The sequence below is a fragment of the Thamnophis elegans genome, chromosome 2 (assembly GCF_009769535.1).
Source record: "Thamnophis elegans isolate rThaEle1 chromosome 2, rThaEle1.pri, whole genome shotgun sequence".
Taxonomy (NCBI): domain Eukaryota; kingdom Metazoa; phylum Chordata; class Lepidosauria; order Squamata; family Colubridae; genus Thamnophis; species Thamnophis elegans.
In genome coordinates, this window is record NC_045542.1 from 63139306 (window position 1) to 63268453 (window position 129148).

The 129148-nt window shown below is 38.1% G+C and overlaps 1 protein-coding gene across 1 annotated transcript; it reads left to right on the top strand.

Annotated features, from left to right (window-relative positions):
• The first annotated feature begins 32690 nt into the window (after positions 1–32690).
• Positions 32691–116524, top strand: MYH10 (myosin heavy chain 10). The gene is given in 50 exon segments (XM_032210022.1): positions 32691–32837; positions 38444–38815; positions 43631–43787; positions 55396–55423; positions 62626–62654; positions 62657–62727; positions 68897–68999; positions 71541–71584; positions 71586–71604; positions 72707–72760; positions 72763–72804; positions 73315–73459; positions 74618–74712; positions 74966–75039; positions 75041–75085; positions 76982–77134; positions 77537–77710; positions 78211–78384; positions 78926–79040; positions 86849–87042; positions 87248–87369; positions 87535–87604; positions 87694–87854; positions 88118–88226; positions 88331–88462; positions 89433–89639; positions 89750–89885; positions 90971–91096; positions 98011–98031; positions 98034–98181; positions 98509–98721; positions 99689–99833; positions 101146–101352; positions 102870–102974; positions 104364–104451; positions 104454–104515; positions 105117–105365; positions 105749–105961; positions 106404–106569; positions 106572–106615; positions 109003–109164; positions 109387–109459; positions 109462–109514; positions 109881–109969; positions 110112–110235; positions 110332–110540; positions 113297–113405; positions 114147–114210; positions 114213–114318; positions 115077–116524. Coding segments are annotated over 49 exon segments (5919 nt in total). The 5' UTR covers positions 32691–32837; positions 38444–38470; the 3' UTR covers positions 115222–116524.
• Positions 116525–129148: the final 12624 nt, after the last annotated feature.

Genomic DNA, 129148 nt, shown 5'->3' on the forward strand with positions numbered 1-129148 from the left:
TCCTCATTTTACCCACCTCGGAAGGATGGAAGGCTGTGTCAACCTTGAGCCTGGTGAGATAATGAACAAGTGTTCAGAATGAAGCAGTTTTTCCAGAGGCTTTTAGTTACAGAGTGCATATTAGTTCCCTGCCATGGTATCATGACCTGGAGGCATTTTATCAGGAATATGCCATCTTCAAAGACAATACCATAAAAGTAATAAGGAGGAATCCCCTTGTATCTAAGGAAGATGCTGTATCTTTTGGGATCATTGACTTTGTTGTTACATGCCTCCATGGTGTGTGTGTGTGTGTGTGTGTGTGTGTGTGTGTGTGTGTGTGTGTGTATATATATATATATATATATATATATATATATATATATATATATATATATATATATATATATATATATATGACTTTGAAAACAGTAATTGGATAGAGTTCCAAAATGCTTGCAGTCCAAGATGGAGATGGAGATGGAAAGATTGGGGAAGGGATTGGTTTTGTCCTTTGGAAGGCAAAAAACACCCCCCAAATCTAGTAAAACCACATTGGATACAATGTGATACAAAATTCTAATTTTTGTTTATGTAGTATGGCTATTAGCATCTATGAGAACAAGGGCTGGCACTTGTTTGAGCCCCAAGGTCATTATGTGTTGCTGCCTGATTGTTTGCATGTGTCTACATGCATGGTTTATTCGTACATCATGTCAGTTCTCCAAACTCTCCACACTGTTCCTTGGAAAGGTGGGGAATTTAATTCCTATTCCCCACCCAAGTGATCAGGATTGTAATTTCCCTGAAGCTAGAATGCCTGAATATGTTGTTTCTTATAGAGAATGAAATAGTGTTTCATTCAAGTAGCAATCCTGTGCTCACTTGCCTGAATAAAGTGAGACTTTCTGCTTTATTGTGTAATTGCCCTTGATACTTGTAAAATTGTGCACCATTACACTGATGTTGCAGGTAAGAATCTCAGTCTATACAACAGTCAGGTTGTTCAGCTCCAGGTCTATGATTATAACCACATGTTATGTCTAAACTGCTGAGTGTGCTATATTAAAAATCTATGTTCTATTATTATGACCTTCATTTCAAGAATTTCTATAAAACAATCCTGGTAGTTGAGATCATCTAATGTGGGAAAAGTATCAAATATCCAGATTCAAGTCAATACTTGTATCACAAACTACATTTAATGACTTCTATAAAAAATAAATCTTTCCCGAGAATGTATTAGATTAGAATGAAAATATTGCCTAGGGGCTCACATTCTGGGATAAACCCACCAACCTCTACAGGTTGATTAATATAGTTCCACTTCTCTCTTCTTTTGAAGTTGGGCAATTATTTTTTTTGCAAGAACTAACCTCCCCCCCCTCCCCCAAATGGTCATGCCTGACAAGTTTTCAAAGCATACCAAAGTCCACTTTTCTTCCAGGTCTTGGTTTCAATTGTTGGATTCTTATACTTTTTTTTTTGCAGTATTAACATGTTATGTTTAATGTTTGGATAGTTTTATTTAGTAATTTGTATTGACCATTTTAAGCATTGCTTTGGGGGGAAAGGTGATAAAAGTAAAAATACAAAAGATAATAAAAAGCATAAAAATAGTAATACTTCAGTCTGCACAGACCCTTTCAAGTATGATTGGGAATATCTTGAATGGGAGAAGGCTGACATGACTAGTTTGTCAGAAGGCAGACCATTTGCATGTCTGCAATTTCAATTAATCTGTAAACCACTAGTTGTCTCATAAAAATAATATTTAGTTACTTCCTGGGTAAGCATTTTAGCTATAAGTGGAACATTGCGGTATTTCACTGGATAATAGTTCCTGCATTACTTCATCTTCTATGCTAATATTCAAAACAATAATAGCAGGTGGGCTTCTGGGGGTTCACAGGGGTTCGGGAGAACCTCTAGCTAAGATTCTGTGCAGTTCGGAGAACTCCCCAAATCCCACCCCTGGCTGGCCCTGCCCACCCTGCCACTCCCCTCCCAGGAGTTCCCACATGGCCCATTTTGGATGCAGATAAGTGCAGGATGCGTGCAGAGGCTTGGGGAGGGCAAAATACAAGACTACCTGAAGTTCTGGATATAGGCCCGTTTCCAGCCTCCAGAGGGCCTATGGAGCCTGAGGAGGTGGTTTTTGCGCTCCCGGAGGTTCAAAGAAAGCCCCCAGAGCCCAGGAAGGCAAGAATGCCTCCCCGCCATGGTGCAGGAGGCCAACTAGGCCACGCCGACCATGGCCACACTCACACAGCAACTGGGCAGAGAACCCCTTGTTAAAAATTTTGAAGCCCATCTCTGTAATAGCCTCTGGTATTTGCTTTGATGTGATTCTGTATTATCTGAAGGAATTTGTTGTCACCTAGACAATGTCTTAATCAAGTACTACATTTTTAATAGGGACTATATGTATATGATGCAAAAATCCAGATAACCACTAGATGGTAACAAAGACTTTTCTTTATTTTGCTGCTATCTAATGACAATCCAATTCTTGCAGCCCTGATAGCCTTATTTTTTAATAAGCAATGTGGAATAGGAAAACTAAGAGATTTAGAACTCTATCACCATACCATGTATTTAGTTCTGATTTTTAGCTGTACAGTTTATAATATGTGACAATACTCATCAATTTGTAGTATATTTTACATAAGAACTAATATTAATGTAAATATTTTGTTACTAACTCCTATTTAAGTTTGACTTATGAACCTCTGAGATGTTGGGGTAAAAAGAGGAAATAAGAACTTCCCAAAGGTTTCCAGTGGTTTCACTTGTACCATATCTATATGGGTATGGTACAAGGCCTGGACATCTGAGAGACCATTAATCTCCACTCATTTTTCTCCACCCATGGCATTCTAGCAGAATGGTGTGCTCCTGGTCCCTTGCATGAAATATTTTTCTTGTGGGACTTATGAACCAGACCTTCTCTGTGGTGCTCCCCACTCTCTGGAACAGCATTCCTTTGGAGATAAGGATGGTGCCCTCTTACCTGGGCTTCTAGAAAACCTTGAAAATGTAACTCTGGCCCCAGGTCTTGAGCTGATGTTTGTCATTGTTTAATGTCCCCTACTTTGTTTTGTTAGCAGAGTATTTTAGTCTGGGCTGCCTGTTTCTCTCTGTTTTTATGTAGTTCCAGTTCTGTACACTGCTCAGAGTCCACTGGAGTTGGGGAGCCCCAAAGATTTAAACAAACAAACAAACAAATAAATCTGCTTTGCAAAATTTCAGCAGTTTCTGCAATCAGAAGATGAAGTGAATCAACCTAAGTATATTTATATGGATGTGTTGATAGGTGCTACTTAGGTGGGTTTCCTAGAAGCTGGGATTAATCCACTGTATAGTATACTTTGTGATCAAGGCATCACCCTACCCAGGTAAGCATTGTAAGGTACATTTTCAAGAGTAAGGTAACACCAATCCTCTTAATACAACAATTAAACTGAAAACAAGCAGCTCTGAATCATACATATTGACAATATATGGATAATGCCACAAATGAAGACAGAATTCAAACCACAGTTCAGGACTCTGGTTTGATTCATTTTTCTGGAACTATTTTAAAAACAGAGCAGAACTATTATGTTATAGAATTGTCACTTATTTTCACTTAAATCCACTATAATATTCTTAAATCTCGATTTTTTTAATCACAGGAATCTGGGTTTTCCTTCTAGGAGAATATTTACAAAACAATACAATTCAATAACAGAGTTGGAAGGTATCTTGAAGGTCTTCTAGTCCAACCCCCTGCCTAGGGCCGGATTTAGATGAAAAGAGGCCCTAGGCTATTCCACTTATGAGGCCCTTTCACCTCCCATTTTTAAGTTTGTAAATTACATGAGAGACAATAAAATACATCATTACTGTGATATATATCAATATATATCAATATATATAGCTGGCCTCCCGACGGAGGGCGGCTCTGCTCTGCGGCAAAGGCAGCGACGCCAGCCGCCTCCCCTGCTGCGCTCAGCTGCCCAGCTCAGCCCCCTTGCCCTCACCTGCCTGGCCGCTGGTTAGCTCTGCGTCGACAGGGCGGCTACTGGGAACTGCCGCGCCTCTCACCCGACCGCCGGTGCCGGGAACGTGGGCAGGCTCCCCAACTGCCGCGGTGCTGGAATGATCTTAACCAATACATTTTTATGTTTGTTTATTAGTCATATGCATAGAATTTCTCCTTATTTTTGGTTAAGTGTTTTAGTGTTCACTGTTTTTAGAATAGTGTAATTTTAATTTTGCTAACAATTTGAATGTAGGCCCCTCTTGATCTTGAGGCCCTAGGCTGAAGCCTAGTTAGCCTATAGGAAAATCCGGTCCTACCCCTGCCTAGGCAGGAAACCCTATACCATTTCAGACAAATGGCTATTCAACATTTTCTTAAAGAGTTCCAGTGTTGGAGCATTTACCACTTCTGGAGGAAAGTTGTTCTACTGATTAATTGTTCTGTCAGGAAATTTCTCCTCAGTTCTAAGTTGTTTCTCTCCTTGATTAGTTTCCACCCATTGCTTCTTGTTCTACCCTAAGATAGGTTGGAGAATAGTTTGACTCCCTCTTCTTTGTGGCAATCCCTGAGATATTGGAACACTGCCATCATGTCTCCTCTAGCCCTTCTTTTCATTAAACTAGACATACCCCGTTCCTGCAATCATTCTTCATATGTTTTAGTCTCCAGTCCCCTAATCATCTTTGTTGCTCTTCTCTGCAACTCTTTTCTAGAGTCTCCAGAGAAGAGCAACAAAGATGATTTAATGTCAGAAAAGCATTATTGGAAGGATCCCATGCAGCAGTGCTCTACACATTCAGAATATGTCAACTGGAGTAGAAGAGTGGTAGTGAAGTATTTCCCCCCCAAAAAAAAAAACATGTGGTCTATGTCCATTTTACACACAATTATGAGGAAGTGGAGGCAGTAGCCTGTTGCCATAATCTATTTCAGAACTCTGACAAAAGTTTGATACTGATATGTAGAAAGCTTGGGTCTTCAAGGCCCCAGGGACATTCTTGTGCATTCTGGTATGTGAAGTGAAGACCCCTTAAATCTCTTGATTTCTATGGCTGAGAGAGAAGAAAGTGATCCCGCCTAACAGGAAACTCCCTTGTCAAATACACAGTCTACTTTGTATGATTTCAGTTATTATAGGTGCCTCTTTAAAAAATACTCTGTTGACTTGCTACAATAGTCTGAGGAAAAGAATGTACATCTGGACTCAATCAAAACCAAAGTGTCTCCCATGACCTAATGAGAACAAAGGGGCAATATATCTCCACTCCTGTGTGTTCTCTACCATAGGAGCAGGGCTAAGCCCCATTGTAACATGGGAGCAAATACGAAAAACAAAGCCAAGGGCAGAAGGGATACAAAATACTGAGAGGGTTGAGGAAACAGTCCCCCATTGCCCCAACACAGTGACTGGTTTATTTTTGAATGTGAAAGATTTTTTCCATGTTTTGTATTACAAAATAGTGAAAAGGAAGTTCACTATCAGACAGTAATAAATAGAATGAAATGTGGTAAGAACTTCCCATGATGTGTCTCAAAGGTGCTTTTTTCCCAAAGACAACGGGACTACTTGGTTTTTTTTTTCCTTTGAAAACATTGAGAAGATTCTCAAAGAAAAAACCAATATAGACTAGTTATCTTTTGGGAAAAACACCTTTGGGACAATCATGACTTGGATGATTGAAAATCTCCATAGACATGAGTAAGATGTGCTTGAAAACTACAAACAATAAAATGTGCCCGCCACCCACAGCTTGAGAAACTTATGCAAGACTAAGGCATATCAGTAGGGACACGGTGGCTCAGTGACTAAGATGCTGAACTTGTCAATCAGAATAATGCCGCATAATGGAGTGAGCTCCCGTTACTTGTCCTAGCTTCTGCCAACCTAGCAGTTCGAAAGCATGTAAAAAATGCAAGTAGAAAAATGGGAACCACCTTTGGTGGGAAGGTAACAGTGTTCCGTGAGCCTTTGGTGTTCAGTCATGCCGGCCACATGACCATAGAGACATCTTCCGACAGTGCTGGCTCTTTGGCTTTGAAATAGAGATAAGTAGCACTCCCTAGAGTTGGGAACGAGTATCACAGAGTATGTGCGAAGGGAACCTTTACCTTTTAAGACAAATCAGAAGTTCCCTTTCTCACATTTCCTCTCTCGGAAATCTTTATACCATGAATAATAGAATAACAGAGTTGGAAGGGACCTTGGAGGTCTTCTAGTCCAACCTCTGCTCAAGCATGAAACTCTATACCATTTCAGACAAATGGTTGTCCAATCTCTTCTTAAAAACCTCTAGTGTTAGAGCACCCACAACTTCTGGAGGCAAGTCATTCCACTGATTTATTGTTCTGTCAGGGAATTTCTCCTTAGTTTTAGGTTGGTTGATCCACCTCCTACTTTAGTTTCCAGTGATTCCATCTATCTTCCAGGGGGCACTTTACCCAATATCTTCTTCATAGCTCTAGTATAGAGTGATAAGGCTTTCATGCCCTGGGTGATGCCTTGATCACAGAGCTCTTTTGAGAATTAAAAAGATGAAAGCAAAAGCAAAAGGAATGTGGAATGAATAAGGCAAGAGTGATAGTGGAGCCAGGCTATTCGTGAGGTGTGCTCATCTATCAAAAAGTCATTTTATCCCATCCCATCCCACCTTTTATTGAAAACTTCCATCACATAGACTAAAAAAGGTAGTCTCTTTCAAGTCAAGTTCAGCACCTGAAGATTACATGAGCCTAGCATGTAATTTTCACGACAACATATTTTTTTCAAGTTCTCAGTCTGGCATTCCTCCCTCAGAATTTTCTAGTGGTCTCCATCCAAATAATTATGAGCTGTAACTCTGTTTCGTTTGTTCAAGACAGTGATGTGCGGTGAGGTTTGTGGTTGGTGAGGCAAGAGCTCGAGAAGCAGCATCCCCACTGCTGTCCCGAACAGAGGCGTCTCGCGTTTATGTCCGCCATAGACGTGAGATGCCTCTGTCGGACACAGTGGCGGGGATGGAGGAGGCAGCGGCGAGAAGACGGAGTGAGGCAGCAGCGAGAAGCAGCGTCCCCAACGCTGTTCCCAAAAGAGGCATCTCACATTTATGTCTGCCATAGACGTGAGATGCCTCTGTTGGGGACAGCAGCGGGGACAGAGAAGGTGGGGTGTGAGGCGGCAGCCGGCGAAGAAAGGGGAGAGGAGGAGGAGGAAAGGGAGAGGGGAGCAGGATGGAGCTCCCGGTGGGGGGGAGAGGAGAAAGGGAAGGGGGGCACAGCAGGCAAAAGAAAGAAAGTGCCAGCCCGCCAGCAGAGGTGGGTAAAAGACCAGCCTCTGCTGGCGGGCTGCCCCTCTCTTCTCAAACAAGGCTGCCCCTCTCTTCTCAAACAAGGCTGCCCCTCGCTTCTCAAACAAGGCTGCCCCTCTCTTCTCAAACAAGCTGCCCTCCCTGCCTCTCCCCCTTCCCTCTCTTCTCAAACTCTCTCTCAAATTGAGAGTTTGAGTGAAGAAACAAACACACTCACGCACGCACGGACACAAACACACACACAAATTACAATAAAAAATTACTTACAAATTACAATAATTTTGAATTCCTCCCCCCTCCCTCCAACCCAGGACCCACATACCTTTTCCAGCTGTGTCACAGAGGATTTCATCTCTCCTCTTGTCTGCCATGATGAAAATGTAAAAAATGTAAAAAGAAAAAGGCAAAGGCTGCTGCTGCCAGAGCAGGAGAAGGTGAGAGAACCACGTGCCTCCTTTGCATAAGGAATTTTTCGGCTTTTAACCCTTGCTTAACTCTTTTCAAGTAATCATAAAGATAGAGTAAAGGAGGCACATGGTTCTCTTGCCTCCTCCTGCAGTTAAGCACTAAGCAGAGTCATCCACTGTGACTCTGGAAGCAACTACTTCAGCCTTTTTCCTTTTAAATTTGTTTTTCTTTTTCATGATGACAGTGGTGAGGCCCTGCCTCCCCTGACTGCATATCCCTGGTTCAAGATCACCCAGAATGAACTAGATGCTTGACCTGCACTGAAAACACATCACTATTTAAAAATTGGTGTTCTTCTCTTCTTTTCTGCCATTTTAAACCTACATGGAAATTGATATGATAGTGCCCATCTACTTTGTTGGGGGGGGGGAACCTACCAATGAGAACATTTTGGAAAGATGGCCATTAATTGCCCCACACATACCATGTCAGTAGCTTAAAAAATATGGGCAAGACATCTCCCTTTCTGTTACATGTATACAGTGTGTAATTGTCAAGAGTTCCATCTCCCATTTTCTGGGAACCAATGCAATGATCAACAACAGAATCTGTTAGGTCTAATTCCCATTGCTCTCAAATAGAACAAGAAAAGAGTGCAGAGAAGAGCAACAAGGATGATAAGATGTATGGAGACTAAACCATATGATGAACGATTGAGGGAATGAGGTATATCTAGTCTAATGAAGAGAAGAATGAGGGATGATATGATAGCAGTCTTCTAGTGCTTGAGGGACCGTCACAGAGAAGTGGTCAACCTATTCTCCAAAGCACCTGTGGTCAGGACCAAATGGGTGGAAGATCATGAAAAAGAGATCAAATCTAGAACTAAGGAGAAATTTTTTGATAATGAGAACAGTTAATCAATGGAACAGTTTATTCCAGAAGTTATTGGTGCTCAATCACTGAAGGTTTTCAAGAAGAAACCTTCTTCTTGAAGAAGCTTTTTGTCTGGAATGATATAATCCAACCCCTACTCACATGCTTGAATAGGGGTTGGACTAAACCTCCAAGGTCCCATCCAATCCCATTATTCTATGTTCTAACTTTGAGATATTACAGCACTAAACAAATACCTGGAAGATTACATAAAAGAGATGTCTAATTCTCCAAGTTTCTCTGTTACTTTGCCCAAGGCAAAGGGCAATGTTAGTCTCTTTATTCCTCACAAATGAAGATATTCCAAAACACAAGAGGAGATGAACTTTGGAACCATAGCAAAATAAAAGAGATATCAATCTGGTCTGCATTCTGCTGGACGGCCAGAGATTCCTAGGAAAGGGAACCTAGATTCAGGAGTTAACAATAAGCCTTTAAGAAATCCAAGAATGTATGTATAGAAATTCAGATTAAAATAAAGGTATATTCTATAGACTTGGGAGACTATGGCTCACAGTAATCCACATGCAGATGGACCTTAGCTGGCAGGTAATTGCATAACAAACATAAAAATCATATCATGAGTTTCTCCCTCAAATATGTGGTGTTTATGAGTTAATAGCTAGTGCATTAATATTGGGCTAGTTCTCCCACTTATAGCCCTAGGAAGCAGGCAGGGCAAATTACTTGTGAAAAACCTTGCCAAGAAAACTTCAAGAACTAATCGAGCCAATTGCCAGGAATCAAGGCAGTTCAACAAAAAGATGATGATGATGATGATGATGATGATGATGATGACGACGACGACGACAACAACAACAATACCATGACTGCATTGCTAAGATTATTCACTGGAAATTGTGCCAAAAGTTTGGATTTGAGTACAGCAAAAACCACTGAGACCATCAGGTTGAGAAAGTTTTAAGAGAATGAGAAAGGCAAGATCTTGTGGGACTTCAGAATTCAGACTGACAGGTACTTGGCCCACAGCACACCTGACATAACAATAATTGAAAGGAAAAAAGTATGGTTCATTGACATTGCAATACCTGGTGATGCTCGAATTGAAGATAAACAGCAAGAAAAAAATCACAAAATACCGGGACTTGCAAATTGAGGTTGAGCGACTATGGAAAAAGAATTGGAGCCCCCTATTTGGAAATTTTAAATTTATCAGACTTGAACATTTTGATTCTACAAAAAACCACCCTACTTGGAACAGGTTATATCCTCTGATGTTACCTTAACAGTTCCTAGTTCCTTGGTTAGGACTCTAGCTGTTGAGCTATCAACCAGCCCCAAAGGCTGTGAATCTCACCAAAGATTAACCACATAATAATAGCAGTAGTAGTAATGTATACCTGTAAGACTGTAGTATGTATAGAGCAAATATATTTTCAGTTTTGGGTATAATATGTGACTCCTTGAAGCGTGTCATAAATATAGCGAAGGCCAGGGAGGTGATTGTCTTGAATCTGCAAGCACAAGATTTCCCATGCCACTCACTCCTTTCCTCATTCCTTTAACATACATGATCATACAGGGTAAGGCAATCATATATGAAATGCATCTAGATATGCAGAAATCTAGACAACTACTGGATGATTGCAAACAGCTAGATTTTTCTGTATCTTTTGCTGCCATGTCTTTTTGCAGCTCAGATGTTTCATATTGACATGTACATAAACATACATGATATGAAGCAGCCTAGACAGATAAGACTTATATCTCTGGCTACTATTTCCCAATGTTGCATTGGAAAACAAGGCAATAATGCTTACACTGGAAAAATAATACTATTAGGCAGCTGTTCAAATTTAAACTCTCCAACCAACTGCATTTTTAAAAGACTCTTAAAACTAGGAAATTTCAAATGTATGAGTACTAACACAATCCAATTATTGTTCTATTCATGTTAAAATTATCCTGATGACAAATTGTCTAGTATGATATCTAGTATTACTATTTTTATTACTAATTAGATCCCCACATAAAACCCTTAGGCATTGTAAAAAACGAATTTAAAAAAAAGAATGCCATTAGACTAAAAGCAGCAAAACTTTTCTTTCAAAAATAGTTCTTAAAACTATTATTCATTTTATTAAAATAGCAAGTATTAAAAAGGTGTGGGAGAACAAAAATATTCCCAGCCTGGCACCAAAAGGAACGCAACATAGGCACCGGTCAAGTTTTCCTTGGGAGAACATTCTTACGCTATGATGTTTAGCAGCAGAAATTCTTCAGTTCAGGTTAGCAGAAGGTAGATTAGGCCAATGATTAATAACAACTGACCCCTTAATATCTGGTAGATATTAGAGGGATTCAAAGTGGCAATTCTTGGTTTCTTAAGGAAGAGGGCATGTATGATGAGGAGATGGCTTAGATCAGATATTCCTAAACTACTGAGGCATCCTGAATATGCAGTCCATCTTTGTAAATTTAAACCAAGTTGGCAGAGCATAAAAATCCCAGGGCTGTTTTCTTTGTTCTTTTTAAGTCCATCTCTGATGTTATGTAAATAAACTGCATGAGATTCCTCTAACAACAGAAACTAGGCAAACTGGAAGCTCCTGTTGAACAAGGAGAGTGACTTAGGACAGTTAAAATCATCTGCTTTGCTTTCTCAAATAAGACCTCAATCTTGGAAAACTGATGGGGATCCTATCTGTAGGTGAAGGCTTTTCAATATAGCAAAGAACTTGGTAGAATCCTCTGTTGCCCCAGACTTAGTGCCGCCTGCTCTACACTGGTCTGGGGCTGTACCTGGCTCTGTAATGTTTTCCTGTAATAAATGGGAAATCCTCAATTCATTCTTACTGACAAATCAGCTTTTGGGTGCTTCCTCAAGAGTTAACTCCTTCAATATTGTACCCCTCCCTGAAACTCTTCTTAGGACAGCACTTTGCAGCTTTACTATAACTGACCTCTGAAGGTTAAGCAGCTGGCTGTTCCCAAGGCAAAGGAGATCAGCCGTTAATCAGGCTGGAATTCGGAGTAATTGCACGTGGACAAAATTGTGCAGTTTGCTAAAGTTCAAGGCTAAAATGTACTTTTATGCCCCTGTTTTTGTACCAATGAGTTCACATTTCAATCTGCGTGGTAGAATGGGACACATGGCCACAGGTGTGTCAGCAGAGTATACAGTAGTAAAAAAAAAAAAAAAAATCAAGATGGCAGTTGTGATGGTACAATCAAGACTCCAATTCTATGCGCGATGCATATAAAAAACAGGTAGAACTTCGACGGTATCTCTACAGCTGCCATTCTGACCTTTTTGATCATGCTCTGTGAACACCGCTGCACAGCCATAAAGAACTCTGCACACATTGTGTTTCTTTACATTAAAAATTCCTTCCGTGCAGAGAGGAACTGAGCACCATAAGAAAGAGTGGCTTTAACCTCGTTCTTTCCTTGGCATGCAGAGAACTAAACTAGCCAGTAATATGAATGGAATTATCTAGTCCACGGTTATTCAAACTTAGCAATTTTAAGATTTTTAAGATCTTCAGCTTCCAGAATTCCCGAACCAGCTGGTTTAGTCTATTAGTTCGTGTTATTAGTTCTTGTTTCACATAGAGCTACAGTTATTCAGTCCTTTTCTGAAATCACATAACTTGTTCTGAGGAACTGCCAGCAGTTGATTTCGAATAGAACTTCCCAAGTTTAATATCCAACATAAATAGCCAAAGACTGAATTACTCCCTAATTTCAAAAGCAGGAAAGGGCTCTGCAAACATTTCTCTCTCTCTCTCTCCCTCCCTCCCTCCCTCTCCCTCTCCAGCACAAGACAAATAGTGTTGAGATGCTGATATCTCTGGGGCATTCACACTTGGCTGATTGGACTGGATTTATTTTAAAGCAAAATAGATGTCTTCAGCATTTTTAGACATCAGTATGTGTCTTGGTTTCAGTCTTAACTCCAGGCGACTGCCTGGACAAGTCTATTCAGTTTTCTTGCCAACAAGTGGTTTGCCTTGCCTTCTTCCTAGGGCTGAGAGAGAGTGACTGGCCCAAAGTCATCCAGCTGTCTTTGTGCTTAAGGCAGTTTCATGCTTTTCTATCCTGGTGCTTTAACCACTACATGAAATGTAGTCTCATTCTGTGCAGGTTTAATTCACCTTTTTTCCCCACATAGAAAATCCCCCCCCCCCCCGAGAAAATAACAATCACTAAATTATTTTTTTGCATTTTTGCTGACTGATTTTGTCAATGCAACATGGTTGGGAGGGAAGGGAGGGAAGGATTGTAGAAAAGGAGCTCAGTGTGTGGCAGTTTGCCCATCACTGGGTAAAGTCGGATTCATCTATTTACAACCATTTTTCTGCTTCTGTACTATAGAGAGAGAAGAAATTTACACAAAAAAAGAAAAAAAGGCTGAAAAACAAACTCTTATATGAGGACGCTTGACTCAGAGACAAAGATGGTTATGGACTATGGATGGTTACTACTTGATGCCCCTTCAGGCTTTGCCACAATGTTGGATCTTCCTCGTTTTTGTTTGTTTGTTTGTTTTTGTTATCTTGCCACATGGGGGGGGGCAGCATTGTTCACATGGATCTTTCCTGGGGGAGGATAACCTGACTCCTGGGCACAGATGTTGCTGCTGCGGTATTTCCCCAAACTTGTTTCAGTCTCAGACATCTCCTGTTGTATCTTCAACTCCTCTCAGACTTAGCTGTCCCTGTCTAGGAGTCAGAATCTGGACTACAGCCAAGCTCTAATGTTACCAGAAAATGGTTAGCTATAGTTTTCAGTAGTAATTCATTGCAGAGCTCATTTACGTTCAGTTAAAGGTGGCTTTTCAGGACTCTTACAGAGAATTTAAATTAAATTTCATAAAACTGGGAAAATAACATTCTTGAGGCACCTGAGGATATTAAAAAGAAATGCCACTCATTTCTTCTAACAAAGATCAATAGTTCTGTTTTTTGGTACTCAGCTATAATGATAAATGTTATGCTAAGGTAGAACAAGATTCCTTGCAGAACTGTTTCCTTGCTGCTGATGGCACACACACACACACACGCACACACACACGCACAAATACATACAGTATATGTATATATGCTGCCATCTCACCACAAGGCAATTGTCTTCATCATGCTATCTTTTTCAATTAATTAAAAACCACCCCATTAATGTAGTAAATAATTGGATGATAAAGAAGCATTAACAACTTTGAGAATATCATGTAAAAAGCCATGGTTGGATGCATCTCATTGAGCTCTTCCAAGCATCCATTCGGATAGAAAGCTACTTTAGCTTAATATTTACTGAGCCCATTACCTATCCACAATGGCTATGTTATAGTCTGATAACAAAAATTTCAACATTTATTTGTTTATTTGCTTTACATAGCTGCCCATCTCAGAGATGTGATTCTAGGCAGCTCAAAATACCTTAAAACAATTTTAAAATATCCATGAAACATAATGAATCTACACCAGTGGTGGGTTCCAGCCGGTACAACCCGGTATGGCCGTATTGGTAGTAGTTGGGAGCAGTGGTACCGTACCAGTACGGTGGCTCGTTTAACCTGCCCACCCGCCCACGTTCCATATCCGTTTTCAAAGCAATCATGCCAATTGAGCACATGCGCACAGCATGTGGCACCTGCGTGAGCTCCAATGAGGAGCTGGGTGTTGCAGGGGCAGTGGAGTGCGCATGCATGCACAGCACACATCCGGCGTGTGCACACCACATGTCCGGTGTGTGCACGAACAGACCACGAGCAGCGTACCGGTAATGAAAGTAAGAGCAACCCACCACTGATCTACACCAAGAATAAAACCCAAAGCAGTCAGCAAAATGTCACCTGGGCACAGGCCAACTAACCCCCAAACTTCATAATCTGGAGCACATCCATGTCTTCAGTGTTTTATAAAAAGCCAGCAAGGTCAGGGCCAATCTGATCTTGAGACTTATGATATCCCAGATATTGTGACAAAAAACACCTGCTCCCTCTGTCCCATTAGGTGGAGCAAGCCTCCTGTCAAGAATGGCGGAAAGAGTAGAAACAACTAAAAAGAGGCAGTCTTGCAACCTGGTCCATGAAAGGAAGGGATTTAAAGATACATCCAGCAATCTGAAATCCACCCAGATGCACACTTGAAGCCACTGCAGCTCACAGAGCAAAGATATAACATGGGGCTAATAACTGCTTATAGTGTCAATTTTGGACCAGTTGCAGCTTCTGGATGGTCTTCAAGAACAACAACCCTATGTGGAGCACCTTGCACCATTTGATTCAGAAGGTGATTAAGATGTGACCCACCATGAACAATGCTCTCCAATCCAGAAAGGAGTGTAACTGGTGCACAAAATGTTCTGCAAAAGCCCTCTTGCATGGCTACTACCTGCTTTTTGAACAGGGGACATGAGTTCAAGGTTTTGCACCACTTCTCTTCATTTCCTTATCCGCTGTGTGCAAGCCAAGCCATAGAAAAGGATTAGTTGATTCCCCCTGGCTCCCCGCCCCTCTCAATGAACACCAGTCGCTTCTTAACATGGGATGGGGATGGGGGAGCAGGCATGATTTGACAGATGGCTGGAGCTATGGATTTAGCCATCTGTCATAACCGAACACTAAGATAGCTGATCAATGAGATGACTGGGCTCTGCCTGGTGAAGCAGGGCTGGGACAGAAATGGGAGATCTGGCCCTTGACTCAGCAAGCCTCTAGACTCTTTTCCAATTCTTCGTGGAAAGTAGAAACCTGATATATTGGAAATCTGATTACTAAAAACCCATCTCATCTCTCTTTACCTTTTTACTAACCCTCCTGATTCTCGTCTATAAAGCCCTACATAGCATAGGTGCTGGTTATTTGAGGGGCTATTTCCTATGGTATCAGCCTGGATGATTCAATCTAGCAGGGTTGGTGTGCTCTGCTTTCCTTTGATCAAGCAGTGGCATCTATCAGGATCCTGGAAATGTGCCTTCGCTGTTGCAGAACCTGCCATCCATATAAGGTTCCTCCTGAGACCCAGGTGGTTCTTGCCCTGATGATGTTCCAGAGGACCTTAAAGACTTGATTCTTCTCTCAAGCCTTGGGCTAAAGCGCTTTGAGCCTCGTGTGTGTATATGACATGTTCTCTTGATGAGTGCTTCTTCCATCTTGTTATACTATTGTTACATGTTCCTTGTAGATTTATTGTTTACCTCTTTTCATCTGGGTGATGTTGATCACCCAAAGTTGTCACATGGTGTCAAAAGCTGAATGAAATAAAAAATAAATAAATAAAACAAAACTTTGTCACAGGTGGATCATGATTAGTACACATTTCAATGCAATATTTAAGTTAGCGTGAATTTGAAACTGATACCAGGTCACATTTAATGCAACCCCAAATTCAGTTAATGAAGGGCTAGCTTGTGTAGAATTGAGGCTACCATGTATGCAGTTGCAGTTTTAGACTCTGTTAAATATGTACAAAATGGAGAAAAGGAAATATGGGTGCAATTTGAGTGTGGGCAAAATGATGAAAACGAAGATTCAGAGGATCTTCAGAGGAAAATTGTCTAAGTTTAAAAAAGAGGAGGCTCAATATTACATTAGAGCAAAAATTAGATGTGACTGAACAATATAAACAGGGTCACGGCAACCTTAAAATAGGACAAGATATTGCAATGCCTGGGTTTTTTTTCTTTTCTTTTCTTTTTTCTTTTCTTTTCTATAACTACTCTCTGACTTAGTTAACCATGCATTTAAATTGTAAGTATATTCCTTTCATCTTTCAGTGTAATATTTCATTTATATCTATATAAAAATGTATGTTTAAAATTTTTCATTTCCTTTTTACATTGAACTGGAACCAATTATCATATTTTCCATAGATGTATCCCTACGAATAATGCTAATTCAACCATTTTGGGAGATTCATTAACTAATCATGCCAGTAATTCAACTTAGCTCCAGTATTTGTGTTTGTATTTCCAATCACAAAGAATTTTTAAAAAATAAGACCATAAGGTAACATGATAAAGTCACTTAGTTTATATTTCTCCTTTGTGGCAAAACTGTTCAAACTCATTACCTATTTTGATGTACAAATCACTTTCTTTGCTCTTAGCTCATTTAATAAGAGGTCTTGACCTAAATTAAGAATTTTTGCTTTATGGCCAGGTCTTTAATAGTTCAGTCTGAAAGAAAAATGCGCAGGCTTAAATGTTTGAGGTTGAATTCTGCAATGTAACTGTTCTTATCTGGTAAAATAAAGTTTGATTCTGTTTCTCAGTTTCTATTACTGATCTAAACTATGCTGTAGCCAATGAGCAGCTGAGAGCCAAATACTGGTTAGCTAAAAATTAATAGATTTTTTTCAGTCAATAATTAAACTGAATTAAAGGAAATCTCACATTTCAAACAGTCCAGTTAAATATTCTGAATGTTCATTTTTGCCTTATATGAATGGCCTTGAAAGTGTCTCAAAACATCAGCTTAAATAATTAAAATTCTGTAATTACACTGAATTTATAAAAGACTCCCACTGTATAGCTTGGGAAGATCCTACGTCCCAACTTTTAGCTGAATTTTTATCTTGGGATGGACTTGTTATGCTTAGCTGCATTCCTTTCTTTTCTTAAAGGACCAGGCAAATGACTAAAAAGAACACCTAATTTACCTATGCACTAATCCTTCTAGCAATGGCTGAGAAGAAAAGGAAAATAAAAAAGGATCTGTTATTAACTTTACTTACCGCTATGCTGTGCCTTTATCCAAAGTGGATTTCAGGGAGATAAAACATAAACATCTAGTAATTAATATTAAAATAACATTTAAAACAAACAGTGCCATCTTAAGTGTCTTCATAATGTGGTCATAGAAGTCTAACAAATAATATATTATGCAATATATTGTAATCCAGAGACAAAACCCAAAGATTTGTCATCCAGCTATAAAGAATTTAACAGGTCTGAGCAAAAAACAACAGATGCCAATTGTAGCTCTGTATAGCAGGCTTCCCAGAAAAGGCCCTGTCCTCCATGAATGCAGAACCCATGACAATGGAACTAAGTATAGGGCTTTCCTAGCCTATTTTAATGCACAGACAGATTAATACAGAGGAAAATATTTCTTCGTAAATTTGGCTCTCATGCTATTTAGGAGTTTAAAGATATGTTCCGGTAGAATGCTTGAGTTCAGTAACATGGCCATTCTCGGGGGGGAAAATGAAGAGGCCAGTGCATGCCAATTTCCAACTTCAAAATAATTATTTAAATGAAAACAAACAAGAAAAATATTACTATGGCATTATTCTGAGATGCTTAACTTCGGTTTGTAGTTATGATGGACCATCCGCTGCAACCACTGAATTTGGTATGGAAGAACTGGTGGACAAAGGAAATGACTAGTTACCCATTTAAGGAATACATGAAACCTCTTATAGATAGTTTTGAGGAAAATCAGTAACAGTAACAGAGTTGGAAGGGACTTTGGAGGTCATCTACTCCAACCTCCCTCTTCTTGTAGGGGACCTATTCAATACTATTTCTGATAAATGGCTATCCAGTCTCTTCTTAAAAGCCTCCAGGGATGGGGTACCAGTGATGGGTTTTCATTTTTTACTACTGGTTTGCTAGTGCGCGCGTGCCACTTCTGCACATGCGCAGAAGTGTCTGGAGCCTTCCGCCGCACCATTACCAGTTCGCCCTATTTGGGCCAAACCGGCAGAAACCCACCTCTGTGTGGCATCCACAACTTTTGAAGACAATTTGTTCAACTGGTTAATTGTTCTCACTGTTAAGAATTTTCTCCTTAGTTCTAGGTTGTTTTTGTCCTTGGTTCATTTCCATTCATTGTTTCTTGTCCTGCCTATAGGTGCTTTGGTAAATAAGTTGGTCCCCTCTTCCTTGTAGCAGCTCTTAAGTATTGTAAGACTGCTATCATTTCTGGCCCATCTTTTCACTAGACTAGGTACACCCAGTCCTTCCCTTCATTCTTTGTTTGTTTTAGCTTCTAGGCTGATAATTATTTTTGAACTCTTTCGATTTCTAAGTTCCTCTTCTCTGGACTCTTTCCAAAGTCTCAACATCTTTTTTGTATTGGGGTGACCAAAACTGGATGTGATATTCAAAGTGTAATCTCACTAAGGCTTTGTAGAACAGTACTAATACTTCATGGGATCTTGATTCTATCCCTCTTTTTAATGTAACCTAGCATTGCATTGGCTTTTTTGGCTGCTGATGCACACTGTTGGCTCATATTTAGATGGTTGTCTATTAGGACTCCAAGATCCCTTTCGCAGTTAATAGTGTTGAGCCAGGTTTCCCCTACTGCACCTGTGCTTTTGATTTTTCTTGCCTAAGTGTAAAACCTTGCTTTTATCTATGTTAAATTTCATTTTGTTGGGTAGGACCCAGTGAACTAGTCTATCGAGATCCATTTGGATCTTCAGCTGGAAGATTTAGAGCATCTAACAGCAAAATATGATGACGATGTTGAGGATGTTTATCAAATGGAAAATGTGGTGGTTAAAACCCAAAAAATCAAAGTGGAAAATGAATATAAAGAGATTAAATTTGCTGATATTTACGGTGATTGGTTTGTCTCTGAAAATGGAAAGAGTGGAATACTGAAAGAGGAATTAAATAGAGGGGAAATTCATCCCAGATGATACAGAAGAAGAAAAAACCAAAGAATCTATGGATTTAAAGAGAGAAATTTTATCAGCAATAGCATTGATAACACTACTGACAATCAAAGATAAGCTGACTAAGGAAAAAGAAGAAGGGCATCAAGGTTACATGAGAGATCTTATAAGCAAGGAGTTGCTAAGAGGAGTCCATATGAAGTTGATCAAGGAGATGATTAAAGGACTGGCACCATAAATGGCAGAAGATATGAGACTGTTTTGCTATTGGAAAGATACAGGTTGATAGATGGAAGAATACAATTTAAAACTAGTTAAACTTAGTGAAATTTATTGACAATAGATATAGTTTAAATAAATAATTGCTAATGTTGCTAATGTATACAATGTGTAGTGTTATGATGAGTATAATTGGGTATGAATATTGAATGGTACCCATGTAAGGAAGATTAGAAATCCCTTTGGATTATATATATAAGTTAATAAAAAAAGGACTAAGTTAGATACAGTTAAAATTTTGATTAATAGGGGGAAATGTTATGATACCGGATATAGTTAAATAAAGGAGGGATAAGAATAACAACATATATATAGATATGGGTGTAACATAAGGAAACTGGATGTAAATTCTAAAAAGTGATTTGGAAATGAAGATTCAAAAATTTTGTTATTAAATATTATGGATGTTTAGCTAGAATAGGACATAAGGATTTAGTGCTAGTGGAGGATTTTAGAAATAGTAAATGAAAGGCCAGTATGTGGTTATGTATTAAATCTTGGTATATTTTATGATGAAGGACGTTTAAACAATTATAGTCAAATGAAAATGGAGATATGATGATGGTGACATGTATAAATATTTGAGTTAAAATACTTGAGTTAATATGAATTATGTTTGTTGACTGTGGAAGAGATGCGCGAAAGTCTTTTTGTAACCAACTGATATACTTTCTACAGCATGTAAAGAAAGATGTTGTGTTTGTTCTAAATTAAAAATAAAAAAAATATTAAAAAAAAGAAATCAGGAATGCTTGGAAAGAGAGGGAAAAATCCCTGCCATTACAGTAATATAACAGTCAATTAATTGCATAAAGACTTTATTTAATGAAGATGACTTACAATACTGTCCCCCAAAATCAGATCAATCTATAAGTATAGACCACCATTATCACCCATGTTGTGATCACAGAAATTGACTAATTTGACCTAAAATGTATTAAATGATTAAAAATGTTGACAAATACCTTAGAAACCAATATAAGTATCCAACAAAATGAAATTCAATGTAGAGAAAAGTAAGGTCTTACACATAGGAAAGAAAAACTAAAAGTACAGGTATAGATTAGGTGAAACCTGGCTCAATAGCAGTAACTGTGGGAGGGATTTTGGAGTTCTAGTGGACAATCATTTAAATATGAGCCAGCAGCGTGCCACAGCAGCCAAAAAAAGCTAATGCAATCCTAGTATGCATTAACAAAGAAACAGAATCAAGATCATGTGAAATACTAGTACCACTTTACAAAGCCATAGTAAGACCACACTTGCAATACTGCATTCAGTTTGGTCATGTTATAAAAATTAAAATAAGAAAAAACACCAAGTCAAAAAGAGAATAAAACATACTACTTATAGAAAACCATTCAGCTTAATTTTTCATTAAACCTGACTTTATAAAATAATATTGATCAATCTATATATTGAGGAGAGATATCAGGAGAGAGAGCAGCTCAGACACAGCAGAAGTGTATCAGCCACCTAATATTGTAAATCTAAGCAAGGTTAACCTAGCAGCAATACCACTATTTCAGAACAAATGATCTATACTGACCCTTTAATAAGGCATTGGGGGCAAGTGACTATCCATTAATCAATTATGTAACCTATATTAAATTTAAAATTGGGTGGCTTATCTTTGTCAGAGCTATCTGGGAACTCCTTATCTAATCAGTCCACATTATTGAACTGTGCAACCCAGTGTTTCAGAGAGGGAGGGAAGGAGGGGGACTTCTATGGACAAGGAGCTGGTGGCCATTTATCTTGCCTGTGACAGCATGAGAAAAAGGACAGTTTCAGAAAAAGTTGTACAGGCATGCTAGTAGCATATTTCATTAGTTATGAATGTATCAGTAGGAATTGGCTCCAACTGGGCATTTATCTTCAACTCTGGGCAGCTGATCTCCAACATTGGGCAACTGCTTTTGCCACGGACAAAATAACTCCAATGAAATTCCTAGCTCTGGCCCCTGCTGCTTCTATCCTGACTCATTCTCCACTTGCACCGTGAGCTATTTTTGCTGACCTGACCTCACTTTTGCCCAGCCGCTATTGTGCAAGTTCTGGGTTAAATGAGAATCACAGCGTTCACGCCTGCTGGAGCTGTAGTACTGTACAAACTTTCAGCAGCTAAAGCAATCTTTTCAGACAGATATATTGTCCTATAAGACTTAGGAGGTTACCCCTCAAAAATGTGTATCTTGATACATAGCCTAAAGCTAAACTCATCAGGTGTAATTATGGAATTAAATTAATGATATGCAAGAGTAATTTACTTTAATATAACCTGTGATGCCAGACATTCATCCACCAGAGAGTTAATAGTTTTTAGTTTATCTTGGGAACCTTTTATTTAGAGAGGTGGGAAATTTTTGATGCATTTCATTCTTTCCAAACCTATGATTTTAAATTCTGCTTCTCCTTTTCATTCCATACAGACACATGCAGCCTAAATTTCCAAAACATATCAAACTAAACAAACCAAGTTATATTATGATTTAACACAGGCTATGAACACATACATTCTTGTTCCCATAGTATGATAAGTGATCACATTGTTTGATGTTGGGCAAACAATACATATAGATTTATACATGCCGACAAATATACCAAGAAACAATACAATGGAGATTTTAATATCAAGTAATTTAGCTTAGGACTGAAACCTTTATTATATAACAAATATCCCAATGTATGCACCAGCAGGTTATCTATGTCTTTCCAGTGTTATATTTAAATTTGTATTAAAACAATTATAATGCTAACAAATTGTAATTAATATTGATAGAATATATACTTTTGTTCTTCTTTATTTACAATACTTTGATGTATCTAAATAACACAATATGAAGAATTTAATTACACCAAATAAGTAACTATATTGAAATAGCATAATGTATCAAGATTTGTAATAACGCAATAAAAAAGAAAAAAAAAGCTTTCTTAAAAAGTCATAAATCAACAGGAACTCAGCCATCCTCTTTCTCACCCACTGTATGTACATACGTGTGTATATATGTGCTTTTACAAATACCACAAACATCAGTGTCTAGCTTCTCTATCACCTTTCTGTAACTGGTGTACTTCAGAAGCCAAAAATGGCCATTCAGACTTTCCCTAGAATGAGCACGACCATGAAGTGTTTAATGATTAAAAATAGAATCACTATCAAAGAAACATTCCAATACTTCATGCATAGTCTCGAATTAACATTCATGATTCAGTATCCCAGGAAGAGAGAACTGCTCTTGAACAGACATATGAGATGACTCGTATAGACTCATGTAGTGGACAAGGTGTAGGGCTACTACTAAGCATCCTGACTCCCTCAGTCTATTTGTAACCTCCGAGAAGCCTCAACTACAATGCATTATTGACAGTCCATGCCTGTTGAGTTCCAGAGTTATTCCACTGGGTTATTTTAGCTTGTTTGACAAGGTCTGAAGAGAATGACTCTGCATGGCTTTGCATATGATGTTAGGGGAAACATTTATGTCATGAGCTACTTTTCATATTAAGAAAGAAAAACAGCAGGACTTGCTCGCTGGAAGAGTAGTTTCTTCACAAAACAAATTAATATAAGAAATTATATATAAGAATATAAGAATTGCGGTCTGCCTCTGAAGATGGCAGCCAAAGCTCCTGGTGAAACGTCAGGACAGCAAAAAACTGTGTCTGATTATTTAGTCTGAAAGCTCATCACTGTTGACCATGGAAGCCCACTGTAAACAAGCCAGAATATATAAGTCAGCAAGAACCCTCAGTTTATAAAGCTTGTCTTTCTTAGTAGGCAGAATTATTCTTTGGATGTAGATATTTTAGCAACAGTTGTAAAAGAGGAGATAGGGAAGGGAATGGACTTCTTGTTCACATATTGGTCTATTATTTATTTTTCAGGGAAATTAGAGTAGGAAGACATCAAAGATACTAATGAAGAAGAAAAATAACAGCTCCCAAAAGAAACCAGCATGGCTGTATAAAGAACTCTCTGACAAATTGAATGTCAAAAAAGTTAAGTATAAAAGTGGAAAGAGGGGGACATAACTAAGGCAGAATATCAGTAAATAGTCCGAGCCTGTAAAGATGAAGTAAAGAAAGCTAAGGCTCAGAAATGAAGAAAGACTTGCCACAAAAGTAAAAAATAACAAAAAAGCTTCTTTCCAACATGTTAAAAACAAGAAAAAGATTAAGGAAACAATTGGTCCATTGTTGGGAGAAAGTGGCAAGAAGGTGACAAGCAACAGGGAGAAAGCAGAACTACTTAACTCATTTTTTTGCATCTGTCTTTACACAAAGGGATAAAACAGTCCAGCCTATCAAAAACAGCACTACAAAAATCAGATTAGGAACACAAATTGAAATAAGGAAGAAAATGGTAAGTGAGCACCTGTCTACCCTAGAGGAGTTCAAATCACCAGGACTGGACAATTATACCCCAGGGTTTTGAAGGAACTGGCAGATGAGATCTCCGAACCATTGAACTATATCTTTCAGAGATCCTGGAGCACCGGGGAACTGCCAGAGGACTGGAAAAGAGCTGATGTAGTTCCCATCTTCAAAAAAGGGGAAAAAATAGATGCAAGAAACTATAGACATATCAGCCTGACCTCAATACCAGGAAAGATAATCAAGCAACGAATTAGCGAACACCTAGAAGTAAACAAAGTAATAGCCAAAAGCCAACATGGGTTTGTCAAAAACAGATCATGCCAGACTAATCTTTTTGCATTCTTTGACAAAGTGACAAAATTAGTGGACCAGAGGAATGCCATTGATGTAGTTTACTTGGACTTCAGTAAGGCATTTGATAAGGTAGACCATAACCTACTACTAGATAAAGTAGAAGAATGTGGGTTGGACAACATCACCACCAGATGGATTCGTAACTGGCTGACCAACCACACTCAACGTGTAGTCCTCAATGGAACTGCATCTACATGAAGGGAAGTATGCAGTGGAGTACCCCAAGGCTCTGTTTTAGGCCCAGTACTCTTCAACATCTTCATCAATGATTTGGATGAGGGAATAAATGGGGTACTCATCAAATTTGCAGATGACACCAAGCTGGCAGGAGTAGCCAACACTCCAAAAGACAGGCTTAAGATACAGAAGGATCTTGACAAACTTGAACATTGGGCACTATCTATAAAATGTAATTCAATGGTGAAAAGAGTAAGGTTCTACATTTAGGCAACAAAAACAAAATTCACAGGTAGAGTATAGGTGGTACCTTGCTCAACAGTAGTAACTGTGAAAGGGATCTTGGAGTCCTAGTGGACAACCATTTAAATATGAGCCAGCAGTGTGCAGCAGCTGCCAAAAAAGCCAACACAGTTCTAGGCTAGATAAACAGAGGGATAGAATCAAGATCACGTGAAGTGTTAATACCACTTTATAATGCCTTGGTATGACCACACTTGGAATACTGCATTCAGTTTTGGTCGCCACGATGTAGAAAAGATGTGGAGACTCTAGAAAGAGTGAAGCGAAGAGCAACAAAGATGATTACGGGACTGGAGACTAAAACATATGAAGAATGGTTGTAGGAACTTGGTATGTCTAGTTTAATGAAAAGAGGGACTAGGGGAGACATGATAGCAGTGTTCCAATATCTCAGGGATTGCCACAAAGAAGAGGGAGACAAACTATTCTCCAAGGCATCTGAGGGTAGAACAAGAAGCAATGGGTGAAATCTAATCAAGGAGAGAAGCAACTTAGAACTGAGAAGAAATTTCCTGACAGTTAGAACAATTAATCAGTGGAACAGCTTGCCTCCAGAAGTTGTGAACGCTCCAACACTGGAAGTCTTTAAGAAGATGTTGGATAGCCATTTGTCTGAAACGGTATAGGGTTTCCTGCCTAGGCAGGTGGTTGGACTAGAGACCTCCAAGGTCCCTTCCAACTCTTCTATTGTATTGTATTGTAAGATATCATTTTGATGCTATTTTTGGACAATGGCTTTTACCTCTATTTGTCCTTTTTTAAAACCAATTAGATATTTCAAGTTTTCATTGATATTTAGTTATTATATATTTTTATTATTATAATAGTCTCCTTTGTGATCATTGTCATTAAGAAATCCATGTATCTTGGACTTCAATAATAATTTCTTTAAAAAAAAAAGAATTCAGAAAGTCCTAGGCTACTAAATCTTTAAATGGCATTATACTTTAGAATAGAAAGAAAGGTGGTATGGCACATTTCTGAATAATATCTCAAGAGGGCCGTGATCTTAACCAGCATAAACAGGAAACTCCATCTGCTCCTTTTCCTCAAAGGTGATTTTCCAAAGGCAACTGGACTTCCTTAGGTTTTTTTTCCCCTTGAAAATCTTTTGCTTCTCATCCAAGAAGCTTCTTTAGTTCTGAAGAAGCTTCTTGGATGAGAACTGAAACATTTTCAAGGAAAAAAACCAAGAAAGTCCAGTTGCCATTTTTGAAGACATCTGTTCCTTTTTGCCCCATTGAATTTGCTTTTGGTCACTTGGTACCACTAAACCACTGTTTTTAAAACTTAGAACTTAAGATGTATGGACTTCAAGTCCAAGAATTACCCAGCCAGCATGAGAAACATAATACTAATCTTTCAGCACTTCCTAGATTATTACTGTGTCCTCTCAGGCAAAAACAAAAAACAAAAAACACCAACTAGCAGTATGCTAGCATCTTTTCTGGTTAACAGAGTTTATTAAAAGGCATATGTTTTTGGGAGTTGCAGCTTGTTTTATCAGATGGATGGAATGGCTAAATCAATTTAAGATTTATATTGGGACAAAGTACGGTGGGTGGAAGGATAGAAGATAGTTCGACAGATTAGGCAAAATGTGGCTTAAAAACAACAACTGTGAAAGGGACCTTGGAGTCCTAGTGGGCAATCACTTAAATATAAGCCAGCAGTATGTGACAGCTGCCAAAAAAAGCTAATACAATCCTTAGTTGTATTAACAGAGGCATAGAATCAAAATCATGTAAAGTATTAGTACCACTTTATACAAGCATAGTAAGACCACACCTGGAATACTGCATCCAGTATTACACATTACAAAAAAGATGTTGAGACTTTGGAAAAAGTGCAGAGAATAGCAACTAGGATGACCTGGATACTAAAACATATAAAGAACAGTTGCAGGAACAGGTTATGGCTGGTTTAGAGAAAAGAAGGACTAGGGGCGACATGATAGCAGATTTACAGTATCTGAGGGGCTGCCATAAAGAAGAGGGGGTAAACCTATTTTCCAAAGCCCCAGAAGACAATACTAGAAACAATGGATGGAAACTAATCAAGGAGAGAAGCAATCTGGAATTAAGGAGAAACTTCCTAACAGTGAGAACAATTAACCAGTGGAAAAGCTTGTCTTCAGAACTTCATCAGTGGAGGTTCTTAAGAAGAGACTTGACAGCCACTTGTCTCAAATTGTATAGGGTCTCTACAAATTTATGTTCATTAATTCTTCTGTGCAGAGTTCATTCCATTTGTCCTATGTAGAACCCAGAGGGTGATTGCTGGCAGATGATATCCATTTGTACACAATGTGTAGTAAGTTAACACCCATCCCTCTCCTAGAAGAATGAAATATTCTAGGAAATATTAAAAAGGCAGAATATTATATTTCCCTGGATGAGAAAAGGAGAAACATGTTTTTAAAGACAAAGAGTAACTCCCTGCCACAAGCAGATATTTGGTGCCCATTGAACAGGACTAGGTCAGCCTATCTACAAGATAATTAGACCTTCAGCTCCAGTGTGATGGGATTAAGACATGACCCTACAGGACATAATAGTATTAACCCATCTAGCAACAGGGCTCACTGCATTGCAAAACCTCTTAAGGACATTACATCACCCAGGCTCCAATCAAACTTGGGGCAACCTACAAAGTTAGCCATGATCCCTGCATAGCCCCATGGAAGTCTGACAGCAACCAATTGAATGCATGTCCTTGCCATGGGAACAGGAAGCTCAGGGGCAAGGCCCAAGAGTGGGTATAAATAACCCTCACTCTCCACTTCATGTGGTCAGCTCTCCAGGACTTCAAAACCATGTTGTTTTGTCCATCAATAAACCAACTTTCCAATCAGCCTCCATGTTCCAGTATTTTTCTTGCCACTTAGAACTGAACCAGATGGATATTTTTTGCCAACAAATGTAATGTGTGCCATCATATATTAATGGAATTAACAACTTGGCATCAGGATTCAAAGAAGAACAAAGTAATATGAACGAATTTCAACCTTCCAGGAACACTTCAAAACAGACTTGAAAGTGACAGATTTTGGGTGAAATAAGATGATGATGATGATGATGATGATGATGATATGATGATGATGATGAAGAGGAGGAGGAGGAGGAGGAGGAGGAGGAGGAGGAGGAGGAATTAAAGAGCACCATCGACTGAAAAAATGGTGAACTCACATACCTTAAAAGATTTCGGGCAATGTCAGGTCTCAGCAAATACAAGTGATTTTTGACACTAAGCACAACATGGCTCTTCCTTCCATAATGTTTTATTCCTTTCTGGGAGATCTTGATACCATTATTTGTGCCATTTGTATTTGATTAAGCATTTGTAAAAAAAAACATATGGACAAAGCACAGTAGAAGCAGATGGGAATACATCTGCAGTGTTATGGCTGGGTTTTGGCTGCTCCATAAGCAAATTTTGAAAAACAGTATTATTATAGTTCAACATAAGACAGTTAATAAAACTTGATGACCTCATGCTTTTCTTAGTCTTTTATCTCCAATATATTCCAGGATGTTTTGACACTAAAGGTGATAAGGAGGAAATGTGCATCCACTAGTAAACTGGAAAAGTTATTTGGTTAATTTCCTCATAAATAGTTTCAGAGATGGCTAGCCCAAAACATGTTGTTTGCAGAGGACAAGCAAACATTCTTTCCTCCAAGCACCAAAATAACTTGGTGTTTAAGGTTAACTTGGCATCCAACAGAGAAAATTCCATTTGCATATCCAAGTGAACCAGTATATGAGCTCTTTGGGCTTAACCAAGCATGTTTAGTGGCCTCAACTGCTGAAATTTATAAACCATGGTTTATATAAAAACAAGTTTCAGAATCCTTTCCAAAATTTAGTAATAATATTTCCTTCAATAGAGTTTAGACAATTACATTTTAAATAAATACTTTCTGGAGGAAAATGGAAAAATGAAAACTCAGTCCATAAGTAATATTTTACATCACCACTTTTATACACCAAAACTTAAAGGAAAATCTCACTATTTTTCAGAATTAAGTTAAAGAAATCATAGCTTATCACAAATTGTGGATCCAATCAAAAGGAGTCATCTGAGAAAATATCCTGCCTAAAATTAAATCCATGGTGATGGCTATATAAATATAACCCAAACCCATTTCTCAAGGAAATAATAATTCATTCTTGCCTTTCTGTTTAATCCTGATTGATCTCTTTAATTCAGTTGGCTTCTTTTCCAACTGAAAAAGAGAGAAAACTCCTTCAAAAAATGAAAGCCAAGCTCTTGCCTCGTCTGTTTTCTTTTCCTTTTCAAACAATTTTAAATATAACTTGTTCTTTTTTCATCACCTTGATTATTTTCCACGGCTCTATCAACAATAATAATTTCAGTCAAAAATCATGCTGAGATTTATAGATATGCAAAGAAACCTCGAGGTATATTAACATAATTATGAAACATAATGCTCATAGTGTATTCTTGCAACAGACTATACTGTAACCAGCATTATGACCATGTTTGTAGAAAGGGGTGTGCATTGATCAATTTAGACAGCATTGGAAGCTATAGTTTGGTTTATTGGGGATATTAGAATGATACATGAAGTTAATGTAATATGCCATACACAACAACAATCTGGCTTAAATTTTAAAATGTACATTTAGTCCTACTTTATTTTATCCTTAAGACCACTGTGGCAACTACAGTATGAATCCAAATATTCCTCACCTCTGACCATGCTGGGAATTGTGGCATGTAGGGGGCTATCAATTCATTACCTCTAATTAATTAAAACTTCATTAAAAGCAGGAATTTTCTGATTAGCAGTCAGGTTCCTAGCAGAGTAACTCTGATGTGTATCTGATTAGAAGCTGTAGTTGTTTTGTTGCTCTTTCCTACTGATTCACTGCAGCCAGTGAGTATGGCTAAACTTCTTGGCTCTAACTTTGATTCCAGTAGGAGAAATTACTAGTCCTTGTAACAAGGTTAGCATTGTTTGGGACCCTTTCTGGTTGTTTTAAAAGTATGCATTCTTGATTATTTGGACATATAATTCTCAGTACATCTTGTTTCTGTTCCTTCACCTGAATATGTGTAAATCTAAGGTGGTACGTCTGACAGTATTAATATCATTCTGCTCTCTCACCCCTCTCTCTCCAACTAGCAATTCTTCTGAACTTTCCTACAGCTTCCCAGCAACCAAAATCTTAGCTGTAGTTTGCAACTTTACAGTGATGCTTTCATCACCTATAAATGTTTTAGACCAATGCTTTGGCTACTTCACATTACCAGTTCTCCGATTAGATAGGCTTTTCGTGATCTGACTATGTTTGTTTTGTTCAACATGGCTTGGCTGATTCCTCCCAATCAGTTCTCTAGGGACTAAGATTTCAACACAATGTTTAAAACTCACATAAAGTATTTTTTTGTTTGCCAAACCAACTGCTGCGTTTGTTAATGCAGATACAGCATGAAGAAATAAGATGTTTTAGTATTTAAATTACAAGTCACATTTGATAGCTTGAGAAAAGGTAGTATATATATACTATGATTAGCATAAGTATTTTCTGTTGGAGAGGGATGCTACCATACATTATAGGTAGCTCTAAAACTGCAAACGTTTGTTTTTACAGTAACTTGAATAATCCTAATTTTCTACATAGTAATGAGAAGTTGGCCTTTTTATTCTTTCTCTTCACATTATTTACCCCTACAGAGGGAATGGCTCTTCGGCAAATCCACAAACATGTTTTGCAAAAGCAAATGCGAAAATGAGATATTTAGAAAGCAGGTTGAGGGCATCTGGTGAAGATTCCAAGGATTGTGTGCTTAGTACTTTACATATATATATCTTTTCTCATGACAGATTCTATTATGTATATTACTGGCATTTAGATTTTTATTTTTATTTTTCTTGACGCTGAATTGGAGCATTTTCCTTCCTTCCTTTCCTCCCTCTCTCTCCACCTTTTCCACCCTTTCTATTCCCTCCCTCCAGCTCTCCAATTCCCATCTAGTCTCCTATTTAACTTGCTTGTTGGGAAGCAGGAAGGGAGAAGGCACTACAGAGAAGCTAGCAGAAAATTGAGGGCCAGAACTAATAGGCAAGTAAGAGGCAGCTGCTGAGTAGGGGAAAGATTTGAAGAGATCTGCGTGTTATAGGTCAGGAATATTATGTGGAGGTCCATAATAGGTGCTATGTGTGTTGGGAAAGGTGTGTGTGTGCAGAGATGCCATATGGATTGGGGAGGGTGTATGAGTAGGTAGGAAAGAATGGTGACAAGAGAGGGTGTAGGGATAAAGGACAGTATGTGGGGGTCATAAAGGTATTTAAGAGATATGTGGATCAAGAAGGCTGCATGAGGACTGCAAGTCAAGATAAATGCAAGTCAAAAGATTCACAAGTCACGAATGGTGCATGAAAAGTGCTTGGGCAGATTCAAGAGGTGCCACATTGCTTTGGAAAGGTGTGTGGAGTTGAAGAGAGCCTGTGTTGATGATTAGATGTGGGTGGTGATGGTTGGGGTCGTGTAGGTCAGAGGTGCAGATCAAAGGGCATGGGTAGTAGCAAGAGCCAGGAAAGGGTATATGGGGATCTCTTTCCTTCCCAACAGGGTAAGTATCTGCTGTTGAGTGGGAGGGAGCAAGGAATTGCAAGAGTGCCTGGGAAATTGTTACAGAATGTTTGTATGACAGTGACAACAGCCGCCGCCCAACCACAATAGTACCTGTGGTTTCAGGTCACAGATTTTAGACACGTTCTGCAACTACTATGTTTTCCCCAAAATAAGACCCTGTCTTATTTTCTCTTGACCCCCGAAATAAGCACTTGGCCTTATTTTCAGGACAGGTCATATTTTCGGGGAAACACGGTATGAGGTACCTTGGTTCAAAATTGTTGCCCTATAATACAGTGTTTTGCCCAGCTAAAGGTCATGACAATGAGTGTTTTATTAGTGTAGCTCTAATAAAATTGTTCAATTTATAGAATATCTTACAGAATAACCAAAGATACATTGGAGACAACAGCATGGATGGAACTCCCTAACTTAAAATTCTTCTATCCAGTATCAGGACTCATGATGACCTATCCAAAAGCAAATGTGTTGTAAGGTGAGAGGAGGTCATCTGTGCCACATATAGAAGGCAGTGAAGTATTATATTAAAAGTATTTCTAGTAGCAATGGAATAGATTTCTAAGAGTACATGCACTCTATGAAGAAAGCACCTAGATAGACCAAAGGGCTAGAGACGGCCTGCATGGATAGCAGAAGGATGCAGCACTCAGCCTACTCAACTTAAGCAAGCTTTATTCTGCCCCAGCGGTAAATGCATCTTCTTTGGTGAGCAATACATCTCCCACATCAAACTAAATAGCAGTAAACGTCCCAATTAGGTTACCACGCAACAGAGAAGAGGAGCGCGCTACGACTGCAGCAGTTCAGTTACCCGCCGTGTAAAGGGGCGGGGTATTGCAGGCTACCCCCAGAGACCCCCCAACGCATTTCGATGTATCCCGCCGCTGTTTTTATAACCCCCTCGAATGTTCCCCTGGAATTCACGCGCTACCATTGACCCTCTCGCCGTGCTACCTTCCACCCCCCCCCCCGTCCAGGAAAGTTCGGGGGGGGGGAAGGGGAGCAGAAGGACCGCAGCCGTGCACCTTAACACATCCCCTCTCTCCCGCCTCACTCTACGGACGCCACGAAAGCGCCATTGAAATGAGAGCCCTCGCTAGACAGGCAGGCACAGCCACAGCCAATGGCAATCCCAGGCGAGACGGCGTGGGGGAGGCAAGGGGGGCGTTTTCGGCGGCGAAGCTTGAGAAGGTTGCTATGAGGCTGGCTCGGGGCGGAGCGGGAGACGGCCAATAGGTGGCGAGAATGGACTCCGATGGGTCGCGGAACGACCAGTGGAAGCCTGACAGGGACTTGGGGAGGGGAAGGCGGGACCAGCGGGGTGTGCTCGGTGTGGCGCTAAAGGAGCCGCGAGCGGGGGCGGGGCGGCTAGTGCGGACTCAGTTCGAGCGCGTGCTGGGGAAAGCGGCTCGGCGCGAGCAGCAGCAGCAGCGGCAGCAGCAGCCGGGCGGTTTATCGAGGCGGTTTATCCAGCGCTGGCTGGATTCAGGTGAGACGTGGGGAGAAGGCGGAGGCTCTGCCTCTGCAACCCCTCCAGCCCCCCACCCATCTACCCACCCACCCGCCTGCCTGCCTACTATTTCCCGCCTTGTCTGGGGAGGAAGGAGGGTGGGCGGCCAGGGGAAGGAAGGTCGCAGGGCCTCGAGTCGGCCTGGAGTCTCCCCCACCCACTTGGACCCTCGGCCGTCTCCTCCCCCCGGTTGTGTTTTCTTAGAGAGCCGTGCGAAAGGCGTGAAAGGAGGAGCCGCTCCTTTGCCTGGGCGAGAGGGGTCGACTGGCGTTGCTGCTGCGGGGAATACGTGCCTCCTAAACGTGGTCTTACACCCACCCCATGGGAGGGTGGCGGTTGAGGGTCCTGTGGCCGGGTTAACAGCGGAAAGCGCACGTGTCTCTTTGTTTAAGGGGAGAGGTGGTCGGATAAAATGGGGGTGGGTGGGTGTGCGAGCGAGCGAACGAAGCAAAGGCGCCCTTTTGACTCGCCTGGGGACGGGGGTGTAACCGATCAGCCCGCGGCAGTGTGCGGTGGAGACTGCCGCTCTCCGATTCCGAGATCCTTTTGTGCGGGATCGCCAGGAATCTCCTCCGCCTGCTAGGTCCCATCCTCCTCCTGGCGATCGTCTCTCTGCCGTAGGAAGATGTTGGCGTTTTTTCTATTACGGTTCCTCTCTTACTATTGGAGCATTGGAAGTTGCCTCCCGATTCACTGTGATGCATCCCTTGCCTTCCCCCCCCCCCTCACTTGGGTTAAAACTGATTCCCAACTTGGCGATCGCGCCGGATCTACGGGCCAGCTCCCCTTAAACCGTGAGATAAGCGTTCGCCTTTCAACCGGTTGTCATCGCCTTGTTCTCTCTCCTTCCCTATAGGATATCTGGGGATATGTGGGATACTGCGTGTTATTGCAGTGGGTAGGAAGGGCCTCTCAATATTGTTAGCGTTGCATTTTTTGCATTCCAGTTGCTTCGGGAATGTGAAATGAAAAATGCACCTTGATACATGATCTTTCTTTGATTAGGGGAACGTTGTCTAATTAAATGCAGATTCCATAGGAGCAACGTACATAAATCAGATTAGGTAATTTAATGGAAAAAAATTGAAACCAGCTACCTATGCTCTTCCAGACCTTAATGCTGGGCCTGTACATATTTCTCAACAATGCGGCTTACTGCTGATCTAGCGTTCTGGGAATCAGCTGCCTTGCCTTAGAATAACACTGGAGATAAAGAGAAAGGGAAGTCCTAATAACTGTTACAAATAACAAACATATGCTAGACAACTACATGTATGTAATACATGAGAATAGAATGATGCTGTAGAGAGCCTTAGGTCTTGAAGATTTTACCTTGGTTCCAGATTAGTGTCATAGAGTAACTCTCTCATGTTTCTCATTATTGTTTGAAGTACTGTTTTTAGTTGGGGGGGCACTTCAAACATGTTCCTTCCCTTCCATGGCTCCTAGTCTGTTTTAGCTGATCTTTCTGTAGCCAACCCATTCTCTAATGGTTGTAATGTGAATTAGCTACTGAATAAGTGAAGCAGGCTGCTTATGGCCCTCTGGTGGAATGAATGACTTCATACTTGCTTTATATTTGTTAAGCTTTAATTATTGGACTAGCTAGCATATCAGTGTAGATACTATAACATACTGAATGATTGTTTGAAAGAGGGTAGTCATTTAAAATGCCATTTATGTGGGGAATATGTATTCTTAACAGATATAGAGAATTGTTCACTACCATGGTTTCCCCGAAATACAACCTGTCCTGAACTTAGGTCTTGCCAAGAGAGCCAAGGTGGCGCAGTGGTTAAATGCAGCACTGCAGGCTACTGCTAGATCAGCAGGTCAGCGGTTCAAATCCCACCGGCTCAGGGTGACTCAGCCTTCCATCATTCCGAGGTGGGAAATGAGGACCCAGATTGTTGGGGGCAATATGCTGACTCTCTGTAAACCGCTAGAGAGGCCTGAAAGGCCTATGAAGCGGTATATAAGTCTACTGCTATTGCCACATTTTTCACGTGGGCAAAATATAAGCCCCACCTCTGAAAATAAGCCCCCCTGGACAACCCCCTCCAGCCAGGCAGAGGACCGCTCACTGACCTAGCGGTATCCCGAAGGCCGAACTTCAGAACGGGGGGGGGGGAAGGCACTCACGTTGCTTGCCGCTAGGTTGGGGAAGTGGCGTTCTGTTTGGCCAGAAGGGGGAGTTGCCGTGCGGCTGCTCCCTTGCAAATGGCTTCTGAAGAGCCGGGCACAGCCTCAGGGGTGAAGCAGCCATGAGGTAAACCACGCTTACGAGCAGCCGCCCAGCAAACCTCCTCTCCAGCCGGGCAGAGCGCCATTCACTGAGCTAGGGGGTCCCTAAGGTGCAATCTACGTGGCGCTCTGCCTGCCCCACAGCTCCCGCAGCTTGACACATTCGGGATACCGCCCTAGATCAGTGCATGGAGCTCTGCCTGGCTGGAGAGGGTGGTTCCGCCCCCAGCTTGCATGCCTCCCAGCCTCACCATGCCCTGCCCAGCTCTCCCTGCAGAGCCGCTGTGCTCTGAGCATAACTTCTTCTCCGGCTTCCAAACTCCGGAACTCGGCTTCTGATTCTTCCAGCAGCGGCCGCTCGAGGAGTGCATAGTTGTGCGGCCTATGGCAGCTGGCCCACAACCATAGGTTGTGGGCCCACAACCACTGGCTAGGATACCCCCTAGGTCAGTGAATGGCGCTCTGCCCAGCTGGAGAGTGGGTTTGCTGGGCGGCTGCTCATGAGCGTATTCACCTCATGGTTGCTTCACCCTTGAGGCTGTGCCTGGCTCTTCAGGAGCCCACTCGCAAGGGAGCAATCCTAAAACAGTAAGCCTTCCCCTGATAATAAGGCCCAAGCCATATTTAGTGGGTCAAAAGAAAATAAGACCCTGTCTTATTTTTGGGGAAACATGATATCTAGAGAGTGTTTAATACTATCCTGGCAGGCTGCTAACTAGTATGTCACATAATATGATCCAAGCAATAATCAATGTCCAGATCAGGTTTATTTTCTAAAATATAATATTTACAAAGTATTTTTCCTATAGTAAATGATTTTGTATGACAATAACTTAGCACACTGCTGAATATAGAAATTTCCCCATAATTATAACATAGCTATGATGTTATTTATTTATCTTTCAAATAAAAACTTTATAATTTGAATTTGAACAACTTTTTGAGGGGTATTGGATAAAAGTTAACTATTGAAAGAAATAGTTTTAATTTAGATTTTTTTAAAAAATGCTTATGATGTAACCAATTGTCACAAAAGCCCCATTCAAAGACTAATTAAATTCCTGAGTTTATTGCTCGGTCCTTTTATAGACTGATGAATTTAATATCCTAGTAGTAAATGACTTTATATATCCTGTGGCAGTGGCAGAAAATTATGCTATGTTAATAATTTACAAAAGCGTTGAATACTTATGATTTACCCTATTTGAGGTGACACCTTCCTGGAATGTATTTTTAATTGGGAATTTATATTAGTAAGACTTTAAATATTTGCTAAATACTGTTTTGTCAATACTTTGAAGAAACATGTCCCCTTATATTACAAACTTTGTGCATACATTAAATTACAATCATTTTATAAATATATAGTTTATGTTGCTCTGAAAATGTACTCGATCTCTAAGAATGAGGTTCTAATAGTCTTACATATTTTTAATGCTCATGGGATAGCTTTAAGTAACAAACATTTGCACTGGTAGGGATAGGCAAATAGGGAAAAAATGAATACATTCAAATACAAAAGGATTTTTTCCATTTTGTATCAGTCCTGAGTGGTGCTGGGAATATTGAGGACTGCATCCTACTTTTCATTTTTAAACTTTGCTTAAAGGGTTTTTAATAAGTGAATTTCTTTATTTTCCTCTTCTAGGCTGGTGACAGTCTTCTTTAGAAACTATTTGCAAGACTCAATCTCCAAGTCTCACCAAAGGCAGGAATATTTCTGTTCTATTTTTTAATCAGATATTAACCAATATCTAGTACTTTTGTCATATTTCAGGTTCAGTCCCTTGTTCCTGGAAAGCTGTTAGGTCTAACAAATGAGCCACTTGATTGTAAATATTTGTAGAATACAGAAACAGTTGTGAATCTACTTTCTTACTGACAACATGCATTATGATGAGTATTCTAGGGCTCCCAGTGGGCCTTATAATTATAATTGGTCAAGAAGCAAATAATTTCACAGCTATTTTTACTGCAATAGGTGCAGATTGCTTAATAGAAAAGTATTTCATATAAAGTAAATTCTATACAGAAACAATTATTTTTTGATGTGGAAGATACAGTTGCGAACCTTTGAATGAAATTAAGGCATGATGGTTGAACACAGCTGAGATTAGATTTTAGGGAAACGGGTATAGGATTGACATGTTTATATCTGGGCAACAGAGCATCATCCTTCTGGAAGAGTTATAGATTATGCTCTAAACTTCATCTGTATCCTGTTTTAATTCCACAGTCATTAGAATTGTCTAGGTTCCTCAAAATTGTCGATAGCTTCAATTTCAGGAGTTTAATTACTAGTTCACCTTTGCTTTTATTGTAAGTTCTCAGGGTGATGTGCCTCTTATTCCTCTTCCAAATTTGTCCTTACAGTAACCCTGTAAGATGCTGCACTGAGAATGCGGAATATAGCAAAAATTACCCAAGAAAATTAATAGCAGAGTAAATATTTAAATTGAGTTTCTCAAATCCTAGTCCAACATTCTTATCCTAAATAGTTGCTGTTTATTATTTATTGGTGTGGGTGCTGTTAAGCCACAGGCTGTCACAATATTCAGCTATAGAAAAAACCAAAGCCAAGGCTGTTGTGTGGCATAATAGCATCCACACCCAAATGGTCGATGTCCAACTCCATCCGGACAGATGCATATTATCTTTGCCACATTGCATTCCATTCCTGTGCACTGGTTACCAGTACTTAGCAATATCATACTGTGTTCACATTAGAAGATGAGCTTTCACTGGACTATGGTCAAGGTTGCTGAACAAGAAGGTCCTTCTCTTCACCAAGATAATGCAAAGCCCATCACAAGAATTGGAAATCCTGTAGGCCAGCATGGGAAACAGCTATTCACTTAACATCTATTTAATTAACTCAAGAATGCCTGGAGAGTGGAATGGTCCAAGGTACCTTCTTCTGGCCTGGCCATCAGTAATCTCTCTACCAAACCACCTTGTTTTGACCCCGCCTCACTCTGTCTGGTTGAAATTGAACAGAATTAGGTGTGATACTGGAAGAAGTGCCTCTGCCCTATATCAGTGGGTATGGAAAGATTCCCTTTGTTGCTACTGTGGTGCCAAAATGCAAACTATTCAACATATTGTGCAAGATTGTCCATGACATGCGGTCTCTGGTTCCCTAAAAGATTTGCACAAAGTAATGCCAGAGGTGATCGCCTGGATAGCTGAATTGGACATCCAATTATGAGGCCACTCCCTCATAGATGTTTTGTATACAGTTATGTGGATGTATATATGTTTATTTCTCTTCTGTCTTGTTCTCATCATTCTCTAATAATTGATTATTGGTAACTAATACCTTTTGCTTTTACATTTACTAGGTTCCTGTTGTGGGATAGTTCTCTAAAATGGCTCAGAGGATTTTGCAGGAAGACCCTGAGAGGTACCTTTTTGTGGACAGAGCAGTAATCTACAACCCTGCTACCCAGGCTGACTGGACTGCTAAGAAATTAGTCTGGATTCCCTCAGAACGTCATGGCTTTGAAGCTGCCAGCATCAAAGAAGAGAGGGGAGATGAAGTGCTGGTTGAGTTGGCTGAGAATGGAAAGAAAGCAGTTGTCAACAAAGATGATATTCAAAAAATGAATCCTCCCAAATTTTCCAAAGTAGAAGACATGGCAGAATTGACCTGCTTAAATGAAGCCTCTGTTCTTCATAATTTGAAGGATCGATACTATTCTGGGCTCATTTATGTAAGTAATACTTTTTGGATTGACATGTGCTAACCAAAAAATTAAAATAAACTTTATTGATTGCAAATATTCAAAAAGGAAGTGCTGCTTTAGTTGGTAGACTAATTTTAAAACGTAAGCTTGGGTTTTTATTAATACTATCATTTAATTCTGATCACAAATTATGTTTTACTTGCTATTTCTCTGAGCTTTGATACCTTTGGTTGTCACATCTGCTGATGTGGAGTGTTAGGCTATTTTGGAATAAGTCTTCTGAATAGTTCCCCGGTTATGGTATGTCTTCCTTCCTTTCTTCCTTCCTTCCTTCTTTTTTTTTTGAGTATACCCCTATATTTGGTATTGGTATTTGGTATTTATTAATATTTATAGGGCCGCCCTTTTCCCTGAGGGGACTCAGGGCGGCTTACATAAATAAAGGGGGGGGGGTATACAGACAATAGACACAACAATACATAGAAGTAAAATAGTAAGCAACATTCATTCATCATTCGGGTGGGGACAGTTATCTTTGTCCCCAGGCCTGACGGGCTAGTCAGGTCTTAAGGGCTGTGCGGAAGGTCTGGACAGTGGTGAGGGTACGAATCTCCACGGGGAGATCGTTCCAAAGGGTCGGAGCTACTACTGAAAAGGCTCTCCTCCGTGTAGTTGCCAGTCGGCACTGACTGGCAGATGGAACTCGGAGGAGGCCTAATCTATGTGATCTTATGGGAGGTAATTGGCAGGAGGCGGTCTCTCAAGTACGCAGACCCACTACCATGAAGGGCTTTATGAGTGATAAGTAGCACCTTGAAGCGCACCCGGAGATCAACAGGTAGCCAGCGCAGCTCGCGGAGGATAGGTGTTATGTGGGTGAACCGAGGTGCACCCACAATCACTCGCGCGGCTGCGTTCTGGACTAGCTGAAGTCGCCGGATGCTCTTCAAGGGCAGCCCCATGTAGAGCACGTTGCAGTATTCCAGCCTAGAGGTCACAAGGGCCCGAGTGACTGTTGTGAGGGCCTCCTGGTTCAGGTAGGGTCACAACTGGCGCACCAGGTGACCCTACCTGAATATTATCTACTCTGTTGTCTTTTGAGAACTAAGGAAATGACTTTTTTATCTATCAGTTTTTTTCATTTTTCATTTTAATCTCAATGCTCAGTTTATCTTCTAATCAGTTTTATCTTTATAACTTTTATTTTATTTTATAAATGTTTACATTGTCTTGCATTTTTAACTTAAATAGCAGTGCAGATAATTTTTGTATGCTGCTCAGTCACTTTATGTGTGATAGGTGGCCATATGCACCATAAATGAATTTCATAGCTACATACATTAGTAGCTGCAATCTTAGTTTAAAGATAGTTTGGGAACTATCAACTGTCCTTTTTTTGTTGCAACTATCCTAAATTATATTTTATAACAAATTTGTCCATGTCAGTGATCACTATGATTTATGATGAACAAATTTTAAAAACACTCGAATCCTCAGAATATCCCATTTTTATTAATTATTGATCAAGTTAAAAGCTATTGTCAATTCAGTAGGACTGGAGTGGGTTATAAATTTTGTGTAATAAATAATAGATTCTATCTGTTTTTTACTTTGTTCTTTAACTTCTGGTATTTAATAACTGCTACATCCTCTTGTCTAATATAAGCTAAAATGTGGAGCCTTCCACTGATTTGAGTTGTAAAACAATATAGCTTGTATTTCTTTCTATGTTGGCTTCTTACAAGTGTCCATCCAAGGTTGATATATTATGGTAGCAGAGAGGACCTAAGGATCCATTGATTAGCTTTAAAAGGTTATTCAATTCCATTAGATCAGGCCTGTCAAACTGGGAGCTTGTGGGCTGGATGCATCACATGCAAGCCACGCCCACTCTGGCTCCGCAAAGGCAAAAACGTCATGATACATCACAATAAGTCACATGACGTGATCAAGTTTGACGCCCGTGCATGACTGAAAAAGTAAGAGATGGTTCTAATAGATACCAAGGGAAGTCTCTGAAGTTACATTGGTTACCTTGTGAATATGTGTTACTTTACTTGGAAAACAGAATAATATATTTAAGCATTTGTTTTAAGAATTTCTAGATTACATGTAGCCATCACTTAACAACTGCTCATTTAACAATCATTTGAACTTACGACAATGCTGAACAAGTGGTGCTTATCTATCCCTGGAATTTTGGCCAGTGCGGGCGGTCATGTGGTGCGAATTGGGTGCTCAGCATCTGGTTCACAATTATGACGTCTCATAAGGGTGGCTCATATGAGTACCTTTTGCGATAACCTTTGCTGGCTTCCAACAGCAAATCAGCGTAGGAAGTTGCAAATGGTGATCGCGTGACATCCTCGCAACCCATGATGATTCCCTTAATGATGGAAACTGGGAATGCCAGAATTGCCATTGTTAAGAGCACAATCACATGGCATTGTGCTTTATGAATCACTTAGTATTGGTCATTCTGGTCCCATGTTAACCAAAGATTACCTGCATTGGGTTTATTTAGCTTTAAAAACCTTCAATATTTTAAGTTTGGAATCACATCTTGAGAGAGACAGTACTGTAATGCAGTACTTTTCAGCATGTAGTTTGATAATATCCTAGACTATTTTCATGGTACATTATAGCTACCATTATTATAACATCAGTGGATTTTCAAATGGGTAACGAATTTCAGCCCTGCTGGACAGATAAAGTGGTAACAATTAAGTACTACTTGCACACCTTGGCTTCAGGTGATACTAAAGCCTGAATTTTGTTTCCATGCTGCTTTACTTACCTTATAAGAGAAACTAAAATGCTATAAAGAATATGTTACAATTTCACTCTGTGTGCGCGTGTACGTGTGTGTGTATGTATGTATGGGTATACACATATACACACATATGACAAGCTGTCTTTCCCAGAAGATGCACTCAGCCATTCTGTGAATGAGGTAGCAGTATCTAAAATAAATACATAAAATGAGTGTCCAATTCCAATGAGCTGCTTAATGATAGAATGTTAAATAGACAAAATGGCTAATTTAGACCCATGTTTGTATGACATTTCACTGGTGAAGGGAAAGTTTTATTTGTACATGTTAACAAGAACAGAATGGTCACAGCTCTTGCAGAAGTTATAGAGAGAGTTACAGCAAGCTTTACAAAATCCCCTGGGAAAGCAGCTGCAAGGAAATAAAAGGAATGACTTCCTTAAACTCTGCAAACACGACCATTAGTTCTCACTGTGTTCTTGGCCATAAGCAAAAAGTAACAACTTCTGACCTGATGGAGAAAGTTAAAATGAATATTGCCATTTTTATAACAGCTAAGAATACTTTAGGATATTTCAATATAGGTACTCCTAGACCTGTGACCAAAATTGGGACTGGAAGATTTGGTGTGACAGAGTCAATAAGTGGGGCATGCTCCTGATTTTGCAACTTTTTTTGCTGCAATTATTAACAGGACATCACATGACCATGAGTTGTGACCTTTCCTGCCAGCATTTCTATTGTCTTTGTCAGAAGCTGGTTGGAAAAGTCACTAATGGTGATAACATGACTGTAGGACACTAGAATTGTGGGAGATGTTTGCCAGGCGCCAACATCATGATTTTTGGACCCAAAGGATGCTGCAGTAGTTTTAAGCATTGTCCTAACTTTGAATGGTTGCTAAATGAAATGTCATAAGTTGAGGATACATGTAGATAGAATGTCAGTTGGGTCAAATTGTATAGTATTGTATAATAATTGAACAAAGCCATTTATGACTGTCCTGAAATTCAAAATTAGGTTTTAATTAAATGCTAGATATCTGCTTTTATAAACAGTAGGCCTGCATGTTTACATTTGTTTTATAGTATAAAATATGAAAAATTGCTTGATTACTTCATGCCACAGAAAACTATAAAACACATTATATGGCAGGAGACGATTGATGTGATAGTAGTGTCAGCATGCATTTTTAACACTAAAAGAACAACCATGGCATCCACATTTAAATCTTGGGTGACAAGATTTTACATTTTATTCCAGCCCTCTTTTCTGTTTGGAATTCAGTGCTGTCAATTTACCATGGTATAGAAATTAACAACTTTAGGTAGCATTTCCAGTATTGCAAGAATTCCAATAGCTAAACTGTATGCGACAGGTAGAGTCTTCTCTGTTCTTTGCTTACAGATTTTTGTTTTTGTTTTTTAATGGAGAGCAGGTTTGAGGCAGTGACCAGAGAAGGAAGAACTTCTCTGTCTTTCTATTTTCAAGCCATTTTCTTCTCTTGATCACATTCAGAGGCTTCATCTTGATTTAATGATGTTAAATTTGAAAGCAAGGATAAGAGAAAAAGTTCAGAGAAATCCTACATGCTCATTTATTTATTAGCCTTATTTTTGTGTTATTGAAATCGCAAGCATTGGCATTGTAGTCTTTTGAACTTTTTAATCTTGATTTATATTCTGGGGCCTAGTAGCTTATTTTGAACAACCAAATTTCTTTATTTGAATTTCTTTACACCAAATGACATACTACTTATTTTTTTACCGTTATCTTTTAATTACTCATTAGTTGTCTCAGCAGTATTTTTAAAAGAAAATAGTTGAAGGTAAATATCATCCCTAGTGGATTTTTGATAACAGTTTTCACTGTAGCTGAAATTTCCATTACTATCTGTAATACCCTTTTGGAATCAGGATTTTATTCAGAAGCAGCTCATTGGTATTGTTTTCTAGACACACGGTATATTAAAATATTTACGTTTCCAGTTCAATGGAATTCTTTCCAGAGAAAACAATCTCTTGATTGTGGATCAGGAAGACTATAAACAGCTTTTTTTCTTCCTATAGACCTACTCTGGACTCTTCTGTGTAGTCATAAATCCATACAAGAACCTTCCCATTTACTCTGAAAACATCATTGAGATGTACAGGGGAAAGAAACGTCATGAAATGCCTCCACATATTTATGCAATATCAGAATCTGCATATAGATGCATGCTCCAAGGTAAGACTCTTCTTTATTAAAAATCGTATGTTGACATTGTGTTTAGCATTTTAGAATTACAAAGTAAATAGAAGATTAACATTAAAGAGTGTAACATCATAATAAATGTCATTACCTCTATATCTTTCAATCATTAAAAACCTGACTGGTTTAAATTCTTAGACGGTAAATGGCCTTCCATTGTGAAATGAGGAATTTTCATTTATTTTGCACCTCAATTCTATAAACTATGGCCAGTATAGTTGCCGTATTTTTCGGAGTATAAGACGCATTGGAGTGTAAGACACCAAGATTTTGAAGAGGTAAATTTTAAAAAAAAGTTTTTGCGTTCTGTAGGCCTCCCAAACCCTCTGCACACCTTGTTTTTTGTGAAAAATGGGGCATGCAGAGAGTTTGAGAGCCCTGCAAAGTGTTCCTGGGTGGGTGGGGGTTAACGAGCAAAAAATGGACCATTTTTCGCGAAAATGGGCCTGTTTTTTTTTTTTTTTTGCAAAAGAACAGCATGCATTAGGCTTTGGGAGGCTTGTTGAATGCTCCTGAGGGGGGGGCAAAAATGAGCAAAAACGCTCCATTTTTCGCTCATTTTGCCCTCCCCAGCCCCCAGGAGCACTTTGCAAGCCTCCCAATCCCTCTGCACATCCATTTTTGCGAAGGGGTGGGGTTTTCTGAGGCCAAAAATGCTGTATTCAGTGTATAAGATGCACCCAGATTTTCACCCTCTTTTTTGGGGAGGGGAAAGGTGGAAATATAATTAAATATATTGATAGATGTTAGATTGCATCTTTTTGACATAATATATGGCTAGACAGTCATTTCATATTTTTACAGAATGTATAGCAGTAAAAAAAATCCCAGTATCTTTCTATCTCCTTAATTATTGTGCTATTTTTCTTTTAATCCTTTGGCTATTTTCTTTATTTTTCTTTAGTTTTTTATACCAAAACAGTCCTTTGAGGAGAGTTAAGTTGCAACTGTTAGTCTGTCAAACAGACTATCTATCATTCAGTTCAACTGATGGATTTTGACTGCTATGGGAGTAAATGAACCTGTCTGAAAGATTGAGTTAAATATTAATGTGGATTGGAACTAGAAAAGCTTCCTAAATATGTAGGAAAGACCTGGCAAATGTCAGAATAATGTCTCTTTGTAATATTAAAGTAGAAGAAAAGCACTGGCTATTACACCTGGACAGTCAATGATGTAGCATACGTTATTAAGGAAAGTAAATCCTCTTTTGATGATCTCTGTGCAAACCCACATGTAGAATAGGATTGTGCACTGCTTCTGGTGCTTCTGTGCTGCTTCTCATCCTTCAGCTTGGTACAAGCTAAAGCTGGTCTGATTCAAAAATTAGTTTATTTGGCAATGGACTCACGGACAAGACTTAGCTTAACTGAATATTTTATTGCAAACAAGTATGAAATATAGTACAACTGAAAATATATCTACTTCAGTACAACCTCTTTTTATAGGCCTGTGATCCTAAGTTTAAATCCTAGACGTTTCCTTCCTTCATTTTCATGTCCACCATCATTGTGAAGGCCACAGAAAAGTGACTGGAATTTGTCCCAGTAACAGTCTTCTCGGAGTTAAGATCTGTTAGTTCTACTTTCACCAGCTTAATTCCTTATAAGAATGCATACAAACCATCTTTTCATAATGTTAAACAGTTGCACCCAGTGTTTAAAAATGTGTGCTGCACTTGAAAACATCAGTTCATTTGAGTATATGCTTTTCTGACTGAGGAAAATGGCATTTCTGGCCATTTGTAGAATCTTTTGTTTTACGGGACACTGATTAACTGAAGTGCAATAAAAAAAAAATCATGTGACAAAAGTTACAATTGTTACAGTATGACTTAAGGCTCTTATAGCTGGAGGAGGGGTTCGTTTAAGAAGGACAAGTGCTTCAGAGAGAGAAACGGTGGAAACTTTTTTGTTTCTTTTACTATGTACAGATAGTCCTTGACTTACAACACGATTGAGCCCAATATTTCTGTTGTTAAGTGACACATTTGTTAAGTAATAACAAAATAACTGATTAAATAAATATGAACTAGTTGCCAAGCATCTAAATTTTGATCACATGATCACGGGGATGCTGCAAAGATTGTAAGTAAGTATGAAAAATAGTCATGTCACTTTTTTGATGCTGCTGTAACTTTGAACAGTCACTAAATGAACTGTTGTAAGTCGAGGACTACCTGTACAAATAAATTTACAACTGCTAGTGAAAAAAACCCAAATTTTTTGGATTTTGCCAACTGTCTTTTTGCATAGTTTTTGTGTGATGCACGTCCCTTTGGGGCTTTTGTCCAGCACTTCCTATTTTGGGGCTTCCCCAAAGTCTGCAGATAGCTGCCTCCCTTTGTCCTGTTTGTTGTGGGTTTGGAGTGTAGGATGTCCAGACTGGCTTCCCACTTCTTTCGGGAAAGCTTCTAGCTGACATCTTCACTCTCTTTTCCCATTGGGGCTAGGATTGACACCTGCACATTCCAGTGGAATACCTACAAAGCAATCTCTTTCTCTTCATCCTACAAGTCTACAGAGATTCTCAGACATCCAGGACATGGTTGCCCCAAAAGTTTCTCTAAAGAGGCAACTGGACTTCTTCAGAGCTGAAGACGCTTCTTGGATGAGAAGCAAAATGTCTTCAAAGAAAAGCAAATACCGTATTTTTCTGAGTATAAAATGCACCAGAGTATAAGACGCACCAAGGTTTTGAAGAGGAAAATTTAAAAAAAAAAGTTTTTGCACTTTGCAAACCTCCCAAAAACAGCCCGTTTTTCACAAAAATGGGCCCGTTTTTTTAAATGGCATGTATAGCCCTTAGAAGGCTTGTAGAATGTTCCTGGAGGGGTGGGGGGGCAAAAATGGGAAAAATGGCCTATTTTTCATGAAGACGGGTCCGTTTTTTGTCAAAAAATGCATGGATAGACTTTAGGAAGCTTATAGAGTGCTCCTGGGGGCTGGAAGGGGAAATTGAGAAAAAAAACAGCTATTTTTTGCTTATTTCTGCCCTCCCCAGCCCGCAGGAACTCTCTGAAAGCCTCTTACTAGCTATGCATGGGGGGGCGGGGTTTAGGGAGGCCAAAAATGCTGTATTCAGTGTATAAGACGCACCCAGATTTTCAGCCGCTTTTTTGAGGAAAAAAGGTGTGTCTTATACTCCGAAAAATACGGTAGTCCAACTGCCTCTTGAAAAAGCACCTTTGGGACAAATTCCTGCACATTACATCCAAAAGCTTTTCTGACTTAATGCCTCAAAACAGCATGGGCTCAAACTTCTGTACTTCACCCTAACCCTCTGTTAATCCTAACTCTTCTGTTTCTCACCTTACAGCTCAAACTAGCAGCATGTGTTACAGAAAATGAGGAAATGGGTTTCCTGCCACCATCCCCAACACCTGTCTACCAGACTTGGCCAATATGAATGTTGTCCCTATCCTATAAAAATCCTGGCTCACAACCAGATGTTGCCATTATGGCAACATATCGATACTCCAAAACTGAATCTGAGCCATTTCTCTCCATTTCCCCACCACTTCTTAAGATGCCTTGCTCTACCACAATAGTAGGCAGCCTGACAACAAAACTCTATGCCATACTGGTATCTTAAATTTCTATGGCAGCAATGGGCAGCCCGCATGGATAGGAGAGATTTCTCTCTAAAATTTCCCAAGTATTTGCTCAAACTGGATGAAAGCACACAATTCCATTGAAGCAACATTGAAGCAACTTGGTTGTTTTTTCAGAAACCTTGCCTATAAGCTAGAGATCATTATTAGCAGTTTTAATCATAATAACATTGTTGTATAGAGTGGCTAAATCAAAGCAACAAAAGGCTTTCAAAAGATCTTTACTCCAACCTTGAATTGTCATGATAAAATATGTCAATGGGCAGATAGTAACTGATTAAAAGATCAAACAAAGGGAAGTGCATAATAAAAATTTTGCGCAGTAGAGGTGTCAGCATCCAATTTGGGAAAATACTTCCTATTTTGTTTAAAAGATTAAGTTAGATCAATACTGGGTTCATTTCAAGTCAAAAGACAAAAGGAATTTTGGAATATGTAGCAAAAAATGGAAGAAGAATCTAAAGTTCTAACCAAATCATGGCCAATAGATTGGAAGAAGTTAGTCTACATAGCAGCATGAAAGAAAGCAGAATTAACTCTGTGTTTAAATTATTTTACAATATCCTTAATTTCCCATGCTATCTTAATAATACTTAGAAGAATTCATTGCAGATTAGAGACCTGCATGGAAAGGATATTCAAGCTTGCTTTATAAAAAGCTGAAGAAGAACTGACAGTATTGCTGATGTACACTGGACAATTGAGAAAGCCAAAAATATCGAAAGGAAATAAATATTATAGAACAGTCTTCAGTTATCTTGACCATGTCAAGATGGGGAATGTGCTTAGAAAAACGTGAATGTCAAAAAATCTCTTTGACTTCTTGCAAAACCTATATGCAGGCCAGGTAGCTGTAGGCTATATGAACATGATGGGAATAGACCAGGGGTGTCAAGCTCGATTTCATTGAGCGCCGCATCAGAGTTGTGTTTGATCTGGAGGATGTGGCCAGGATGGGTATGGCCAGCTCAACATCACTCGTGGCGGGTGGGACAGTTCTGGTGGCCAAGTGCTAAGACAGGATTTTCCTTAGACCCCCCCTCTCTCATTATATCTCCTTCCTTTCGTTCTTTTCTTCTTTTTCCTTCTTTCTTTTTCCTTCCCCTTTCTGTATTTTCCTTCCTTGCACTCCTCCCATCTTTCCTTTTTCTTTGTCTTTCCTCTTTCCCACTCTCCTTTCCTGTCCCTTCTTGCATGCTCAAATGCAAAAGGGGAAACATTTCTCCTTTCATTTTGTTTTTAGTTTGTTTTGCTAGCCCTCTGCCTGTGAAAATGGAGCTCAGGGGGAATGCGCGCGCCCTCCTCCTTGGCCCCGTTCACTGGCAGAGGCATCGCAGACCGGTTCTGCAGGCCTTGAGTTTGACACCCCTGGGATAGACTAATCCCAAGCTGTCAAAGGAGTGAAACAAGTCTGTATATTCTCTCTTTATTTATTCAACATCCAGGCTAAATATATATATATATATTGAGGAAATCTGGACTAGAAGGTTAGCATGTTATAGCATCCTTCTCTGGCCCCCACTCTCCCACTTAGAGATTCTTAAATTAACAAACTGAAAGATGGAAAAACCATGCAGCTGTGATCTGATATTATCAGAGTTACTGAAGAGAATGCACTCCAGGTGCCAATGACTGGATCCAAATTGTAACTGTCCATCCCAAGGAACAGCAAGACAGGATTTTCCTTAGACCCCCCCTCTCTCATTATATCTCCTTCCTTTCGTTCTTTTCTTCTTTTTCCTTCTTTCTTTTTCCTTCCCCTTTCTGTATTTTCCTTCCTTGCACTCCTCCCATCTTTCCTTTTTCTTTGTCTTTCCTCTTTCCCACTCTCCTTTCCTGTCCCTTCTTGCATGCTCAAATGCAAAAGGGGAAACATTTCTCCTTTCATTTTGTTTTTAGTTTGTTTTGCTAGCCCTCTGCCTGTGAAAATGGAGCTCAGGGGGAATGCGCGCGCCCTCCTCCTTGGCCCCGTTCACTGGCAGAGGCATCGCAGACCGGTTCTGCAGGCCTTGAGTTTGACACCCCTGGGATAGACTAATCCCAAGCTGTCAAAGGAGTGAAACAAGTCTGTATATTCTCTCTTTATTTATTCAACATCCAGGCTAAATATATATATATATATATTGAGGAAATCTGGACTAGAAGGTTAGCATGTTATAGCATCCTTCTCTGGCCCCCACTCTCCCACTTAGAGATTCTTAAATTAACAAACTGAAAGATGGAAAAACCATGCAGCTGTGATCTGATATTATCAGAGTTACTGAAGAGAATGCACTCCAGGTGCCAATGACTGGATCCAAATTGTAACTGTCCATCCCAAGGAACAGCAACAGCACAAACTCTTCACATTATCAGCCACTTAGACTATTACATGTATCTAGTTAATTATATGCCTATTTCTTACAAATTGCTAGATGAATCAAGAGAAACTCTTGCTGATAAGCAGGATTTAAAGACCGCAGATCTACAATTGAGCACTGCCATCTAACAGTTGCTAATACAGAGCTGCACATGTAGGAACCACTACTTTCCTTGGCTTAAAATGTACATTTGATTCTATTCCAAGGGACAGACACTGATGCAAGCTGTCCCTCACATCTGTTGATCTGTGGCTGTTGTTCTTAATTAGGAGTTTATATGAAAATGCAGTCATGCAAGTTAGAAATAAAGTAGAGCTGGCTACCTTGCTGTAGACATTCCAGTCCATCCAGGAGAGAAATAGGATGGCATTCTATCCCTGTTTTAATCATGTGAATTCACTGTAGCTGCCTTAACCACAAAGGAATTCGTTCTAACCATAATGACAGGCATTTGCCAGTACTGCTGTATGCTTTTGCTGATATAGATGGGCATCAGGAGAAGTCTTCAAGCCTTGCCAGAATTCTGTAAATGTATATAGAAAATTGGAGCCAATAAACTTTGGCAAGTTTCTGCTTTCAAATGTCTTGGTGTAAATTTTGGAATTTGGCGGAAACAAATTAAAATGATTTATAGCAAAACCAAAAATAGTGTCAAGATGATTAGGAGCTTTTTTTCATTCCAAAGAAAGCAGATGCATCCCCACAGTCATCAAGCTATTAAAAGCTAAAATTATATCTTAAATGCTTCATGATGCATACATATACCATATAGCTACAATGATTCAAAGCCCTTAGATGTTTTGCCTAGATTTTTATGAGTCTTCTTTTGCTTCTCATTCTATGTTTCAAATGCTTTAATCTGTATGGATTACTGTTATGATTTCACCGGAGGCAAGAGTTCACATTTGAATTATTTGATATGTTGATAATGAAACGTTTATGGGCCTCAATCCAATTTCTTTAAAACTGGAGTTGTGTAGTTTGATTATGTTTTATTTCTGTCCACCACCCAGAGTTCATTGAGCAGAAAAGTAACTATATGTGTTAGTTAAATACATAAAAATAAAGCATTTCAATAATGACATTTCTTGGAGAGGGTGGACAGATCATAACAATTTGGAGCATCTGCAGGAAGCACTGACCTACAGTTAATATCAAGTTGGGTGGGACATGGCTTTTATCCCATTCTTCTAGAAGGAAATTCCAGAGAAACTAATGTCATGGGGGCTGGCAGTAGATCTCTTAACTGGATTTACCTACAATAAGATAATCTTTATTGTCATTTATTTCCTTTTACCTGTACACAGGTTTTTATTGTCATTTACCTGTATACACAATGGTGCATTAAAATGAAATTCTGATGCCCTGCTCTCTCAGATGGATGACCTCAGGGGAAGTGTCACATTAAAATATTTTCTTTTGTGACTGAAGGACAGCTGTTTTACAGGAGTGACTTATTATTTCCTCTTTTTTTCCAAGGAAGATGTATTGCAATTCTGTTATGACAATCAAGTACAAGCCATATGGGAGTGTTCAAAAAGTTGCACCTTTTCTTCAGGGAGTAATGGTGGTCAAGGGTGACAGAAGATATCTGTGGCTAGGCCAAAGCTGTTGCTGCTCTTTTTCTGTAACTACTCCCGTCTCCCTCTGGACTATGAGACACAGTTTCCGTGGATTTTATTACACATCTCTTTCAGATGTGTAAGGTTACACGACCATTTTGTTAGTTACAGACCAGGTCACTCAGAGGCCTCATTTTATTCCATGCAAGGAGCTATCATCTGCTCTGCACAGTGCAAAATTCCCTCTTGACTACATTTTTCAGCCCAGGGATTTAGTAACCAGATTAGGGCTCTCTGTTCATGTTCCATTTAACAAATATTCATAATTATTTGCTGCTGCCTTATCACCTGAAATTGAATGGGGGAATAAAAAAGAGTAAGGGAACCCAGCACAATTGGTAGGGGGAAAAGGCCACATTACGCCATTAAAAATAATTGCAGGCCACAAAGGATTAGCTGGCATATGCCAGCCAGCTGTTTAGTAACTATCAGCTTGGCAGCAGTGATACAGCTGGCAGTGTTGGTAAGACGTGGAGGTGTTGAAGGCTTCTTGGCAACATGACTTTTCAAGGCAAAAGTGGCTGTAAAAAACCAGCTGGCAGTGACAGATCCTTCCTGGCATCAGTGAATTTGTTGAATTTTCAAAAAATACTAATGGGTTGTGCAAGGCTGTTTGATGGGTCTCACATATGTTGTGCAGGCCTGGACTAATTCTATGCTGCAACAATTTCTGCATTGTGATTTTTCCTGTCAGCAGGACAATTGACTTGATTTATTCTTGTTTCCATAATTTCTGTATAACAACTGTCTGCATTTTTGATTGGTATCTTCCTTTTAAGCTGTTTAGGGATAAAACTTACTGCTTGCTCTGTAAAACTCCTCCTTCTAAGATCCTGATTTTCCCCAAGAGACACACATGGCACAGCTCCCCTTGAAAAATTTTGCCAAGTTGCATGCAAATATATAGCAGATATTCAGTACATAGACAAGAAGGCACTAAGATTGCTATGGGGAACTTGGCATTGTTTTCCACTAAGTTTTTACCTTCATGTCCATATAAAAACTACAATTGATATTTATTGGCCCCTTCTCTGTCATACATGGCTTCAACTCGGGCTTTCCATTTCAGTTACCCATGTAAATGAAAGTAAACATAGTTTTTCATTGTTTTCTCCTTATGCAGACGGGTCCTCCTTATTTACAGACTTTTCACTACCACATCGCTTCTCCTAGTTGGGGAAAAGGAATATGAGGTGGATTGTACGTTGAATTCTAGATGCAGAAGATCTTGCTAGATGTGCGCAGGAAATTAAGAAACTATCTTGAGTATTCTTTAGAAGACTGGAGGGCTATTATGGCTGTTGATAAGTGAGGTGATTTAGGGAAAGAGTTACACAGTCTACAAGATCAACTGATATGTCAGGGAGTATGTCAGCTTGCTGAGCCTTTGTCAAGCACCCTCCCTTCCTGTAACAGCCCACTCAGTGGAGCTGCCACTACAGTTAACAATACAGGCTTTTGTAGGGCTTGTAGTATGGGCAGAACTTTCTACTTTTAGCAGAAGATGGATGGATAGATTTGCATTTTCAGAAGAGCTCTTCTTTCCTGATACTTGGGCTTGATTACTGCAACTTGGATTGATGTGGCCCACGGCCCCCTGTGAACTCTTGAGTGACTGGAGCTTTTTTATTGAAAGGGGAGAGATTTTTAAGTCATAATTTCTTTTTTAAAAATTCACTTTCTTTTCTATTTTCTTTTTTTAATCCCCTCCCCCAGTTTAATTGTAGCCAAGAGATAAAATCTTTTTCTGCAGAGGGCGGAAGAGGAAAGCTGGGTTTCATCGGGTGGCAAAAATCTAAGCATTGCCTTATAGCCAAAAATCAGGCCATTCTTTGCTGAGTAGGAAGATATCTTGCATTAAGTCCAAGTCAAAATGAACCATTGTAACTGCTATGCTATAATACCCCAATTAAGAACTTTTTAGTGATATGTAGAACTCTGATCACAGGTTTAACTGATAAGCTGCACATTGTAATATACATTCCCCAACCTTTCCAGTTTTGTTGATTGTAGGGGGGAAAGGGGATGGTTCTGCATGAACAGTGGGCAGGTTTGCGCACACATACACACACACACAACTCAATTTGTGCAAGCAGCAAATCTGCTCACCCTTCTCCCATCCAAGAGGAGCTGCACAAACACATTTCCCCACCAGTTCCATGGCCCCAGTTCTGAATGGGCTGCAGCCCAGTACTGAGTTGCTGCCTGTGAGTTGGGGACCCCTGTTCTAGAATATTGCAACTTTCTGTTCGAGAAGAACACTACGGATCCTATGAAACTGCCTGAAAATGCTAACGCTTGATCAGCTTTAGCAGATGCACAAACTGTCCGATACATCTTTTTTTAAAAAAAACTTTTATAAATGGAGATCAACTGAAAACAAGTATCTCTCACAGCACTTTAGATCAGCACTTTTTAGATTTCAAAAACCAGTTTGCACAAACGAGCAAAGCCCCATCCATGGGACGCAGGTAGCACACAAAACCACACCGCCTGTGATCCATGGAAAAACTTTTCCCCACAGGACTGGTCCCTAGTGCCCAAAAAAGGTTGGGGGTTGCAGCTTTAGGTGTATGTAGAATGTCCCGAACTTTCTGTTGCAGTAGAACACAAGAAGAGAATTGGATTTTTGTCATTATAATAGCCCACTATTTCCAAAGCAGTTGTTTAATGTCCATAGATAAATCCCTTATTTTCCAAAATCATCAGAACTGGCTACATTTAAGCAACATAGATGAGCTTTATCATAGCTAAAAGAAGTGTATTAATTGTCACCAGATGAGCAATGGGAAAATCCTAATTTCTTGGAGACTTGATCTAGCACAGTGGGTCTCAATCTTCCTAGTGCCGCAACCCTTTAATACAGTTCCTCATGTTGTGGTGACCCACAATCATAAGATTATTTTATGTTTTCCGTATTTTTTTGAAAATATGTGTTTTCCAATGGTCTTCAGCGACCCCTGTGAAAGGGTTGTTCGACTCCCAAAGGGTCCCGACCCAGAGGTTGAGAACCACTGATCTAGACAGTTAGGAAGTATAAATCCAATTTTTCCTCTTATGTCTGTGAATTTTGACTCAACTTAGTAGGACGGAATGGTTGTGTGTGTGTGTGTGTGTGTGTGTGTGTGTGTGTGTTTTGCCTGAGTGGAGAAGAGGAGGAAATAATCCTTTTGCAACTTGGTCCTGTAGGGTAATACAGGATTATTATTGCTGTTGATAAAAAAAGTTACTAATAAACCAAGACACACGGTTTTAAATGCTCTTAATCTTAACTCAAAACATCTTATAGTAGAGCTTATAGTGTATATTTCTGTTCCTAGGCATCAACTGAATGACTGGAGAGGGATAGAGAAAACTAGATTAAATCTACAAGATTTATTCAGTATCCTTCAGTTTCCTTTCTACTAGGAAAATATCAAGCTCAATTTTTTTAAAGCTAGATCTGAAAAAGCAAATTCAATATGTGTTTGTTCTTGTTTTATTTAAAGATGAAGATTTTTAACCTTAACACGTATTATGGAAAGAATGACGCCTTAAGGCTATTATGGCGAACCTATGGCATGCGTGCCAGAGGTGGCACACAGAGCCCTCTCTGTGGGCATGCATGCTGTCAACAGCTGGTTTTCACGTGCACCGGAGTGCCAGGAAAGGCCCGAAAAAATGCCCCAAAATAGGCCATTTCAGACTGGTTTTGGGGGCCGTTTTTCAGGCCACTTTCTGGACCATTTTCCAGGTCCTTTTTTGCCTGAAAAACAGCCTGAAAATAGCCCAAAAACATCCATGCGCGCACTGGCCAGCTGGTTTTCTGGATTCTGGTGCTCCAGCGCACGTAAATACAAGCGCATGTACATGCATTCTGGTTTGGGCACTCAGTGCCAAAAGGTTTGTCATCACTGTCTTAAGGGATAGTACATAGAAAGAGTAACATTTTGGTTTCTCTGTAGTTGACATGCAGAACTGTAAATATTTTTTTGTTTTGTTTCATACAGATCGTGAGGACCAATCAATTCTTTGCACGTAAGTAAATATATTTTGTGCAGTTTTTTTAAATTATTGCATATGACAAGGGCTAATACTAGCTTTTCAACTCAGTTTGAATATTGCTTCTGAAAAAAATTATTTTTTTTTACATTTTGACATTCATAAAGGAAATGTCTTGGAAACAGATTATTGCAATCAAATATTGAAACCGGTTTGACACGTTCATCCCTTACAAAGAACCACTTGACATTTGAAAACATGTAGAAAGAATTTTTCATTCACAAAATATTTTACTCTGTTCCTCTCAGCTGTTCTACAATAAGAAGCTTTATAGTGCTTTTTAAGCTTTATTTCTCTTTCAAGAGGGAGTCTGATTTTTAGGGCTAAGTCTAGTATTATAATAAATGTACAACTGTTCTTCAATCCATTATCAAAGTTATACAATTCCACTTAATATAATTTTCAATTGTGATGTTAGTGTCTATTACTTTCTCGCCCCTGGCCACTTGTGATATTCAATTGTTCTGGAGAAATGTAAAAATTGGTAAATCATAATGTAAGACATTTTTCAGAACAACGTGTAGATAGAATTAAATGCAGTTTTCAAATATGTTCAAGCCTAAATATAGACTGAAATCTTTTTCCGTTCAAGGTCATAATTCATCTAGTTGGTCCTTTAGCCTAAATAAAAACTGATTACCTTTTTTAATATTGAACCACTGATATTAGTTCATTATTTTTAGCCATCATTGTTGTCTTGATTATATATCAGATGGCAAAGAGGTATTTGGATACAGAGTTATGATATAACATTTTCAATTACTTTCTACCTCTTTTGCATATAGTAACATTCCAGATATTAATAATCCTGTTCTGATGAGCTATAGTGTTCCATTATACTTTAATGTCCAAATTTATTTTCACTAATAAACAACCGCAGCAAAGCAGAATTAATAGTAGAATAATAATCAGATTATATAAATCATCCTTTTCTGTTCTGTGTTTTGCTTTGTCTCCAGCCCATTTTCAAACCTCCAAGATTGTCTAGAAGAAAGACAATTTATAATCAAAATTTTATAGTTACAAAAGAGCACATTAAAATCAACTGACATCTATGCTTTTTCAGGCAAGATGTTTTCAACTGTTTTATATCATTTCTATCTTCTCTCTGTCTTGCAATTTTTCATTTACAAATTGGTTTTCAGTTTAGTTAATAATAAAACAGATAATAAAAGTTCTATAGAAAAATAGGGAAGCATGACAAATTAGTTTCATATTTTAATGAAAATTTCCCCAATTTACATTTTTTAATAAAACCTGGATTGCAGGTATATTCTAAAATCCATTTCTAATTGAGGTGCAAAATAATTTGGGAGTGATATTTTCAGGTTATTATTTTTCCAAGCTTGACAGATTTTCCCAACACTAAAAATACTGTTGTTTCTATGTATAATTAATAATAGGAATAAATTTGTAGTGCATCTCAAATCTGTTTGGCAGTGAAATGTGAAAATCTAGATCAATCTTAAAATGATTTAGGAAGGCTTGCTACTTTCATCACATAGTAATATTCCTTGGAACGTTGCATAGTCATCAGGCACTAATAAGGTTATATGGAGAAATTAATTTCATATTTAATTGTCCAGCCACATTTTATGTGTATAGAACTGATCTTTCAAATTAGAGCTCTGCCTACGTTTGCATGCAGTGAAACACCTACATTTGCTTCATTTTTAAAATGTCATCTTACTTAGTAGGTTGTGGGGGCTGTAACTTTGTCTTCAGCAAAATATTTGACGAAGTGTATCTTGGCATTTTGTTTAGCAAGCTAGTTATGTATAGCTTGGATGAAATCTCTGTTAGATAGATTCACACATGCTCGAATGGTGGAATGTTAAGTGAGGTGCCCTAGGGGTTGGATATAAGCCCAGTACTTCTGAACATTTTATTAGTGACACATTGGAGGAAAAACTTATAGATTTGCAGGTGACATACTACTGATTTGGGTAGTAGATACACTCTAGAAGCTAGAAATAAAGTTCAAAATGACCTTAATCGTCAGAGAAGTATCTAAAAAGCATATAGTGCAGTTTAAGAGAAGAAGTGGAAAGTCCTTCACTTAGATAAAAAATTTAAATCTCCAGGTTTAGGATAGAAGGTACCTGGATTGGTTCTTGGGAGGAATCTTGGAATTATAGTTGATCAGAAGGTGAATATGAATTAGCTATGTGATAAGATCTCTTAAAAAGCAAGTCTAGTTTTAGGTTGTATGAACAAAAATATAATTTTCAAATCATGGAAATAATTCCATTGTATTCAGTATTGGTCAAACCCATCTTACGTATTATGTCCAGTTTTGGGCATAAAATTTAAGAAAGATTTAGAGAAACTAGAAACAGGGTGATGAGCATGATAAGGAGTCTAGAATCTTATAAGGAGAAATTGAAGGAAGTGGCCATATTTAGTCTTGAGAAGAGATAAGGAGGAGGGTGATTACAATAACACTAACTATGTAATAACAATATATAATAACAATAACTCACAGAAAGGCCAGTATTCTGGCATTCCAGAGAGTAGGGCACAATGATAAACTTAAGTTGCAGGGAAGCCGATTACAGTTATAGTGAAGTTAGGACACAAAGGCATAAATACTTTGACTGCTAAAGGACACATAAGCAGAAATATCTTCATTAAATGTTTCAAGCCGAAGCTGACCTGGAAATTAGACTCAATTATCTAAATGGCCCCTTCCAAGTTGTAAAATTTACTAATATGCCTTGGATGTTGTCAGTTACTCTGTATCTAAAAAACTCTCTAAATTACCTAAATATTATTTCACATACATAACCTTGTGTTTATTTTGCAAAATGAATGTACACTAAAACAGAATCATAATGAAAAATAATCCCACTAGAAAAGAGAAGTTTGGTGTGTGTATCATAAAACATAGAAATATATCAATCACCAATATTTATATCCAGAATAACATTTACATTCAAAATAATGTTTTAGGACAAGTATTAACATTTGATAGTGAAGGTATTGAAGGGGTGAATACCTTCTTCCCTTTAAAACTGGCTTTCTGTAGTAAAGGAAGTAGCAATTAACTTTTTGAAGGAGATGGGTGTTTAGAAATGTGAAATATAAATAAGTAAGAAATACACTGCAGACTTTCACTTAGAAAGTAGCAATGAAGACATTTGAAAGATATTCCCTTTTGGGGACATGTCTCCACCAGGATAGAAAGAATATAGATGCTTTTGAATTTTGGTGTTAGAGAATACTATGGACAGCCAAGAGTTAGAGAATGCTATTATAGATAGCTAAGAAAACAAAGGAATGGATAATCAAGTCAGCTGAAACCTTCACTCAAGGCATCTATCTGGGGCACATGATTTAAAGATCTAGCTCTCTGGAGAAATCTATACTGTTGAGAAAGATTTAAAGGGAAGACAACCAGGTGGAAGGAAGGATTCAGTTATATCCACTGGAGGATCTAAAAAACTAGGTTGGGGACAAATTATCATGGAGAAAATCTATGCTCACTAAACGTTGACACCAATTTTATGGCACACTTTTTAAAATATAGATTTATCCTTCAGAATGTTTCCTTTGTTATATATAAGCTGTTAAAAATAACAAGATAATGTGATAATAGTAAAAAATATATAATAATGAAACAATATAGTAATTCTGGTGTGGCTTCTTTGGTTTGGTTCATTTTATATCTAAATTCACAAAAATTGATATATAAATTCTGAAAAGGCACTCAGTTTGATTACCTTTTAGCGGAAAAGCAACAGTAATTTGCAAGTCCTGTATGCAAATTAGACTACATTTTCCTTTGAGATACACTATATTGCCAAACGTATTCGCTCACCCATCCAAATAATCAGAATCAGTTGTGAGCGAATACTTTGGCAATATAGTGTACCTAGAGAAATTTCCAAACCCCTCTTGCTTTATACTGGCAGTATATTTAATATACTCTATATACTACAAAATCTCACCTTGTCATGACCTTTAACTGGGCAAAATGGTGCATCATAGAGTGATAATTTTTGAATCAACATACCTCAAATGGGCTAATTACAGAATGCATCCAAAATCCAGGACCCATGACAACTAAACATGAGGTTTTCGAAAGTTGTGACTGCTTGCAGTGCTTCTGCAATGTGATAGAATGTAGTGTCAGGAGGGAGAGGCTCTTTCCTCAGGAGAAGACAAGATTAATGTCAGTACATAACTGTTAGATATACACTCTGAAGTGCTAGGGGCGGGGTACCTTCTGCCTTTTCCTTGAAATATCAAATATTTCAAGCTATGTTGTCTCTTTGTTTCCTGGGGGGGAAAAAAACCCCACCTGTGAGTCTGGACTACATTCTACCACATGCTATCAGCCATGGTCACATAACTATGGTCATTTCAATGCTTCTTCATAGGGTTCCATAAGGCAGTGGGAAAATTCGCAGGGCTTGGGTAAGTTTCCCCCCACCCATGCAACTGCATGTGTGGTCGTTCTGTTTCAGTAAGGAAATATCTCTGAAACAGTGTCCCAGGGGGTCATGGGTTGTCTAGTCTACTTCTATATTTGTCTGAAAATAAAGGAATGATATGGCTAAAAGTATGTATTTTAATGGTCAGTTGAAGTAGCAGTGTCTTCTTGCTAAAGTTTAATAAACTTACTATGGCATAATCTTTCAGAAATTGAGGATTGTATCATAATTTGTTAGGCGTTAAAAATACCTGAAGAATTGTCTTCATTGTATTTGAGTAAATCATCTACATTTTGGCTGATGTTTCCAGATTTGAATTTTGCTTCACATAGTGTGTATACAATAAATTCTTCTGAAAAATTAGGGTAGAAACATGCTAGTTCAATAAGGAGTGCTGCCATAAAATATATTTAAAAACTTTGAAAGCTTACTTTCTATTATGTTCAAACTTTGAAACACTACGGTGGTGGTTACTGTTTCATTGTCTTATTAATTTATCCTTGCATTTAGTCAAATTGAATTTGAGACATTTGTTTAGTCCTGGCTTGATTGGAAATGACATCTCAATCTCTATTTCTTTATTTGTGTGTAAAGTTTTGTTATAACTATTTTTACAGCTGAAAGTCTGTAAAGATTCTCAGTCATCCAGGTCATGGTTGTCCCAAAGATAATTTTTCAGGAGCAACTGGACTTTTGTTTTTGTTTTTTCCTTTGAAGACATTTTGTTCCTCATCAAAGAAGCTTCTTCTATCTTGTCAGAGCTGTTATTACAGTTGTGAATCCAGATTATTTGCTTGGACTCGTTTTCATTAGCCACACCGTTTGCTTCAGTTTTATTTGGGGAACAAATCTATTAGAAGAAAAATGCAAGATTTCAGAAGTGCGTAGAATTGTGGGGAGTTTTTTTCTTCAAAGTCTTTAAAGTTTTTGGAGAAAAGGGGAATATTTCCCCATATAGTCTCTGGATAAGGGAACACTATTAAAATTGAATACATGAGATTATCTTTTCTTTACTAAGAAACAAATTGATAAGTGCAGGGTGAAAGAAGTGTTGAAGTGAGTATGAGAACGTTTGTTTTTGGCCGAATAGACATCATACTCATGGACAAATTGAGATTTCCTCTTGCTTCAGAAAAATGTGTATCGATACTAAACTTTTCATATCTTCCCAAATTCTGTTCTGATACAATTTTTAAAAAAATCATATTCTTTCCAAAAACCTGAAGGCTGAGCTTTATATATATATACTTTTATGAGAATATGAAAACTGTTTTATTTACCTTGGCTTCAACTTATAGAGTCGGATTGATGTAGTCAAGAACATTTATGCTGTTTGTTTTGATTCTGATTTTTAATCTATTTCAAATTATTACATGTGTGACATTAATGTTTGGTAGATTCCAAAAATAACTTTAACCACAGGGAAAATTATTTTACTGTATGTAATTAGGAAGGGCTTTAAGACCTCACTTTTTAAATTAGACTGATACTGAGTTCTTAAAAATATTTTTCATCTGCTCAGACTAGTATTTAAGAATATAAAATATTTGGGAAGCTTCCTTATATAGTCATAACTTTTATTGATTCAGTTTAATTTTATGTACATTGAGTGCCAGGAGCTTTATAAAGTTTTAAAGAGGATTTTTTTTCCAGAATGTAAAAATGCTGGGGATTATGTTTATATATAAAAAAATTGGAATCATCTTTAAATAAAATGTGTGACAGCATTTTAGTCCTTTCCTAACTGTCTTAAATCAAAAAGAATGTTGAGCAAGATATATTCAAATAGATTGTATAAGACTGAGCACTCTTGAATAGAGTTCAGAAAGTTTTATCTTCTCATCTTTGGCTGAAAAATCTTAACATAGCAGAATAATATTTGATAGAAATATTGCATTCTTTACATTATTAATATATTCGGATGCATAGATTATACTATGCAGGATTTGCACATTTGGATCTGGAAACGAGATTACAAAATTTTACTGGCTGAATGAGTAGATTTGGGAAAGGGATAATCTTATAGTAGCTACCTAAACAAGTCAGTAGACATGTACTACTATAAACTATTTAAAGGGATTAGTATGAGAATAGACAGTGAAGATTTTAAAGCACTAAAAGTTGTATAAATGAAATTTTAATGGACTAACTAATCATAGAAGCATTGCTTTTGTATTAAATGGGTTGAAAGTAAAAATGTTTTATTTAATTTGAAATCATTCTACAAAAAGATAAAGGTGAAGGTTTCCCTTCAGCCGTGTCTGACTCTAGGGCATGATGTTCATCTCTGTTTCTTGGCTGAGAGAGCCAGCATTGTCCTGAAGACATTTTCCATGGTTTTGTGGCCAGCATAGCTATACCCCAAAGGCACACAGAACACTGTTAACTTCCCACCAAAGTGATACCTATTAATCTACTTGCATTTTCATGCTTTTGAACTCTAGGTGGACAGTTGCTGGGGCAAGTAAAGGGAGCTCACCCCATGGCACGAAGCCTGGGTCTCAAACCTGGGCTGTCAGCTCTCCAGCTAACAAGCCCACCATCTTTAACTGTAGAGCCATCACACCCCACAATCTATAAGCACAATGTTAAATAATTTATTTTAGTATTGCTTCTATTTTAAGTAATAGTGTAGAACTTTTTATTTCCAGTGCCAACTCACATTTTTCTGATATTGAATTATGATTATTTAGTCTTGATTATTCTTTTTCATGTATTTAACTCCAATAATTTGTTTTGCAGAGGTGAATCAGGTGCTGGGAAAACAGAAAATACAAGAAAGTTATTCAGTATCTGCACATGTTGCTTCTTCGCATAAAGGAAGAAAAGGACCACAATATTCCTGTAAGTTTCAATATCTCATTTAACATGTTTAATCTGTTTTTATTGAATATTGCAAATAAGTATGATAATCTGTTAAAGAGTGAACTCTAAATCATTTAATTTAAAACTGGTTGAAATATTGGTCATTTAAATTTTGGAAATGATTTGCAGGCCTTTGTGTTTGTGTTATTAGAGCTGGAAAATCCCAAACATCCAAAAGAATACTGATATAATAAAATATTTCTGTAAAATTCGGTATGACTTCCTGATGTTGTGAATTTTAATCACAGCTTGTGTGTATAAAACTAGTTAGCTTTATATATTATTGAATTAGTTTTTTTCAAACCCACTACCCCATCCTTATATTCTCCTGATTATTAAAATGTTTTCAGAGTATATGTTTCTATTAGCAAAAGGTTTCTTGAGATTTGAAATGAACCTGTGTTACGTGTCTTAAGCCATCACTCAACTATATCAGTATAAAGTTGTAATTACGCAACTAGGGATTAAAGAAAACTTAAGCGCCTTTTAGAAATTACTTCTTTTCAAATCTTTATAATCTTTTCAGCATTTTTACAAGATTCTAGGATTCTGCAGATTGCATGACATAACAAACTTGGAATCATGACAGCCAACTTGGAGAGTTTTTTCAGATTTAAATGTTATTTGTATTCTGGGAGAGAATATCTAATGCAAAATGATGCATACATGAGAAGATCATAAAATCAACTTTTAATTTTCTCATTACTCAGATATAAGTCTTGAGTATTCCTTGAGAGTTTTCTTTCCCCCATAGATACAGATATACAGATTGATTGTTTAGTTTTTATCATGCCTTTATGTTTGGCCATCTTGAGGTGACATATGTACATAATAGTCCTACCCTTCAGTTTTCCCTACAACAAGAATCTTGTGAGGTGGGTTTGGTTGGAAGTGATTGGCTGAAAAGTTGTATTGAATTTGGGAACATTGTTGAGACTGGAGACAGAACACAACTCCAGGTTCAGATAATGTGCAGTTTGACTGGCACTAATGGAGCCTCAGGCTTAAATGCACTTTCATTTCATTTTTTTCATTTTATTGAGATTTATAGGCCGCCCTTTTCCCTGAGGGGACTCAGGGCGGCTTACAATCAAAGGGAAGGGGGTGCACTATCAAAGACAAACAATATGTGAACAAAAGAAAGAAAATAATAAAAACACAACTTGCATTCAACAGTCAACACTCGGGCGGGTAAATTGGGGAACCTATCCCCAGACCTGATGGGAGAGCCAGGTCTTGAGGGCTGTGCGGAAGGTCTGGATGGTGGTGAGGGTGCGGATCTCGACGGGGAGGTCGTTCCACAGGGTCGGAGCTGCAACAGAAAAGGCTCTCCTCCGTGTAGTCGCCAGTCGACATTGACTGGCAGATGGAGTGCGGAGGAGGCCCAGTCTTAACATTTAATGTTGAAATAATGTTGAAATGCACTGTTTGGATATTGCCTACTCATGCACATGTGTGTCCACTCATCCCAAAATGATAAAGATACTGCATCTATTCAAATTTGCTCTTCCTACTTTAATATTAATTCTTGGAGAAGTTTGAAACAAAGCATCATAAAATAACCTAAATGTGAGTGAAAAAGAAATGGGAAGGAGGAAAGACCGTATTGGCTAATATGTAACTTTATTTGTTTGTAACTAACAGTCACCTAAACTGGTGAAGCACCACGCAAATGCCTTTTTATGGGCCTGTCTCTTCTCAACACATTGTATAAAGGTAGTACAGGCAGAAAACTAATGATGAAATTTTGTTTTGGATTAATATAAAAACACAAAGACAAAAAAGCCTTATGGCCATGTTGCTCAAGTTATTTGAAAAGTAGGGAGTCATGAATTTCCCAATATTATTTTCTAATCAGCTGTTGTGTTGATGTAATGGAAAAGTGATCAGGCTTAGTAGAATGCTAAGAAATAGAGATGGAATGGTCCATGATTTGCTAGGTGATAAATTAGTGCAATTTTAATTGAACATGTGACCCAAGTCAGTTATGTCTATCATTATTTCTGCCCTTTCATTCATATGCATACACACACACACACACACACACACACATACGTACACGCACACACACAAGCACGGGAGCAACAATTTTTGTTTTAGAATTCTTTTATAAAACTGAAGGTGTGGAAATCTTTATATATGATCATTATGGTAGATGTAGATTAACTGTCAATAGGCAGCAAAATCATTAGAAGCATAAACAACCTGGTGTCTTCCAGATGTTCCTACATTTCTTCCCAGTGGTCTTGTTAGAATCCCTTACATCTGCAGAGCATTGGGATCACCTGTCACTGGTACAAAAGCAGAAACAAAGCAAAGCAGATGGATATTGACTCTATGGCACTCAGGCAATGCAATTATACTTCTCAAGATTGCTGTTGTAATAATTAGCAGGCTGATTTAATAAACTTGAGAGTATAACTTTGTTCCAGTTCTAACAAAATGATATATAAATTATCTTGTAGGAGCCCACTTTCTTTATTAGGAAGATGTGTAATTAATAAATATTAAGAACTTTGATTGTAATCCCACTGTGTTTCTGGTGATGTCATAATTCATAACTATTAACATTGTTTCATTGTCATTTTTTAACTGCAGAGTGGATCCTCGTTGTATGTGAGTAGCACATAGTTCTTGTAATTTGTCACCTTGCTGACTCACAATCAGCCAAATCACAGGGATGCTGGGGGCACTACCTCTCTTCTTAATCTGTCATTACATAATTGATTTGCATGAATAGATTGCATGTTGTCACACTTTCACAATACTTTGGATGCCTATATGCAAATTAGTGTAAATCCTGACTTCAGTTTAATCTTCTTTGAAATATTACAGAATAGAATACTTCACAAATGGGACTATGATATTTAATGCCAAAGAAAATTAGAAAATATGCGGGACATGGTGGGGCCCTGTTAGTAGAAATTAAATACAAACATATTTTAATGAATGTTTAAGTAACTAATTCCATGTATTTCAAGGCATCATTTTATAGAGTAAATCATAAATAGATAAAATTGTAATATACTTAACTGTTCTGACCCCCCCTCCCCCGGCCTGTGAATAAACCAGAACACAGGCTTGGCTATTTGCCACTATTTAATTAATGAGATAACAAATCCTTTGGCTGAGAGCCCATACAACTCACATTCCATATAATAGCTTGGCAGCAACCCAGATAGTTCAAATGAAGCAACGCATATAATCCAAATGAACAGACACGGCTAGAATACAGACAGATTTCTTCACTACTAGTTCGAATGGTTGTTTCCTGCAAATGTCCCCTCCCAATGCCTCACTTATAAACTCTCTTGGGAGGGGCCACCTGTACTTAATTATCTTCTATGAGACTGCCTATGGAGTTGCATCTTCCGTTCTCAGCCCTTCTCAAACTAGCATCAGGGACAAACTGACTTTGATCCTCCCCACTGCTCCATGCCTCAGGCGCCTCCTGGTGGCCAACCAGCCTCTCTGGTCCCTGCTCTGAGTCTGAACCCTGCACAGGATCCTCCACATCTTCCATGGCAGACTCATATGGTTCCTCGCTATCCGAGTCCATCAGCAGCTCAACCGGATCCTGCTGAGCCACAACGCTTAACAATCTGGAGGGCAAATGAGTTTCTTTTACAAATAAAGTCTGATAGAACTTTTTAGATATTTGGAATTATCCATACTATCTTTCCTATTCTTGACTAAATACCTTAGACTCTTGTAATGCATCCATATTCACCGTAACACTTTATATTGTTTGTAAAACACTGAAGATTCCTTCTGTTTATTAGAAAAAAATTTATGCAGCTGAGTCTCTAAATTTTTATATGAACAAAAATGTCTGGTTGGGGCTTCATTCCACCTAGAATAATTATTTTCAGACTGTGAGAAATCTAGAGGTAGCAGTAAGCTGCTCATAATTAAAATTCTAAATGAAATAATGAGTTTGTTATTGGAAGGCTTTTTAAATGATAATTTTTGCCAGTGTAAGAAAATAATTTTTTTCAAGTTTCATTACTTGTGTGATTTTTTAGTTTGTTTTAAAGCTGTGTGCTGCCTTAAGTGTTTAAGCACAACAAGAAAGGTATATTAATTGCGCTCAAAGATGTTTGAAGTTCTAATAAACGTTAAGATTGGATCACTTCAGAATTGCACATTTTTACTATATTGCTATTTATAAACAGCATAGTCTGTTGAATGTTAAATGTTCTTAAGCTCCGTCAATTTGTATGTTGAAATTACTTCCATTCCAGCAAATGAAATCCAATGAGTTTAAGTGGCTGTGAAGGGATTCAGTTACTGTGATCACCAGGATGCATGGCGCAACTGGTTTTGTCTTGGGGTTCATCAGAATGATAGGTAGATGCTATTGCGAGAATTCAGATATTCTAAAGGGAATTGAACTTGCAGATCTTCACACTTTAGATGTACGTATATATTGTATTGTTTTAGGAGCTATCCAAGTCCAGGTATTCAGTAACTATAGGAAGGATAGTAGTATTATCAGAATATTATATACAATCCACCTTCCCTTAAGCTCTCAGAGAACAACAATAAAGAAAACACTTCAAAATATTTTGCACAGAAGTGAAATATATGTTACACAAACACTTCAGATTTCTGTAACTTGATCAGACAAAATTATTACAAGTATTCAAGGGCATTTGGAAGCAGCTAACACAAATCTTATGAATTAAATCTCAAATGGAACATTTTAAAATTGATGTGTTCTGTAAATAAGGTTGTCTGAAAAAAAAACTGTCAAAGTTTGTTGTATAAATTCAAATCCCGAAGCACAGAAAGATAGCTGATGCAGCAGGATTCATTAACTGCTTTATATACATAAAATAAATGAATAAATGTACAATAGCAACAGGCGGTTCTTCCAAATAAACACAAGGTAGGAGACTTAGAGGCAACACAAGCAGTTAGTTTCATTTTAGCAGACAAGCCCAGCCAGATTGCTAGTTTACTTCTGAGGGCAGCAGGCTCCTTTCTTCGTAAGTTTATGTTTCAATTCCTTGCACAGACTCAGATTTGTTTAAGCTCCCATTGGCTGACTTAGTTGCTATGCCTATTCATTGGGTTACCTTGTTCCCATGTCTCTCCCAGTCATGAATATTTTAACAAAAATCCCAGATACATTTGAGCTTACATTTTGCAATTATATTTTATTTATCATTCATTCTACTTGATCGACACCCTTACCGTTCCATACAAAATTGAAATATCTTCCAGCACTTTGTCTCCTCTGTGGGCTAATGGATATACACAAATGTTAAGATGGGCTATGACGGCATAGATATTTTCTCAACTCCCACGTGATTCCTAAGTTATATGCTGTGTTGCCACAGAGAGGCACAACAGCATATTTAAAGCAGGAAACAGTGATATCAGCATCTGTCCAATGCCATGCAAACTGATAATTTGACAGAGTTCATAGTTTTGATATAGGGGCACCCTAAAAATTACTGAGGTAACAAGGCTGCCATGAATTGAGTACTATGGAGACCTCTGATCTAAATAGTTAATAATTCAGAGACATTTTCTGCTGTTTAAAGTTTTAAAATCAGCTTACAAAATTGGCAGATTCTTAACTCTAACTGGAGAATAATACTTAAGCAAGGGACAGACTTTTGTATTCAACAAAGTTGGCCCCATAAACCCAAACCAGTAGTACAAGGTTAGAGTGGCTTATTAGGTATGAAGGCAGGAATCTTTCTTTAACAGCAGGAATTGCTGATAAGTATACTGCTTTTTTATGCATTTGTGAAGTAAAATATTAAATTCACACTTTGTATTTTCCTTTATTTCTGCATACCTTTGATTCATATCAGTTGCTGATATGATAAATATCAGATAAAACTTCTGATAGCAGTGGGAGAACAAGGCATACATTAACTAATGCATTTTATATGTAAGGTGATAGTTGCTGTTTAATCATGAAGCCTAACTTTAATGAATGTTTACTATTTTTGTAGCAACGGCATTCTCTAATTACCTTTATTTTTATAGCGCATCAATCTCAGCTAAAGAACATTGTCATTTCTGAAGATACTGAACTGAAAGAGAGAGTCAGAATAACTAAAAATCGCACTTCAGATTCCTACTGCTTTTAAATTAGGTGTATTAACTTCATTTTCCGTGTATGTTTCAGGGTGAACTAGAGCGTCAGCTTCTACAAGCCAATCCTATTCTGGAATCCTTTGGAAATGCAAAAACTGTAAAAAATGATAATTCCTCCCGCTTTGTAAGTCTGGGTTTTAATTATTAACTATTAATTCATTATTCATAATTATTTTTTATGATAAAATTGCTGAAATTTGCATTAATTTTGAAACTCAGGTGTTTTTAGTGATCAATTTTATATACAACTAATTATTTTGATTCATATATACAAACTGTAGACTTGTCTGGATTTCCATTAACCGATTTCCTGTTCTTATGGGCTTATAAGTATCAATTAAAATCTAAATCAGCTTTTTTGAATTGGTGTATAATTTGGAGGCCTGGGGGGAAATAAATTACTGTTTTTTTTAAAGGCCTGGATCTGTATGTTTTGGAGGAGAATAAGCAATAAAAACTTTCCCCAAAGCCTTCATATCTATATATATGAATTTTAGAAAGCTGAATAATATTGTATAGTTATCCATGGATGGGTGAACATACAGTATGGGGTAGGACAGTATAAAAAGACAGAAGTACTGGCCTTCAGCCATGGATGCTTTTAAATGTAGTAATGAAAAACTTGAATTGTACTTGGAAGCCTACTGGAGGCCATGCAATTCATGCAATAGTGATACTGCTTGGGTGTATCTTGCTGCACCAAAAATTGCATCCCCTACTGCATTCCACACAGCTGCACCTTCTACATGCTTTTAAGGGCAGATTCATGTAAGGCCTATTATAGTAGTCCAACCAGGAAATGCTCAAGGCATAAGAGACAGTGAGTAGAACCTTCTAATCCAAAAATGGGTACAACTGGGTGCACAAATTGATTTATGCAAAGTTCTTTCTGACCACAACTGCCACCTGTTCCTTGTGCAGGTACCATGAATTTGCAAGAACTCCAAATAGTGCACTAAATCTGTCCAGGAAGTTGTACTGCATCTACAGTTAAAGATAGAAGATATCCTGATGCAAGCAACCCTAAAACTCATATATAGGTTTTAATAGGAATGGGGAGAGAATTTAGCCCTGAGGGCATCCCTTTCCCATCAAGTGTTGTACTAGTCTCAGAGGAAGGAGGGAACCCTGCAACATTGTGCCATCCATTCCCAAATCCATAATCCAGAAGAATACCAAAATTGATGTCATTGAAGGATGTCATTGAAATATCAAGAAGGATTATGCTGTCCTGAGCCATCAGAGGTCATCCCAAAACTCAATCAGTACATCCCTTGAAAGGTGTGCTGGTTGGAAGAAAAGATTGGTACTGATGAAAAATTGTCCAGTCCTGTTGGATCCAGTGTTGGCTTTTTGAAGAGGGAACTATTGATTTGCTTTCTTGCAAGTAGGCAGAATCTTCCTCCCATAAAGAAACATTCGCCACCACATGATTCCTATCAAATCTCCCCTGAGGTCTAACAGTCAGGAGGCACATGGGTCTAAAATAAAGATGGCAGACTCAAAACACCTGGAGGACCCTGTCTCAGTACTAACTAAACTCTTTCCAGATAACAGAGAAAATTATACAGACCCTGCAGAGCTTCTCCTAATCTCAGAAGGGACCAAGAATGTGGTAGATTTGCTGACTGGTTTCTGCAAATCCAATAGTGAAGAATAAGTATGTTGCTCTTATTGACACAAGGTAATTCCTAATAAAGGTTCTTGTACTCAATCAGATTTCACCCCATTCTTCTTACTCTGATCCACTTCTGGATCATGCTTCAGCCATGGAACAAAATATCCAGACATGTGTTTTGGTTTGGGGATTGGCTACTTAAATGTAGCTGTCATGCATAGACATGCATGACTAAAAACTTATAAAAAAGTGGGGGAAAGAGCAAAAAAAAATCTCAATTGCAGTTATTTTAATCTGTGTTTCACATCAAATGAAAATCTTAAAATGGTGTTGTAGGAATAATATTGTTTGAAATGTTTCTGAGCAGGACTTTAAAAAGGAAGGCAAGTTTTTCAATGAGAGGATCAAATCCAGAACAATAAGTAATAATAGGTTATTATGGAATGGCAAGAATTTGGGGAGCTCTCAGCCACACTTGTTCAAACTTCCATAAGTAGCTTATTTGTTAAATTTATAAGTCCTTTGTTCAGAATTTGGTTTTGTTCAATTCTATTACAAGAATTATGTGAACATTCTTTTCTGTTAAGAACTTCTGCATCTGTTTCTTGTTACATTTTTCTTTAAATCTGCACTGATGTTGTAAACACAATCACTCCAATTGCTTTGGCACTATTTTTGTAATGAATACTTTAATATGATCCAGATGGTAGTTTCTTTATGCATAAAAGTAATTTCTAGTAGTAAGGATTTTAACTTTTGGACTAAATAGCTGGATTGTCCCCTAATGTATTATGAATTTTTATCAGACTGAAGTAATTATTAATTTAATGAATACAGCAATGGTTGAACTTGTATTTTTCCAATTGTTTAAAATTAAGATTTGTACTCTGAATGTAATTGTATAAATGTTAAATTATATTTGTTTAACATACATGTTCGTTTATTTTATTTTTTTTGATAACCTAGGAGTATTAATTGTTCAGTTTAAAATATTTTAGACTGTATGACTTGTATATTCTAAAAATAAATTTTAAATTTTGGTTTGTTTTCTCTTCAGGCAAGTTCATCAGAATAAATTTTGATGTTACTGGCTATATTGTTGGGGGCCAACATTGAAACATGTATCCTTTTTTTCAACAACTGTTATGATAACTGATCCAATTGAAATTTGCAGTGATAGCTTGATTAAAATACTTTAGAGAGTACCTATCCGAAGGTGGGGCTGCTCTCCAAAAGAGGGCAGGCCATCTTGACAGAAAAGAATTATGAATTACAGTCAGGAAGCTCACCAGTTGCATTAGCCCTATTTTTTTAATCAGTTATGGGCCTTCCTCTGTATTACAAGTTATTAAATTATGATAGCATTTGTTTTGGTCTGGTTCCCACATTGGTGTCAGCTTCAGTTTAAGACATAGCTCCTGGAATTTATCTTTTATATGTTAGCATTTTTGTATTAAAAGAGATTTTTAAGACCCTAAGACCTGAAGAATTTAGACTAGATAGCTTAATACTTAAATAGACTAGTCCTGTGACAGCGAATCTATGGCATACGTACCACAGGTGGCACGCGGAGCCATATTTGGTGGCACGCCAGTCAGCTCCATTACACATGCATGCTTCAGCCTTCCGGAGGGCCAGGAGGCTTTCACCCTCCCCAAGCTTCAGGAAAGCCTCTGAGGCTGAGAAGGTGAAAAACGGCCACAATGGGCCAACCGGAAGTTTTGTTCTGAACTTCTGTTGGGACCATTTTTCACCCTCTCTGGCCTCCAGAGGTTTTCCTGAAGCCTGGGGAGGGTGAAATACGGCCCAAAGACCCAACTGGAAGTTCTTAAAACGATCCATTCCAGCTTCCATGGGGCCTCGGGGGGGGGGGGGGGCAGGGGAGGCCATTTTTGTCCTCCCAGGCTTCAGGAAAGTCTCTGGAGCCTGGAAGGGGTCGTGCGTGCATGCACAGGGGGTTCGCATGTGCATGCACAGATAGGCGGGGAAATTGAGTGGTCACGCACAGGCACAATTCTGGCATACTGTAAGAAAAAGGTTTGCATTACTTGGACTAGTCTATAGAAGAAATTATAGGACCCTTCACAACTTATTAATTCTATTTTGACAATTGTGTTAAAATTATTAGGAACAACCATTTGGTGGTCTTTTTTTTTCACATACATAGTTTCAATTACATGATAAAATATGCAGTTCATAAAATTCTTAACTGCTCTGGCTCAGATTTATTAGAAAAATCACGTGCAGTTCGTACAAGCCAAAGATGAACGGACTTTCACATTTTTATCAGCTTCTAGCTGGGGCTGGTGAACATTTGAAAGGTGAGTTAATAAGTATAGAGGGTGGATGGTTACTGTAGCATTTAAACCAAAGCTGAAATAACACAATAGGACTGCAGCTGCTGTACCCACACTAGACAAAAGATCAGTCTAGCTGGGATTAGCATAGGCAGCTGCTTTTTAGAAATAGGTACAAATTTTCAGTTTGCCTTGAATAGCCAATCTGCGTACCTTTATGGTGATTCAACTCTTGTTGACGATATTATACTGTGATATATTTAGATACATCAGCTTGAATATATAAGAGATGTATATATTCACTAAGAATTGCTTTCTTGAAAATTCTTTGCTTATTTCCCTTATTTCCTAGTTTGATATTAAAACGATGTGCTTCAAGATTTTTGGAAAACTTCATCAATGAAGAGTTGACTGTTTATGATTGCTAGAAGTGAACAATTTACACTTCATTTAAACATGAGTAAATCAACAGCTACTAATGCCAGTTGTTTTTTTGTGGAGAAAAAAAAACCTCTCATTTTTCCTCTGTTACAGCTGATTTGCTCCTCGAAGGGTTTAACAACTACCGGTTTCTGTCCAATGGCTACATTCCCATTCCTGGCCAGCAAGATAAAGACAACTTCCAGGAGACAATGGAGGCCATGCATATCATGGGCTTTTCTCATGATGAAATAACTAGGTATGTTTTTAAAAGGCTATTATTTTTCTGATTCCTAGATATATATAGGTAGTCCTCAACTACAACCACTACAACCATAGTGACTGAAGTTACAACGGTACTGAAAAAAGTGACTTGTGACTAGTTCTCACACTTAACAACCATTTTGGCATCCCCATGATCATATGATCAAAGTTCAGGCTTTTGGCAACTGGCATGTATTTATGAAGGTTGCAGGAGTCATGGAATCACCACTTGCACCACAGCTTCTGACAAGTAAGATCAGTGGGGAAACCAGATTTGCTTAGTGATCACATAATTCACTTAACAACTGTGACAGAGAAAGGTTGTAAAATGAGATGTGGCTCACTTAATAGCTGCCTTGCTTAGCAACACAAATGTTGGGCTCAGTTGTGGTGATATGTTGAAGACTACCTGTATTTTATTTTTTTAACTGATAAAAATAGAATAAAATTACTATACATAGGCGTATGTGGCATTATGAATGCTGAATTTAACATCTAAAGCATTTTAGTTTAAAAAATAAATTTGTCTGAGGTGCCAAAGATGAGCTTTTGAAGATTGTAGATAATTACTTTGTGATGATGCATATAGACTGTTTGTAGGGGTATATATGGTGATTCTACCCCACAAAGGTCTGGTCATGCCACTGCAGTGCTCTGGGTTCTTGTATGTGCTCATCTGTAGGATATGACCAAGATGAGCACAAGGGAGGGGGTCAAGCACACCATTAGTCTCGAGTCCCTTCACCCCTCAAGAGTTCTAAGTTCAGCCCATCTTGAATTATCTCTTGTTTACCACCAATTTTCTTTACTCTTAAGTTGTTCAGATTCTTGTAGAAAGCTTAAGCTTTCAATGAACCTATATATTCATTTGGACTCTCTGTACTCCTGATTTCCCACACTTGACATTATCTTTCTATATATTTTCACTTTGGTCTAGCTACAGAATATATGGCAACTGGGATAAATATATTGGCCAAGAATACATACATTTGCCATATGAACCTTTCAGTTAGTTTGGCTTGTAGTCTGTATATAAGTCCAGGTGTCCTATAGTTTATATCGGTTCTTAAAGCCATCTTTTAATCTTGACTGCCTATTAATTAAAAGAGTAAACATTTATCTTAATACATTTATTAAATGTTCTGTGTCTTAGCTATGTTGAAGTGGTATCCTCAGTACTGCAGTTTGGAAATATTTCCTTCAAAAAAGAGAGAAACACGGATCAAGCATCTATGCCAGAAAATACAGGTAAAGTATTTACAAGCAAAGGATATCCTTTAAATTATTATGTATTATATCTGATATTTAATATTTAATAAATGATTTGCTGCTATCATTCCCTACAATCGTGCAACATATAAAATTTACAGTAGAGATATGAATCTCATTTTTACTTGAAAATATTTTCCTGATGCTAGATAATCTGAAAACATATCATTTAATGTATAACAGTTGCTGAAGGAGAATTGTGATAACTGACATTGATTGCTTTCATTTGTAGTTGCACAGAAGCTCTGCCATCTGTTGGGAATGAATGTAATGGAATTTACTCGAGCAATACTCACTCCACGCATATAAAGTTGGCAGGGACTATGTCCAAAAAGCCCAAACCAAAGAACAAGTAAGCTAAAATACAGAATGACAGATCTTATTGTACCCGTCTGCTTCCAACTAACATATTTAACATTTCCCTTATCCTGGGAGGCAGGGCAAGAGTGATGATGATGGACATAATTTACATCAGGGGTGTCAAACTTACATTGTCACGATAGTGTCACATGACATGTCGGGACTTTTTTCCCCTTCGCTAAACTGGGTGTGGGCATGGCCAGCACAGGCCGGGAGTTTGACAGGCGTGATTTACATTACAGTAAGACTAGCGGGTTTCTGTTCTGGAGCTTTAAAGTTTTGCTCTGTATTCCAGAAGTAGCTATTAACCTACTTCTCCAACAGTGCCTCTATGTTGAATTTAGTATAGGAGTAACTTGAACATAACAGTTTTAGATAGAGGGGATAGAGGACTGAATAATGGAGGCAAGATTTGTATGTATGCAGCTCTTGGGCATACCTTTAGGAGCGCTTTAAATCTAGCATTGATTGAAGTTTATTCAGCTGAGAATATTTAAAAGGGGCATTTGGGTAGAACTAAAGACACCAATGTATAAATTAATGGAATTTTATGTCAGATGACTATAATGTTTATCTTTGCATGAAAAGGAATATAGTTCTGGCCAAGTTTTTAAAATCTTATTGTACATCTACTTTAACACATAGCTTCTATTTCAAAAAGTTTGCTCCAAGAAGAGTTTTAAGGCTAGGAAATGAATGCTTGCATCCTGCTATAATGGAGGCTATTTTGTCATAATATACTCATTATACACATCCACATTCTCTGACACAGACCAGTTCCCCTTATGTTACTTCAAACAAAGGGATTGTGCCTTCCTTTCTTTCAAAAGCATATAGCTGCACACTGGAATTTACATTAACCAATACCGTAGCGGTGCCAAAACTATTCCATTCTGTTTTCCCAGCTCTGCTGTCTGGAGCTCAGAGAGATTTTCCCATTTATACATTTCAGTTGGGCACTACCTTTAGCACTCTAATGACAAAATGTTTCAGAGTTTAGGCATTCATTAGAACATCATGTAAGTGAGTATGTTTGGGCAATACTGTGAACTAAATAGATAGTCCTCACTTAACAGTGTTAATTGGGACCAGAAACTTTCATCGACACAGTCACAAGTAAAAAGAAAAAAAAAGGCACGTGACTGCTGCTTAATGATAGCAGTTGCTTTTTAAGTCATTGTTAAGTGAGGACATCATGTGACAGTAGTTTGCAACTTCCTGCCAGCTTCTGCATCGACTTTGCTTGTCAGAACCTGGCAGGGATGGTTGCAAATCACGCTCACATGACTATCAGGAAGCTACGACAGCCGTAAATACAAGGACTAAGTACAAGGACTAGTTGTAATTACCTCTGGTTTAATACTATCATAAGTTGAAACAATTTCTGAATAAGTGGGCATTAAATAATGACCACCTGTAACAAGCATCTGTTATTCATGTAGCCTAGAAAAGTTTGTTGCTTGTGTGGCCCCTTTCCCACACAAAGTGCAGTGAAAATGTTTTTCTCAGTCTCCTCTCTTAAAAGCACTGTGACTTAAAATATGTAAGAGACAATAGTTTTTTCACCTGTGGTGATGGACTTTTCAGTAACAAAAACTTACACTACCAGTCTGTTGACTCTGTCTTTGTATATGTTCTGAACAGCTTCAAAGTAGTCAAGTGTTGATTCTGAATTTATCCGAACCAATTACTTTCTATAAGAGCTATGCAAGTTACAAAGCTAGATAACATTTTTTTCTAAAGTTCATACTTATAGCATTTTTGCTTAATGCAACTTAATTTCTTTGTACTTTTTGTATTCAAAAATTATTGTGCTAGGTTTCTAGTAAAATATTAATTCTCATCTTTATATATATAAGCTATGATTTCTTCACCTTCCCTTATAAAGGCAGATTTTGCTGTAGAGGCATTGGCAAAAGCTACATATGAACGTCTTTTCCGTTGGCTTGTTCACCGTATTAACAAAGCTTTAGATAGAACTAAACGGCAGGGAGCTTCCTTCATTGGCATCTTGGATATTGCTGGATTTGAAATATTTGAGGTAAGCAAAATCAAACACTTTTGGTACATATCAAACGTTATTGTTAACTTGTGGTGCCAATCATTAGCCATCCGTAGTATCAGATATGTATATCATATATAAATTTCTGCAAGAATTTTTTATGCTAAAAGTGAATCAGAACTGCAGTACAACATTAAAATCTGCATACCATCTGTGATTACATTTCTTAAAGGATTGAAGTTTGATCTGGCTCGTATTCTGACTTAGGAAACTCTCAGTGAGATGGCTTGCATGCTTACATGTCTGACATTTTCTTAAAACGTATTCCTCTGTCTGATGTTTGATTGAACAATAAATAATCTGCTCTCTAAAATTTCTTACAATATAGTAAAATATTAAAGCTACACAATTAAAATTTACCTTTCTTGCTTATTTTCCCAGTTAAACTCTTTCGAACAACTATGTATCAACTACACCAATGAGAAACTGCAGCAGTTATTCAACCATACCATGTTTATCTTGGAGCAAGAAGAATATCAAAGGGAGGGCATAGAATGGAATTTTATTGACTTTGGACTGGATCTACAACCCTGCATTGATTTAATTGAACGACCTGTAAGTTCTTATATCCATATCTTTCGTATGGTTTATGCAGCAGTATAAACTAAACTTATATCAAATCTGTATTTTAATCTGTGATCCAAAGTGTAGCTATTCTAGTGTGTGGTCCTTTTACACTTGGTTTAATATTTACAAAGTATCATCACTTGTAAAATGGAGTCTTGATTTTCACAATAATTTATTTTATTCACTTTGTCTTTTATGAAGCATTAATGAAACTATTCATGTTCTGACAGTTTTAATTATATAGCATACATTATAACAAATATCCTTGTACTGCAGCTACAATAAGAGTTACAATAAATTGTGATTGGATTCTGGATTTATTGCTTTAATCTTATTTTCTCTTTATCACCTGTTAAAATAGAAATCTTTCTGATTTTCATACATGGAATTTGTTCTGCTTTAGCAGTATGTTTCCACATTATATAATAAATGTAAGAAGAAAAAATAAGTAGTAATAGTCTATGCATTTTTAATTGTTTTTGAATTAGGCTAACCCTCCAGGTGTATTGGCTTTGCTGGATGAAGAATGCTGGTTCCCTAAAGCAACTGACAAGACATTTGTAGAAAAACTGGTCCAAGAGCAAGGTACTCATTCCAAATTCCAGAAACCTCGGCAGCTGAAGGACAAGGCAGATTTCTGCATTATCCATTATGCAGGAAGGGTAAGAAATAATCACTGTATAGTCTAACCATTCTTCAGACTTCCCCTTTGAAGAGACTATTGGGATTTACATATAATACTGTTTTGATTTCGAATTTGCATACATAATCATAATTATAAAAAGTAATTTAAAACATTTTTTAAAAAGGACCTAAATAAATAAAATGTGGTTGACAAATAACACAAGATGCTAGATCTAGATCTAAAAAAACAATAGAATAGAATAGAATAGAATAGAATAAACTGGAAGGGATTTTGGAGGTCTTCTAGTCCAACCCCCTGCTTGCTGTTGCAACAGATTGTTTCTTTTTAAAGTAACTAATATTTAGAATGTCAATTACTGTATTTAATAATATGTGGAACTCCATCTAGTAGCTCGTCTTCCTCCCTTGATCTTGTTAATAGGCAAGAATTTATTATTAATCTAAAAGGATTTCATTGAAAATGACTTCAATGAATAAAGGCATTTGAAGCTACTGATGTGAACAGGCACAGTTTAGCTTTCCGGGTTTTTATTTAGTTCTCCATTTGCTTCATTCCAGGTGGATTACAAGGCAGATGAATGGCTAATGAAAAATATGGACCCACTGAATGATAATGTGGCAACTCTTCTGCACCAGTCTTCTGACAGATTTGTTGCAGAACTTTGGAAAGATGGTAAGAATCTGTTCCAAACTCAGGAAAGATATAATTCTATGTAGCCAAACTAGTATGTGATTTCTCAAATACTGCTTACCAAAATTTGTACAGATAGTCCTTAATTATGACCACAGTTGGGATCAGGACTTCCATCACTAAGTAATGTGGTTGTTAAAGAAAGTCATCATAGGACCATCATTACTTATTAAATTATATGTGCAATTTAAAGCAATGATGTGACATCATAAATACAGACTGGTTGCCAAGTGTCCAAATTGCAACATCTGACTGCAGGGATGCTTTAACGATCATAAGTTTATATGGTTCTCATAAGTGTGAGAACCATATAAATCACTTTCAATGCCTTTTGTAACTTCGAATAATCACTGAATGAATGGTTGTTAAGTCAAGGACTATCTGTAATCCGATACTCTGCTCACACCCTACAAATTATTCATTTATATTTGTGTCATAATGGTTAGCTACACTTTTTGTTCATGCATTGAACTGCTAGATACCATGTTTTGAACAGAATTGCTTACTATTTTAGATTAATCTCAAGAGAGATTCCATTACAGATAAAACACCTTTGCTCCTTTATGATAATCACAAAAATTAAATCTGTTGCTTTAGTCACTATTAAAAAAAAATATCCGGTTTTGCTGTAAAATAGATGGATGCAAGGTGTGTTTACATTTAACACTCTAAGCCATTGGAGTGCAGGATGTTATGCTAAGGGTTTTCATAAATTGCTAACATGTAATGTACATGATTAACACAAGCATGCTTTCACAACAGTTTTTAGATTTGTCAAGCTTATAAAGTAATGTGATTGAGTATCAGTTATCACTTTGCTACTTAATTTTATGTCACATTATTAGCACAAAAATCTTATTGTATCAGCCAGAAGTCTTTCTAATCCTTCTCATGATAGCCACTATCTACTGTCCTCCTCATTGCGTCCAGGTATAAACAAGATATAAGGGAGTATTGCATGCTTCTTCTGGTACTCTTGGTAGCTTAGCATATCATGTGTGAAATTGTTACCCTATCATGAATTTGTCTAATTTAATTAAATCCACTTAGTAATTTTAAACCACTCTATGGTACTGAGTTCCAGAGGTCAACTAGGCTATATGAGAGTGATGGCAAACCTAAGGTACACGTGCTGGAAATGGCACACAGAGCCCACTCTCTGGGCATGTCAACCGTCTCCCATCGTTCTTCCAGATTCCAGCTGGTCTTTGCACATGCATGCGCACCAGAACCAGAAGACTAGGTGACATGTGTACGCTGGAAACCGGAAGCTGGGGAAATGCTCTTCTAATTTTTTTGTCCATGCACACCGGGGACTTGCTCTTCCAATTTCCAGCGCTTCCGCTCCCATTTCAGCGCTCAGTACCAAAAAGGTTCGCCAACACTGCTATATGAGATACTTTATTTACTCAGACCTTTATCATTCTTGTTCAAGTTAATGAAATGACCCCAAGTTTTGGTATAATTGGGGAAGATATTTCTTTCCTTAATCTTTGTAAGGGCCTAAATGTTATAATCTTTCCCTGTAAAGTAATTCTAGTCTCTTAATAACTGGGTACAGAAAAGGACGATGTTCATTTCTGTGATATCGTTTGAGATGTAATGACAACAATGGTATATATGGTGTTGCATACACTGCTCATGCAGTATATATTTGTTAAAACATTATGGTACAGTTTTTTTTTCTAATTAACAAAATACACCATATGTCTTGCTTTTGAATACATATAGATTTAAGAAAGTAAGTTTATGAATATCTAATAATTATAGCATAGCATTTTCATATGAACAGCCATTTAGAAAGATGTTGTATATTAGAAACAGCCAAAATATTTGCACTTGGGATGAATATATGGTGAATTCTATAACATCCATCTTGTATTATCTTTCCAATTCCTTGATGGTTCATGAAGTGTTGGGTATATTCTTGTATGGCCATGTCATGTTGTAAGCATTGGATGCTGGCCTAAATGCCTCATTGTGCTAACAATATTTCATGTTTGTGAATTACTTTTGAGTATATGCTGATACTTTGCACTAAACCTTTTATCAAAAAAAAAAAGCTGGACTGTCTATTTTATACAAGCTAACGTTTACTCATATCTAATTGTTGCTGCAACCAGCTATTAGTCTTTTGAGTTCTGAAATGAATACACCATTCCTAATACCCATAATAGACTATATACAGTATACTTGTTAAAGCTTCATTGAAATTCTGAGTGGGTTTTTTTACTAACTGGATTATCTTCTATATCTGCTTTTATTTTTGCTGTTTCTGTGCCACAGACATTCACAATATTCAGAGAGCCTCTTTCTATGACAATGTTCCTGGTTTTCCTGATGCACCAGGTGAATGTATGAACGGGGCTCCTAAAAGCAGGACTTGAATCTATAGGAAAAAATCATGTTTTTTTTTCCTTTTGCTTATAGGCCAGCATGAACTTTTCATTTCATCCTAGCCTTAAGTGTTACCTGCACAAGGCAAGTGTTCTTGTGTGCATACTATTCAGTTGCTACTGCATCAAATAGTCTCATTTTTTCTATTGCACTTTGAAAAAGCTTTGCAAGTGAGTAGCTGCATTTTAAAACATGAGCTTGCTTTTCTGACACATTTGATAATTTTGGATATTTTAGTTTAGAAGTGTTGCTGGCCTAATTTTTTGCCCATGTTGTATTTATACAAATACAAATAAAACAACCTTATTAGTCTTTACCTAGTATGCTAAGTTGTTGTTATCAGCAAGCAGAAAAGTTTTAATTTCACAAGTCAAAGGTTTGCTATTATGACCCCTGATATCGTACTCTCCATCCTTCCATTCACAAAGCTAACAATTTAATAATTTAATTTGTACATCATCAGAGTTGTCAAACATTTGAGCCTTGCATGGGCAAAGCTGGAGCACATTTTGACAGCATTTAAACTGCACAAATACAATCTGGATTTTAAAGAAATGGTAGCTTATTGCTCATAACTCTCTGGGTTATGAATCACAGTGAGAATCCCTGCTTTGAGGTACTCTGGAATATTAATGATGATCCTGCTGCCTTCCAGTTTTACCAGGAAAGCTCATCAAAGGCCACTAATAGAAGTGCAGCAAAACATTATGTGCTCGATTTGAAATGAGCAATAGGTTCATCAACAGTAGATTAATCCCTATTATCCAGAAGGGAAAGATCATGTGATTTTATTTTTTATCTATATCTGACTACTTGGCTATTTTTTTCTATCTCTGCCTCGCTGTCTCTTGTTGTAGACTATTGCTAATCCATATTTTCTTAATCTTTATTTCTTCCTTAAATTATTAATCTTTCTGTTTATCGTTGCTGAATAATATATTTTCAATTACTGTTTACTCTAAAGGAGAAAAATATTTTGCTATATTTGAAACAGTGAATAAGCAGGCATCTTTGATCACTGAATGATTCCTGTGGAGAATACCAAACATCTTATTCATGCAAAAAAAAATTAAAATCTCTACTCAGGAGGCTAATAGCATTTCAGCTGTGGGAGCCAATGAATAAAAACAAGGAGAAAAATGTAGATGGCTCAGATTTGGTAAAAGATCCAAATCTCATGAAATATCAGCTTTCACTTCTCAAGATATTATGTGACCTTAAGTGTGAAAGTTATAATCTGATGTGATTTTAACGTTCATGTCTGAAGCCTCCTATGATTCATTGCAAAAATGCCAAAATCTCACTGTTTTGTATATTGTAAATTTTTAGTCATTTGTGTATGTCAGGGGTCCCTAACCGCTGGGCTGGGACCTACTATCAGGGACTATTTGGAACCGGGCTGTACACATATACCAGCAGTCCCCAACTTATGCGGCTTGGTGGCCAGTTGGAAGGGTGGAGAATTGGGCCGCATGAGTCAACCTGCACATGTGCATGTATGCCACCCCACTACTCATGTAGCCCAGTTCCCCATCCCTCCACCAGGCTACCAGCCATAGGTTGGGGATTGCTTTTATATGTGTATACGTCCATGTGCATGGGTTCTAATAAAAACTATTTCCACAAATATAGTCAATGGGTATTGCAAATGTGTTGATGCCCATGACACTATCACTATAAATGTTTTTTTTTAATGAATACATTTTGACTTTGCTGCAAATTAACATTCCAGTCTTGGTTGACAGAAGAACCTTGATGCTAGAACATTAGGGGAGATGAGAAAATCGTAGCTTTTAGATCCAATACATATCAGTCCTGAGTCCCATAAAAATCTTAGGGTCACTGAAGAGTGACAGGATGAGGAATTCTGGAATACAGAATATGTCAAACCTAAGTTAAGTTTTTCTTGAACTAGAGCTTCAATTAAGACAAAATAGAAATCTACAAAATAACTAGTTATCCTTCTTAGGACTGAGTATATTTACTTCTGTAAAACAAAGCAAAATAGAACCTAGCTCTCCATTTTTCTCCTCAATGATTCAAAACAGAACTTGCGGGCACAGTTAAATATTTTCTCGCTATGCATTAGATTCTAATTTAGGATGAGAATATCTGAGGTCTCATTGAACCTGACCACACATGTGTACTGTAATGCTATTAGAGATCAAAGTTTTAGTGCTTACAAAACATTTATTAGAGATATACATGGTACTTCTTACCATGTGAAATATATCCCAATGACTAGCTTTCCCCAAAGCACAGAAAGGTTAGGTTTCTTCAAAATGCATACAATAGTAGAACGTTTTACCTCTGAAGGTTGTGGGTTGTTCACTTCTGGAGGTTTTTAAGAAGACGCTAAGTAGTCAGATCTTGCAAATGGCTTGTTTGGTTTTCACACACATTGCAGAGATTTAATGATTCTCATAATCTTTTCTGATTCTTTGAAATCATTTGCTCCTGCTTTTTCCAGACTCTGATATTCAACTTTCTTGGCTGTTATTGAATATTTTGTTCTAATATCCCCATCTTCATTCTAATCCCCTTTTTGTGAATGTGCTTATCACATATATTCCTATAAGATGGTTTGATGTTGTGATATATGGTATACTCAGGGTATGAATATGATGTTATACAAGTGGGCCAAACCAAGATTTTAGACTTTATATCTATTTTTTAGGATTTTTTGTTTTTTTTAAATTGAATGATTTACACCACTATTTCCTTTACTTTTCCTTTCAAACTTGATAAGTAATGGTGGGGTTTTTTTATTTGATAGTTTGCCTCAGGTTCAGTAATGAAATCTTTAGGATTTGTAAACTGTGTGTGGCCTATAAATATAAGTTAGTAAGTATAAGTATAATCTTTATTGTCATTGTATTTAAATACAACAACATTGGTTTTAACCTCACTGGCGCAAAATTATAACAAAACGAAAAAGAAAGAAAAAGAAAAAAACTAGCTTGTGCATGGAGTGATTGTGGTTATATTTAAAAGTCTCACAGCCCAAGGATAGAAACTATCTTTAAACCTGTTTGTTTGGCTGGCTATACTTAGATGTCTTCTGCCTAATGGTAGAAGTGCAGAGAGACACTGACCAGGGTGTGAATCATCTTACTCTGTTAAAGCAGCGAGATCTGGTGATGTCATCCAGTGGTGTCAGAGGGCAACCAATGGTTTCTTGTGCCAAATTGATTGCCAGCCCTATTTTAAACTATAGTCTGTCTTTTAGCAGCTTCTCAGAACTTAAATAAAGGCTGAGCCTTTTTTGCTCAGATTTAATATTCCTATCAAAAAAAATCTTTCCCATTCTTCATGAGGCAGTTGAAAGACTGCTCTATTTCTAAGTAGATGAAGGAGAACCTGAAAACATAGAATATCAAAATCTGTAAAACTATTAAAGCATGATGCATCTTCATCTCCTATCTGAAGAGATTTTTCTGTTGTTCAGATACATTGGTGATACATTTATTATCTGGACTTATGGTCAAGGTGCCTGGAAAAGTTCCTTCAAGTTCAGTAACTCAATAAAATTTGATATTTGCCATGAGGGTTCTTCTTGCTTTGTTATAACAAATATGCTACTCACAGACGAGTTGATCAGCACATTTGAGAACCAGAGATATATTGACACTCTTCTTCACTGATGTTTTTGCTAGATTATCTGGAGAGTGAATTAACACTTATTCAAATGTATGCATTCCTCTGGCTATGTTCTGTATGAAAGTCAGCAGTGGGGCAGAATGTGCTGGATTAGTAAGAGAAAGCTTAGGGGGAAAGTGTAGGTCATACGGTCCTTTCCTTCTTAGGCAATAAAAAATCATGCCATTAGCTCTAGAACTGCCCCATGCAGTGTTCTGCCTCTCCTCTTGTAGTCTGTTTGATTTCTATACTTACAACTTATATTTACCAATATTATTCCAAACTGGAAAACATAAATTTAAATAAAAATTAGTATTAAGAAAATTGCCTTGGTACTATAGCCCTTTACAAATCTTATTAAATATTTTATAATAGTTGTCTTGTAATCTATTTTATAAGGAATGTAAACAATCTTGAATGTATTATTATATTATTATTGCATTAACTCATTATTACAGATTCAAAGTGAAGTATGGAATTGTGCCTCCTTGATAAAATAACATCTGCTTATGTGTTATACTTGAAATTGCTATGGCCTCTGAAACCTACATGCAAAACAAATCATATATTTTATGAAACTTGAAATGGTTATATAATTTACAATTCTAAGCTATTAGTTAATTTTAGCTTTGATTAACTTGACACTGCAGAGGTGATATTTCTCATGATCAAGCATAGCATTGATATATTTGAAATCACAGGATTTTTAAAGTTGTAGAATAAATTTCTTTAGTACAATGAATTGCTATCCTGTCAGCACAACTATTATAGTTAGGATATATAAATTTTAGTTTTTTCTAATTGTAATTTACTCCCCCCTCCCTCCATTTCGTTTAGCCATGTACAACAAATGCATTTCTCTGATTAAGGAGAGATACTTAACTTTTAATTCTATTTAGGAAACATGTTAAGTACATTTTGATTTAACTGCACAGATTTTTGTGACTGGGAAATTTTAAAAGATTGTTAATACCCTGATGTGATTCACAAAAAGCTACGCTGCAACATGTTCAATTCTTTAGAATGACAATGTGATGGTCCCCATCCCAGCTATTTTGTTTCATTTCTGTTTTATTTCTAGGCAAAAATATGGCGCTCTGGTTGTTTGATATTTCTCTTCTGAGCAGTAGTTGCTTTAGGGTTAATTTTATTGAAAGGGACTGATTAAATCAAATTTTCCTCAGTTTTATTCTTCATAGAAAACTTGATAATTAGTGAATTAGTGTCAATATGACAAGCCATATAACTAGTATTTTGTGATGTAATAGGAAAAAATATACTGAAAAAGCTGAAACCCATATTTTGTGTTGCAGTTTTATAGGGAAATATGTACTTTATTTCAAGCAAAGATACTGTGGGAGGATGGTAATATTTTGTCTTTAATGCTGTTTAACCCATTTAGTCATTTGCTTTGGCTATATAATAAATTTTCCAACATTCATTCTGTGCTCGCACTTGATTCTCGTCAAAATTTTATTTTAATTATAAAAAAGGTATGGCTGTAGTGCTCCTAAAAGCAAAATAGTAACTTTTTTTTTTTTCTTTCTAGTTCATAATTGTCAAAGCTACGGTATTTTTGCCTTGCGCATTGCTTTGAGTTCGGCTACTTCCATGCATACCTATTTGCTTTGGCACAGATGGCACCTTTCGATATTGTCTCACGAAACATTTATTGCACCTTTTATTTATACTGATTGTCTTTATTTATTTTGCCCTATATGGACCAATTAACTGTACATTCTTGTTGCCTGCAGTGGACCGTATTGTGGGCTTAGATCAAGTCACTGGAATAACAGAGACTGCCTTTGGCTCAGCTTACAAGACCAAGAAGGGGATGTTCCGTACAGTAGGGCAGCTATACAAAGAATCACTTACCAAACTGATGGCCACACTACGCAATACTAACCCAAATTTTGTTCGCTGCATCATTCCAAATCACGAAAAGAGGGTATGTATTGTTACAGAGATTATGTTGACTTAGATACAATAACTGCTGCTTGTGTTTCTTTGGATCATGCTATGTATCTCTACTTGCTGATATAAAAACATGTTGATTTCGGTTGTATATGGATGCTGAAGAGCACTTTGATTTTTGAGTGATTAGCAATATTTCTTCAATGAAAAAATGCTAAAAGGAATGTCTGTGTATTTAGGCTGGAAAGTTGGATCCCCATCTTGTTCTAGACCAGCTCCGTTGCAATGGTGTTCTCGAAGGAATACGGATTTGTCGACAGGGATTTCCAAACAGGATAGTGTTCCAAGAATTTAGACAGAGGTACTTTACTACAGCTGGCCTTAATGTTTCAGAGATCACTTTGTTCAAATAATAATATAATAAATAATGTTTTTGTTGCTTATTAACATTCAGTCTTTATTTTCCAGGAAGAATAGATCTCTGAAACTTTACCAACATCTACTTGTTTTTTGGTTTGGTTTATAGGTATGAGATCCTGACTCCAAATGCAATTCCTAAGGGTTTTATGGATGGAAAGCAAGCTTGTGAGAGAATGGTGAGCCATTATATAGAAATATAAAACATCTAGAAAGTTTCATCATTTATGTTCCCTGTGTTAAATAAATGGATTTGGCTCTTGCATAGATCAGAGCACTGGAATTGGATCCTAACTTGTATAGAATTGGTCAGAGCAAGATTTTTTTCCGAGCTGGTGTTTTGGCACATCTAGAAGAAGAAAGAGATTTGAAGATAACAGACATCATTATATTCTTCCAAGCTGTTTGTAGGGGATACTTGGCCAGAAAGTAAGTTAATGTAGTATATTACTTTAATCCTTATGGACAAGATTTGGTGAATTTTTTTAAAGGATTTAGGTTAACCAAAATACTGCATTTAAAGTAATTTGCATGATTTGTTTACCAAATGTTTATAGTTACTTCCATATAGAAGTGTTATTATCACTTTGTACTTTAATAAGGCTTTCTTATAAAGCTAATATTTTGATATTGATAAAATGCAGAAATTCTCAACTGTTTTATAACAAAAACATTTCTTGATTTTTCTTTAGAGCCTTTGCTAAGAAGCAGCAACAACTGAGTGCATTAAAAGTTTTACAAAGAAATTGTGCTGCATATTTGAAGTTAAGGCATTGGCAGTGGTGGAGAGTGTTCACAAAGGTAGATTGATGTTCTTCTTCACCTCTGAATTATGTGATGGAATTCTTAATAGCAGAAAACTGACATTAACTTGCTGGTCTTGTGGCTTTTGATTGATTGTGTAGGTGAAGCCTCTGCTTCAGGTTACTCGTCAGGAGGAAGAACTTCAGGCTAAAGATGAGGAGCTGGTAAAGGTGAAAGAGAAACAGAGTAAAGTGGAAGGAGAACTAGAAGAGATGGAAAGAAAGCACCAGCAGGTCATTATACACAATCTGATTTATACAATGCTATTGACCTATATTTTATGTGCCTATGTGATTTACTGAACATAAATTACAGCAGAGAAAATAATTTTAGTGACAAATACAGTAACTTTTTACAACTTTAATTGGTTGTATAGGCTGATTGTCCAGCTAAGCAAAATTATTATGACTTATTAACTTGCTGTGTTACACAATACAACTTTAGATGGTATACAATAGAAAGCAGGTTCATGATAATTTTTCAAAAAAAATATAGTCACAGCAAAATTATTTTACTATTCTTGTTAGAAAAATGGACTTGGAAACTTGGACTTCAGTATTCCAAAGGGTAGAAAATATGTTGTGTTATTGCACAATTTCAGCTACAATCTCAATTTATAGCACATCATCATTTTCATCTTGCATATGACTTCTGTTTCCATAAATAACCAAAGCATTTTAAAATAAACCTGGATATTGAAAGTAGGAGACCAAAATAGTTGGCTGCATTTCTTTTGGTATATATTCCTTCTTATCAGTTATTTCCAAACTTACTTTAAACTTCTGCCTTAATAATAATTCAGAGAAAACAGTGCCAGTACTTTAACAAACACTTCCTCTAATAACATACATTGGTATCTTGTGCGAGCTATTGATATGATTTAGCAATGCTTTTGCAATATGGCAAACTATATCAAATTCCAATAGCTGGTAAATTCTGCTAAATTGTTGAGTTAATAAAGGAGAATATTTGTAGCTCAAGATTGACATGAGGGGTCCTTGGTGCTCTCTGAGCTTGCTTGTTTTCTTGCAGACATTTCATTACCCAAACTAGGTAACATCTGCTACTAGTACTGATGTTGTTACCTAGTTTGGGTAATGAAATGTCTGCAGGGAAACAAGAAAGCTCAGAAAGCACCAAGGACCACCTCAAGATTGTTACAGCACGCTAAAAGGTTGAAATATTTTCTTATCATGTTTGTAGTTGGTAGAAGAGAAGAACATTCTTGCCGAACAGTTGCAAGCAGAGACAGAACTCTTTGCTGAGGCCGAAGAGATGAGAGCTCGCCTGGCGGCCAAGAAGCAAGAGTTAGAAGAAATTCTGCATGATTTAGAGTCCCGGGTAGAAGAGGAAGAAGAACGGAATCAAGTGCTTCAGAATGAAAAGAAAAAAATGCAGTCACACATACAGGTATTGCTCAATAGGCTGATGATAGGATTATTAGAAACTCTGCCTAAATATTGGAAATATTGGTGTCTTCCATTGACACAGTACAATTATGACCATTTTCTGTTTTTCAGGATCTAGAGGAGCAACTTGATGAGGAAGAAGGAGCTCGGCAGAAGCTACAGCTTGAGAAGGTAACAGCGGAAGCAAGAATAAAGAAAATGGAGGAAGAAATCTTATTATTGGAGGACCAGAATTCCAAATTCTTAAGGTGAGGGGGGGGAAAGAAAAAAAAAGGGGGGGGGAGGGAAAAATATTCCTCTCCAATGCATCAATGTGGCCAAAATTGGGTAGTAAAGGAATAATGGTAACTATAGATAACATGCTACCTCTGGCCATTTTTAAGATTGAGAAAAGTAGCCTGCAATGATTAGACATACATTTGTTTTATTATATTAATCTCTCCTGTTGAAACATTAAAATCTGGCATACTTACTGTATTTAATAGCTAAACTACAAATCCATAAGCTAAATGCAGATAGCTTTATGTTTTTCGAAAAAAAAAGCACTGTGAAGCAGTATATAAGTCTAAATGCTATTGCTAAATGTCATTATGCTTCAGACTGTGGTATCACCTACAAAGAATTATTCTTGCTGTTTTGCTTTTGACCAAGTTTTATCATTGGTGCAACATGTGGAATTAAGAACTTCTTATGGTAATGACCGTGTCAATCCAATTGCTATCACTAATCTGATCCTTTTCAGATGAATTGAAGCTTTGTAATATTAATATTACTGATTCTACGCAAAACTTTATGGATTATTCAAATAAATTGCAGATAATTTTAGAACCTTCAAGATGACTAGCTGTAGCTTGGATTGTCTCAAACATACCAATTTACTGATGGAATAAGCTCATTTAATGAAAACCCAGGTCATTATTTCCCTTATCTGAGACTCTCAACCTTAGACTCTCCAAATATAATTGGATTAAAAATCTAGGCTTCCTAACCAACATGATACAAAGCCTCAATTCATCTGGAAATGATCAGGTTGGTGATAGCAATTGGATTGAGATAAAACACACACTAGGAGTTTTGTTAGTGATATAATTTGCATCTGCTAAATATAGAACATAAATATATTTTAGATGTCTGTTAACAACTAAATGTAAAATATATTTTTAGTTGCTCTAAAAAGTGTGAGGAGTTTCAAAATGTTTTAAAATAGTGGAGAATCTTACTTTGTTATAACCATTTTTTATAATTGGGTTGGTTGGAATAACAATTGTATAATTTGTATCCGATTCTTTGACTCTCATGTATATGTTACTTCATTCTTACTTTTACTCAATTAGGAAAAGAAATTAATGGAGGACAGAATTGCAGAATGTTCTTCACAGCTGGCTGAAGAAGAAGAAAAAGCTAAAAATTTAGCAAAGCTGAGAAACAAGCAGGAAATGGTGATTACAGATCTAGAAGGTTAGCAGTTACAAGATTTGCTATTATGGGAATAATCATTGGACAAACCAGAAGTATCCTGGTACCAAATAACAAGCAAGTTTTAACTTCTGACACAGAGTATAAAAATAAGTGCATATTGTTTTATCCAAATCAAAAGATAATCTGTAATGTCAGTTTTGAAATTTATTGTGGGACATTTATTGTTAGACAAGATACACTCCTAAGACAAAAATTAATTAGAACCATCCTTTACTACACACAGGGGTGGGTTCCTGACAGTTCTAGCCTCTTCTATAGAAGAGTTTCCACAAATCTACCGCACCATTTAGAACCGGTTCCAGCTCTCTCCCCTGCCCGTCCATACCACACTTGTCCCGCCCACCGCTCACTGATTGGCTGGCTCACTAATGGCTCTGCCCACTTCTAAGAGTCTTATCTAAATCTTAAAGTCTTAAAGCTGTCAAGTTTGAACATCCCTGGGTTTTTTTTCCTAAAGGGTTAGGGGTGCAAGGGTCTTGTAACTTGACAGTTTTAAGACTGCATGCTTCAGTGCCAGAGTTCCTGAGCCAACATGACTGGAGGAGGAATTCTGGGAGTTGAAGTCCACAAGTCTTAAAGCTGTCAAGTTTGAACACCCTGGTTTTTTTTTTCTAAAGGGGTGCAAGGGTCTTGTAACTTGACAGCTTTAAGACTTGCGTGCTTCAAATGCCAGAGTTTCTGAGCCAACATTTTGGTTGCTAAGCAAGAGAGTTGTTAAGTGAGTTTCACCACATTTTACAAGTTGGCCATGCCCACCCAGTTACATTTAACGGATAAAGTTGCTCGGATTCGGACAGAGCTGGACTCCAATTGCACGGTACCAGCCAAGGTGCCGGGGGAAGGTCTTGAGCATATTTCATGGATTGAGTTTCAACTTGTCTCTCCTGAGGAAGTGGACAAGGCCATGGGAGTGGTGAGTGCCTCCACCTGTATACTGGACCCGTGCCCCTCCTGGGGTCTTGACCAGCAGGGAGGTGACACGCGGCTGGATCCGGACGATAGTTAACACCTCTCTCCGGGAGGGAATTTTCCCGCTCCTCCTAAAGGATGCAGTGGTAGACCCCTCCTGAAGAAACCATCTCTAGACCCAGCCATTTTGAGCAACTATCGTCCAGTCTCCAACCTGCCCTTTGTTGGGAAGGTTGTTGAGAAAGTGGTGGCCTCTCAACTCCGACGGTCCTTGGATGAAACCAATTATCTGGATCCCTTTCAGTCGGGTTTCAGGCCTGGTTACAGCACGGAAACTGCTTTGGTCACGCTGATCGATGATCTCTGGCGAGCCAGGGATAGGGATCACCCCTCTATCCTTGTGCTCCTTGACCTCTCAGCGGCCTTCGATACCATCGACCATGGTATCCTTCTGCGACGGTTGCGAGAGGTGGGAGTGGGAGGCACCGTCTTTCGGTGGTTCTCCTCCTACCTCTCGGACAGGTCGCAGTCAGTGTTGGTCGGAGGGCAGAGGTCGACCCCTAGGCCCCTCAATTATGGGGTCCCCCCTCCTATTTAACATCTACATGAAGCCGCTGGGTGAGATCATACGCCGGCACGGGATTAAGTACCACCAATATGCGGACAATACGCAGTTGTATCTGTCTGCCCTGTGCCAACTCAGCGAAGCAGTAGAAGTGATGTGCCAGTGTCTGGAGGCTGTTGGAAGTGGAGGGAATAAACAAGTTGGCACTCAATCCAGACAAGACCGAGTGGCTACTGATGTTCCCTCCCAAAGATTGGCCAAGTATTCCATCTCTCAGGCTGGGGGGTGAAATTATACGCCCCTCAGAGAGGGTTTGCAATTTGGGAGTCCTCCTGGATCCCCAGCTGACTTTAGAACACCATTTGTCGGCTGTGACCAGGGGGACCTTTGCCCAGGTTCTCCTGGTCCACCAATTGCGACCCTACCTGGATCGGGAGGCCCTTCAGACAGTCACTCACGCCCTTGTGACCTGAAGACTGGATTACTGTAACGCGCTCTACATGGGGCTGCCCTTGAAGAGTGTCCGAAGACTTCAGCTAGTCCAGAATGCAGCCGCACGAGCGATCGTGGGTGCACCCAGTACACCCACGTTACACCTATCCTCCGCGAGCTGCACTGGCTACCCATTAGTCTCCGGACTCGCTTCAAGGTGCTAGTCGTTACTTATAAAGCCCTACATGGCATCGGACCTGGGTACCTGAGAGACCGCCTCCTGCCAATTACCTCCCATAGACCGATCAGATCGCACAGACTAGGCCTCCTCCGGATCCCATCTGCCAGCCAATGTCGGCTGGCGACTCCCCGGGGGAGAGCCTTCTCTGTTGCAGCTCCAGCCCTCCGGAACGAGCTCCCCGTGGAGATCCGGACCCTTACTACTCTCCCGGCCTTCCGCAAAGCCACTAAGATTTGGCTGCTCCGGCAGGCTGGGGGGCTGTTGAAATAGCCAGCCCCGCTGTAACTATGAATGTTGTGTATTTTAAATTGTTGTTTGTCTATTTGTCTATTTATCCCCTTCCTTTGTTATTGTAAGCCGCCCAGAGTCCTTCGGGAGTGGCGGCATACAAGACCAAAATACAATACATGACTGCCAAGCCACTCCCACCCGGTCACATGGCCAGCAAGCCACTCCAACAAAGCAGGCCACACCTACAGAAGAGGTTCTAAAACATTTTGAAACCCACCACTGACTACACACTATATACTAACATAATATTTTTATTCAAATACTCATATTCAAGTAATAAAACATACAATAAAAGTTTGATTTAATATTGCAAAGATAAAAGGTTGCAAGAAATCAGTAGATTCCAATATAAGTTATAAAGCATGTATGTAAAATCAGCTCTGCTAAAATATTAGAACTCTCAAGCAGCTAACATGTTCTTCAATTTTCACTGCAAAATACACAATTGGGAAGCTGCCTTCAAATAGGTCAGGAGTTTGAGGAAGAACGTTCGTTAAGAATGTCAAATTCCTTATTAGAGTAGGATTGAATTCTGGATCAATTTCTCTGATTTGCTCTCATATGATAGATTTATGAAATTTGCTTTAAGATGATTTCCCCAATATGTCAAGGATAGTCTTTTAGTTTCACATGTTTTAAGTGATCAAAATCAGCTTAATAATATTAAATGAAAAGAGATGAACTTCACTTACTCAGTTCTCTAGTTGTTTAAGACCCAAACTAACAATCAAAGAGGGGTTTCCCCTACCGTGACCCGTCAAAAGCGTGGACGGCAAAAGCGCGATCGACAAAAGCGCGCCTTTGACGTCATCACAGCGCGACGAAAAAGATCGAAAAATTCAAATAAAAATTAATAAAAATTAAATTAAAGCAAGCCGATTCACATAAAGGTAAGGGTTAGGGTTAGGGTTAGGGTTAGGTTAAGGGTTAGGGTTAGCTTTAGAGCGTTAGCGTTAGCGTTAGGGTTAGGTTAAGAGTTAGGGTTAGGGTTAGGTTTAGGGTTAGGTTTGGGGGGCTTAGGGTAAGGTTTTCGCTTTATTTTTACATTTTTCGAACTTTTTCGTCGCGCTGTGATGACGTCACAGCGCGCTTTTGTCGAGCGCGATTTTGTCCTACGCGCTTTTGTGGTGGAACCTCCCCTACCCCATTCTTTCCTACAAAATTGTACTTGGAAACAGAGCAGTGTCTAATCCTAACATCAAAAAGTACATATTAGATAACATTTTTCCATACAAGCATTTTAAAAACTGTAGTGAATCATTAATTATGAACATTGGATAAGATTTCAGTGAATATGTTCATAGAATCATTTTCATTTATTGTTATCTTGGAACATAACTTTCATTCCATTTGTTCTCTCTTCTGTCTTCTCGTAACCAACCTAGAATTTTCAGAATTGTTTGGTGGGAATACCACCAGTCCATCAAACGTCTTCAGTTTGTTTTCAAATTCTGTAGCAATAGCACTTTCAAGCCTGGAGCTAATCATAATTGAACTTTGTCTATTTTTTTCCCTACAGTCTTCAAAAATCACGAATTGTTCATCAGGGCACTTTATTTTCCTATGATCACTGTTCAGCCTTTGGCCTTTCTCATGTGCCAGCATTGAGATAGTAAAGTAACTGTCCTATCATTCCCTCCAAAGCCTTGCCTAAAAAGGGTAATCTGGGGATTGGGATCAGCATTAGGTCAAGGTGGGAGAAAGGCCCCTGCCTCAATGAGGCATTATTCTTTGGTTACTTTAAACAGGCAGAGGACAATGATTTGTCCCACAGGGGCCAAAATCTTGCTGCAAAGAACCCTGTCCACTTCCTGAGTGTACAGAAGATCAAAGGAATGACAAGCAATTTTGCAGGTGGTTACCTCAATTGCCTCATTTGTTCCTGCCAAAATGTTGAAAACCACTTTCTCTATTCTTCTCTAAAGTTGGCATTTGAAAAATGTCATATAACTTATAATTATGATAAATAAAATGATGCTAAGCTCTTTTCTAGATCAGAAAAAAATTAAAAATGCATATATTCTTGAGTTTTTTTCCTTAGTTCTATTTTTTATAACAATTCCCTGCTGCTCTTGGCACTCCCTTATAAATCATGTTCTGAGAAGAAATATTTACAGTTATATTTATCATATCAACTGCGCATAACCCACCCACTCTCCTTGGATTTAGATGCACAATTTTTGGCTATGTAACATATAACTTGGAATTCTAATTTAATAGTTAAACTACTAATTTTATGTGTTAGCAGATTTTTGTTCCCTAATTTGGAAATATTTATTCTGTTGGTCAGAATTATCAGCAAATGACTTAATTGCATAAATATTTCTGTTTAGGACTTCCAGCCAAATAGACTAAAACTGAATAACAACTGGCATGAACCATACTTTCTAAAAATACAAAAATATAGAAAGACCTTAATCTAAGGATAAATCTTATATTCCCCTGCCAATTTATAAAATAATAAGAAAAGAATCCAATATTTTTCAGAACGGGATAATGTTTTTCTTTGAAGTATCAAGAAAAGCTAAATCAGGAATGCTAAAATTTATCTTCTACTCTAGCTATATAAGGAGTGGGCTTTTCCTCATTCCCATTTCAACTTATTTTATGAGTTCCCTTATTGAAATGAAGTGATTTAAACACAAATATGATACCATGTTGGCTTTACTAAGTAAATACCTATCCTTTAACACATGGATACCACATTGCATCCAGACATTTCAAAATGTCTGGCAGGGGCTTGAATCTCCAATTTAAAAAGGGAATTTTTTTTGTAAAAAAGCAAGCTTGTGAGACTAAAAAGCAAAGAGGCACTCTCAATGCTCTACTTGGCCATTAATTGGAAAGGAAAAAGGTAACGAGGCATGAGTCTACTTGATACTTTTCAGTCATCTGCCAAAGTGTGTTGAAGCAAACAAAATAAACCAGACACGGAAACTGCTGCACTCTTAGGAGATTGGAGAAGGAAATATGCCAGGAGGTGGGGGAAGCAGGAAGGACCTGGGGTCAGGATTGGGCAGGCTTCCAAGGGAAAAATAAGCTGTTTTTTTCTCTAGAAACAGAATAGGCATTATACATTTAGTAGACGATTTTCCTGTTTTTATGTTTGGGGAGGAAGATGGGAGCCTACGGTAGTAAAAAGGGAACTGTGTGCTTGATGGGCTGTTTAACTAAAAGCATGATCCTAACATGAGGAAATAGAACTGGATTCAAAGACCGGAATTGTGCCTTAGAGGGTACAGCCCTGTATGCATGCCAAGTATTCAAATTTTACTCTAATCCCCTTGCTGCATGATTTTAGAACAGAAATATTTCAGATGAGTGGATAGGGAATATGATCTACTGAACAATTATTTTTTAAAGCTTGTGAAATTCTCTTTTGTCAAAGATAGCAGGAAAACCAAAATTGTTATTTGTTTAGAATATAATTTTGAATGCCAACTACACCAATACCAATGTAGTTTTGATAGTAACAGCTGTTTCAAGAAGTAAAGCCTCCTCTCTTCAGTTCTGGACATCTGGAGTTCAGGATGTCATATTCTGTCATCCAAGCAGTATTACCCTAATACTATAAAATCAACATTCATTGTTTGATATTTTGTTTCCTTTTTAATTTGCTGCACTTCTACCTAGTGAATCTAGAGATACTATTTTGATTCCAGTTTGGTGGGCTTTGAAGAAAAGATAAATTTATAGAATTTTAAAAGAGAAAATGGAATTAGCTTGTCTCTAAGGATCTATTACTAAAAATTCCATAAATTTTCTATTTTGATAATCTCTGCATTGATTTTTAAAATTCCTCTTAGATAATTCAAACGTATATCATAGTATTCTTAATAGGAATAAGTTTTAGGTTGTTAAACAATGATCCCATAATGACCTTTGATCTGCAGTTGTGGTAGTTGTAATACAATAACTATTAGGAACATAGCATTTTGAAGAAAGGTAGCATTCATTAACGTCTTCATTTGGAATTGATGTTACTGCCTCTACATTTTAAATTAGCAATTTGATTGCTTCATTTTTAGCAGATTGATCGAGTTTATCTTCACATATTGCATTGTTTTTGTACATTGCGTTTTTTTCTTTACATTTGGTTACTTGCAGGGTAGCATCTCCCTGATAAACCTGGCCCCATTGCTTAGACTGCATTGAGGGAAACGGTTGGTTGACCCCCATTTTGGAGAGTTTGGGGGGAGGGGGCTAGCGTTCTTAAATGGTCTCCTGCTGGAGGTTAGTTTTCTTTAATATTATTTGCCTTTTGGAAAAAAGCTGAAAACTGACCTTTTCCAGAGGTCACTTGGGTTCTGACCATGTATACTTTTGAAATTTTTTTAAATATTTTTTCTGTTTGATATGTTGTGTTGTCACATGCCATCAAGAATCTTTTATGATTGTAGCAGGATAATTACATCTAATAAATAAATCCTCCGTGTCATTATTGTTTCCTTAAAGAGCGCTTGAAAAAAGAAGAAAGACTCGCCAAGAGCTAGAAAAAGCGAAAAGGAAGCTTGATGGAGAAACCACTGATTTACAAGACCAAATTGCAGAACTGCAAGCCCAAATAGAAGAATTAAAAATCCAACTTGCCAAGAAAGAGGAAGAACTGCAGGCTGCCCTTGCCAGGTAAAATACTGACTTCCATTACATACAGTTAGCCCTCAACACACAATCATTCTCTGCAATGTCAGGAGTCTTCTGGCGTCGACTATATTCAATTACATTGTGTTAATTTGTTAGTTACTCATTAGATTGGGCAGTTGCATTGTGAACATATGTAAACACATTTACATTGTATTGGTGATATGAAGGTATCACCAATCCTATTTAACATTTTTATGAACATATGGATAACTAGGATGTTTTTTCTCATTCAGTACTTCAAGAATAGCTTTTTTGCACCCACTTCACTCTGTACTTCACTCTCACTGTTAAACTCTGTGTTGCTTACAGAGGAGATGAAGAAGTGATGCAAAAAAACAATGCGCTAAAAGTAATCCGAGAATTGCAAGCCCAAATTGCAGAGCTGCAGGAAGATCTTGAATCAGAAAAGGCTTCACGCAATAAGGCAGAGAAGCAGAAGAGAGACCTGAGTGAGGAGTTAGAAGCATTGAAGACAGAGTTGGAAGACACCTTGGATACTACTGCAGCTCAGCAAGAGCTCAGGTTAGTGAGCAGAGATGCAATGGATTTTCCAAAATGAGCAATGTTCTGTCTTGGTAAACTGAAAAAATTAGCTTCCTCTTAGAAATTGCAGTCAAAGCAAAAACTATTTAAAATTTACATTGAATCAAAACAGCATCACAGTGCTACATTCATTGTTAATTGGTTCCTGGAGATGTAATAAGTGCCAAAACAATGAGTGCCAAACAACGTTTTCCCCATAAAGAATAATGGAGTGAGAGGAGTGGTAGAGGGGGAGGGGAAGTAGGGTAGAGGGGAATGATGGAGGGAAGATGGAAAGTTGGAGGGGGGCGAAAGAAAGAGGTGTATGGAGGGTTGAAGAGGTACAGTGGGTTTTATTTTTGGGGGTATTGTTGACAAGAGGAATTGCTGTGTTTATTGTTTAATGTTGTATGGCCCCGGTTATGCACAGTATATATGTGACTGTATGTAAATGAAAAATGGAAAATAGAAACACATTTTACGAGTGGAAAAAAAAAAAAGAATAATGGAGTGAGTCACAAGGCAGCCGATACTGGCAAGTTATAGCCTTTACATTGAGTATCAAAAAACAATGAGTACTAGGATAAAAGATTTGTGTCAAAATGCATTGACCACCAAATTCATTGCATTTCAAAGAAGTTGAATACCAAGTTTACATTTGCCTAAAATATTCATATGGAAGAAAATTGCTGTAAATATTTGTTAGTCTATAGTAAATCTAGATTGTTTCATACCTCATTTGTGATAAATTTATCTCCAAATTAATAAAAAATGTACGTTGTATTTAAAAGTGTCCCTTATCATGAAACACTGTCTTGGGGAAGGGAATATAGCAAAACAGCCAAAACTAGATATTTTGTCCAAACTGGATTCTTCCAGTTTAGGATGTTACTATGGTTTATGTTTTTATTTTTTAAAAATGATAGAAAGCTGAAACCTAATTTTGTCATGCTGGCTACCTCTTTAGGACAAAGCGTGAGCAGGAAGTTGCTGAACTGAAGAAAGCCCTTGAGGAAGAAACCAAGAATCATGAAGCCCAAATTCAGGATATTAGGCAGAGGCATGCAACAGCCTTGGAAGAGATCTCAGAACAGCTTGAACAGGCCAAAAGAGTCAGTAGAACATTCACTTAAGCATGAGGAATTTCATATGAATAGGAAAATCCCCATGAATCTTATTTACATGTGAAAATCTACTGAAGCAAAACAGGACATCAGTATAAAGAGGACATAATTTAAAACTAGCTTGTGTGCAGAGTGTTTCAAATTCAAGCTACAGTGTATCAAGTTTGAAGGACCCATTTTGTGCTCAAAGCTGACTGTTTTGATCACTTCTTACTTTGAAAGCACTTTCAAAATTCTGAATTTTGAATCATATTTCAAACAGAGACTTTTGAATTTGATAGAGTTGAACTTTCCTAGTTACAGGAAAGTTTCAAAATGACTTTTCAGCATCAATTTTGCTACTGTCTTTCTTTTTAATCTTTCAATTTATTTGATAGTTTTTTTGCTTAGGACAAATACCAGTCGTCATAATACACCGGTACTTCCTTAGGTTGCACACATATTGCCATTTTTGTTCCCTTACTACAGAATTCAACAAACTCTTTTGATGTGTAGTTCAGTTTCTGCTATTTTTCATCAAATATAGTATTTACATACTTTGGAAATAATTTTCATATTATAGACAGGAAAATTCAGATTGCCAGTTGAGGGCACATCCATATTTATTTGTAGATACCACTGTGTGTCTAAATTATATGTCTGAAGAAAGGTTTTTGTTTTGTAATCTACTCTGCATTTGAACAGTGATTTATAGTCATTGTGAACAACACCTAATTTTGATTAGAAAGATTAGTGGAGATGCACAACTGGAGGCCTCGGGGCTGCATTCAGCCCATGAAAGTTTCCAGTGAAGTCTCCAGAGACTCTTAAATTGGAAACTTACTAAAATAGAACTTTTTATGTAGAAAATTATGAAACACATAATTTATTATATTAAATAGAATTTTTTTTTATCCCCCCCCTCCTTTCACATCAAGTAATATCTTTTGGAACGTGAAACACTTGACGTATATCTTAAGCTGCCTAGGTGCACTTCTTAATTGAGAAAAAGTTGCACTATAGTTTTCAAATTTATACTTCTAGGATATTATAAGTGTTACATTGTGGTAGCTTTAATCATATAATTATTTTAAATTTCAAAACTCCTGAAGTACTATTTTTTTGCGAACATTTCTTAATGCAGATTAAGTCACAATGCCCTGTAAAACCTATTAGTCTGTATGTGAAAAGAGCTAAAACAGATGTAAGAATGGAATACATGAAAGTTTAATATATGGCATTTTCTTGTAGCTTAGCTGCCATATTATGTTTCTGATGTAGCTCTGATGAAATGCACTAACTGGCTTTCTTGCTTCTTCAGTTCAAAGCAAATCTTGAAAAGAACAAACAGTGTTTGGAAACAGATAACAAAGAGCTGGCCTGTGAGGTGAAAGTTTTGCAGCAAGTTAGATCTGAAGCAGAACACAAGAGGAAGAAGCTTGATGGTCAGGTACAGGAATTGCAGGCCAAGGTTGTAGAAGGCGAGAGGCTGAGGACAGAGCTGGCAGAAAAAGCAAACAAACTTCAGGTAAAGATTTCAATTTGCAACTCTTTGGTGTAATGTAATAACTTACTAAATTGGAAAATATGTTGCAGTGTTTATCCTTCTGAAAACGTTTTCTCCAATTACTGCATATACAGTATATTTGAAATGAGGGTGTTTTATTTGAAGTGGCAGTTTTAGAATTAAGACAATGCAGGCTGCTAGTGGCAATTTGTATTGGGAATATTAGAGCGTTAATGCAGATTTTTGGCCTCCAAATGTGTGTTCCTTCTTAGTAGGGTTCTTGAAACTTGCAAGCAAATGAAGTGCCAAACGAAATCCTTTAATTCATGTATAGCACTGTAGTAGACCATATTCTCAATATGTCATAATCTGCCTTCTTCCTGCACTAAATAAATAACAGTGTTTTGAAAAAGCATTTCAATGAATTATAGTGGGAATAATGTTACATTCTGCTGATAGCAATAGCACTTGGACTTATATACCGCTTCACAGTGCTTTACAGCCCTATCTAAGCAGTTTACAGAGTCAGTATATTGCCCCCAACAATCTGGGTCCTCATTTTACCAAACTCAGAAGGCTGAGTTAACCTTGAGCCTGGTGAAATGTACTAGGGATTATTTGACTTTAAAATTATAAAAATATGCTTGTAAAATGTGCACTATTTGACATACAGATTGTTTTTCATACAGGCTTTTAAAGTAAAGGAGTATTTAGAAATGTATATAACTAATGCTGATTATACTATTCTATAAATAGCATTTATCCCAAATGGTGCATTCTTGTTTAATCATATATTCTATTAGCAAATATAGGAATGTTGCAGAATTAGGTCATGATTGCAAGAAATGCTACTTTATACAAATCTGTGTAATTGATAAGCTAACAATAGGAGAACTTACAAAATTTTCCCTAAAACCCTTAGGTTTTTCTATAAATATATCCTGTTTCTAAAGGAACATTATTTTTCCTAGTATGCATTATTTTTTCTTCTTTGAAAAGTCTTTGCCAACTTAAGTTTGAAACTGTAACCCTGATAGAATATACAAATAACGGTGATTGCAGAAGGTACTTAGAATACTGTGTAGCAGTCAAATCCAGTTTATTGTAGTATAATTAAATTGGAATCTTTTCATTCTAAATATGATATGCATAAATAAAATACGCTGTTTTGTGATGAATTATGAATGGAAAACCTTGCAGAATCTGAAGCAAATGTCCCTAAAAAAGTGAGTGCCTCCAACTGGATAATTAAAAATAGCAGTATAAAAAGATCTGTTGCTTCTACTTCTAAGGATCAAAACAATGTAGTGAATTTAAGTGCTGAGAAACACCATGGGGAAAAACATGAAAATTACACTCTTTTTTTCCCCCAAGTTGAGTCCCTTATAAATAACTACAGAAATTACTGAATAGCAATAGACATCACTTTCACTTCCAAAACATTACTCTGGATGTCATACATTTTGCTCAAATCTCTGAAAAACACTCATCCTTACAAACTAAATATTGGTATGATATCTAGATTCTTTGAATTTCAGAATGAACTGGAAAATGTTTCAAGTCTCCTGGAAGAAGCAGAGAAAAAAGGCATAAAATTTGCCAAAGATGCTGCAAATTTAGACTCTCAACTACAAGATACCCAGGTATATTTATAATTTTGGAATATAGTTTTAAAATACTTACAGTTCATCATTGGGTACCTTAATAGATTTCCAAGATATATAAATAATACAAAGGTTAGGAAAAAAATTTAGATTTAAAGCATCAGCAAAACAGAAGTGGTTTCTTAAAGTTTGTTAAACTTTGTTAATAGAACAAATCTGGGCTCCATATTTTGACCATTACATGTTTCTTAGTTATATAGAATTGCTATACAGGTAAGGAAAGGTTTCCCCTGCCCAAAAGTGCTAGTCGTTCCCGACTCTAGGGGACGGTGCTCCTCTCCATTTGAAAGCCGAAGACCAGGGCTGTCCGAAGATGTCTCTGTGGTCATGTGGCCAGCATGACTAAATGCCGAAGGCACACAGAACATTGTTTCTTTCCCACCAAAGGTGGTCCCTATTTTTCTGCTTGCATTTTTACATGCTTTCAAACTGCTAGGTTGGCAGAAGCTGGGACAAGTAATGGGAGCTCACTCTATTATGTGGTGCTAGGGATTCGAGCTGGCGACCTTTCTAATCAACAAGCTCAGCGTCTTAGCCACTGAGCCACTACGTCCCACAAGAATTGCTGTAGTACAGAGCTAAAATCCTGCATATTATAGACATTAGCCTCATGTTTCAAGTAATAGTTTGTTTCTTCTGTTTGCTCAACAGTTTTCATCACAGATTTGTCTACCACATGGTTTTCATTAATGTTTGGATGGTTTCTTAACTTTAATACCTTACTTAATTTTAATTTGCATTCTAGAGAAGAAATTACTGATTTTTATCTCTTTCTTTTTTAAAAAGGAATGGATAATGTTTCTAATGTACGTACACATGAAAAGGTTACATTTTTTTTTTTGCAATAGTTTGAGCACAAAATTCCTGATACTTAAAAGCTCTTTCTGTCATGAGATTGGTATAATGCTTTTATGATCACACTTTTGACCTCCTTTTGAAGGTTTTTTAAAAATCTTTGTTTAATAGTAGTAATAATAATTGCCACCAATGATGGGCTGTGGAATTGTAACCAATTCTGCTGATTTTAAGGTGCTCTTTCATCTTTTCTGGGATTACTGCTATTAAACTTATTAATACCATACTGTTTCTTCACAATAACTTGCTGTCTGAGGCATTTTTTATTTGACAATTGACCTTTCTGACTTTAGTACTAGTTTTTAATTAACTGTTTTAAGGTCTGGTATGATGTATCATTATCAAATTACAGTCAAATGACTTAATGTCTTTAGGTCAGTCAGGATGAACCATGCTTAAGAACTTTTCACAGCACACAAATATCCTATTGAACAAATAGATGTAGTAGACTAAGTTCAAATTTACTTCAGACCAAGTGGTAAAACGCATGTACATTTTTTATTTCTATAACAGGAACTGTTGCAAGAGGAGACACGCCAGAAACTGAATTTGAGTAGCAGGATTCGGCAGTTGGAAGAAGAGAAGAACAATCTGCAAGACCAACAGAAGAAGAGGAAGAAGCAAGGAAGAATTTGGAGAAGCATGTAATAACTCTGCAGTCTCAGGTGAGAAGTCATGACAAGTACAAGCCATAGCATCATTTTGTACAGTGTTTCATTCTGACCTGGGCTTAAGTAAGATCAGTTGAAACTGCAATTGCTTTTCCCTAATAGTTTTTACTATTTTCCAATAGAGTAGCAAGCACAAAACATCTGTAAACGTTTGGATAGGGTTGATAAATGACTTTTTGTGAATAAATTTTCATGCAGCTGTCCTCGAAAAGTCAAGTTTGTCTCATCAGTAATATAGTATATTTGAACATAAATTTGGACCTAGTTTATACAATCTTAGATAATGTGTTAATGTATGTATCATTTGAGACTTTCTTTAAGCATCTGAATGTTTTAAGTACTTTTATCACATCATGAAACTAGAGTTTTTAAATGTATCTTTCCACATCTTGAAAAGGAATTGAAAGGAATGATTCTAGTCTTGATACTTCTTGTTTTCTGTATAGTAGAGGTTTTGAAATAATCACTGGGCCAAAAACTGCATGAATAAAACTGACATGGTTCTGCCAACTTAGGGTGAATTAGGCTGTTCTGCAGCCGTAAAACTAGTTCACTAATTTTTTTTGAAGTATTAAAGATTTACTTTGCATTATAGCTAGCTGATGCCAAGAAGAAGGTTGATGATGACTTAGGGACTATTGAAGGGCTGGAGGAGAGTAAGAAGAAACTGTTGAAGGACATGGAAATTATCAGCCAACGTTTAGAAGAAAAGGCAATGGCATTTGATAAATTGGAGAAAACAAAAAACCGCCTTCAACAAGAACTGGATGACTTAATGGTGGACCTTGATCATCAGCGTCAAATTGTTTCCAACTTGGAGAAGAAGCAGAAGAAATTTGATCAGGTATGTCACTATTTAAATTATGTTGCTTTCTTCTGAAGGTTATAAGTGGCAGTTCATTATTTCCTGATAAGCTTTTCAAGTTTACAAATATTAAATGCGTCCTTTATAATATCTATCTATCAGGGGGGGTATTTTTCACTGTCCACCTGTGAAGTGTGGAGCATGTCACTCATAAAAACAGATAGTTTTGACCAAATGTTGACCGCTATGGTAGATTAAGAATAGGTGCATTTCGGCCAGGGCATGGATGCCTCAAAGCCAAGGACTTAATAGAGCTGAAAGCCAAAATGCCAACCTACTATCACAGCTTGGATTTCCACAGGATTAAGATTAGATGTTGTAAGTATTTCAAACGTTCATGTTTGGCCTGTTGAAATCAACAGATGCTGGCAGAAGAGAAGAACATATCTGCTCGTTACGCAGAAGAAAGGGACCGTGCTGAAGCTGAGGCACGAGAAAAGGAGACCAAAGCACTGTCCCTGGCACGAGCCCTGGAGGAAGCTTTAGAGGCCAAGGAAGAGTTTGAGAGACAAAATAAGCAACTCCGAACAGAAATGGAGGACCTGATGAGCTCCAAAGATGATGTTGGCAAAAATGTGAGTTGTCTAATTTTTGATATACTGAAGGTTTGAAAAAAAAGTTCTTTAATAACATATGTGAATCTGGATTTTGAATTGTTGAAAATAAAATGTTCTAAACTGGTGTCAACAACTATGTGCCTTTTAAAACATTTACAACAGAATGTTTGTCTTGATGTTGAGTATGTGTGCATTGGCCATTTTTTTGTCTCACTTTATTCATATAGCCTTCAGATTCTTTTCCGTTTGAGTGTTTTTGTTTGTGTGCTTCCTGAAGGCAGATAAATGGGTCGGGAGCCATTATAAAGCATTGTGAATGTGATTTAGCAGCTGCATTGCATTTCATTTTGAGTAAACTTAGATAGTTTGAACTGTTAGGAGTAGGAGTTGTGTTTTCTCTCTCATTTCCATTGATTCTGTTGCCATTATCAAGATAATATCAATGTATTTTATTTTGCAGGTTCATGAGTTAGAAAAATCTAAGCGTACATTGGAGCAGCAAGTGGAAGAAATGCGAACTCAGTTAGAAGAACTGGAGGATGAGTTACAAGCCACAGAAGATGCCAAATTGCGCCTGGAAGTGAACATGCAAGCCATGAAAGCACAGTTCGAGAGGGATCTTCAAGCAAGGATGAGCAGAATGAGGAGAAGAAGAGGCTCTTAGTAAAACAAGTAAGGCTTTAAATAGTAAAGTATACATTTGGTGTTGATCAGAGGTTATGGGGAACTATATGTACCCTTCTGATTTGTTGAATCATCACTAGGCTTTATTAAACTTAAAATTGGTTTTTTATCTTCTAATTTTTAGAAGCAAAAGTTCCTCTGCTACCAACATGTAGTTTAACATTTGTATTCAATCATACAAATGTTTATGTTAAATGTTTCCCATGTATATGTGTCCTTAGTCCATTCCTTTGAACAAGCGATAATAAACCTTCTCCAGATTCCAATTTTTTTGCAGTTTAACGTGTTGTTTTACCCATATCTTAATTTGTCTTAAATCTTAACTGGCTAGAAATTCTGATTACTATAAATGTCTATGAAATCAATTTTGATGAGACACCATTATAAAAGTTCTTCTGAGAGAACGCCTCATGGTCTTTTGGTATCAGAATTTATATAAGATCTTGATTTTTTAAAATGTGCATTTATATTGTATGTATGTATAGTAGTTAGGATCCTTGTAACAATCTGTGTTCATCCAAATCCTACTAGATCTATAGCTAGATCTTCTTTAATGCATCATATAACACGTGACTATATCTGAGGTGAATTAAGATACATACAATTGAATATGAATTCAGGAATACATGTTTATTTTATTTAAATTAGTAAAACAAGTGGAGATTCATGTTTCATCTACAAGTAACATACTGTTATTGAGTTTCTATTGGCATCTGCTCAAAAGCTATATTGTTTTGATTTAGAAAATAAAGAACTGATACCATTATTTATAAAAATCAGACACCCAGGAAAAAAATATCCTGGAAAGAAGAAGAGAGTGTTATACAAATGCCACATACTATAGAAAAATGTGGATTTCAGTGACACAGTGAGATTTCTCTTAAGGGAGCTGTGGGTATATATGTTTGGGATACTTGCCAACAATATTTTGCCTATCCCTGAAGTAAAATGTGTTCCCCAGCCAGAGGTATGACAATTCCTTTTGACTCCAAGGAAGTTCCATGGAAAAATCTAAGAAAGCATATCTTGTGAGGCGCTTTATAAGCATGGTATCTGGCACAAGATATTCCTATGGGGCATTTATAAGCATGATAGCTAGCACATTTGAGTGCTATATGTGAACATCCCTAAATTGAAATATAGTCCAGAAAAATATAAGTAGGATAGGGATCTGTATATCTTCTATAGATATGTAATCTGCATGAAATATTGCATTGCAGAAACAGGTGGTTGTGTTCTTCTATTTAGCTTCAGAATGTCCAGACATTTACAGTAGCCTTGAGAGTCGTTTTATCAACCTTAATCTTTATGCTACCTGCATTGCTTTTCTAAACAAATCAGAACTGAATTGAATAAGCAATAGATTGGCCATGGCTATCGTGTTTCAGCCTGGGAAATACAACAAAAATAGTTATATTCAGTTTATTGTTGAGTTGCATCTCAGGCAATGTGTATGGGAGCAAAGTTGTGCATGTTAGCTGAGTGCAGCATGGATAGCAGCATGGAGTCCAATGCAGTCATGAGAAGAGCAGTGGAAGAAAGGCAGGCATGGTTAGCAATAGTGTAGGAATTAAACATATCCAAGAATACTGTAAGTCAGTTTAGATAGTATTACTCAGAGTCTAGGGCCAGAGCAGGAAGCAGAGATACAACAATGCAGGCCTAATTTTAGTGAGTTGTTTCCAGTAGATGTCCATTTTCTGGCAGCTGTTCTTAAATAACCCAGCTACAGGCATGGCTCATTTAAGACCATTGTCATCCTTGCTCTTCAAAATCACCTTTGCTCGTACACAAGCTCAAGTAGTTGATTGTCCTTTGAGTCTTAAGGTTAGTAATTTGCTGGATTAGCCTCTCAGCTTCTGAGAAGTTAGAATAGCCCATTTATGGGCTCAAAATAGTTCAGAAGCTTTCTTTGCAGTTATGTTATTAAGCCATTATCATTGCTTGACTAAGGGTTTTGTTTTTTGCATAATTGATCATAAATTTAGTTTTTCTTTGAAGAATGAATAGATGACATAAGGCTTCATTATCTTAATTTGGAAGCAGGTGAACCATAAACAAATATGCTATATTGACCTCAGTATGAAGTTTTAACAATTACGGCTAATAGTTTTGCTTAAATACAATTTTAATAAGCTTTTATTTTGGCAGGCTATTTTCCTTAAAAAGTAATATTGATTTCTAAAAAGTTACTTTTTCCCTTTATATAGTTTCTTACAGGGCATCAAGGAACTTACAGTTGATATTACTGTGCAATTATATAAATCTAGGGATATATTTCTTGAACTTTTTTCATCCTTCATTTTGGTTGATTTCAACTAATGCTTAATCTGGAATTCAGAAGTCTATCTTACCATGTGTCCTTAATTTTGTAGGTTCGGGAACTGGAAGCAGAACTGGAAGATGAAAGGAAGCAGCGGGCGTTGGCTGTGGCATCCAAGAAGAAAATGGAAGCAGATTTGAAAGACTTGGAAGCTCAGATTGAGGCAGCAAACAAGGCCCGTGATGAAGCCATCAGGCAGTTGCGCAAATTGCAGGTGAACAAAGCAACTCTTAAAGGAACAAGGGAGCTTGTCCTTAAATTTATGAATATGGTCTCTGCAAAATGTATTAATCTTTATTTAATAGAAAAGTGAAATTAGGTGAATATATTTTGTGATAAGAATAATACTATATACTCTGGGTGTATAGATTAGACTGAAGCTATATAGTTAGCTTCTCAATATTCAGGGGGGGAATGTTTTTTTTTAATCTTCCAGGCTCAAATGAAAGATTATCAACGTGAATTAGAAGAGGCCCGTGCATCTCGAGATGAAATTTTTGCTCAATCAAAGGAAATGAAAAGAAGCTCAAAGGTCTTGAAGCAGAAATTCTTCAACTTCAAGAGGTATGAGGTTAAGTGCTTCATTTGGGAAAAATTGCCAGTGTTTAGCATCCCTATTCTGCAAGATAGAATTCTGGAAAAAGGAACATGTTTCTACAATTTAGATAAAAATATTTAAAATTTGGAAGATGGGCAGAAAAATATCTTAAACTATAATATATTGAAAAATCTATTGGATCATTTTTGAAGGAACTAGTTCCCAGTTGCACAGGGTGTCTAATAGTTAAGCACCAGAGACAAGTGTATTTATGTCAGTAATTATACTGGATTCTGAGCCATTGAGCATGCTGTATTAGCTCTCTGTCAAATATCTGAAAATGTCCTTCCTGGCCAAGGTTTCTGAGATGTTTTCTTTAACTGTCTTTTCAGGAACTTGCCGCTTCAGAACGAGGCAGGCGACATGCAGAGCAAGAGAGGGATGAACTGGCTGATGAAATTGCTAACAGTGCCTCTGGAAAGTAAGTTGGCTAGATGAACATTTTGCCAACTGCAGACCCTAAATGATGTGTGCTGATGCTGTTGCAGTGTAAGAACTGATTACAGTGGGAAAATTCATGGCTTAGATTTGTAGTTCCTTGTATCGCTTCCATGTCTCCATAGGTCTGCCTTGCTGGATGAGAAACGCCGCTTGGAAGCCCGAATTGCACAACTGGAAGAGGAACTGGAGGAAGAGCAAAGCAATATGGAGCTTCTCAATGACCGTTTCCGTAAAACCACTCTACAGGTACTCTCTTTGGTTGCCAAGTCTTGCTCAAACATTTTGTTGGCTTCTCCAGGTAAGGGGCGATAGACCTAAATAACTGTGCTTGTCTTCCTGAAGATTGACACGTTGAATTCTGAGTTGGCCTCAGAGCGGAGTGCTGCCCAGAAGAGCGAGAATGCCCGTCAGCAGTTAGAAAGGCACAACAAAGAGTTGAAAGCAAAGCTTCAGGAGCTGGAAGGTTCAGTCAAATCCAAGTTCAAGACAACCATTTCAGCACTAGAAGCAAAGATCGGGCAACTAGAAGAACAGCTGGAGCAGGAGGCAAAGTAAGCAGTGTTTACGAAAAGAGAACTTTCAGAAGAGGGAACCTTGAATTATAGAAAGTAACTTGTTCAAATTAGGACAAATATATGTGGTTCCACCGCTCAACATCTTTTTAGGTAAGCTAGATGATTCAGCAGGGGATAAGCTTTGATGATGATGTAAGAATTTTGAGGGTCTTATAATCACATTTTTTCCTTTATTTTTATAGGCATATTTAAGGTAGATTTTACCTCCTATTTGTTTAACGTGGGAGACTAATGAGTTTTTAAAAATGTATTAAAATCTTCCTAGAACACGACCTTCCCCATTGCTTCCTTTCTCACTTTAGAGGGACATAATTGCTGAGATAATTTTTATCTCAACATTGATTTCTTCCACTTTTCACAAATTAATTGAAAACAAACACATTTCCAATGGGGAACATAGGAGTTTGATATAAGGGTTACTTTGTTCCTGACTTGTTTTAAACTTTTACACATAACTTTACAAATACAGGTAGTCCTCAACTTACAGCCACAATTGAGCCCAAAATTTCTGTTGCTGTGTGAGAAGTTGTTAAGTGAGTTTTGTCTATTTTACAACCTTTCTTGCCACAGTTGTTTTTTTTTTTTTTTTTTCAGGAGAAATTTCCTGTTTATTTCATTTTCATTTTCATTTTATACAATCACTTATATACTGTGCATTTAAAAAAAAAAGGAAAATCAATGAACACAACTCATCTTCCACCATAGAAAACCAACATAGCACTTCAATCCCCCATACACCCTTTCTTCTCCCCCTCCAACTTTCATTTCTCCCCTCCAACATTCCCCTCTTCTACTTCCCTTCCCCCTCAAACATTCCTTTCTCCCCTTCCCTCCATCTCACCCTCCTTACATTCCCCTCTCACTCCCTCTTTACTTCTCCCTCTTCTTCCCTCTACTCCTCACTTTGGTGTATCTCTACAATTCATTAATCTATTCAGTTTATATTTTACTCTAAAATTAAGAAAAATGAAAAGAAAAAAGAGAAAATAAAAGAAAAAAAGAAAAAAAAAAAAAGAAAAGAGAGCAACAGTATACAAGTGCATTCTTATTGTTCTGAAAATTGGGACTGTTTCCACCCTCCACCCTCCCCCCCTAAACCCCCTCCCTAACCCCCTTTCGGCTTCCCAGGTCCCATACCCGGCATAACTTTTTATCAAGCACAGTCTGGAGTATATTAAAATCAAATAACTTTAGAATTAAAAGATAAAAGATAAATGAAAAACAAAAAAAAAGGAAATAGTAAAAAAAGAAAAAAAAAACCACACACACACACACAAAAGGAAAAACGGGAAAAATCAACAAATTCTCTACATTAAACTCAGCTTCCCATCATTTTTAAATCTTAAACAATGTACCTCATTCCTAATTTCAGTTATTTTATTACTTGCAGGATTTCAAACTATATTGAAACCAAGTAAGTTAATTAAATGGAATTCCATCTTTATCTAAATATCCAAACCTTTGATTTATCTCTTTTACCTCCTTCTCTATTAAACCATTTAAACATTCAAATACTTCTCTCGGTTTCCTTTTCCAACTCCTCCCATCCTGCCTTTACCCGTGTCCATATATATATTTTATTTTCATCCGTACTCCTCTTATATTTGCTTCACCTTCCTGCAGACTCTATAGGTATATCTTTCCAAACATTATATTCAAATAACAATTTATACAAAGATCAGCTTACTTTCTGTCTCAAAATAAACTCTACTTAAACCTTCACTACCCTCCCATCTACCCCACACTTCCCAGCTCCATTCAACCCGAACCACAATCCAAGAAGATCACGATCTCCGCTCTCCTCACCCTAAAAAATAAATCATGAACAATTAAGTAGAAATTCAAAGTTATCCATCGAGTCCTGTTTAAATCCCATACAATATATTCCAAAATCATCGCCACTTCTTTCAGTCTCTTTCAGTCTCAATGTCTCTTCGTCAGTATGCAGCTATACCGTTTTACCCAAGACAGAAATCACAAAGTATTATTCAGATTAAAAATTAAGCAAATTTTTAGAAGCATAACTAAGTCTTTATTCTCTACTCTTCTGCCCTTCCGGAGGGGGAAAGCAATGCCTCTCGCCTTTACAAATACAGGTAGTCCTCAACTTACAGCCACAATTGAGCCCAAAATTTCTGTTGCTGTGTGAGAAAGTTGTTAAGTGAGTTTTGTCTATTTTACAACCTTTCTTGCCACAGTTGTTAAGTGAATTACTGCAGTTGTTAAGTTAGTAACAAGGTTGTTAAGTGTATTTTGTATTTCCATTGACTTTGCTGGTCAGAAGGTCGCAAAAGGGGATCACATGACCCTGGGGCACTACAACTGTGATAAACATGAGCCAGTTGCCAAGCATCCGTATTTTGGTCATGTGACCATGGGGGATGCTACAATGCTCCTAAGAATGAAAAATGGCTTGGCCTATAAGTCACTTTTTCCAGTGCTATTGTAACTTTGAACGGTCACTAAACAAATTGTTGTAAGTTGAGGACTACCTGTATTAATCCCTTTGCTTTTTTATTTGTAGAAAAGTGAAGAGATAAATATTAAATAAGTAGGAAGAGAGACTGAATGATTAAATACCTGTGGTCAAAATCCTTATTTTTTCCTAAAGATAAAATTTATTGTTTTCATATTTAAGCCCTATTTAAGCTTTTCTGTGGATAGACATGAAATCTGATAACTTAATTACTCAATTATTACTTAATTATTTCTGCTTTCATTAATTTCTTTAGAGAGAGAGCAGCAGCCAATAAGCTAGTACGCCGCACAGAGAAGAAACTGAAGGAGGTATTTATGCAGGTGGAAGATGAGCGCCGACATGCAGACCAGTACAAGGAACAGGTGAGGAGGGGCTGCCTGCTCTGCTTAGAACCACAGCTACTAAAAAAAACCCTTTCATTTCATGCTTGTTATGCATAAAGAGATAGTAAGTTGTTTAAAGCACCTTTCTTAGGCATGGCTAGAGGTCATCTGATCAGTGGAAATGGCCTGATTCATATAGATCTAACACAGGTCAGGAGTGAGAATTTGGATGGGGGAAATGAAGCTCAGTTTGTTTGTAATATTGCATGGAAAAGTATACATGGCCATAACTTTTGGTTAGTTTAGGTCTTCAGAAATTTGTAGGAAAGTTAATGTCAAAAACTAGGCAGTCAGTTTTAACAGAAGCAAGAGTCTTGTTAGTCAGTTTTATGAAAAGGGAGCTAGGTTGACACTGAATGTGTTTCCATCTGGCTATGAGTGGACGTTACAACTAAGCCTATAAGCAATGAAATATATTAAGTTGCATAGATGATGCAGAACAGTTTCGGGATACGCAGATCCTCCCAAACATTACCTGAAGTGGAGGTAACTTTTCCTGCCATTACTAAATGAGCAGCCCATGGCATCAGAATAGTCATTTTAACTGGACAAATTCCCTAAAAATTCCCTGTGAATATGACATGAAGATTACAAATCAAAAAGTTCCTACTCTTGAGGAGTTCAGGCCACTCAGTGGGTTGAAAGGCAGTGTGAAAGCATGACAATAAGTGGAAGGTTGTTCAGTGTTTCGTTAATCCCTTGTTTTGATAATCTCTCTAGATGGAGAAAGCTAATGCCAGGATGAAGCAGCTCAAGCGCCAGCTAGAAGAAGCAGAGGAGGAAGCCCACGTGCTAATGCATCACGTCGTAAACTTCAGCGTGAATTAGATGATGCTACAGAAGCCAGTGAAGGCCTTAGCCGAGAGGTCAGCACTCTGAAGAACAGACTAAGGTGAGTTATGGGAAAGAGAGAGCAGAGGAGTTTGGGTATATACCACTATGTAACTTCAGGAAAAGGTCAATCTGAAAATGAATGGCAGTAAAAGGTTAGGTTAATCCTCATTTCCAGTTGCTGCCCTCTCTCGATACTTTGTCCTCATGGTCTGTGACTTAAAATGTAATGCTATTAGTAAACCAGAAGGGAGTGTCATGCTTCCAAAGATTTGTTAATTGGCTTGTGCTGTTTTCATATCCTGGAAGTTGGCTGCTCATTAAGTGACATCTCATTTGTAGAACTCCCATGTCTTCGGCTAATTATAAGCGCAGATGAAGAGGTTTGTAGCTCCATCTCCAGTGCAAATAATTGTTTGCCCTAGTGCTGTACATTTATTCATTTATTTATTTATTTGTCAAACATGTACAAGATAACAAGTATAGGTATGAACATAAAACATGAACAAAGGAAGTACATGCAGATAAATGGGGACAGTAAGACAGGGACGTTAGGCATGGCTGTGCTTATGCGTGCCCCCTTTATCGACCTCTTTAGAACAGGGTGAGGTCCACGGTAGACAGTTTGAGATTGAATATTTGAGATTTATGTAGAAGCACACTGTTGTGATTAAAAACAAAAGCGGTTAAGGGAGGGGATTGATTTGCGCTGATGGGAACTTAGTGTATGATCAATTATACAGCAGTTTTTTGGAGCGTTTCTCCTTAAAAAAAAAAAGACTTTGTGCTGCAACAATCACTTACTGTGTCCTCTTGCAGGAGAGGAGGCCCGATCACCTTTTCTTCCAGCCGATCTGGAAGGCGCCAGCTGCACATTGAAGGAGCTTCACTGGAGCTTTCAGATGACGATGCAGAGAGTAAGGGGAGCGATATCAATGAACCTCAAGCTGCCCAAATTGAGTAGAGTGTCCCCGCTGTATTAAAACTGCCAACATTCCCGGAGTGTGACTTCTTTCCATATGTTTGAGAGAAGAACTTAACTGGCCACCAAATTGCTTCTGTGGCCTAGATCTGCCTTAGGCAAAACTGGCATAGCATTAGGTCATGTATTGCAGGTCAGTCCAAGCATTATTGCTGCCTGGCTTTGCCATATTGTAAACTGTTTTGGATATAGGTACCACTACTTATATGTATTAAAATATCTCTGTTCAGTGCTTTTTGTTTCAAAGTATCCATTGTAAAGCCATTTTTCTAAGGCACTGAGTGATAAGCGGGTCCAGCCTCTGTCCCAGGCAGAAACTTCTGGCAGCTGGCTATGCCTTTTTGCTATGCATGCATAGCTACCTAGCAGTGGCACTCCCTTCCTGTGGGTTTTCTTCCCTACTTATTTACAAGACCTGGTTCCTGTCACTTTTCTGGCTGACCCAAGGTCACCTGACTTTGAAAATGTCCCAAGGAGCTTTAGATCACATTATAACTAGCCAACTGCTTGTTCTACTTAATGAGCCTTTGCCCACCTTGGCAAACTGATGTCTTCCTGCTCCGGACATCATGAATAGTCGGTTGATCTGGATAGGATGCTGATGATTCTCTGTCTGAATCATACTTCCATACAAGTTGGATAGCCTCAGCATGGAAGTTGAATGAATTCTCCCAGAAGCAACTGTTTTCTTCCTGAAAGACTGGGGATAGGAGTGCAAGCTGAAGTTCTTGCCAGCTTTCTTGGTGCCCATCAGTATATGTTTGCTAGAGGTAGCAAATGGACACTGCCTGTAAATGAACACACCAGTGGAGCTACCCTCGCCCCATTTTCAGCTTTCACTTGGGTGAAATGCATTTAGCTAGCGTCGTTTTTGTCCTAGCTAAGAATTGACATTTACAGAAAGTGCCTTAGACACTGCAGTACTAAGACAATGTTTCCTATAATTTGCCTATAACAATGATTCAGTGTATTGATTTTTTGATCATATCATGCTGCATCTCCTAGTACAAGTGGTATTATCAATCTCCCGTGATAAGAATGAATCAGTGTTAACTACAGAATCTTGAACTCTTGCAACATGCTTGAAACAATATTTCTCTTTGGTTAAAAGCTTTAACATATGTTACAAAGCTTTTGTTTTTGTGCATTTGGATATTCTTATTCAAACTGGCTGTTGACCACCAGGCATCTGACTGCAAATACCTTGTTTCTTTGTATCCCCATATTTTTAGACAACGATTTTTTTGTAAAAACAATAAATTTATTCATTCTAGAGACTCATAAACGTTTGTTTGTTTTTTTAAAAATAAAAATGGCCTTAAACAATACCAAACACTCTGATGTTTTTGTTTCATGCAATTCAGAAGTGACATCTTCTCTAAAGATAAGGAGCAAAGTGAGTTTTAGTCAACATTGAATTTACCTCAAATCTGTTATTTTAATAATTCCTTTCCTAAATGATTTGTTAACATTAGAAAAAAGTGAATTCACTTGTAAAGCAGCACACTGGGAGAGACAGTCATAAATGTACAGAAGAATATGTAAAGCAGAGATACAGCGACTGAAATACTACATACCGTATTTTTCGGCCTATAAGACGCACGCCCCCCCCCCAGCACTCTATAAGACTATGCATGCAATTTTCTTGACAAAAAATGGACCCATTTTCATGAAAAACGGGCCATTTTTTGCTCGCTTTTGCCCCTTCCCTTCCAGGAGCACTCTGCAAACACCACCACCCCCAAGGCTATTCATGCCTTTTTAAAAAGGGGGGGCTTGTTTTCGTGAAAAACAAGCCGTTTTGGGGAGGTTTGCAAAGTGCAAAACCTTTTTTTTTCTTTTGGAAAGCACTTTGATTGATGAGAATTAGATTGATCAAGTGCTGTGCCAGCAGAAACAAAGTCTTAGGTGCTGCAGATTGCCAGTAATTTCCTTCTCCAGCACATGGATAAATACACCTGGAAACATCTACCTACCTACCTACTCTCTCTCCCTATCTACCTACTGTATTTCTCTCTATCTCTTTCTCTAGCCCTCTATCTACCTACCTAACTACTCTCACTCACTCACTCTCTCTCTCTCTCTCTCTCTCTCTCTCCCTCCCTCCCTCCCTAACTACCTACTGTATTTCTCTCTCTTTCTCTCCCTCTCTATCCCTCTTATCTATCTACTTTTTTTTAATTTGCCTCTTCAAAACCTTGGTGCATCTTATACTCCAAAAAATACAGTAATTTGAATATGGATACTCCTCAGGTTGCTATGATAAGCTGGAGTGGAATTTCCATTATTAAGCAATGCGATCATAAACTGCAATATCATATGACAACATTACTTAGTGATGGCTATCCCGGCAATCCCTGTCACCATTGCTAACCAAATCCCACCGGATGTTAGATGAGAACTCATTCCTGGTTTGGTCCATTCCATCTCCAAGCCTTGGTAAGGTAAGAAACTCTCCTGTTCAACCTCCCCCCCCCCTCCAATCCTTCTCATCTCTGCTGTTACGGCAACCCTGCACTCAGCCAGCCCCCATGCTCTGTTTGCCCTGCCACCCTCAGCTAACCTTTGCAGTCTTCCTGCTACTTGACAAGGCACATCCAGCCTAGTCCTTCACAAAAGGTAGTTATGGGCATACCAACCTTCCTTCCTGAAGCCATCCTAATGGCTTTGTCCAAATTGCATGCATCTTTCTTACGAGGTTGTGGAAGGCAGAGTACAGAGCAATAGGCTTAAGTGGAATGCAAGGCTAGGAAAGCCCAGGGCTGGCAGAGGCAGTGGAATGCAGGGTGGCCAAAAGGCCAGAGATGGGTGAGATAGGTGGGTGGGAGTTGAAGCACCCCGTGGTCATAATTGCTTTGGGCTGCCAAACACCTGAATTGTGATCATTTTGGACACATTCTGTAAGATGGCAGCTGAGCAAATGAATGCTTGCTGGCACTTGCTGGGGTGCAAGTGGAGTTGCTTTGTAAATCGTGATCACAAGTCAAGGACTACCAGTGTAGGCAACCTTTGTTGATAGACAATCAGCTATGTCAACTTCCCTTTGTTCATTAATTTCATTCCTATCACCTGCCTATCTGTAGGGCAGCACAGCACAGTCTCCATCAGCAGCTACTTTAGCAAATTAGATGCATGGAATATCACTCAAGACCTAAGTGACATTAGATGGCAGCCTAATAGGACTGGATGCTTCTCCCAAAATAAATAGGGCAGGGCATATCATCTTATCACAACATTTAGAGTTCTCAAAAAATGATAGGATTCTCAGGACCCGAATTTTTCTTTTATGGGTAACATAAAAGAAAATGATGTTGCTGAAAGAAATACTTAACCATATTATGCTAAATTTTTTGAACAATAGTTAATCCCGTTCTGCCTTCCTGCACCTTTTCTGATAAATGGAAACTAAACTAAAACAATTGTATTATGGTGGTGCAGTGGTTAGAATGCAATATTGCAGGCTAATTCTGCTGACTGCCAGCAGTTCCGATTTTCACCAGCTCGAGATTGACTCCGCCTTCCATCCTTCTGAGATCGATAAAATAAAGACCGCAGATTGTTGGGGAAAATATGCTGACTGAACCGCTTAGAGAGGGCTTTTGTGAAGCAGTATATATGTCTAAGTGCTATTGTTATATACCTTTCCAATATTTCAGTGTTATTTTCAAATTATTTCATTACTTGCATTATACCTTAATTTTGTAACTATACTGTATAATTACTATTTCTTAAAAACCCTCTTCCCAACGTAAGCAAGGGCATTAATTGAATTTGGCTGACAATTTCTCATATTGGCAGGGGCTTGTCTTACTCAATTTTCATCTGAAACATAATCCCTTGACACACTTCCTCCTGTATCTTTTTGTGGTCTTTAGGACACTCCGAACTTCTATTACCAGTCTTCCATTTGGTAACGCTGATATACTGCAATGGGTCTGCTCTAGACCATTAAGTATTCAAATGTTCTAAAGTTGCCAAGTCCAATATGGTATACCAGCCTTTTTGTTTCTCCAAAATCTGGTTCGGTCTTAATGATTGCTTCTCTTCCTGCTAGCAGTCCCATTTTACTCCCTACCCATCCACTACACTTTCATGAGACACATTCTCTTTGTTATTAAGTTTTTATTCTAGTGGACAACTATGACTGCCTGGGTCATACTTTCAGATGTATTTCCTTACCAGATTTCTCAATGCCTTTAAAAAGTGACAGAGCTTCTAATGTACCACCTTCCTGGAAAAGTTGGGATCCAGTCAAAGGTGCATCTGCCTTGAAAATAGCCCATCTGAATTGTACAGACTGGTCAAATGTTTTGTTAAATTTTGTATTACGTCAATTTGTTTTATGATAATTTTTATACGATTTGTCAAATTTTAATTCCACATCCCATATTTTGAAAGTTAGCCCATGTGAGGTACGTTGAAAACATTTTGTTCTATGGTGCACCATTTTTCCCAATTAAAAGTTATAGGAGAGTTTCAGTAGTATATAGATTTTTCCAGGATGCATGAGAGTAGAATAAAGTACTGTAAATGTCTAGACTCTATACAGTCACATAACAGTGGAAACATTAGTTTTTATGAACACAGCTAATCAGCCAACTATACGGGAACAGTATGACTGGTCCTAAAATCACTTTCAGAAAAAGGGGCCGAGATTACAATAAATTCCTTTTAATTCAAAGGCAGAAGCTGATCAAAGAGCCTTCAGAGGGTGTCTGCATCTCTGAGGACGTGAACAGAGTATGCCTCCGGTTCATATCAGTGAAAGTATGCATGGGAAAATGATGACTGCCATGGCTGGTTAAATCACTAATATCAATCATAGGAAGAATGAGTTCTAAGTGTCCCATTCCAGATCAGGAGGCATGAGTGGAACGCAATGATTTCTCCCTAAATGTCTGGACATTGTCTCGAGATCCATTACTGCCCCAAATCCCAGAAAAGCTATAACTGCCCTGGAAATTCGGTTTAGCTGTTCTTGAACAGATATTCAAGATTTGGTAATACAGGCCATCTTGGTCCCCAGATTTGTCACCACTATTAACTATCCATTCACTGGACAAGATTTTGAACAGCACACTGGCAACAAGAGTCCTTGAAATATCAGGCTTTCTACAGGCAAGGCTGGGGAGGGGGCCAGCAGTGAACAGCGGCATAGACAGATGACTTCTTTTGGCTCCATTCTTCAGGATTATGAGCAAACTACTTTCAAGCCATTTGTATGTGCTCTTGGGGACACAACTCACTTCCCAGTACATTGTGTTATGTAAGAATTATCATTAGAACTACAGGTTTTAATTTAATACTCCACTCTACCTCAAATGTTTCATCATTCTTACCTGCAAGCCTTGAGTTAGTGGACTAGAGTTAAAGGTGCTCAGATCCCTACTTTATATCTTTCATTTCTAAACTCAATTGAACACAAGATAGTAACCTGCCTGCTGCCCAGTCCCATTCCTCCTGAGAATATGCCTGACTCAAGCTGAATATGCTCAGTGCTCAACCTACTTCAAATGCATATTGGAGAGGTGAAGGACTCATGGTTTGTCTCCAAAGAAGAAATCACAGGAGTGTTTCAAACTCTATAATTAACAGATCCTATAGGGCGGGGGTCAAACTCATGTCATCACAGTGGGTTTCAGGCCTGGTTACAGCACGGAAACTGCTTTGATCACGCTGATCAATGATCTCTGGTGGGCCAGGGATCACCCCTCTATCCTTGTGCTTCTTGACCTCTCAGCGGCCTTCAATGCCATCGACCATGGTATCCTTCTGCGACGGTTGCGAGAGGTGGGGGTGGGAGGCACCGTTTTACGGTGGTTCTCCTCCTACCTCTCGGACAGGTCGCAGTTGGTGTTGGTCGGAGGGCAGAGATCGACCCCAAGGCCCCTCAAGTATGGGGTGCCGCAGGGTTCCGTCCTGTCCCCCCTCCTATTTAACATCTACATGAAGCCGCTGGGTGAGATCATACGCCGGCACGGGATTAAGTATCACCAATATGCGGACGATACGCAGTTGTATCTGTTTGCCCCGTGCCAACTCAGCGAAGCAGTAGAAGTGATGTGCCAGTGCCTGGAGGCTGTTAGAGTCTGGATGGGAGCAAACAAGTTGGCACTCAATCCAGACAAGACCGAGTGGCTTCTGACGTTCCCTCCCAAAGATTGGCTAACTATTCCATCTCTCAGGCTGGGGGTGAAATTATACGCCCCTCAGAGAGGGTTCGCAATTTGGGAGTCCTCCTGGACCCACAGCTGACTTTAGAACACCATCTGTCGGCTGTGACCAGGGGGACCTTTGCCCAGGTTCGCCTGGTGCACCAATTGCGACCCTACCTGGATCGGGAGGCCCTTCAGACAGTCACTCACGCCCTTGTGACCTCAAGACTGGATTATTGTAATGCGCTCTACATGGGGCTGCCCTTGAAGAGTGTTCGAAGACTCCAATTAGTCCAGAATGCAGCCGCGCGCGATTGTGGGTGCACCAAGGTACACCCACATTACACCTATCCTCCGCAAGCTGCACTGGCTACCTATTAGTCTCCGAATCCGCTTCAAGGTGCTGGTCGCTACCTATAAAGCCCTACATGGCATCGGACCTGGGTACCTGAGAGACCGCCTCTGCCGATTACCTCTCTCAGAGCCAATTAGATCTCACAGGTTAGGTCTCCTCCGGATTCCAGCTCGCCAGCCAATGTCGGCTGGCAACTCCCCGGGGGAGAGCCTTCTCTGTTGCAGCTCCGCCCTCTGGAACGAGCTCCCTGTCGAGATACGGACCCTTTACTACCCTCCCAGCCTTCCGCAAAGCCACCAAGTCCTGGCTGTGTCCAGCAGGCTGGGGGTCTGAGAAACCTACCTCCACGGAAATTGTGAATGTTGGCTTTGTTTTTAAATGTTGTCTTTGTCTCGTTTCCCCCTTTCCCTTGTCTTTTGTGAGCTGCCCGGAGTCCTCCGGGAGTGGACGGCATACAGACAAATAAATGAATAATGAATAAATGAATGAATGAATGAATGAATGAATGAATGATAAATAAATAAATAAAGCATGTGACTTATCAGGACTTTATTCCCCTCACTAAAACTGGGTGTAGGCATGGACAGCGTGTGACACATCCGCCCCGTGGGCTGGGAGTTGACAGCCCTGCTATAGGGTAATGGTGAATTCTTCTGGATTCACAACAGCAAATTACAAAGCTCCCTGTAGATAGTTAACTACAAAGCTGGCAGAAACCATGAATAATACAAAACATAGAAGAGATAGGTTTGTCTCCCTGATATGGGCTTCAGCTAAATTGGGTCACATAGAGTGCTGTTACACTGACTCAACCTGGTCATACTACGCTTTTCTGAAAGCTATTGCTTCGGTGACAAGGAAATATAGTTGGATTTACATGAAACATCTTTTTGATCACTAGAAGATGGACAGAACACACTCATTTTTTAAGAAGGGGAATAAAAGAATTATCTACATATTCTCTAAATGATAAATCATATCTAAATGATTAAGATACAAGATACTTTATAGGGTATGTACTACATTGTATTTCCACTTTTCCTACCTACCCGCTAAGTTTGCTACTAACATAAATAAGGGAGTTGAACCCAAACTTAACCAAAGGTAACCAGAGATTGGTGAGAGGGATTTCCTTAAAATAACCTTTTCTCTTTTAAGATCAGTGACGTGCGGTGAGGTTATGGCTGGTGAGGCAGACCTCTCCCCCGGGCCCTGACATCCCAATGTTTAAAGCGCTTCTTTCTTTGCCTACTTGAGCTCTGACAGGCGGGCGAAAGAAAGACAGCACTTTAGACAGTGGGATGTCGGGGGAGAGGAGAGAATGCCTGAGCATTCTTTCCTCTCCCCTGACAACCCCACTGACTAAAAGCGCTTTCTTTCGCCCACCTGTGCTCGAAGCAAAGCTCAGGCGGCAAAGAAAGCGAGCTGGCGGGCTGGCGCTTTCTTTCTTTTGCCCAGAGGCGGGCAGCTCAGGCGGGCTGCCACCTCTGGGCAAAAGAAAGAAAGCGCCAGCCCACCTGAGCTGCCCACCTCTGGGCAAAAGAAAGAAAGCGCCAGCCCACCAGCCACCTGAGCTGCCCGCCTCTGGCAAAGAAAGAAAGCGCCAGCCCGCCGCTGCTTTCTTTTGCCCCCTCTAGGTCCACCGCAGAAAGAAAGACAGCGCTTTAGACAGTGGGATTTGGGGGAGAGGAGAGAATCACTGAGCATTCTCTCCTCTCCCCTGACACCCCACTGACTAAAGCGCTTTCTTTTGCCCGCCTGTGCTCAAGGCAAGCTCAGGCGGGCAAAAGAAAGCGAGCGGCGGGCTGGCACTTTCTTTCTTTTGCCCAGAGGCGGCAGCCCGCCTGAGCTGCCTGCCTCTGGGCAAAAGAAAGAAAGCGGCAGCCCGCTAGCAGAGGCGGGCAAAAGAACTTGCCTCTGCTGGCAGGTTGCCCTGGACACAGAGAAGAAAGCTGGCGGGCTGCCCTCCCTGCCTCTCCTATCCCCTTCCCTCTCTTCCTTCTCAACAAACCCTCTCTCAAATTGAGAGTTGGATGAAGAAACAAACACACACAACGCATACACACACACACAAATTACTTACAAATTACATTAATTTTGAATTCCTCCCCCCTCCCTCTGACCCACATATCTTTTCCAGCTGTTTCACAGAAGATTTCAACTCTGCTCTTGCCTGCCATCATGAAAATGTTAAAAATGTAAAAGGAAAAAGGCAAGAGCTGCAGAGGTCAGGCTGGGCTAGCTGCTGCCAGAGTCCCCAATGGATGACTCTGCTTAACTGTTTAAAAAAGCCTCTAAAAAAACGCCCTCTACAGGAGGAGGCAAGAGAACCATGTGCCTCTTCTACATAAAGAATTTTTCGGCTTTTAACCCTTGCTTAACTCTGCTCAAGTGATCATAAAGTCAGACTAAATGAGGCACGTGGCTCTCTTGCCTCCTCCTGTAGAGGGCACTTTTTAGAGGCTTTTTTAAATAGTTAAGCACTAAGCAGAGTCATCCACTGTGACTCTGGCAGCAACTAGCTCAGCCTTTTTCCTTTTACATTTTTTTTTCTTTTCATGACGACAGTGATGAGGCTCTGCCTCCCCTGCCTGCACATCACTGTTTAAGATCCACGTTCCAGAAAGCAGAAAGACAGTTCACATTAAGTCTTCATGAACAGAAAAGAAAAATTGAAACCTCAATGATTTTTATGGTGGATTTAAATTACTACTGGGTTGAAGGTCATTAATGGGGAAAAGTTTTGGATTTTCTACTTAATACAGCAGGGTGGTATAAGTGCCAAAACTATGAAGCACACATTTTAGCTCTAAAATTGCAATTCACTAGATAAGGTAAGGATAATTAAGGTTTTCCTACCAACCAGTTTTTTTCTCAACATGACAAGAGGCAGCTTTTTGCTGTCTATTCAACTGGCCCAATCATGTCCGCATCGGTTTTGAACTTGCAGCCAGTCATATCTAGAGAAAACTTTTCATTTTTTATATTGTGAAGAGCATGTATGAACAAAAAACAAATGTGGCTATCCAGTGCCCCACTGTTTGCAACCTTCATCAAGATGATGGCACAAATTAGGTTTTTATGTATGTACAAGTTACAATACAGCAAAATTTCAAGAATCAAAATACTAGACCACGAACAAAGCAAAGGAGAAGCATCTTTTCTGAAAAGCAAATATGTCCACATTAAAGATCTTTATTTAGGACCATCTCTCTTGTGAAACCACAGGATGGCAGTCACCACATAAAGTTGAACGTACTGTCCTAGGGGAACATGCCTCAGAAGTCTTAATAAATAAAGGTAGAAAGCCCAAGTTATATACAAATATCTTAGGCAAAATATGTTTACAAATCTATGTACAATAAAACAATGTAAACAGTTAACGCAGCAAAGGGAACACAAGAAAGGGATGACAAAATTCAACTATGAGTAGCAATGTGCCCCTAGTCTTCCTGGCTTTAATTCCTTTCTCCTTCCTTTGCTTTTTGGGCAATTGTCACCAAGCAGCTAAAAGTCCATCCACAGTTTTCTTGAAATAAAAATAGGGAAAGCCAACTTAGCAGGATAAAACGGACTGTGAAAGAATTGCTGAACTGAGGGGATGTCTCCATTTTAGAAGAGAACAACTTTGGCATAATTGCATAATGTATTATGCTCCATAGGAGTTGCCACATCTAATATTCTCCATGACCCACGACCCAGATCTTTGGCAGGGTGCTGCTAGGTACAAAGACCCCCCTCATAGAAACATGTTAAAAATTCATTCCAAATCCATCCACTGGTCAGAGAATTTCTAAAACTTCCCTTGAAAAATGAATTAAGTTATGCAGAAAATAAAAGTGGGGAGAGAGCAGGGGTCCTGTGTACAATGTGAAAGACATAGGATACCCAGGATCAAAGCAGTCCCTAGCTAGCCAACATACAAAACAGAGGTGGTGGAAAAAAGGAAGTGATTTGGGCAAGTGCAACTCCTGTAATCTCTGAGAGAGACATCAGTGGTGACCATTTTAAAGAATGTCCACGATGGAAATAGAAGAAAATAGACTGTATTAACAAGGAGTGCTCTGTGTGTGCTTGGTTTTCTGGGCAGTTTCTGCGTTCTGCAACACCCACTCAGCTCCAGCAGGGGGTGCCAACAGAAAACTATCACAAGCAGCTTTTTTTCTTATTCCTTCAAGAACAAAACCCAAGTCCCATAGTAGCTTTGCAATCCATTCATACGCTCAGAGGGAGCATGCCAGGTGCAGATGATGGTCTGGATGCTCCTAGACCTGGTGGTGGGCCTTGGTCAAACCCGTTGACTGCCCTACAAGGTAAATAAGAAAAAATGGTTAACAAGTAGCACTGACAAATTATACCACCTCTCTAACAGGATTATGTTAGTCCTAAAATGACAGCAAGAAAACCAATTAACTCCCCAAACTCAAGCAACAAAACCATCCATTTATAGTAAGTTCTCTATAGAGAGAACTACAGTAAAGGATAGCACTCCACACAAATAAAAAGCCATTTTAAAAAAAACAACAATGTTAATATTGGGGTTGCTTCACTGTGAACATGTGAATACATAAACCCTTGGCTCATCAGGAAATACTGTTGTCTGGTCATCTAGTCACAATACAAATAGACTAACTTATTTTAATATGGTTAGCAGCTTCCTTAGTAACTGGCCTCCTATTAGCCAAACCAGCTTCTGTTTCCATTGCTTTGTCAAGATTCAATTTTGATAAAGATGACACAGAAACTTGACAGAGTGACTGCTTCATACCCAAAGCTAGCCTACCTGTAAATGTGACAACCTCTTCACCGCAATTCAGATTGACAACATAAACAATTATTTTAAAAGGACTAGCAGGATACTAAGATGCTCATAATCAACCCTTTACAAAGTTGTAGTAGATCAAAGCTATGACTGAAGGATTGCAGAGTACCGTAAGTAAAATGTTTACTTTATAGAAAAACTAGTTTGTATATATACAGTTGCAGCAAGCTATGCTGAGCTTTTAAAAAAAAATAGTGGCATTGTGAAAAAGTATTACATTCGCTAACCTTTATATATTTCAAACAAGTCAGCATAAACTGCCTTTTGTCTAATTTTTTTATTCTCTCTTTTCAGAGTGACTAATTTTTAAAATTATTTTCCAGAACAGATACAAAGATGTGAGATTTGTCTTGGAACAATGGATTCCAAAGTGCCAGCATGATTATAATACATAATTCCAGGATCCCAGTCCTGACCTACTCCAAACAACTAATAGTTTGCACAATTCTTCTGTATCTGGTATTATTTTCAGGTTTGAGATATTTTCAAATCTTAAATGCATTGCCCAACTATATAACAAAATATAAACGTATCACTGAAATGAAATTCTAAATTCTGACGAAAAACATTTCCCCAGTAACATTACACTAACTGGACCCTACCTATTTTAATCAAGATTGCAGCTAGAAGCTATATCTCAAGTAAGAAATTTATAAAGTATAGGTTGGAATAGAATCAAAACTGTTAGCCTATATTGATCAGTTGTACAATTCATCAGCTCTAATTCACCAGCTATAAATCATCAAACCTAGCAAGTATAATAATGACATCCAAGAGCAGCTGGGTTTTTCCCAGAACAAGCTAAATGATAGTGATAAAAATATTGGATATTTTTTCCCTATTTTCCTGGTACTCTAAAGCTACCCTGAGAAAAGTAAAAAGATCCATTCTTACTATTAAACAATGAGGAAACCACACTGTTAAGCAATACAAATTGTCAAGAACTGAAACACAAACAAAAAAAGAAAAGAACTGTAATAAAAAACTGTAATTGAAAACACCTATCCAGCTACACTTGAGACTGTAGATTCCATACCAATCAACTCATGGCAGGCAATAGTACTAATAAAGACTGCTAGTAACACAAGGTATAGTATCAGAAAGAAGACAGAACAAATGATCCACCAGATCTCCCAATTTATTCAGTGCAAATTATGGTCACTTTGCAGAAAACTGTAAAGAAATCCTATGGATTATTTTTTTCTAGAATGAAGTGTTTTAAAAATTGATCTGGTACTCGTCAACTTCTATAATTTAGTAACCTATTAAAAAGTTGTGCTGCAAGCAGTTATATAACTCTCAAAAGTTTGTTTAGATGCCTGAAGATTAAAACAAGAAACAAGCAAAGCATGCAAATATTTTGTTTTGGTTAAGTGCAATAATCAATTACAAGAGCTTCCCACATGCCAGACAGTTACTTATGCCCTAGTTAACTTGCAGCTTGATTGTGGCAATTCTGTGTCTACATGGGGCTGCCCTTGAAGACCACTTGGAAGCTTCAACGGCTCCAGAATGCAGTGGTGTGGGCAGTGAAGGGCATGTCTCAGTATGCCCATATGCCACCCTTGTTCCACAAAGTACACCATTATGCTTATGGGAGTGATTAAGCTGCTTTATGACCTGTTTTATTTGAGGGACTGCCTGTCTTCTGTGGCTAATGAGAGCCGATAAGGTTGGCGAGATTCAGATCCCTTCAATTAAACAGTGTTACATATATGGGACCCAGGAATCATGCCTTCTCTGTAGTAGACTCTGACCTCTGAAGTGGAATTCTGCTGGTGGCATTCTATACTGATGGCATTCCAGAACGCCTTAAAGACCTACTTGTTCTCCCAGGCCTTGGGTTAGAATGGCTGGAGCCCGGTCACATGTTTGTATGCGTGGAGGCTGTTGCCATTTGTTCTTTATTTTTCTTTGTATTTATCTTTTATGTATTTATTTTACACATTCTGTTTAATTTTATTGCAACTTGCTCAGTGTTAGTCTGGGAGCTGGGTTGTGCTTAAATTGAATGAATAAATAAATGATAGTAACTATATAATTCAATGCCACTATAAAATAATAATCTTATTCATGGTTGAGCCTTAACTAACATTGTCGTTTGAAGACATTTTTGAATCAGCTTGTAAAAGTGATTATTCTTTGTGATATGTTCACCAGTCACTTTTACCTCATGGTGCTGATTTTTTGGAATATTTCTTGGTATCACTGATGGTATAAAAGAGATGGTTTCAAATCACGAATAAAACATTTTATCATAAAATCCTTGGTATCTGTTTTAGATTTCATTTGCCTTATTTCATCAAGGGGCCAGAAGAGAAACAAGCCTATATTTAAAAAACAATGAGTCAGTAGTTCACTATACAGGTTATGATATATTTGTAGCAATTATCAGAATTCTATATTAAATTTATATGACATTTGTCAAGCTTAAGTACTAATTTATATGAACTATATGAACTGATAGGAAGTCCATTTTTCAAGTTTAAAATGTGTAAGAAGTATTTACTTTGCAAGATAATTTCCACTTTGCCTTTTGAAGGAGCAGATTTTTATGCCTTCCAAATGTTTATATAA